Genomic DNA, 144,179 nt, shown 5'->3' with positions numbered 1-144,179 from the left:
GGGAGATCCTTAAACTCTCTAATCGAGGCCAAGGATCAAACCCACATCCTCATGGATACTAGGCAGGTTCGTTACCACTGAGCCACAATGGAACTCCCTGATAACCTGTACTTTTAAATATGTATACATTTATTTAAAAGTACTTTTAAATATGTGTACTTTTAAATATATGGTGTACATCAATTACAACTTAACAAAGCTATTAAGTGGAAAGGGCAGAATTTAGTAATAAAAATAATAGGACAGAAAATTTTAATTTGGGACTATATTGGAAAATTCAGGCTCCATAGGAATTGTGCTTATTTCACCAAGGCTTTACCCTACTTGCTTCTAAATGTCCTTCTGATAGCCTATCATCACTCACATACCTTCACAGTAAGTTGGAAGAGGCATATATCTTGAACAAACACATTTTAAGTTTTAAACTACTTCTTATGAAAGTGCTTGAAAATAATTTAAGAAAACATTTAAATGGGAGTTCCTGCAGTGGCGTGGCGGGAAAAGACTCCTACCGCAGCGGCTGGCTGAGGTTGCTGTGGAGGTGGTTAAAGGACTGGCATGGCCACAGCTGCATCCGGCTAGAATTCAGTCCCTGGCCCGGGAACTTCTATATGTCACAGGTGTGGCCATAGAAAGAAAGAAAGAGAAAGAAAGAAAGAAAGAAAGAAAGAAAGAAAGACATTTAAATGCATTTTAATTTAAAAACCAAAAGAAAAAAAATTTTAGTCACTCCCCATTGGCTCCTGAATTAAACATAAAAGCAGTTCACTGAAGGATCTAAATTTCCCCATTCTGCTTATTCTCTCACTACCTACTTATGCATAACCCATTCCCAGATTGACTGGCCTGCCTGCGATTTGCAGACCTCACGCCTGCACTGCAGCTGCCCTGGTCCACACCCTTCTTTCTGCTTGGGATGCCTGCTGTTCACGTGCCCCACCCCCACCCCTTCTCATCTCTGACAGACAGAAATTCTAGTCACTTTTTAAGGCTTCTTCTGAAAACTTTGCTGATGACTCTCCCCAAAGGTACATCTTCTCCCCCTTTAGACCTTCTAGTCTGTGTCTTATTCTCCTGTTGTTGTCCATTCCAGGGCTTGGACGAGGGTGAGGCTTGCCCTCACCTGAAGCACAAATGTTAAGAGGGCACCAAAAATCTCAGTAATCAAGTATTTTCAAATCAGTGCCCAATCAAGTTTCACTCTTCACATTTAGTTATCTCTTTAGTCCTTTAAAAAAAAAATTATTAAAGTATAGTTGATTTTCAGTGTTTGGCTAATTTCTGTTGTACAGCAAAGTGACTTAGTTATCTACATATATATACTCTTTGTAAAAATATTCTGGGAGTTCCCTTCGTGGCTCAGTGGTTAACGATCCCGACCAGGATCCATGAAGATGCAGGTTCAATCCCTGGCCTTGCTCAGTGGGTTAAGGATCCGGCGTTGCCACAAGCTATGGTGTAGATTGCTGATTTGGCTTGGATTCTGCCTTGCTGTGGCTGTGGTATAGGCCAGCAGCTGTAGCTACGATTTGACCCCGTCTGGGAACTTACGTATGCCATGGGTGCAGCCCTAAAAAAGCAAAAAATAAATAAATAAAAATATTCCTTTCCATTATGGTTTATCCCAGGAGAGTGGATATAGTGCTACACAGTAGGATTTCATGATCTATCCATTCTAAATGTAATAGTTTGCATCCACTACCTCTTTAGGCTTTTTTAATCTAGAATATTCCCGCCACCTTTTAAAACATGTCTTATAGAATGTACCACATGTAGTATATATTAAATAGCTCCACTTAGTAATAATTTATATTAATGTATATTACATATTAATTATATATTTATATTATGTAAACATTTAAGATCGAAATTAAATGCAAAACATGGACGATGATATTGATGACATCAAATTTTCAATAAAGCCAGGATCAGTGTGACCCAATTGTTCCTGAGCTTCAGGCTCCGACATGGCTGCAGGTGGCCCTGGCTCACCCCCCCATCCCCAAATGAGAGGACTCGTCATCCCGACCCCCTGCAGCATCCCGGCAGGCCCTGAGCACCCATTCATTTGAATGCAGTTTTCTCTCCTTCCATGTATTACTTACCTTATTAAAGGAAGGAAAGAAAACAACAGCTGTGATTAAGACATTAAGGATAGAAGACTAATAAAGGAAAAAAATACAACAGGTCTGTAAGCAAAAGGAATACAGATTGGCTCCCAGACAAAGAACTTCAGCTGCATCCTGCATGTGACAATAGACCACAAGGGAAAAAACAAGCTCTAATTTTCAATATATGTCACTTTTAAATGCCCCTTTTTATACTAATAATAATCATCCTGAATAACTGAAATCATCCTGTCCCCTTCTTATCCTTGATGTAGAATTTTTTTGGTCATAAACAGAAGTGCATTCTTGAAATAAAATTAATATATGAAGCCCCTTTCCAGGGTTTCTCACCTTTCAATTAAAGATTTCTTTCTTGCAGTAGGGATGAAAAGAATTGTCTGTTTGTGTGCATTGAATAACCATTTTGACAGTCCCCTTTTGTGGGCCTAAGCCTTTAAAATAAAATCCATAAAAGTATTCAGTGATGAGTAGGGTATCTCTCTATTACCATTGTGCTCGTGTATTAATCGGAGATTTAGTTAATTCAACTCATTTCTTCCGGCATCATGATATCATCACATACAGTCTGTTTTCTAATCTCATTAAAGACGGTTTGATTCTCATGACTCTGTAAATATACCTTACAGTACAGAAAACCCCACAACTTAAAGAGAAAAGAAAAACTAACATAACTCACTGACATGCTTGCTGTACATTTTCAAATTCTTAGTGGTATTGTTTCTTATTGTATATGTAATACTACTTTGGTGATACTTTTAGCATTATTTAGTCTTATCAGAAGATAAGTACCTTAAATTAGGGTAAATTATGTCCTACATTCACTGAAAACCTAGACTACTATGAATTATAACGGAGATCCATCTTTTTAGTTCCATAATAAACAAACAAAAATCTTAAAACATGCAATTTTTTTTTTTTTTGGTCTTTTTGCCATTTCTTGGGCCGTTCCCGTGGCATATGGAGGTTCCCAGGCTAGGGGTCTAATCAGAGCTGTAGCCACCGGCCTACACCAGAGCCACAGCAACTCGGGATCCAAGCCGTGTCTGCAAACTACACCACAGCTCAAGGCAACGCCAGATCCTTAACCCACTGAGCAAGGCCAGGGATCAAACCCACCTTATCGTTCCTAGTTGGATTCATTAGCCACTGTGCCACGATGGGAACTCCAACATGCAATATTTTCAAAGAAAATAGAACTAATTTGAGCTGGAGACTAGATGCCTTATTTTGTTAACCCAATGAAACCTGGCACATGCAGAAACATTTTATCTGGCTCAGAGGAGGAACCAGAAAATTACCTGCAGGATGCCTTTTATTTTTATTTGCATCAATACTATTGGTGATTATAAATTACCTTTGAAAGTTTAACTACCAGCATAGATTTTATTACTATAGGCAGAAATAAATTTATGTACATCGGCCATTTGGAAGGAAGAAAGATCCAGATGTAGACTAAGAAAAGAGGCGAAGCCCACCTTCGGGGGTGTTTGCCTTTCTCTTCCTTCATCAAACTTTGTAGTCAGGAATTAGAACAGAATCTGCACTGTGAACCAGAAGGGCTCCTGCCTGTTACACTATGGAGAGAGAACCGGTTTGTTGACAACAGGGCAAATTGTTTGTAGATACCATTGACCTCCTCATAGTTGATTATGTAAGCATATGATTTCCTCAGGGAAGAAAGAGAAGACCTTCAGCATAACAGGTACAGTACTTGCTCCCCTGGACAATCAGTTGTTGCTGGATAGTGAATATCTGACCGCTTTGAAGCTTAGGTCAAGTACACCAATCTTGCTAGTCTTGTGTACTGCAGTATACTTATCACCTGTCACTGTGCCTGGCACAGAGTAGGTGTTTAATACATGTGGTTGATAAATTTTTTTTTTTTTTAGTGCCGCACCTGTGGCCTACAGAGGTTCCCAGGCTAGGGGTCAAATCGGAGCTGTAGCTGCCAGTCTACACCACAGCCACAGCAATGCCAGATCTGAGCCGCGTCTGCAACCTACACCACAGCTCATGGCAATGCTGGATACCAAACCCCCTGAGCGAAACCAGGGATTGAACCTGCGTCCTCATGGATACTAGTCAGGTTCATTTCCACTGAGCCACAATGGGAAAGCCAGTGGTTGATAAATTATTAAAAGTCTTTGTATAGCCTTGAAAATACAGAGGAACCTTAAATGCATGTTTCTAAGTGAAAGAAGCCAGTTTGAAAAGGGGACATATTGTATGAGTCTAACGATACGGTGTTCTCCAAAAGGGAAAATTGCAGATATAGCAGAAGAGCAATGAGCCAGGTGTTGGCGGGAGGAGGGAAGGTTGAGTAGGTGGAACACAGAGGATTTGTAGGACAGTAAAACTATTCTGTGGGATACCCTAAGAGTGGATAAATGTTATTATATATTTGCCAAAACCCACAGGAGGTACAATACAAAGATTTAAGCCTAACATAAACTATTAATAAGAATGTCTTAATATTGGCTCATCAATTATAACAAATGTATCACACTAATGAAAGATGCTAATAATAGGGGAAACTGAGGAGAGGGATGGGCCACATGGGGACTCTGTCCTTTCTACTTGTTTTTTTATAAATCTAAAACTGCTCTAAAATAATAAATTATATTAATTTAAAAAACTCTATGGGGAATTTCCTTCATGACTCAGCAGTTAATGAACCGGGCTACTATCCATGAGGATGCGGGTTCTATCTCTGGCCTCACTCAATGGGCTGAGGATGCAGTGTTGCCGTGAGCTATGGTGCAGGTCACAGATGTGGCTTGGATCCCACATTGCTGTAGCTGTGGTGTAGGCCAGCAGCTGCAGCTCCCATTCAACCCCCAGCTTGGAACTTCCATATGTTGCAGGTGCGGCCCTAAAAAAGCAAAAAAAAAAAAAGTCTATGCAGCTTTATTGTGCCCCTGACTTACACTCCAGCATAATATAAAAGAAGCTGCCAGAAACTAGATGAATGAATGAATATGATACATGAAGTGATATTCTTTAGAATCTACTTTATTTTGAGTAAATAAATACCTATTTAGTGCCAACAAAACACTGCTAGGCAGCATACAGTACAGAAAGAAAAACTCCTCCTTATTCTAAGAACTACAAAGAAGAGCTTTTTTATTCTCTTGACCACAAGATTCTTCAGGAGAGGAAATGTTTACCCACCAAAGGAGGAAAAAAGAGAAACTTTAGGGAGTGTGAGTATTAAGTAGGAATTTAAATGAAATGGATTGGGACAGAAACAGAGATAACAAAGACTAGGTAAATATGTAAAAACAGGGAAAGCACAGCAATAAAAGTGATGGTGAAGCAGCTCATGTTACATATGAATGGATGCAAGAATTGCAAACTCCTGAAGCAGTCAGAAAGCTTGTGTATGATCCTGTAAGTCATCAGAGGAGACACGATATAGTCACACAGGCACACAGACACGCACACACACACTGGCTGTATTTTTTTGATGTTATTTTTATTGTTTTTAATTTTTGTATTATAGTCGATTTACAATTTTCTGTCAACTTCTGCTGTACAGCAAATGACCCAGTCATACCTACATATATATATATATATATACATTCTTTTTCTTTTTTCTTTTTTATAATGATTTTTATTTTTTCCGTTATAGTTGATTGACAGTGTTCTGTCAGTTTCCTACTGTACAGCAAAGTGGCCCAGTCATACATACTTACATACATACATACATACATGCATATATACACACACATTCTTTTTCTCACACTATCCTCCATCAGGCTCCATCACAAGTGACTAGATATAGTTCCCAGTGCTCTACAGCAGGATCTCATTGCTTATCCATTCCAAATGCAATAGTTTGCATCTCCTAACCCCAAACTCCCAGTCCCTCCCACTCTCTCCCCTTGCCCTTGGCAACCACAAGTCTGTTCTCCATGAGTTTGTTTCTTTTCTGTATTTGTGCTGTATATTAAGAGTCCACATATAAGTGGGTTTTGTTTGTTTGTTTTGTCTTTTGGGGGCTGCACCCACAGCATATGGAGGTTCCCAGGCTAGGGGTTGAATCAGAGCTGTAGCTTCTGGCCTACACCACAGCTGCAGCAATGCCAGATCAGAGCCGCATCTGTGTCCTACACCACAGCTCACAGCAATGCCAGATCCTCAAACCACTGAGTGAGGCCAAGGATTGAACCTGTGTCCTCATGGATTCTAGTCAGATTCATTTCCGCTGAGCCACGACAGGAACTCCCGTAAGTGATTTCTTATAGCTGTATTCTTTCTAAGGATCTCCAGGTTATGTTTGGTTGAACACAGCCAGGGAAGGAGGGGAGAAGAAAGTGTTTTATCTGATACTTGAAACAAAACAAAGCAAAACACAGACTTATACAATTGGGGTATCTTCCTTACCACCAAAAAGGCAGAGAAGTAGTACCGCCCCTTCCTGCTTCCACACCTACTCCTCTGGCTGACCTTTTGTTACTTCCTTTATTCTTCAGATATGACCTGGGTGTATATTTTAAGCTTGTTTTATCTGTCCGCTAATTGCAGGGCATCAAGTGATAAAGGAAGATGATGCAAGGAGAGCAATACAATTGCCCCTAAATCCCACCACACACAAGGAGAACCTAGACCACAATATAGCATTTGGGAGCCAGAACCTGATATTTAAGATAGATTTAAAAAGAAACCCACACACAATCTCCCAAGATTCCAAACACTGGGAAAATATCTTAAAGGATTAGACTACAAAAGATTGAGGGCAATGCTTGAATATCTCTATAGGAGGAGGTAATGTGGAGGCAGGGCTTTGTAGTCAGAAGGCTCAGTTCTATGGCTTAGTAGCCTCAGAGGTCACATAGTCAACCTGAACCTCATTTTCCACATCTCTAATATAGGGGTTTAATCACACCTGTCCTTCACAAAAGACAGTTAATAATGAAGATAAAATGAGCTAATGAAATCTAAAGTTCTTGGTACACTATCATCATCATTTCTTTTCTCCCTGGAAAAATACGGGTTGCCTAAGAGGTACCGAGGAAAGTGCCTAAGTAATTTTAGGGTATATAGTTCAATGCTTGGTGTGACCTTGGAAGACTAGAACTATACAGATTTGCATTCAGGTTCAGCAGACGATTATCACAGGGCTGTAGCATATGGTAATGTGGGTTACATACACACTGCATAATCTGAGGAGACACCATTCATATAATTTGGGATCTGAAGCTGAAAACTAAGTGGGTAAAGGGTTCAGATCTTGGGAGTTCCCATTGTGGCTCAGCAGGTTAAGAATCTGACTAGTGTCCATGAGGATGTGGGTTTGATCCCTGGCCTCTCTCAGTGGGTTAAGGATCCGGCCTTGTTACAAGCTTCGGTGTAGGTCATGGATGTGACTTGACTCTGGTGTTGCTGTGGTTGTGAAAGAGCTGAAGCTCCAATTTGACCCCTAGCCTGGGAACTTCTATATGTCGCAGGTGCGGTCCTAAAAAGAGAAAAGAATAAAAGAAGATTTCATGTCTTACTTTTTTGTAATATACTCGTAAATGGTAAATAAACCAAACAAGTGGCATATGACCCTCATATTTTCAAATAAATTTAAGAAGTACAATAAATTTAATGACTGAAAGGGATTTTTGTCCTGAAGCTCTGAGGTTTTTTTTTAATGAGAAAATTAATCTCTGTATTGCCATCTCTTTTTTTTTAATTTCCAAGTTTTTTAAGTGCTGAAAGATTTATGGATACAGATTTAGATACAAATAGATTTTATATATATATAATAAAAATGTTAAAGTATATATAAGGAAAGATATATAAATACTAAAAGATAATGCTAAATATCAAAGATATAAATATATGTAAATACTAAAAGTCATATATGATATATATATGATCTTTTAGATATGTGTGTGTATATATATATACATATATATATGTACACTAAGTCTAAAAAAAAAAGACAATAAGAAGTATAGGAATTTTAGTTAAAAAACCAGTGGGATTAATTAAATCCTACCTTGAATTCTGAGATCAGCCACAACAGAAATGTTTCCTAAAATGCAAAGTTTAAATAATAACTCCATAAGAACAGGAAGTTTCTTCTTCATGCAAAGACTTTTGTCCTCAAAAAGAGGGAGCAAACTGGACAGAGGAGAACAAGGTACCAGAACCCTGATCTACTTGATGGCAGGGAACTCTGAGTCTAGTAACTGGATCTTTTCCAGAAGTTTTCTCTCTTACAGGTCATGCAGTTCAAATCCACAGCTCAGTACAATCTTTTCCTTTTTTTTTTTTTTAACTTGGAAATTATACCAACCTTCATCTGAAAGAATGAACAAATGAAAACGACATGGATATTCTCAAGAAAAATGAGGCAGCGAGCTAGCTTTGTCAGTCACTAAACTATAAAGCAATAAGAATTAAAACTTGTGATGCTGGTAGGAGGTTGAGTTGACAAATTTCCCAGTGAATCCCAATAGCCTGTAAATGGATCCTCATATGTAGAAAATACATATTGTGTTGTATCGCAGATCAATTCGGAAGGAAAGATCATTCCATACATTGTAATGAGCTGAATAACTAGCAACTGGGAGGAAAAATCAACTCATATCTTTACCTCACACATAAATTCAAAATAAATCTTAGAATATGTAAAGAGATGCACTAAAAGAAGATAGAATTAAGTATTTTTCAAGCCTCTGGAACAGGATACATTTCTAAGCTTGAAAACAATAGAAATAAGAATTTAACAATGTAAAGATGAACATAATCTTGAAAGTCAAAATAAGGCAAACAGCAAACTAAGACTCACTTATAGGAAGGAATTAATTTTAAATATTTCATATAAATAGATACCAAAATTACTAAGACTCTAATAGATAAACCAGCAAAGGGCATGTGCAGAATATTTACAGAAGAGCTACTCCAACTATTTTTAAACAAAAAATTTTCACTGGCAATTGTGGTTTTAAAAAGCAACAAATGAAACAAATTTATGTCATTTTCACCCATTAAATTGGCAAAATTAAAAGTGATAATCATGACTGTAGAGGGACAGAAAAATGAATATGCTTATGCATTTCTAGTGACATTTCACACAGACACAACCTTTTAGAAAGTAATAAATTTGACAAAAATGTATTAAGAAAGAAAAAAAAAATCTCATGCCCTTTTATCCAAGTCCTCTTTCTGGAGATAAAGAAAATAAAACTATGGAAAAGCCAAACACATTAGGAAAATCATAGAATATTGTTTAAGTATAAAAATTGGAAGGAACCAAATTACATAACAATCAGAAAGTGGTTCCATAAAGCATAGAACTTAGTCAATGACAGTTTGAAAAAAAAAATTGAGTGGATGAAATATACATATGATGGAATATTATTCAGCAGGATAAAAGGATCATTATGTAAACTGAATGACCATGCAGTGCAGCTATTGTTTGGGGATTTTTCCATTCCTCTGTTTACCGATTTTCTTCTTTTTTATTTTATTTTATTTTTTTTTTGTCTTTTGTCTTTTTAGGGCCGCACCCATGGCATATGGAGGTTACCAGGCTAGGGGTCGAATCGGAGCTGTTGCTGCCAGCCTATGCCAGCCTATGCCAGAGCCACAGCAACGCCAGACCAGAGCCGCATCTGTGACCCACTCCTTAACCCACTGAGCAAGGCCAGGGATCAAACCCACAACCTTATGGTTCCTAGTCAGATTTGTTTCCGCTGTGCCACAGTGAGAACTCCCTAATTTTCTTCTTATAAGATCATCCCTTTCCTTTGGATAATCCTTCCCAATCTTGTGCTGGTGGAAATGTGCTTAATGGTGGCCCAAACTCATCTCTGCCAGCTGGTGAGCACATGACCCAGGATGGACTAGAAACAGTGTAACATCCCCCTATTGTATGGTAATTGATCAAAAGAAGAAGACATTTTTCTTGTCTGACCAATCTGAGTCCTTCCCTTGATAGTTCCAAAGAGAAGGTAGGCAAAGGCTTTCTTCCTTGTGCATGACCTTGAGTTATTGGCAGCCGTAACCCCCACCATCTGGCTAAATTCTGAAGAGCAGAGGAAAGGGTAGAGGCAATATACAAAGAGAAGCAGAATTAATCAAAGGGAAAAGAAAGCTCTGAAGATAACGTCTTCAACCATAGCCCTACCTAAACCCCTTCCCTGAGCATGCCTGACACATATTTGGAATGGTTGTGCTGATTTGAGTTGGGATGCAGTCCTTAGTATTTGTGTTCTCATTCATGCAGAAATAATTTCTGTACAGTACCTTTGATCACCAGAGTATCTTTAAAATCTAGATCAGACATGTCACTTCCCTGTTGAAAATCTTACAATAGCTTCACATGGCTCCAAGACCAAGAAGTAACCTCCTTACCATGTCCTATGAGGTCCTACAGCATCCTCTCTCCTTTTCACACACATACACAGACACACACACACACCCCATTCTTCCTTCATCTCATCCTCCTCCACTCTTCTTGCTCATCTACTCTATCCACACTGGCCACCTTTCTGTTCCTCAGAGTCCATTCTTGTCCTAGGTCCTTTCACTTGCTGTCTCATGTATGAGGACTGCTCTATGTATGAGGATTTCTCTGGCCCAGTTCTTCACAAGGCTGCTTCCTTCTTGTCAATCAGGTCCCATCTCAAACGACACCTTTGTGATCCTTTTTCTGACTGCTCACCCTACTCTCTTTTGTTTACTTCACATTGTCAATGTCTATCTTAAATTATTTGCCTTCTGTTTCAGAATGAAGGAAAACTGGAGAATAAAAACTTGTATGTGCACTGATTACAACTAGGAAACAATATGGAGTTCCCTGGTGGCCTAGCAGTTAAAGATCCAGTATTGTCACTGCTGTGGTTCAGGTTCTAACCCTGGCCCAGGAACTTCTGCATGCCACAGGCATGGTCAAAAAAAAGACAACTAAGAAGCAATAAACATATGAGAAAATATATCGCGTTTATAGCACGAGGGTGATAGGAATTGATTATCTGATTTCCTTCACCTTTTTTTTTTTTGATGTTCCAAACTTCCTGTAATGTATTTATATTGTTTTTTTAAATTAAGACACAGATAGAAAAAAGGCTTATGTTCTTCAGAACCCACTAGCTTCCTGGCATTTTTGTGAAGATTTCAGTTATCCTAGTCTTTCTTTTTTTTTTTTTTTTTAATGTCCACACCTGTGGCATATGGAGGTTCCTAGGCTAGGGGCTGAATCAGAGCTACAGCTGCTGGCCTACACCACAGCCACAGCAACAATGGATCCGAGCTGCATCTTCAACCTATGCCACAGCTTGTGGCAATGCCAGATCATTAACACACTGAATGAAGCCAGAGATAGAACCCGCATCTTTCCAGACTCTGTGTCAAGTTCTTAACATGCTGAGCCACAGTGGGAACTCTCAGTCAATCTAGTCATAATTTTCAGAAATTAGAATGACAAGTTTTTCCAACAACTAATCTCAGAAAATCTCTGGGTTGAGAAAGGAAGAAAAAAATTAAAAGGAGTATTTGATATGAAAGTGCTCTAATTACAAAGGATAAACTTGCACGGGATCATTGTTTTTTGTTGTTCTTTGTTTGTTTTTGTCCTTTCTAGGGCCACACCCTCGGCATGTGGATGTTCCCAGGCTAGGGGTCGAATGAGAGCTGTAGCCACAGGCCTACACCACAGCTCACAGCAATACCAGATCCTTAACCCACTGAGCCAGGCCAGGGATCAAACCCAAAACCTCATGGCTCCTTATCAGATTCATTAACCACTGAGCCATGATGGGAACTCCAAATGGGGTCATTGTTAAAGCTGCCAAGGCATGAAACATAACCATGATGGGTTTTCTATACATACACGAAAGCTTACATCCAAACCTATCAAAGATCAGACAGAATAATAAAAGTTCTTAGAATTGTTTCTCCTAATGTCCCGCCAGCTGCATAAATAAAAGGGTCCATTTTTTTATCATCTGTAACATTGGAATAGTTAATTGAGAATAAAAAGGTTGGGAATTCCCATTGTGGTGCAGCAGAAATGAACCCGACTAATATCCACAAGGATGTGGGTTCATACCCTGGCCTTGCTCAGTGGGTTAAGGATCCAGCGTTGCCATGAGCTATAGTATAGGTTGCAGATGTGGCTTGGATCTGGCGTTGTTGTGGCTGTGGTGTAGGCCAGCAGCTGCAGCTCAGATTCGACCTCTAGCCTGGGAACTTCCCTATGCCATGGGCACAGCCCTAAAAAAAGCAAAAAAATTAAAATTAAAGTTAAAAAAGACTAATCCCAGGAATTCTACAGTTTTTATTTTTAAAGTGTCACTTACAATTTTTAAAAATTTAGCATACCACAAAAGCCTCAGATGACCCTCTCTGTTTTTTAAACAGAAAAATCACATTTCCCTTCATTTCTAGTCCTCTCCTGGCTCTATCATATACATGGACCTTGACACCTCTGCCCTCCCAGAGTTCTCACAGTCACCCTCTATGGTTTATTTGAGAGTTTCACCTGTTTTTTAGCCACATAGTCTCACCTATATGGGTAATTTCAATTCAGCTTTTCTGCAAATAGTTACGGAGTACCTGTATGTGGTAGGTCCTGGGCAGAAACAAGACATTCTCTCCTCTTGAAACTCAGTTTACTGGGAGGAGCAAGCAAAAACAAGTGAAGAAAGTAAAAATTAGTAAATTCTAGGGAGGGAACAAACAGGATCTCTTGCTAAGATGGTCAGGGAAGATCCTTCTGAAAAAGTAATTTGAGGTTTGAAGCATGAGGAGTCAGACTAGGGTAGGAAAAAACAGAATTTATTTGAAGGTTATTACAGCTGAAACATCATAAACAAGAGGGTAAGGGCACAAAATAAGATGCATGAGGTTAGAAATGCCAGATATAGCCTGGCCTTACAGGTTGGCTTTTATTTCAAGTGAAATTTGAAACAGCTAAAAGGTTTTAATCTGAAAAGTGATTTATCTCTCTTACTTCCATGTTTGCTTTATTCTTTCCCTTTATTTACCAGTTTTTTTTTTAAATAACAAGTGGGATCTTTAGTATCAAAGGATTTAAACTTTATAATCAGTTTGTTGATAATGCACAAAATAACTGGCCAAGATTTTGATTGGGATTGTGTTGAATCTATAGATTAAGTTGAAAAGAACTAATGTCATGAATCTTCTTGACAACATTGGGTCTTCCTGTCCATGAATGTGAAATATCTCTCCATTTATTTAGATCTTTCATTAGAGTTTTGTAGTTTACCTTATATAGATGTCACACATTTTTGTCAGATTTATACCTAAGTATTTCTTTTGGTGTTAATGTACATGGTATTGTGTTTTAAATTTCAGAGTCATTGCTGGTATAGAAAAAAGAAATTGGCTTTTTTTGTATATTAATGTTGTATCCTGCAACTTTGCAATATTCACAAAGTAGTTCCAAGAATTTTAAAAATGAGTTTCGGAATTTTCTACATAGATTATCATTTAGTACCCTTGCAGTTATTATTTTTATCAATAGATGATTATCCCATGGTACCAGTGGGCATCTCCTCCTGTTGACTCTTGAATCCTTTTGGCATGTCCTCAGTAGTCTTTTTTGGTTTTTGGTTTCTTTGTTTGTTTGTTTTTGTTTTTTAGGGCCGCACCACCATGGTATATGGAGGTTCCCAGGCTAGGGGTGGAATCTGAGCTGCATCTGCAACCTACACCACAGCTCACAGCAACACCAGATACTTAACCCGCTTAAGCAAGGCCAGGGATGGAACCTGCATCCTTGTGGATACTAGTCGGGTTCGTTTCCACTGTGCCACGACAGAAACTCCCTGTCCTCAGCAGTCTTGCATTGCTTTACTGTTACCTGGTACAGCAAGACAGACCAGGCCAGTCTTTCACATTTCTTGCCCCAGACTTGGAAGCAGCTTATTTTTCCAGGAGCCCTGATTCCTTTTATTGGTGGTTCAGGCAGATTACCACATCATCCCCTAACCAGCTTCTCCAATGCTACTCAACTTACTTTGATTCCATTCTCTTTTTAAAAGCAAGGATGATTTTAAAATCACATGCAGAATCACGACTTCTAAATGCCATTTCCCTGTAAAAGGCTCCTTGGGGAAAAGAAAAACTCAAGAACAACGTCCATGTTTTAAGTGAAGCCTAATGGGAATTATTGATACCAGAATAATGAATATTCTGGGAAAGATTTGAAGTAGGCTATTAAATCACTATTTCAAAATGTCATTTACCCAAATTTTAAAGATACTGTATAAACAATGTTTCAAAAAATCCCATATACTTAGTGTTTACATTTCTTTGTACTCTTCTAGTCCTTATTAACTGAATCTACAATTTAAAAGTTGCAAGCAATATGTTCATTTTGCTTTATGGCCTGCATTTTCCCACATAGACAGCTCAAAACCCCATGACTTTAAAAGATCCTCAGTTATGCTAACAGATACTAATTCAAGTAGTCATTTTATATCTGGGGTTGAGTTGCTTCTGCTTTTTTATTATTGTATCTCAGTTAAGACTGGTTATAAGAAAGAAAAAGTGATTCAACTTACTTTAAGTTGAAAGGGTTATTATAAAGATAGAGGGGTGTGTCATGGAGTCAAAGGGAAAAAATGCAGCTTGGGCGTCTGGAAGAAGCCAGAAAGTTGTCAGTCCATTCTTTGTTTATGTCTGTATTTCTTGGTGAATCTGCTTCATTCTCATTTCCCTTACCCTGATTACCTTCTCCTTATAGGGGAACAGATTAGCCCATGGCTCAAGTTTATTTTACCAGCCTGACCATCTACCACAGAGACTCACCTGCAATTCTGCATTCCAGTTCCACATCCTAGCTTGCATTTCATCCATTCATGGCTGAGGTGTAGATTAGGAGGCAGGATTATCTAATACACACATATATGCCAGGGCTTCTGTGGGTGGGGGGATAAAGAGAGGGGAAGGTTCATGGCCTGGGCTGACCCCTAAACGATGTCACCACAATATGAATAATGCTATTATGAATACGTTTGTGGAAGTTATTTTTTTTCTTTGTCCTTGGAGTATGTTCTTCAAAGTGGAATTCCTGGGGCTCAGAGTGGAAATTGTCCATGACTTATGCTTCGACCATGTGAGCTGGCCCTGCTGACGACAGGAGAGGAAATAAGGCTGTTGGGAAATACTGGTCTGGCAACTCTCAAGAAATTCTTCCTTATCTCCGTGATATGGCTTTTAAGCCACTGCCTGTCCCACCCTCAGTAACCACTAGAATGAATACACTCTCTTCACATTCCTTTTTTGGGGGGTGGGTGGGGTTCAGTAGTATTTGCTGAACAGAACAAATGAGAGGACAATGCCATCCAATGCTCATGTAATAACACCAAACTCTTAAAGGGAGTCAAGAAGTTGCAAATTAATTTCTTCTCACAAATAAATCCTCCTCCATCCTTTCACCTTTCCCACCAGTCACATTTTACAAGGCTTTGGGCATTTCTGTGGACCTTGCCACCCTCTTTTTTCTCCCCTCAGACTAAAGACCTGAACGCATTCCCTCTAAAATATAGTACTAAGAAACACGCATTGACTTAAATGATCAGTTCCTCTGAGTAAATGATAACTTTTGAGAATATTGATTACCTAAGTACTTTACATTTTTCGTATTTTTAATAAAATTACTTTTTTTTTTTTTTTTTTTAGTTGGGGCTCAAATTTTAATCTACCTTTGGATTCCTTAATTTGGAAACTGGAGTGGATTCAAAACGAGACTGCAGGAATTGAGGTAGGTACAGGCTGGAGAAAACCAGGACCGAGGCTGTGCCAGGGTGACACTGTCCTGGCTGATCTGGCTCCGTAGACCATGAGGCAGGAGGAAGGAGAGTGGAGTATCTGACTGACCTAGAGAGATGGCAAAGCGTGGGCTTCTGGGCTGGCAAACTAGCTATTGAAACTAAGGGTCTGGGGTGGGCAGAAGTGGAAGCTTGGGGTCAGGGTATCTGGATGAGGGTCCAAGGAGTGGATGAAAAAACATGTCCAGCTCAAGGGGCCAGAATGATACCAGAGAGGTGTGATTCCATCCGTCAGTATTGAGGGAAGTATGTGGTATGTGTTTTCATGATATATGTTATAACGCCCCAACCTGGACTTCCCATCATGGCTCAGGGGTAACGAACTCAACTAGTATCCGTGAGGACACAGGTTCAATCCCTGGCCCTGCTCAATGGGTTAAGGATCTGGCGTTGCCATGATGGCTCAGATCTGGCATTGCTGTGCTTTGTGGTGTAGGCTGGCAGCTACAGCTCCGATTCGACCCCTACCCTGGGAACTTCCATATGCTGCAGGTACAGCCCTTAAAATAATGATAGTAATAATAATGCCCCAACCTGACTTTTTTCTTCACTCTTATATGTCCCTGTGTTGCTTATTTAAAATTATAGAATTCAAAAAGGCACCATCAGAGCATGACTCTGGGTTCCAAGTCAGAAGACTCATCTTCTGTCTTGTTTTGAAATGTAGGTGATGAGGGCTGATATAGCCCAGCAGGTGTGTTCTTGTCCAAGCCAAGATGGGACTCTGCAGGTGCCACTGGCTGGGGCTGCAGCCCAGGCAGCAACAGTGGCCCCTGGAGAGTCCCTCAGTTCCTAAAGAAATTCTTCCACGTGTGCAATGGGGAAGGATGCGGCCCTTTCCTTGGATCCTTCATCATTTTATAGACTCTCATCTAATTTTAAGTGTGTAAAGGGAATGGCAGCTGGTTTCTGAATTTGCAAGGAAAAGTGCTAAAAGCAAATAAAGCAGTGGGGAATTTGTCTTGAAGTTCATGGACTCAACTAGGCATTGATGTGTGATAGAGGGACTAATATTGGTTCTGGGAACCCTCTACTGGTATCTTAGAGTGATGGTTGGCCATTTTTTAAAAAAAATTCCAAGAATAACTGAAGTTCCTGTCATGGCTCAGTGGAAATGAATCTGACTGGCATCCATGAGGACTCAGGTTCGATCCCGGCCTCACTCAGTGGATTAAGGATCTGGCTTTGCGGTGATCTGTGGTGTAGGGCGCAGACGCGGCTTGGATCCCATGTTGCTATGACTTCAGCATAGGCTGGCAGCTACAGCTCGCATTCTACCCCCAGCCTGAGAACTTCCATATGCTGCGGGTGCGGCCCTAAAAAGACAAAAGAAAAGAAAATTCCAAGAATAACAAAAGCCACTCTAGCAGTTTTAGGGGAAGGCTGTGGGCAAAAATTACAAAAGGGGGGTGGGGTGCATGAGTGCCATTAAGCAGCTGTTAGGGAAGATTTAATTTAAAATAAGATAAATACCCATTGTACTGTAAAACAAATATTTTTGCAACATTTCCATCCCTGCCTACTTCCGCTGCTTTTTTTCAGACTTTGCTAGAATGTAACACGGAAAAGCAATGTGAAGGTCAGATAGATTATGGCTCCATCCCATTCATCAGTAGTTTGCCATGTATGTTCAATATATTATAATTCTCTAAAATTGCCTCTTTTCTTGACTCTATTGCAATCCCCCCCCAATGTGGCTTTATTTTAAATTGCACAATTCATAAAAGATTAAGGCTTCCTCTAATGAATATGCTCAAATTTCTCATTTGACGTAAAGTTGGGTGTGTTTCTGTCTTTGTTAGTGACTAACCCCCGAGTACTTAATTCTTAATAAATATTAAATGGTGTATTTCCTTTTATGTTCTTGGCTATAAATTACTACATAGCCAGGCATACTCTCAAATTTTGCACTTTTTTTGATAATGTGTCTTTTGTGATAAAGAATCAAAATAGATTTATACTCGAATGCTTCCTTGAATTCAAAATAGGGAGGAAGGGATTCTAGGATCTTCAAAACCCTAGGGAATTGTGACTCTGCAATGGAATTGTGTCAGATGAAACCTCAAGAATAAACTGAATAATGTTCTTCTTACCATAAATTCTGGATGTGGAAGGAGAACTTTTAAAAAAGAAGAATTTCTCAAAGGAGGTATTATTAACACTTTTCACAGTCATTTCAATTATTTCAGGTTATGTATCCATACCTGAATCCATCAAAATTAATGTAATGGACGTGGGGCTACCATTTTTCAAAACAGTGAACTCCAACTTGTATTTAGTAGAATTTTTTTTTATTATTATTATGCTACTGACCTACTTTCAGGCGTGGACTCACAAATCCCAGGCCTCTAGGAGAGTAGGAAGCAAAGTTATCTGCTTATATTCTGCAGTTTATTACACTAATTTATGGTCCTTCAAGTCTGGGCAGGGGATGGGCTGTTCTTGTTTTATAGAAGAACCTTTTTGTCCTTTGTTGGGGACGTTTCCAGCAATTTAACAATTGACTCTAATAGAATCTTATGAATAAAACTAATGAAAACATGAAGAAATGAACTCTAGAGACCAAACATACAGTAGCTTATTGTTCACTCTCTGGAGAATAAAAATACCTTTCCTAACAAGGTACAATGGTGCAAACAGGAACTAACACTTGGGTTTCAATGAACAAGGCCTTCAGGGTCAGGAGGAGGCCAGTACTGCTGACCTTAATCTGGTCCGTAAGAATAAACTCCATCAACAGGTATAAGCCAAGCAGTAAATGGGTTACAGCTTTTGGCTGTGTTCGGATGATTTTTAAAGTGGTTTTTAAGAGAGGAAACGAGTTACACAATCTAATTCTCTGTCTTTTGAGCCATCTCAGGGTTTTTAGAAGGGGCATATAGAATAAGTAGTGTTTCTCCGTCTCTGGAGCTAAGCCTTATTTTGCCTATTCTCTTGGATCTTGGAGGGCATATGGGAGACATGCAAAGGGAGAGTTGGTCCCCATGAAACACCTGGTTTTGAACTATCAAATTCCTCAGTGCGTCAAGCCTTTTATTTGAGTGGCCATCCCACAGAGGCTCAGGGCTAATCACCTCCCCTCCTTGGGTCTCTGTGTTCTCATCTACAAAGTGAGGAGCCAGTGGAATCAACTGTACCCATGTGTGCTGCCTACGGCCCTGGCAGTAGCTGAGGTGCTTTGTGTTGCTATGTGGATAGTTGCTCTGTGTTTATTTACCTGTGATGCTTATCAACATTACATACAGGCTTATACACAGTTTATAAAACCTATGGTGTTTATGAACATTACTGCTTAGAAGTAAAGCAGAGATTCAGTTTTTCTAAAAGCCAGTCAACTAAAGAACAGTATTAAGTAAATGATATGAAAATATGTCATAAAATAGTGACATGTTATTTTTCAGTGAGTAATATATGGAAAATGCTAGACTGGCTAATCCCCAAGGTATGTTTTAGCTCTAAGTCTAAAATGTCTATAATTGTAAGCAATGAGATCCTGCTGTGTAGCACAGGGAACTATATCTAGTCACTTGAGATGGAACATGATGGAGAATATTGTGAGAAAAAGAATGTATATATATATGTGTGTGTGTGTATATATACACATATATATAAAACTTGGTCGTTTTGCTGTACCACAGAAGTTAACAACATTGTTAATTTATGTAATAGAAAAAATGTTAATTTCTATAATAGAAAAAATGAAAATCTAAAAAATAAAATAAAATTAGATGTCTGTAATTGTTAAGCCCTTATTCCAAACTTTGCTCACATTAAACATATGAGAGAAGCCAAAATTAAGTAAAATAGAGGTTCAACAGCAAACATGGAAAGGAGTAAAAGCAAAGTGCTTAGATAATTCTTAGACTTGAGAATCACTCAAGAATTAAAACTAGATACATTTCCTTTGATTTATGACATGGAATTTTAACATAACTGTCTAAAACACCTTCATGCAAAACTTTTCTACAAGGCTTTTTTAAAAGACCCCATCTTGAATTATGAATTCTGCAAATGTGCCCCAGATGTTTATATCATGATCAACACTGGTGTTCTAAAAGAGTTGCAAATTCTGTTGTGGTTGTCCTTTAACTGCTTGTTGGGATGGAAAGATAATAACACACATACTGACTTCATTTATTGAGTGCCCAGCAATGCCTTGCACTTTGTAAACTTTACCTTATGTCATCCTCACAACAACCCTACAAAAGAGGTATTATTTTCCCTACCTCCAAGTTAAGAAACTGCAGCTCTTTGAGTTTCCTAACTTGTTTACCATCCTACCCAAGGGGTCATAGCTAGTCTGTAGTATTTTTTCTTTTTAGGACTGCACCTGCGGCATACGGAGGTTCCCAGGCTAGGGGTCGAATTGGAGCTGCAGCTGCCGGCCTATGCCACAGCTATAGCAATGCCAGATCCTTAACATTGAGCGAGGCCAGGGATCAAACCTTCATCCTCTTGGATACTAGTTGGGTTCTTAACTCTCTGAGCCACAGTGGGAACTCCAAGTATTTTTAAAATGCCTCCCAGGGAGTTCCCTCGTGGCTCAACAGTAATGAGCCTGACTAGTATCCATGAGGAGGTAGGTTTGATCTCTGGCCTCGCTCAATGGGTTAAGCATCTGGTGTTGCTGTGGCTGTGGTGTAGGCTGGCAACTGTAGCTCCGATTTGACCCCTAGCCTGATAACTTCCATTTACCATGGGTGTAGCCCTAAAAAAAAAAAAAAAGTCTCCCAGGTCTGTCTCATTTCTAAGCACGCATTTTTTTCTACAACATGAAATTTTTATGTTGGAGTTTTAAAGAAACATATCTCCACCCCCCACCCCCACCCCTGCCCCATGTGAAGTAAAGAAGCCTTTGACTTAACTAAGAAAAGCTTCTGGAAGAACTCACATTCTTGAAGAGCAGGTCAGAGACTTGGGCTGAAGTAGCAAGTACAGGATGGGTCATTTCAAAGAAATGCAATCCTTGAGATGGGCCATCTCTGCCTTGTCACTTATGCCACATTCTGGGTCCCTGGCTGGAGACTGGCCTTCCTCTCAGTCTCTGTGACAACCACTCGGCCCTCACCACTCATGCTCAGCACGAAAGCTGGCATCTTTCACTGCTGCCGTGGCTTTTCTTCCCCACGGCCTCTCTGTCCATGGCCCAGCCGTGAGCCTGTTTTCTCCCTGCCCTCCCCGCCAGCTGTTGGTTTCAGCAGGAAATGATCACATTGTCTGCCCTTGAACTCATACAAAGTCACCCCTTGATTTCTCCTCCCCTTCTGTTCTCCAGGAGTCCTTTTCAGATGCTCTACGGGCCTTTAAAGGAAGAGTTTCCTCTGTTCCTTTTCCTTCAAGAATTCTCTCCATCGTCCAAAAATTCAGTGGTGGAAAGCTGTTTTGTTTTTTTTTGTTTGTTTTTTGTTTTGGTTTTTTTTTTTTTTTGCTTTTTAGACCACACCTGTGGTGGAGGTTCCTAGGCTAGTGGTCAAATCGGAGCTGTAGTTGCTGGCCTATACCACAGCCACAGCAACACCGGATCTGAGGCACGTGGCAAGATCTGAAGTTAGAAATTATGTCCTCTTTATCCGTATGGGAAAAGTTCTTAAATAAATTATTTTTTTTAACTACAGTAAAAGAAGGATCTTATCAAGTGGAGAAATACAACTGAAAACATTTACTGTCTTTGGAAAGCCTTCCTAGTCACCAAGGTGCTAAGGGGAGAAGGAAGCGCCCTGTAAGCCGACTTTGTTTAAAACACAAAGGCTTCAGTTATGGGTAGCAGATGGGTGCCCAGCGCAGTTGCTCAAGGGCAAAGAGCCCAGAAGAGAAAATATGGATGTAAACCCTGGGTTTAATCCTACTCCCAATTATCTCTGTTATCAGCAAATTTCCCACTCAAGGGCGAAGTCCCCTAGAGGCCATATCCCCAGGGGACCTCTTTGAGACCCAGCCGGCCCACCTTTTAGTCTCAGTCCATGAGACTGCTCGTTTTGCCAAGTCAAAAAATGGCCCAGTGTGGGAGTTCCCCATCATGGCTCAGTGGTAACAAACCCAATTAGCATCCATGAGAATGCGGATTTGATCCCTCGCTTTGCTCAGTGGGTTAAGGATCCAGTGTTGCCAAGAGCTGTGGTATAGGTTCCAGACACTGCTCGGATCCTGCGTTGCTGTGGTGTAGGCTGCCAGCTATAGCTCCAATTCGCCCCTAGCCTGGGAAGCTCCATATGCAGTGGGTGTGGCCCTAAATGGAAAAAAAAAAGGTGTCTTTTCTCTCCATCCTTATGAGAACCATTTGTGCAAAAGGAGTATTAGAAGAAATCATGGAAAAGGAATGAGCTTTAAAATTAAGTTATTCTGAAAGAGAATGTGTAATGTCATAATGGAGTGGCTTCTTAAAGATGTGTACACACGTAAACATGCCACTTAAAAAAAAGTGATCTTTTCTCAGTGCAAGTAAATGACCAACCTTTCAAATAACATCATTACTGCTAAAACTGATAGCACTAACGGCCTGAACCTATCCAGGACACAGATTGGGACTTGAACCCACGTTTTAATGTTTTAAATTGGCACTCACCCAATGTCTGGACTTACTGAGGTTCAGGTTCTTTATGCCTCCTCGAAGAAGGATTCAGCGAGAGACAAAATGATAGGCAAGAAATAGATTTATTAAGATAGGACGCTTGTGAGAGATATAAGCGGGCAGGCAAGGAGGCTCCGCCCCCAGGATCCAGTGGGCTACAGTTTATCATCCAAGGGGAGTCGAGGTTGGAAAGGAAGGCTTCTTCCTTTCTGAGAGTAGTAGCTCCTCCTTGGTATTTGGTAAGGTGTGGATTCAAATCAGCAGAAGGGTAGTCCTCAGACTCCTGGCCTTGGTCTGAATCTGAATGCAGCGCTCATCCCATCCCCCACCCAATGACCTGAGGCAATTCTCACACCTCCACTAGTCAAGCAAGCCTGCCTTGTTCTGATGGCTGTTTTGAGCAATTTCTTAACTTAAGTGATCTCTCAACATCCTCTAGATTTCCCTCTCTGTTTATGGTCCTTTATTGGGACTTCTACAACCACCCGTGCCTATTCTGTCCCTGTCACTACCTGATCTTAGGTTATGATCTTTCAAATATAAATGTACATCACAGTAAGTGAGAGGAGAAGTAGCTGGTTCTAAATAAAACACATTTAAAAATAAGGAATAAGAAATAGCAGTTTGACTGGGGGGTGGGGAAAGGTGTTCTAAACAGTTTTATAAAGTTGAAAGAGGGAGACTTTATCTGTATGTAAGGCTATGAATAATTTCTACCTTGGAGCATGAAAAAGTTTCTTGAGATATATTTTAATCTGAAACCTCTATGCCTCCCATCTTGTCACTTTCCTCTAATTGAGTGGGCAGAAGTTGTAAAAGGTATCAAATGGGGCTGGAAGGAATATGGTGTTAAGTTTTCTGAATTTTACAAAGGCAGTGGCCATTTTTATTACTTTTCTCAAGGTCATTTCTATTGCAAAAGGACTCATATCCTGATATGGTTTTGCCTCTCATAATTAATAATAGTGGCTTACTTTAAGAAGGTGGCCAGCCTCGAGCATGGTGACCACCCAAGGCACGCAACAAAGGCTCAGTAAGTAGAAAACCGATGTCGAGATTGATTACAGCCAGTGTCGGGCTGAGAGGTCAGTGAAGATTGATCTGTGTTCCTTCTGCCCCTTCTCATCCTTTGCTCCATCCCACCTTTGACCTCAGGAACTAAACTGGGATTCTTTCTGCTGGCTCATGGCAGGAAGATGCCAATAACGAAGTAACAAAGGATTAGTTGATAATATTAAGACAGCTGCCTGCCCCCCCTTGGTTTCCACCTGCAGCCATTTCGCTGGGGCTTGGACAGCCGCCAGGAAGCCAGGGCAGTCCAGCTGCCCATAGAAACAAACCCATGGAATCATGTTTAGGTATGAAATCACAGTGGGAAATGATGCAAATAAATGACGCAGCCTTGATGGCCAACTCTGATCTTGTCACTAGGAAGTTAGGTAGTAAGTTGAGAAATAGATTATTTTTTTCTCTTTTTGTCTTTTTAGGGCCGTACCCATGACATATGGAAGTTCTTAGGCTAGAAGTCGAATTGGAGCTTCGCTTGTAAGCTCACACCACAGCCACAGCAACTCCGGATCCTTAACCTGCTGAGCGAGGTCTGAGATCAAACCCTCGTCCTCATGGCTACTCGTTAGGTTCGTTATCACTGAACCACAATAGGAATTCCTGAGAAATAGATTTTAGAGTGGTTATTTGGTAATATTGAAGGAACAATGGGAATTGCACATAGGAGCTCTCACTGTGACACAGCAAGTTAAGAATTGGGTATTGCCGCAGCTGTGGCACAGGTTGCTGCAGCGGCTCAGGTTTGATCCCTGGCCCTGGAACTTCCATATGCCACAGGTGCAGCTGCAAAAGAAAGAAAAGAATTGCAAACAAATGAGGAATACCTGTTCCTGGTCCCCTTACACTGCCTATCTGTCCTGGGGACTATTTTTCTGCCCCAAAATGTTGAGCAGAAACCACAGAAACCCAAGTTCCTTTCTTTCCATGTCACGTGAATAGATTTTTTTTCATTTACGTAGAGGATAATAAGGTAGCAATATAAACATCATAATTTTTTCAAAACCATGTATCATAACTCCAACAAAACTTCTTTTTGTGTGGTACTTCCCACACAAATGGTTCAAATATAGTTGCACTCACAGGATATTTATACAGAAATATTATGGAGAAATATTTAACAGTAAATAAATCCACCCACTTGAACAAAAACCTGTTCTTTGATCTGTTTACTGAAATTTTACTATATACATTGCCAAATCTTTTCTATTACCAGTTCTGCCTGAGTTCTTTCCTCTCAGGAATGAAGGATCCTGCAGGACTTTAGTTTTTTCACTCGACTTTTAGTTTCCGGGGAATTTTAGTTTGTAAACCAAACTTCATACACAGCTGGACTAAGCAGAGCCCTTGAAACCACCGTGACCCTTGGATTGTCTCAGCTTTCCATATGGCTTCAGCCTCTCCCACTCCATTAAAATTTCTCCTCTTGAGGAGTTGCCTGGTGGCCTAGTGGGTTAAGGATCCAGCATTGTCACTGCTGTGGCTTGAATTTGATCTCTGTCCCAGGAACTTCCACCTGCCCTGGGGACAGCCCCCTCCCAAGTGTCTTCTCTTGTGATAAGTGATCAAATCCTGCCTTCTCAAAGACGCTCCTGGCTGTTCTTCCCCGAATCTATATCCTCCTGGTACCCCTCTACTTCTCCAGCCCTCCTCTCTCAGGCTCCTTGGCTGACTGCTCCTCCTCATCCAGTCTTTAAATGTTGGAATTTTCCAGGGTTCAGGCTGGAGCCCTAATTTCTTCTCTCACAATATCCTCTCCCTGGGCAGGTCATGGGTTCCTGTGGTTTAAATATTTCCTCAAGCCATACCCCACACATTCACCTGACTTATCAAAGTGCCTCCTTGCACTTTCCCTTGTTTCACTGAAGATTGAAGATGCTGGTGGAAATAATCACCGAAGAATCTTAGAGCATGACCATCCTTAAGCAGAACTTTCCTGGAGGAGTTCCTTGGTGGCCTAGAGGGTTAAGGATCCAGCATGGTCACTGTGGTGCGAGTTCGATCCTGGCCTGGAAACCTTTGTATGCTGTGAGCGTGGCCAAAAAAAGAAGAAAAAGAAAAAAAAAGGAATTCAGAATTTTGAATTCTGTGTCTCCAAAATAAAACTCATAATTCAACCCAATGCCCGCCCCCGGAATTTCCCTCTCCTTGCTTTCCTCCATCTCATTGAGTGGTCCCATCCTCCACTCAGCTGCTAAATCTAAAAGGCTCTGTCATGCTCAACCCCTCCCTCCCTCTTTCTCTCACTGTCAATGAACCCTGCCATTTCTCCTTCTTTGATTATTTTTCATTTTCGAGTTTCTCTCCAGTTGTAAGCTGTTCTCCACTCGTTCCTGGATCCCTACAGTAGTGGCTTGACTTCTCTGGACCCACTCTTGCTTCCTGCCAAAAGATGGCCAGAGTAATTTCTTAAAAACCCAAATTGAATCACGATGTATCATTGTTTGACAACCTCAAATGAATTGTGTTTCCATTAAAATCTAGACGTCATTCATGGCCCGCACAATCCGGCCTCTCCCCTTTGCCCTATCTTGTCCCACCTGTTTCCTTGCTGTGAACACCTCAGCCTTGCTAAAGCCTTTCACTGAATACACCAACCTCGTTTCTGCTTCCGGGCCTTGTACTTACCGCTCCTTCCACTGGGCCCCGGCTCCCCTACTCAGCTTGTCTACCTTCTATTCACTCTTCAAGCCTCAATGTGACCTCTTCCGAGAGGCCTCCCTCTACCGCACCACACAAACACACACACACCACATTAATATCCCACTGCATCTTTTCATTTTACCATTTATCACGTATTTAATTGTGTATTTTTATCAGTTTATTGACCAACTGCTTCTACCAGTTAATAACATATTTGTTGAATGAACAATCCGTAAAATATGAACACAAGATAATTGGCTTTAAAAAGGAGGAAAGGAGTATTTAAACTTGCCAAAATATTTGAAAGTTTCCACTGTTTAGTGTCTATAGGTCTGTAATCATTTGAGACTATAAGCTAATTAAAAATTGTAAGTAACAGTATACCCCACAAACTAGCTACAAGACAAGAGAGGGGTTGGTTTGTATATTTTTTGGGAATGTTTAACTGAAGACTGAGGATACTGGTGGAAATAATCACTCAGAGAGCATGACCAGCCTTAAGAATTCAGAACTTGGAGTTCCCATTGTGGCTCAGGGTTAATGAATCTGACCAGCATCCATGAAGATGCAGGTTCGATCCCTGGCCTTGCTCAGTGGGTTAAGGATCTGATATTGCCGTGAGCTGTGGTGTAAGTTGCAGAGATGGCACGGATCTGATGTTGCTGTGGCTGTGGTGTAGGCTGGCAGCTGCAGCTCTGATTCAACCCCTAGCCTGGGAACCTCCATATGTCATGGGTACGGCCCTAAAAAAGACCAAAAAGAAAAAAAAAGAATTCAGAACTTTCCTCTACTGCTCTTTGTTGTCGTTGTTGTTGTCTTTTTATGTCTGCACCTGCAGCATATGGAAGTTCCCAGGCTAGGGGTCAAATCAGAGCTGCAGCTGCTGGCCTACACCACAGCCACCACGACACAGGGGATCTGAGCCACATCTGTGACCAACACCACAGCTTTTGGTCACGATGGATCCTTAACCCACCAGGCAAGGCCAGGGGTTGAACCCACATCCTAACGGAGACAACGTGGTTTCCTTAACCTGCTGAGCTGCAATGGGAACTCTGAGATAATGTCAATAAAGGTGTTAGCCAAGGCTGCTCCTGTTCAATTAACAGTTACAAGAAAGAAGTCCTCTGATCTGGCAAAATGAGTGACAAGAGGGTTCGTCATCATGAAATGGGTTCAAATAAAACATTCAAACATCCGGGATTCTCTCAGAGTTAGGGATCCTTTCCTGGTTTATGAAGAGTGCATTTTCTAAAAACATCTGGTTTGAATCCCTTTCCGTTCCAATAATTTGGGAAGCAATTTAAAATATCACATACCGTGAATTAGCCCGTCTATACAAACATTGTGTAGGAAAGGAGCCGTGAGTGAGTGACATCTGGAACTAGAGAACAAGGTAACTGTATACTCTTCTTTTACGTAATAAAGACAAGTGTGCAAAGTTTTGATTGTCCACCATGATGGTAGAAATGGACAGGAATATTTACTGCTGGAATTAATTATGTGTCTGAGGCTATATTAGCAGTACATGTGGCTACTGATGAGAGAACAAAATCAAGGCTAGGGAGAGCTGGGCTGAGGGGCCTTTCCAGAGCCTCTCCGCTTTCCTTTCTTTTTTTTCCTTTTTTTTTTTTTTTTTGTCTTTTTAGGGCCACACCTGCAGCATATGGAAGTTCCCAGGCTAGGGGCAAATCAGTGCTGTAGCTGCCGGCCTACACCACAGCCACAGCAATGCCAGATCCAAGCCACATCTTCCACCTATGCCACAGCTCAGGGCAACGCCGGATCCTTAATCCATTGAGCGAGGCCAGGGATACAACCTGCATCCTCATGGATACTAGTCAGATTCATTTCCACTGAGCCACGGTGGGAACTCCAGCTTTTCCTTTCAATGGAATAAAACCCAGCAGAAGTGACACGTGTGCCTGTGTGCCTGTACGTGTGCGCGCGTGCATGCACATGCACACACAAGGCTATCACCCAGAGAGCAAAGATGCCCCTATCAAGAACAAAAGTTAAGCAGAGCCCACACAGAGAAAGTTTGACAGCAAACCCAGGGTGTTTTATCAGCCAGCGACCTCTGAGCAGGATAGGAGACTTGTTTTAAGGTAATAAAAACACTGGATGCTGTAAACATCCTCTCTCTTTCTCTGGGAGCTTAGGGGACAGCTCAGCCCAGCAAAGAATCAATCGAGAGAGGGGATGGAGGGAGAATTTCCAGGATAACAGGTGGCCACTGCAGGCCCTTGTGATCGTGTGCTCCTGGAGGAAACGCTGGCCTTCTGCTCCACAGTCTGAAACGCAGTGACCAGGAATCTGTTCCTAAAGGGAACACTTCGGGCAACTGCAGGTGGAGAAAGAAAATTAACAAAACGCCTTCATGCAAGGAAATAACCATTTTGAAAATGACAAGCATGGACGGGGAAGAGCATGAAGTCGAGCAGGGGATCCTTTAATGAAAACATCGGGGCAAGAAAAGGAGAGGATCCTGACAGGCCAGCAGAGACACAAGGGCCTCAGTGAAGTCCTCTGTGAGGAAGGATTAAATATTAATACCAGAACTATATACAAAAACACATTATTATATGTATATAAACATACATTATAAATATAATATTGATAAAATAATAAAATATATGTATGTATATGCTATTATAATATATAAAATAATATAATAAAATATGCGTGTGTATAATAATATAAAATTATGCATGTGTGTATATATAATGCGTACACACACACCCACACGCACACACACACACACACACACACATATTTTGATTGGGTCAACTATTGGGTTAACTATTTGGTTACCTCTGTACTGTTAGTTGCCATGGTATAGATTTGATCAATCTCAACTTATTTGGGGGGTCTTTATAAAGACCCCAATTTTTTTTTAATCTGAGACTTTGTTAAAGAAAAAGCTGTCCTCCACAAAGCCAACTTGAATCACAGTCAAGGTCCCGGGATGGCCAGACCGGGCCACAGCACCCCTTAGAGAACAGAGGTGGGCGGGGACTTGTTCCTGCCCAGGTGGGTTTTACTCCACACTGACGCGAGTGGATGTTAATAGAACATGAGCGCTTCTGATCCTAAAGTGAGAGGTTGAAGAAATAAGGAAAAGGACCAGTGGTAGGTTCTGGCTTTGCCATCTCTTTGACAACTATCTTTCATCCTTCCAAAGTCTGCGTTTGTCTGCTAGGCTGCAGTCTCCCAAGACCACTGGGGGCCTTTGCTGGGGACAGCACCCAAGATATGATGACGTTCATTCTGGAGGAGTGATGACGAAGCTGAGCGTTAGGAAAACTGGATTTGAGTTCATGACCTGTACTAGGAAACAGCTGAGTGACCTTGCTTCTGTCCCCTAGTGCTTTCACCTTGCTTCATGGTCTGATCCTGCTGACATCCTTCTCCCGTCAGACCCAAACCCTTCTCTGGCTTGACTCCACCTGCCCTCAATTTCTATGGTTCATTGATTCCTCAACTCAACTTTGGGAGCTCTTGGTGCTTTGGACCCATACCCTTGGCTAGACATGGTGGGGCTTCTTTCCAAGCAAGTCTTTCAGCTGCAGAGCATCCGAGACATTTCTCTGCTCCATGTAGCTTTCCTCTCCCATCCCCCATTCCTGCCTATGAAGTGTCTGGGGCCAAGTCAGATCCTGAACCCGCCAAGAAACATCCTCGGAGCCTCTTAAAATACTCCCTCTGTCCACATATGCATCACTCTCCCTCCTGCCCCTCCTTTTTTTTTTTTTTTTTTTGTCCTTTTAGGGCTGCACCTGCAGCACATGGAAGTTCCCAGGCTAGGGGTTGAATCAGAGCTGCAGCTACCGGGTCTACACCACTGCCACAGCAACATGGGATCCAAGCCGTGTCTGCAACCTACACCACAGCTCAGGGCCACGCCAGATCCTTAACTCACTGAGCAAGGCCAAGGATCTAACCTGTGTCCTCATGGATACTAGTTGGATTCATTTCTGCTGAGCCACAACGGGAACTCCTTTCTGCCTCTCCTTGATGGCGGCTTCCTCAAAGGACAGAGTGACTCTTGGCCATAGCCCAGAACATATTGCTTTGTTGAGTCTGTTGAGTTTCTCTGAAAAAAATAATTTTAAGTTTTTGTTAAATAAATACCACTGGGATAAGTGTCACAGCTTCTATTTAGGTTATTTAATATACACACAACACATTCTGTTGAGTGTTTTAAAAAATTCCTTTGCTGATTCACATACTATACAAGTCACTCATTGAAAGCATACAATTCAATGTTTTTAGCGTATTTACAAGGTTGTGCAATCGTCACCACAATCTAATTTTGGAACAGTTTTGTGTCTCCAAAAAGAAACCCTGTCCCCATTAACTGTCACTCCATTCCCGTCTCCCCTCAGCCCCCTGGCAGCTGCTAATCTATTCTCTGTCTCTATGGATCTCCTTATTCTGGGCATTTGGTGGTGTTTTATGATCCAAGCTTTATGCTATTGAAACATTCAGAGGTTTTTTTCCTTTTCCTTTTTTATCTTTTGTATTTTTAGGGCCGCTCCTGCAGCATATGGAAGTTCCCAGCGAGGGGTCAAATCAGAGCTATAGCTGCCAGCCTATGGCACAGCCACAGCAACGCCATATCTGAGCCACATCTGCAACCTACACCACAGCTCATGGCAACACCGGATCCTTAACCCACCAGGCAAGGCCAGGGATCAAACCTGCATTCTCATTGGTACTAGTCGGGTTCATTAACCACTGAGCCACAACGGAAACTCCAGATATTTTTTTCTTTTTAAAAGTCTGGCTCCTTTAAATAAGCCTCTGGCAAAATCCACCCTAAAAGGGAGAAATCATTAATCAAGCAGGAGGAACACTGAGTGACCTTTTTAAGTGTACTTGTATTTTCACAGCAAATAGCAACACCATCGCACAAATAAATGACTCTTACTTGAGGGGAAGACACTTTGGGTGAATGTTGTACATGAGAGCAGCTGTTCTCTTCCAAGACTGGTTTTCAGTTCTGGAATTTTCTGACCCTCGGCATACCTTGATTGGAGAAAGTGTCAAGTTTCTGAGAAAGGCCAAAAATTCACTATACACTGTCTCACAAATAGGATGAAGGACAGCTTTCCAATAATCCATGAAAATTTTCCTGAGAATCAAACCCATCCTCTTAAAGAAACAAGAGTCAAGTTTACTACCAATTTCATAGAGTCTAAGATGCACATTTTTCCACTTTTTTTTTGACCTTTTTAAGGCTGCACCCACGGCTTATGGAAGTTCCCAGGTTAGGGGTTGAACTGCAGCTGCAGCTGCCAGCCTACACCACAACCACAGCAACACAGGATCCAAGTCGTGTCTTCAACCTACACCACAGCTCCTTAACCCACTGATAGAGGCCAGGGATGGAACCTACATCCTCATGGATCCTAGTCAGGTTTGTTAACCACTGAGCCATGATGGAATGCTCACATTTTCCACATTTTAATGCATTTTCAATGGGGATGCTCCTTACAGTTGCTCCTGGCCCGATGGCCATCATGAAGGAGTTGTCATTGCAGCACAAGCACAAACCTGTCACAGCTGTTCACGGGGCATTTCACTTGAGATGTGTGCATGTTTGGCACCACCTGTACTGAGTCCCCAGGCCACTTACATTACGATGTCCTCAGGAATTTACTCTATGATTTGACAGTGACATTCTCTGTAACTATGGCTCTTACAACACAAAGGATGACATCATGTGAAGAAACACAGATACGGAGTTCCCATTGTGGCTCAGTGGTTAACGAATCCGACTGGGAACCATGAGGTTGCGGGTTCGGTCCCTGGCCTCGCTCAGTGGGTTAAGGATCCAGCGTTGCTGTGAGCTGTGGTGTAGGTCGCAAACGCGGCTCAGATCCCGCCTTGCTGTGGCTGTGGCGTAGGCCAGTGGCTACAGCTCCGATTTCAACCCCTATCCCAGGAACCTCCATATGCCACGGGAGTGGCCCAAGAAAATGGCAAAAAGACAAAAAAAAAAAAAAAAAAAAAAAAAAAAGAAAGAAAGAAAGAAAAAAAATAAACAGATACGGTTGATGGCTGATTAAAAAGTGATTCAAGGAGTTCCTGTTGTGGCTTGGCAAGTTAAGAATCCGACTAGTATCTATGAGGATTTGGGTTCGATCCCTGACCTCACTCAGTGGGTTAAAGGTCTGGCGTTGCCACAAGCTGTGGTGTGGGTCACAGATGTGGCTCAGATCTGTCATTGCTGTGGCTGTAGTATAGGCTGGTAGCTACAGGTCCAAGTCAATACTAGCCTGGGAACTTCCATGTGCTGCAGGTACAGCTATAAAAAGAAAAAAAAAAGTGATATAGAAGACTCAGACTCTGCATGCAAAAAAGGTTTAGCAACACCCCAGCTTGCTATTTTTATGTGTGTACAAGAATATGTGACTGTTTAAAAATCCATGTTGAGTTCCCTAGCAGCTCAGCAAGTCAAGGATCTGGCATTGTCACTACTGTGACAAGGGCTCGATCCCTGGTCTGAGAATTTTGGCATGCTGTGGGCATAGACAAAAATTAAAATTAAAAGATCTGTGCTTAACTAAGTCCAAAAGAGTATTTTCAAACTGATTTTTCAAAGCTTGTGTCCGAGTTTAATTAGTAGATCTTTGTTTCTTTCTTAGTGGTACATAAAATAACAATACATTTTGATTTTTTTTTATTTTGTCCTTTTAGGGCAGTACCCAAACCTGTGGAGGTTCCCAGGCTAGGGGTCGAATTGGAGCTGTAGCTGCCGGCCTATGCCACAGCCACAGCAATGCGGGATCCGAGCCACGTCTGTGACCTACACCACAGCTCACGGCAATGCCAGATCCTTAACCCACTGAATGAGGCCAGGGATCGAACCCACAACCTCATGGTTCCTAGTCGGATTCGTTTTCGCTGCGCCACAACAGGAACTCCTGCATTTTAGAATTTAATCCTGCATCTTAAATTCCATCTAGCCCTGGTGTTTTAGCTCTTTCCATGCCCTTGGTGATTGGAGAAGAGGCTAAGGGATGGAGCCGACTTCTCAGTGAGCCAGCAAGGCTAGAAAAATGAGTCTTACGCAAGGAACTTTGGAGGTTGCTTCTCATTCCCTGGCACTTGCACAGAGAACAACAACAACAACAAATCATGCTGGAGACGAGCAAGCAGGGATACATGAGGTCCAAGTGGGATTTCTTTTTCAGAGTGCTGGCCAGCAGCCTGGAGACGCTCTATAAGCTCCTGGAATCCTCCAGAGGATTGCTGAATGCCATAAACTATATGCTGACATCATCCCTGTCTGGGCAAAGACAGGATCAGCAGCCACCCAGGAACGGCCCTGCAGAATCCCTAATGAACTAATCACCGTAAACCACAGCAGGAGAGGAACCAGCTAGTGTCACCCTGCTTCTGCCCAGGACTTTCACCTCCCAGTCCCCAATTAACTGTACAGTCACATCTGTGTCTCCTGCCAAGCTCTCCTGTATAGGAATTTATCACCTCCTGTTCTGCTTTTCTTCCCAAATGTGAATCAGAAACCAACAGTAACATTTAAAAAGGCACTTGCAGCGAATCCAATTATGCGCCCAAGCACCTTTACATGGAACGAGTGAATTCTTGTGCCTTTCCTTTTGTGGCTTTATTAACGATGCTGGCCCAGAAGCTGGCTGCTAACTGGGGCCAAGAAGAAGAAACGCTTGTTTATGTGCTGGGTACTGCTCTGAGGACGTCATTTGATCCTCCCAAGAATCCTGGGAGGCAAGGGCTGTCATTACACACTTTATAGATGAGGAAAGTGAGGCCCAGGGAAGTTAAGAAACTTACCCAAGGTCACCCAGACAGAAGAGATGAGGATTGAAGCCAGGCAAGGTGGCTCCCGCCCAAGTCTGTGACAATCAGATTCTTCACTGTGTCCTTTTGTAGGTAAAGAATGCAAAGCTTAGCTAGTCCTATGGTTTTCACACCTTTAAAACCAGTCGGACTTGGAGCTCAGTGTGTAGAAATGATCCAAAGAGGCCCTGCTTGAAACAGGGGAAAGGCCCTGTGGGCATTGCCTTGGTCTGGCCTTCCTCCAACCCCTGGGGTGGCCTTGGGCATGTTCTGAGACCCCAGGGGCTTCTGGAAAACCTTTTCCTAAATGCCTCTACTTCTTGACAAGTTCCCCCAGATCCCAGGGAAGCTGCTAATTTCCCCAGGCTGCAAAGCTCATCTTGGCAGACCTTGGGCAGGGCCCAGCTCTCCTGACCAGCCCCTGGCTGGCTGGCCCAGCCCCAGCGCACTGTCTCTGCATGTCAGTGAGTGCTGGCTATGGCTAACGCTGCGCTTAATGAGGACAAACAAATGTGCTCACCGCATCGAGTTCAAGTGTGAATGATGCGATCATTCTGCTCCTGCTTCACAATCCTTTCTCTGGAAAGATCTTAGGGCAGATGTTGCAGCATTTTAAATATCAGCTCCCAGCTAGCAGCGGCAGGCCTGGGGACAAGTCCTCGAAATTGGGGCCGCAGAGGGTTTCTCACTGGAGTTCATTGCAGTTAGTCTGATCTTGCAGGGACTCTCTTGTGCGGCAATTACTATTGTTTCACCCCAGACATTGTTTGGAAGTCTGTCTTTCTAACCTGTCCCTAATAAGATAGGGGAGAGAAATCCTAAACTTCCTGTGAAATCGTGAAGGGCTCGTTGAGGCTGGTAATATCTCTTTTTCTGGGAGTATAAATCCCCCCACCATTTTTTTGTTTTTTTTTACGGCCAGACCTGAGGCATAGGGAGGTTCCCAGGCTAGGGGTCAAATTGGAGCTGCAGCTGCCGGCTTACACCACAGCCACAGAAACACCAGATCCAAGCCACATCTGCAACTTACACAACAGCTCAGGGCAACTCAGGATCCTTAACCCACTGAGCGAGGCCAAGGATTGAACCTGCATCGTCATGGATCCGAATCGTTACTGCTGAGCCACATTGGGACCTCCCCCAACTTCTTATGATCACTTCGTATATTCGCAAAAGCCAGCAAAGCGTCACTGTTTTGCAAAGCATTGCCACTTGAAAATGACTCTGTGTCCTCCCCATGAAAATGCATGAGTCTTTCCTTCTCAGCAGGTGCTATCGAGAACTTTCCTGAGGGCTCAACCCAGATAGATGGAATGATTGGCCATAAAGTATACTAGTAATGTACAATTACCACTGTGTATTTTTAAGTTAATAGAGAAATGAATTCTTTGATTGCAACACTTTCCTTTTTGTTAACTGAAGTTTGGCTGCCTGACCTGGTCGGATAACAACTTCTTCAGAACTCTGGTCCCATGCATAAAAACACCCAGGCAGGCTTGCCTCCCTTTCTGGTCCTCTTGGATACTGTTTTGCTAACTTCAATAGTGGGATTTCTGTACACTAGAAGGAAAAAAAGGAATTAAGTTTTTATTCATACAGATTCTAAAAATTCCATGTTCCTGGAGTTCCTGGAACTCAGGAACTCAGGAACTCCCCCTGGCTCAGCAGGAACAATCTGACTAGCATCCTTGAGGATGTAGGTTCCATCCCTGGCCTCGCTCAGTGGGTTAAGGATCGGCATTGTCGTGAGCTGTGGTGTAGGCTGCAGACGCGGCTTGGATCTGGGGTTGCTGTAGCTGTGGCGTAGGCCAGCGGCTACAGCTCTGATTTGACCCCTAGCCTGGGAACTTCCATACGCCATCAGTGCAGCCCTAAAAAGACCAAAACATAAAAAAATAATAATAATTTTAAAAAATTCCATTTTCCTGTTTGTGAATAAATACGTTTTATTTAGTCAAATGTATCCACAGTATTGTGGATTGTAGATCTTCAGGCACCCTCAGATATGTCTGTCTCTGTCTTTTGTACACTTGGCCAAGTTGTTTATGCTCACACTTAATTTCTCTCTGGAAGTAATGCCATATTGATCATTAAGAAATATGAATTCCATCTCACTCTGGCTCAAGATCAGGGAGGTTTGAGCCATAACTTGGGAAACTGTGGGGAAAGCAAGCTGCTCGGTTATGAAAGACATCGTTGATGTAGGAGGCTAATCCCTCAGCTTTGTGTCGAGGTGGCCGTCTTCCTGGCTCACACTCAAATCTTAAGTCTGAAGTCTGGGGCACAAATAAGCAGTGGGTAAACATTTTTTGGTCTTGATGCAACCAAGTGTAAAAGAAAAAAAATACCGCCCCTCAGAAGGTATTCTACTAACAATAAATGCTATTAGAATTGCCTCATTTCTTCCAGTAATTTTTTCTGACTTTTAGTTTCATTTTTAGTTGAGAATCAGTCCAAGAAGGCAAAACTTTTTTAAAAGATTTTTATTTTTTCCATTATAGTTCATTTACAGCATTCTGTCCATTTTTACTATACAGCAAAGTGACCCAGTCATATATATATATTATTTTTCTCACATTATCCTCCATCATGTTTCATCACAAGTGACTAGATATTGTTCCCTGTGCTATACAGCAGGATCTTCTTGCTTATCCACTCTAAATGCAATAGTTTGCATCCATTAACCCCAAACTTTCAGTCCATCCCACTCCCTTCCCTTCCCCCTTGGCAACCATGAGTCTGTTGTCCATGTCCATGAGTTTGTTTTCTGTGGAAAGTTTCATTTGTGCCATATTTGGATTCCAGATATAAGTGCTATCGTGTGGTATTTGTCTTTCTCTTTCTAACTTACTTGACTTATTATGAGAGTCTTTAGTTCTATCCATGTTGCTGCAAACGGCATTATTTTGTTCTTTTTTATGGCTGAGTAGTATTCCAATGTGTATATGTACCACATCTTCTTAATCCATACATCTGTTGATGGACATTTAGGTTGTTTCCATATCTTGGCTATTGTGAATAGTGCTGCAATAAGGGTGCATGTATCTTTTTCAAGGAAAGTTTTGTCCAGATATATGGAGAAGAGTGGGATTGCTGGATCATATGATAGTTCTATATTTAGTTTTCTGAGGAACCTCCATACTGTTTTCCATAGTGTTGTGCCAATTTACCTTCCCACCAAGAGTGTAGGAGTGTTCCTTTTTCTCCGCACCCTCTCCAGGATTTGTTATTTGTTGACTTGTTAATCATGGCCATTCTGACAGGTGTGAGATGGTACCTCATAGTAGTTTTGATTGCATTTCTCTAATAATTAATGATATTGAGCATTTTTTCACGTTCCAGTTGGCCATCTGTATATCTTCTTTGGAGAAATGTCTATTCAGTTCTTTTGCCCATTTTTCAATCAGGTTGTTGGTTTTTTTGCCATTGAGTTGTATAAATTGTATCTTTAGAGATTAAGTTTATTAGTTGCCGCATTTGAAACGATTTTTTTTCCATTCCATAGGTTGTCTTTCTTTTTTTATGGTTTCCTTTGCTGTGCAAAAAAAAAAATCTTGTCAGTTTTATTAGGTCCCATTGGTTTGTTTTTGCTTTTATTTCTGTTACCTTGGAATCTTCCAGTAATTTTTAACGCAACGGCTCTTAAGTGGAGCATTTTCAATATACAGATGTGCAATCTTCACCTAAGACCTATTAGGTTAGATTCTTTGGGGACGGGACCCAAGTAATGTGTCAAAAATAAAAATCTTTGTACATTTTTTGCTCAGCTCACCCTCATTGGCTAATAATGACTTCTCTCAAATGCTTTATTTTTGTTGTTTTTTTTTTTTTTTCTGGCTATGGCATGCAGAAGTTCCCTGGCCAGGGATCGAACCCTTGCCATAGCAGTGAAAATGCTGAATCCTGAACCACTAGGCCACAAGGGGGCTCTGATTTTTGCACTGTAATTTTAAAAAATGTATAGTGTACAACATGATGACCACAAGTAGCACTGCTGTATGATACATAGGAAAGCTGGTAAGAGAGTAAACCCTGTGCATTCTCATCATGAGGAGAAATTGTTTTCCTTTCTTCTGTATTTTCTTTTTATTGTATCTGAATGAGAAGAGAGATAGAAGCTGAACCTCTGGTGGTAACCATTGCACAATATTGCTGTATGCCTTAAACTTACATAGGGAGACAAGTCAATAATTTCTCAATAAAACTAGGAAAAATGTGGAGTTCCTGTCCTGGCACAGTGGAAACGAATCTGACTAGGAACCATGAGGTTGTGGGTTCGATCCCTGGCCTTGTTCAGTGGGTTAAGGATCTGGCGTTGCCATGAGCTGTGGTGTAGGATCCCACATTGCTATGGCTATGGCTGTGGCTGTGGCTAGCAGCTGTAGCTCCGATTAGACCCCTAGCCTGGTAACCTCATATGCAATCAATGAGGCCCTAAAAAGACAAAAGACAAAACAACAACAACAACAACAACAAAAAACTCTTGCCTGCTGCTGACTGGATGCAATGACTTGGTGCCAAGAGCCAGCAGGAGACAGGTGCCTCTATGCCACCAAATCCTGGCTTGGCCTTTGTCACTAACAGGCAGTCTTCAGTAGAGGCTGAGCACTGAGCAGACAGCAGAGCCTCTGACCCGTGTAGGTCCTTTTCCCTGGAGAGGACCCCAGAAGCCTTGGGGTCAGCAGAACATCCATGGAGCAGGTCTTCCAAAGCTGCCAGCCCCAGAGTGTGCATGATGCAAGGGTAAGAAGCGGTTAGACAACAAACAAAAGGTAGGCTAGATGGTACCAAGTACAGGTTAATATATTGTAGTTTCCTACGGCTAGGAAGTCATTTTTACACAAAGAGCGTTTCCTCCCGGGTCAAACAACACTCTTTCAAAATGGCAAAACCTAAAATGAGAAGGAATAACAATAGGAATCACCATCTCCTCTGAGCTATGGTTTTCTATGTGCAGCTGCCCAGAGCGAGTAGCTTGTAAAAATCAACCACTGTGACGGTTCATGCATAGGCTCTGCTGATTTTACAAGGATATAATGATGCAGCCGCCTCTCCAAGGGCAGGCTCCAGCCTGACATTTGCACAGCCAGCAGAAATAATTTCTTGCAGGAGATAGAATTTCGTTGTTTAGCAGAGGTGCATCAAAGGAAGTTGCATCCTCAGACACACACGCTGCCTCCCAGCCCCTCACTCCCCTTGACTGCTTCCCTTTAAATTAATAGACAGCCAGCAAGTAATCAATTCCTTTTATATAGGATGACATAGGAGATTCTATAGGTCTCCCTGGTAGGAATATTTATCATGTGAGGCAGACATGGGGTTTTAAAAAATGTATTATTTTTTTTCTGAATTATCAAAGTAAATTGTATTTAACACAGAGATGTTGAAAAAATTAAAAAATTTGAGGAGTTCCCATTGTGGCTCATGGGATAATAACCTGACGCAGTTTCCTTGAGGATGTGGGTTTCAAACTCTGGCCTCGCTTAGTGAGCTAAGGGACCAGCGTTGCCACAAGCTGCAGGGTAGGTCTTAGATGCCTCTTGGATCCAGCATGGCTGTGGCTGTGGTGTAGGCAGGCAGCTGTAGCTCCGATTCGACCCCTAGCCTGGGAACTTCCATATGTGCAAGTGTAGCCACAAAAAGAAAAAAAAAAGAAAAAGTAAAATTTGAAAAAGTACAAAAGTAAATTCTTAATTCAATCATCCAAATATAACCATTCTAAAAATTTAGGAGTTCCCATCATGGCTCAGTGGAAATGAATCTGATTAGCATCCATGAGAATGAGGTTCAATCCTTGGCCTTGCTCAGGGGTTAAGGATCCAGTGTTTTCATAAGCTGTGGTGTAGGTCGCAGATGCAGCTTGGATCAGGCATTGCTGTGGCTGTGGTGTAGGCTGGCAGTTGTAGCTCTAATTTGACCCCTAGCCTGGGAAACTCCATGTGCCTCAGGTGCGGCCCTAAAAAATAAAAAAATAAAAATAAAATTTTAGTGTACTTTGCAGCCTCTTACATAGTTGGTATTACAGCCTATATTCAGTTAGTGTTCTCCTTTCTTGTCTAATATTATATTGTGCATGCTGGACATGTAGTTGCTTCTTTTTGGTGATTATGAATAACTTCACAGTGCATCTCCTTGTATGAAATCTTTAGTCTACATTTCTGATTATTTCCTTAAGGTAGATTTCTAGAAGTGGAATTTCTGGATCAAAAGATAGAAATGAGGACCGGTGTGGCTCAGCAGGTTAAGGATCTGGTGTTGTCACCACTGTGGTGTGAGTTTGATCCATGACCCAGGAACTTTCACGTGCTACAGGATGCCTCCCCCCAAAAAAAAACCCTAAAACCAAAACCCAACAAAACAGAAAGATAGAAATGAACATCATGGCATTTAAACACAGGTTTTCCAGGTTCCTTGGAACACACATCACTGTGTTTACTGATTATGTACAGCTGATTTTGGATTAGGACAAAACACCTGCCCTCGGCTTTTTTCATTTCAATACTTTTGGGAAGCTGTTCTTTTTTTTTTTTTTTTTTTTTTTTTTGTCTTTTAAGGGCTGTGCCCATGGCATATGCAAGTTCCCAGGCTAGGGGTCTAATCGGAGTTGTAGCCACCAGCTTACGCCACAGCCACAGCAACACCAGATCCGAGCCGTGTCTTCGACTCATACCACAGCTCATGGCAATGCCGGATCCTTAACCCACTGAGCGAGGCCAGGGATCGAACCTGTGTCCTCATGAATACTAGTCAGATTTGTTAGCGCTGAGCCATGACAGGAACTCCTTGGATGCTATTCCTGTGGTGGACTTGCTGCTTTCTCTAGAGAACAGTAGATTGAATGATGGGACCCAGCTATCCAGCTTCCTTTAGTCCCTGCAGATCTTCTTGTGAACCACATGAACAGGGTCTCTGGTTCTGTGTGTTCCAGTGGGATTCAACAAATGAGAGACTCTGGCCACAAACGGAGGATGAAAGGACAAAGAATTTGGACCTTTAGCCCCTAGACTATTCCCTGAAGAATTACTATGGGTTGGCTGAATCCTTTTTTTTTTTTTTTCTTTCTTATCTGCTTTTTAAAAAAATTATGCTAATAAAAAATAACATTTAGACTTTTAACCATTTTTAGTGGTAACCATTAAGTACATTCACAGAGTCATGAAGTCATCACCACCATCCATTTCAGAACTTTTTCATCATCTCAAACAGAAATTCCACCCTCATGAAGCAATAATTCTGCATCTGGCCTCCCTTACCCCCTGGTGATCGCTATACTGCTTTTCATGTCTATGGATCTGGTTACTCTAGGTATCTCTTATTAGAACCATCATACAATGTTTGTCCCTTTGTGCCTGGCTTATGTCACCCAGAAAAAATGTCTTCAGGGTTCATGCATGCAGTTGCATGTATCTGAATTTCATTCCTCTTTAAGGCTGAATAATATTCCATTGTTTAGATAGACTGCATTTTGTTGATCAACTTATCTGTTGATGGAAGTTTGAGTTTTTTCTACCTTTTGGAGATGGTGAATAATGCTGCTATGAACATTGCTGGACAATGTCTGCATCTTTTCCAAGGCATAATGACTTTCAGGTGGTCCTGTCCATACAGCTACCCTCTGCTTGTTCCAATAACATGCCTTTTCCTTGGCCCTTTAAGGTTAGAGTGGGGAGTTCCTGTCATGGCTCAGTGGAAACAAATCTAACTAGTATCCAGGAGGATGCGGGTTCGACTCCTGGCCTCTCTCAGTGTGTCACATACTGGTGTTGCCACAAGATGTGATGTAGGTAGCAGATGGCAGCTCCAATTCAACCTCTATTCCAGGAATTCCATATGCCACAGGTGCAGACGTAAAAATGAAAAAAATTAAATTAAATTAAAAATAAGAGGATTTCCTGTCCTGGCACAGTGGTTAACTAATCCGATTAGGAACCATGAGGTTGTGAGTTCCATCCCTGGCCTTGCTCAGTGGGTTAAGGATCCAGCGTTGCCGTGAGCTGTGGTGTAGGTCGAAAACACGGCTCAGATCCTGCGTTGCTGTGGCTGGGGGGTAGGCCAGTGGCTACAGCTCCGATTTCCACTGTGACACGACAGGAACTCCATGCCCTAATCTATTTATGTTCAAAATTCTGTAGCAACCAAAAAAGGCTAAGATTGGGAAGCTACCAGCATGCCACCTTCGTACTTTGAAAAGCTGCTTCATCTGCAATACTTCTCCTAGTATGTCTTCTAAGGTATACAAATCCAGCTGTCCTGATGTGTGATGGTAAAGGCCAGGGCTGTATTTCGAGGCCGCTCCCCCTCACTCCTGTCCCCACCCCCCCACCTCCCACTCCCCACCTGTCTCTCCTGGCAAACAATGGCTGCAGAGTTAAATGATGCTCAGAGAAAAAGTCCAAAGCCGGGAGTGGCGGTGGGGGCCGGTGCTGAAAGTCCAGGTAAGAAAACAGGTTTTATCTACCTGACTTTGTAGCCAAAGACAGCCACGAATTCAGAGTAGTAAATTATTCTAATATTCTTTGCTTATTACCCTATTTCTATCCTCAATCCTTCAAGGTGGTAGTTTCAGGCAATTCACTTAACTTCCCTCATTTTCAATTTCTTCATCCATTAAAAAGAGCAAGAAAATATTTTGCTGCACTAAAAAGCATCTTAAGATCTCAGCAAATTAAAAAGTATTTAGCTTGTGAATTCCAAATTACAAATGAGGAAACGCAGTGCAGAGGAGTTTAAATGACAATTCTAAATTCAAACCTCTCTAGAACAGCAGGGTTAAGCTTCAAATCCAGGCCTCCTGGTTCTTTCTTTCTTTTTTAACAGTCCAAATTTCATTTTTTACAAATAATGAGTAGGTAGTACATCTACAATAAGAACTTCCTATTTTGAAAAATAGCTTTAGAAATAGAGTGTAGTTGAACTTTATGTTGACAAAACAGCAAAAATCTCTTTACACGAGGGCCTTCCCATTTGATCATTGCTTTAGTTTTTCCCTTCGCTCCTACAATATAACCACTTTTTTGTGTTTTGTATACTAATTTACATTAGTATGGAAGTAGATTTCTGCTCTGCTTTTTTTTTTTTTTTTTTTTTTATCGCTTTTGCCTAAGTGAATACAGGATCAGTTCTTTTTTTCCTGTCCATATTAACCTCTTTTTAAAAAGTATGATCCAGGAGTTCCTGTGTGGCTCAGTGAAAATGAACCTGACTAGCATCCATGAGGTTGTGGGTTTGATCCCTGGCCTCGCTCAGTGGGTTAAGGATCTGGTGTTGCCGAGAGCTGTGATGTAGGTTGTGGATGCAGCTTGGATCATGCGTTGCTGTGGCTGTGGTGTAAGCCAGTGGCTATAGCTCCCATTCGACCCCTAGCCTGGGAACCTCCATGTGCTGAGGGTGTGGCCCTAAAGAGACAAAAAGACAAAAAAAGAAAAAAAAATACGCAAAAAGTGTGATCCAGAGAAGAGAAAGAGGAAATGTATAAATATGATGTGGTTAAGGTTGCTTTCTGAGTAGCATTTGACAAAATTAAGAGCCGTTTTAAATTCAGAAACTCAATGGTAAGCCCTCCTGGGTCTTAGTAGATGGCCAAAATGAAGCCAGAGGTTAAGAGGAATTTAGTTAACTATAAAACAAAACAAAAACAGAGAGAAAGCAAGCAAACAAGAACAGATGCTGTGAATGCTAGACTTCCCCGCCCACTGGTGAGGCTGAGCTGGAGAGTGGTTGCCGTGGTTAGTGCAGCCAGCCAGCCCTGACATTTTAAAAGGCGAAATATCTCCAACCTTAAAGGAAGCTGGATGGCAGCTAAGTGCAAAGGAGGTGTTAAAAACGATGAGGTGGCGCAGTGGTTGACGAATCCGACTAGGAACCATGACGTTGCAGGTTCTGTCCCTGACCTCACTCAGTGGGTTAAGGATCTGATGTTGCCATGAGCTGTGGTGTAGGTCGAGGACTTGGCTTGGATCCTGCATTGCTGTGGCTCTGGTGTAGGCCAGCGGCTACAGCTCTGATTAGACCCCTAGCCTGGGAACCTCCATATGCCAGAGGGGGTGGAGGGTGCGGGGTGGGGGTGGAGCGGCCTTAGAAAAGGCAGAAAGACAAAAAACAAAAACAAAAAAAACCCGACACGGTATACTGTACACTCAGGTCAGGCCCATCACCACAAATAACCCACAGTCCGGTGCATAGCACAGGCGACTGGGAGGCCTGAACACTTGGCAGGGTTTTTCCAAACTTATCTGCAAACCGTTTTTTCTCTTCATCTTTTTTTTTTTTTTTTTTTTTTTTTGTCTTTTGTCTTTCGTCTTTTTAAGCCCACACCTGCAGCATATGAAGGTTCCCAGGCTAGGGGTTGAATCAGAGCTATAGCTGCTGGCCTACGCCATAGCCACAGCAACACAGGATCCGAGCCGTGTCTGCGACCTACACCACAGGATCCAAGCCACGTCTGCAACCTACACCACAGGCAATACTGGATTCTTAACCCACTGAGCGAAGCCAGGGATGGTACCCCCAACTTCATGGTTCTTGGTCGGATTCATTTCCGCTGTGCCACGACGAGAACTCCATCTCTTCATCTTTAAAATAGGGAGTGGAATCACTAAATTTCCTTCCTGCTCCTTAACTCAATAAAGCAATAATCTTTACTTTCTAAGCATCTTTCTAGATTCTGCTGCAAGTTGTCCTATAGCTGACTCACTTGCTTTCCTAATATTCTGAGTCTGAACTGTTGATAAATGGAGATTTGAATACATAATATTTTAAAAAACAAAAACAATAACAAATAATATTTCAGAGTGATAACATTTGGGAATCCCTTCTTTGTCTTTGGAAAAACTCGATGCTAACACACTGTCTAATCACGATAGCAAGTTGCTGCTTTGCACCAGAAATGGTTAAAAAACAGATAACTTCATTTTCAGCACATAACATACAACTTCTGTTTACTTCAAACTCAGAAATAGGTTTCTACTGGGGGAAAAATAAAAGCCCTCTCTCATCAGGCAGTGGTTTAAGAAAGCGTACTGCAGATTTTCCCAAAGCAAAAACTATACTTTCACTTCTGCAGAATGCGCAGCCTTTGACCAGCCCTGAGATGTCACTAACTTTGAAATAATTTTCAAACATGCCACACCCTGGCATTGAGTTAACTGTTGGAGTCTTTGGCAGAGGCAGAAATCACAAGCCAGTTTGGGGCAATAGGGGACAGATAAAATCGAGCATGTAGGCTCAGGACCGCTTCTGGGAAGCCAGGTGTTAACTTTAACTGCAGTGTCCTTGTTAGGTTCATTTCCTAAATGTTTGAGGCTCACTGGAAAACACCAGTGATGGTGTCCACTGATGGCCACAACTCCTTCACGTTGTGATGGATCCCTGAAACAAGAAACAAGCTTTCCATAGACCACTCAGTGAATTCAGTTCCTCTTGTCTTGCTTCTTGAAAGGAGTGTCTTTCTGATTAGAGCCATTGACTAAATGGCTAGTAGAAATGAGTTAGTCTGTTGACAAGTTACAGGGGGATGAAGTGACCGTCCTTGTGGCCAGAACCGACCCCCTCCATGGTTGAGGGGAGGTAAGGACACTCCCTCCTTTTGTCTCTGGACCCGTAGGTCTCGGAGTGTGACACCAGGTCTACTGGGTTGTGTCAGGGTGGGGGGTCCTGTTGAGAGTACAGATAAGACGTATCTCCGTGGGTGGAGAGTGGAATTTTCCTGGTGGGGAGTGTGTGTGTGGCGGGGCTGGGGAGGGGGGCGTCGGTTATTCCCAGGGACGGAGGCTGAGCTTTCAGGAAGCAGCTAGAAGTGGGAGAGCAGGGCGGGCAGGCATGAAGGGCAACCCCTTCTTCTCATGGCCTCTCCCTGCCCTTGGGCCAGGATTTAGAGGTAATTCCCCATCCCCATTGCTCTGGCGGAGGGAGGGAAACGGCTGCCATCGTGGAGACCTCCTGGGAACAGGGTGGCACGCCGACGTGGAGCTCAGTGTTCCTCTTTGTGGCTTTCATTTAGGCTTGCTTTACCCATTTCTGCTCAGTTGTGGCTGGCCATGGCTGTGAGGAATTAAAGGTAGAGTCGTGAGCTTTCTCCAGGGTCAAGGGCGAAATTGTGCATTATGAGGGGAGCACTCCTGTCTCAAGTGGGATAATTCCCAAGGGATGATGAGCAAGGGAAGCAGAAGATGGCTTCGGGCCGCCAGCGCTGCTGGCACTTTTTCCTCTGTTGCCAAACTTGGAGGCAGTTCCATTGTAGTTACGCATCAGACTTTTGAGCCAGGCTTTGTGGGTTTATGTCTCCATCTGTGACTTATTGGTTGTTGACCTTGGGCAAGTTAGCCTTGCTGGCCCTCACTGTCGTTGTCTGTGAAAGGAGGCTATGACAGGTTGGTCGTACAGATTAAACAAGTTTATTGGGGAACATGTAAATGCTACTTCCGTAATAGCTTTTATCTTAAGATTAAGGATGCTGTGGATGTCCCTAGAGCAGATGCTCAGGATTCCTGAAGAAGCGGGTGAGCAGCTGCAGAAGGCAAGGCCAAGGTGAAATGCCAGTTGGAGAAGAGACAGTGTGGCCGCCACATGGCAATGAACGGGAAATGGTTAAAAAGGCCACCCTGCATGGTCCCCTCCAAGAGAAACTGTGGCAGCCCTGTTCCTGCCCAGCATGGAAAGGGCAGGAGTTAGTGCTCAGCCTAGACTTAGGATCCTTGATGGAAACAAAAAGAGTTGAATCAAATAAATCAGCCCCCATGAGATGAAAGCTTTCTATATTTTACAACATAGTCTTTTTTGGCCACCTCCGTGGCATGCGAAAATTCCCCTGACCAGGTGTTGAACCCGAGCCACAGCACTGACCCAAACCACAGCAGTGACAATGCTTGAACCTTAACCCACTGAGCCACCACAGAACTCCTATATTTTACAGCACAGTAAGCACAGACTCTAAGGATGTTTGGGGCAGCAACAGCTCATAGAGTAGCTGATCAAAAACCCTCGGTCTTAAGGGGAGTCTTGGCTCTGGTGTGCTGGCTTCTTCTCATGACATATAAGGTCTGCTGGTCCCCCACTGGATTAATTTCCTAGGGCTGCTGTAACAAACGATCACAAATCACAGAAGTGTATTCTCTCACAGTTCTGGAGCTTGCAGTCCAAAATCAAGGGGTTGTCAGAGCTGATTCCTGCCAGAGGCAAGAGTTAAGTTTCAGGATGAGCTAGGTGACCAGCTCTGAGCCTCCAGCTGCTGATGGGACTTTCTGAAGGGCCCGACTCTGACAGCTATGGGGCACCTCTGACAGCTATGGGGCGCCTCTGCTGAGGTCACCATTTGCACGGAACAGCAGGAGAGCAAACACCCAAGGGAGGATGTCACCTAAAAAACCTGTATCCCCATGTGTTTGCATTGCTCTTCCCACACCAAACTGCTGAGACTCTGTCAGGGAACTGCCTGGACTCCGCAGGGCACAGCTGGTCCTGGAGAGGAGGGATGGGTCCTCTCTGGCCAGAGACCCAGCCAGCGCTCCTGAAGCTGGCCCGGCCCCTCCCACGAGGGATGGCCTGTTATTAGATGCCACCGAGAAGGACATCCCAAGCCACTTTATTTTCAAATGGCTAAGACCAAGTCAATGGTCCTTCCTTTTCATCTGGCGGGGTATTTTCTTCACGCAGCAGCACTTAGCAACGGCTTCCTCCCTCCTGATTAGTGCTTAAATTAGTGAAATGATTCCTCGGCGCCCGTGAGTCATCTCAGATGCTGACAACTGTAACCACTCCAGATGGTGAGAGCATCAGCCACCATAATGGCCTTTCCTGTCAGTGCTGGCCGAGGATTGTTCTCGGAACCGCGAGGGACAGACACAGGCTTGTAGCCTGGCCAGGTTTACAAGGTGTGGCGGCAGAGCCGTGCGTGACACTGATTCTACCGGCCCCATGTGGAAATCAGTCCTTTTTTTTTTAACCTTCAGAGTCACAACCTACCAGAGCAGCCAGAACACAGCACTAATCGTGGGAAGCAAAGGACAGAAAGATTCCTGAGACCCAGCAAAATGCCAAGCAAGAAGCAAGAAACAGCTGGCTGCCCAGACTGTCCCAGGACCGTGCTGGTGATGGAAAGGCTCTCTGTGGGCTTCTTTCTTACCATCCCCTTGATAGACTGCAGTTGTCAGAGGGAAAGACAGGCAGGCATCTCATAGGAAAGTCTTTCAGTGTAAAGAAAAGCCACCCATCAGCAGCAGCTCACAGGGACAGCAAAATGCCCAACTTCTTGGCATTTGGGATTTTCCAGGAAAGATAGGCTAACTTGAAAACAAAGTCTGTTTTTAGGATATGTGCAAGTGCCTTCAGGGAAGCTGTTTGGGTGAAGTAGGTGTTCCCCGCCCCAAATAGCTGGTTTGTTTGGTGAGCTGTAGGGGCATATTGGGTGCAGCTAAATTGATCTGAACAATTTTCAATCTTACATCATAAAAAATAGTATGGAGCAAAGCCTTCTGCCTTTAGGGAATGAAGTACTCATTTCTCAATTGGTCATTGAGAGTTAACAGCAGATTGAGTGAGCAACCCCTGAAAAGAGGAGACATTGGCTTAATTCCGTGTTGTTACAGAGCTCAGCATGCAGGTTGATATACACAGGGAGAGGTTGGCAGGCAGCTCCTTCACATAATAATATTCATTCTTCTGAATGGCTCATTAATATTGTATATATTCCTCTTTGGCCGTGCCCTCATGTCTCCTCTCTGGACTGAGTCAGGCTCCCAGGACTCAGAGGTAAAAAAGAAGAGAAAGGATAGATGTGGATTTTCATGGAGTCGACGGCAGGCTGCTGTTTATGACAGCTCCACGGCCATGAAAAATGTCAAGGAAACAAAATAGGAAGACAAATCCGTGGCAGGAATTGGTTTCGGATAACCAGTCAGCTGATTATCTCCTGAGTCTACGCCCCGTGCATCTTGGTAGGTGTGTCTGTTTCAGATCCAGGCAGTAACTCATCATTATAGCGTCTTTCGTTCTCCCAACCCCTCACCTCCTGCAAGAGGAAAGTTTATATGCACAAGCCATTTTGTCTTTGCCATCTAATTACCTGAAGACTAAGAGGAGCATACTTATTTGGGCCAAAAAAAGTACAGCCCTCAGAGGAAAATGCACTAGACCTTGGCCTTGAAGGTGACAGGGGCTGGGCGGGTGGTGAGGGGCTTGTAGTGGCTCCAGGCTTTTCTGCAATTGCGTGTGTGTTTGTAGCAGGACCCCCAAGAGTCTGATGAAGGGGCTGAGCTGTGCCGGTATTTTCCCTGCCCACCAGGCTAGCTGCTTTCCCCAGATTTCTGAATGCTTACCGCAAAGAAGGGCACGAGGCTGTCTGTGTTATTCTCCAGACATGGACTCCTCTTTGATTGGTCCTCATTCCTGCAGAACAAAGATGCAGATGGGAAAAGTAAGAAAGGGACAGCTAAGGAGCTCTTCGGGGTCATGAGCCACAGTCAAGGGAGAGCTGAGACTCCTCAAAACATACAAGCAGTAGAGCCAAATATAGAACTTTGGGAGTTCCCTGGTGGCCTAGCGGTTAAGGATCCTCCATTGCCACTGCTGTGACTCAGGTTGGATCCCTGGCTGGGGAACTTCCGTATGCCTCAGGTGCATCCCAGAAACAAAACACAACAAAAAAGAACTTTGGCTGTAGAGTCAGACTGCCCTACCTGGAATCTTGGGTCTCCTGGAAAATTAATACAATCCTAGTACTTTCTCAGGCTGTGGCTGAGAAGCCGCAATGAGTTGGTTCAGGTGGATTACTTAGACTGTTGCCTGGCACAAAGTGAGTTTTAAGCCACTACTTAAAACTACAAGAGTTCAACTCTTGTACTGAGCAGTTGCTGATTTAAAGGGCCCCAAATGCCCAATGGTACCATCACCCTAGATCAGCAATAAGAAGACCACATCAGGGAAAATTAAGTCTCTGGCCCCTGCCTCTCCTCTTAGTGAAGGGAGCAGGTGTCTGATAGTAATTGCTGGGGCAGACACTCTTGGGTGGAAAACTGAAAGACCTCCTCTCCCAGGACCTAGAGTTGGTCCTGCCTCGCCTGTTTGGTATCAAGGCTTTGGGGCTCACTTGACGCTGTGAGGGGATGCTAAAAATGCCTGGTATGCCAGAGCATACCCCTTGCCAGAGTACTCACTCGTTGAGGTGGTGTGGGAACAGCTGGGCAAATGTCAGAGGCACCCTCTGCTCAAGCCTCGCCAGTGCGTGGTGGCGATGGGCAGAAGAAGGTCAATGTGAGCAGCTCAGCCCGGGAACCCTGACGCCTGCCCCGCGGACCACTTTTCTCAAAATAACAGGCTCCTCTCTTCCATTTCTCTTTTTCTTCCTCCTTTTCCTCCTCCTCCTTCTTCTTTGAGAATTTATTTGAACCATGTTTTCAAGGAAGACTCAACACGTTGAGACAGATAAGAGCTTACTGTGGATTTCGAAGAGTCGTCCTCAGATATCTCTTCTTGAAAACGATCTGGGGTGCTCATTAAAACTGCCGATTAAAAAACAATAATAGGGAGTTCCCGTCGTGGCGCAGTGGTTAACGAATCCGACTAGGAACCATGAGGTTGCAGGTTCGATTCCTGCCCTTGCTCAGTGGGTTAACGATCCGGCGTTGCCGTGAGCTGTGGCGTAGGTCGCAGGCGCTGCTCGGATCCCGAGTTGCTGTGGCTCTGGCGTAGGCTGGCGGCTACAGCTCTGATTAGACCCCTAGCCTGGGAACCTCCCATATGCCGCAGGAGCGGCCCAAGAAATGGCAAAAAGACAAAAAAAAAAAAAAAAAAAAAAAAAAAAAAGCAATAATAATAGGAGTTCCCATCATGGCGCAGTGGAAACAAATCTGACTGGGAACCATGAGGTTGTGGGTTCAATCCCTGGGCTCACTCAGTGGGTTAAGGATCCAGCATTGCTGTGGCTATGGAGTAGGCTGGCAGCTGTAGCTCTGATTCGACCCCTAGCCTGGGAACCTCCATATACCACAGGTGCAGCCCTAAGAAGAAAAAATAATAATAATAAATAAATAAATGTGAGATAAAATAAAAATTAATAAATTATAAAATAATAAATAAAATTAATAAATTTAAAAATTAAAAAAAATAATAAAATAAAAACTAAAAAAACCCTGCCAATTCCTGGGCCCAACCCCTCTAGGGTGGTGACCCAGGACTTTGAATTTTTTTGTTAATAATGATTTTTATTTTTTCAATTTTAGTGGGTTTACAGTGTTCTGTCAATTTTCTACTGTACAACAAAGTGACCCAATCACACACATATATACATTGTTTTGCTCACATTATCCTCCATCATGCTCCATCACAAGTGTGACTTTTGAATTTTTAAGAAGTTGCTCAGATGCCTTTTATGCACAATCGAGTGTGAGAACTGTTGACTCAGAAGTGGTTTCATCTAGCACCTTTATTTTGCAGATGGGGAAACTGAGGCCAGGGCAGAGAAGCAGCTTTCCCAAAGTCAACCAGCCCATTAGCGGTAGATGCAGAACCAAGCAGCAGAGAAAATGCGGGGGTGCTCTCGCTGCAGAGAGGGTTTGGGGCTCTCTGGATGCAGCACTTTCTCAGGTAAGCAAGTACCTACTGCCATTTCCTCTCCAGCTGGCATCCAGTCCTGGCCACAGCAACAGGGGCCTCACGTACAACCGATATGAATTCTGTGTTTCCAAATAAAACACAGATCCAGTATACGCTCAATGAAAATTAATTTCGGTGAGGATCGCACTTAAAGTGTTTATGGATTTTGTGTGTTTCACTTGGTAATTTAATGCTGTTTTACATTGAGTGTTGATATTGAATTGATGAAGTGGGTTTTTTTTAAGATAGGAAAGAAAGGCCATAAATATAACTATTTCCTAGCCTTTTACCTTCCACAAGAGTAACACTTGATAACTGATGATAACACAAAACTGTGTAAAGTAGCAGAGAATAGATAATGACACAGTTGGGGAAATGTCAGTGATAAAGGGAGAAGGTGGGGAAAACACAGCTATGGTACAGAGGTCTGTATCTGATCTTCAGGTCATGATGCGTTAGAGACTCATGCATGTGTCATCATATTGCAAGGAATTCAAGGCTGGAGTCTCCGACTATTGTCTATTTTTTTTTTCCCCTGCTTTTTAGGGCCGCACCCTCGGCGTATGGAAGCTCCCAGGCTAGGGGTTGAATAGGAGCTTCAGCTGCCAGCCTACACCACAGCCACAGGAATTTGGGATCTGAGCAGCATCTTCGACTTACACCAAAGCTGACGGCAACGCCGGGTCCTTAACCCACCCAGCAAGGCCAGGGATTAAACCTACATCCTCATGGATACTGGTTGAATTCATTACTGCTGAGCCATCATGGGAATTCCATATTGTCTTTTTAATACCATCCTACCACACTAAGCTCAGCCTCATAGAAACCCTTAAAATATGTTGCCAAATGAATAGGAGAAGGAATTGAATGATGGTGAACTAGTAGGAAAAGAGATAGGGGAGGGTGAGAAAGGAAAATGAAATGAAGGCGTGGAGGAAGCCTTTATGGGACTGGTGTGTTAAGAAGGGGTCGGTGTCACAGAGGAGAGTGGCATGGTTTGGCAGGCAGGCCACAAGGTGACCAAGTACAGATGGTGGCAGGGCAAACACAGAGTGCTGGAGGGATGGAATTTAAAGCTGGCACACACGAGAAACTACCCATCCAGCTTTACACTGAAACCATCTCAGATGGATACGTGGTTCTCTGTTCTAATTTCATTCATTCATGTTTTATCTGTTCATGATTCATTCAATGATTCCAAAAAGATTTGTTGCTTCTTAATAATACTGATACTAATGACCACCAGGGTCTGGAGTGCCTGTTGTGTGCCGTTCCCTCATTGGACAGCGGAGGAGCTGGAGCTCAGAGAGGCTGGGTGACTAGCCTAAGGTCACACAGCTGGGATTCAAATCCACGCCTGCTTCCTGCCAGCTCTCTTCGAGTCACAGTCAAGTTGCATAAAGTGAGCCCTTATTCCGACAGGTTCTGATGGAGCTGCTGCAAACCTCCCCGCTGTCTGTTCTCTCACTTCCTCCGGGGAATCTGGTTCTGCTCAGCTCTGCCTCCCACTTTCTGCATGATGTTGGTCAAGTCACTTCATATCTAGGGGGTCACATCTCTTCATCAGTGAAATGCGAGGTGTCTGCCGAACCTCCTTGTCACTCTGAAATTCCACGAATCTGACACTGGCTACCCCTTCCTTTCTGCTGGGGGGACACAGGAAGCCTCCCATTTCTCTCCTGAGCTCTGCCGCTTGATCCAGGCTTTGCTTCTCAGTAGAATCAGCCTTGCCACCTGATACACATTATTCTTAGCAGAAGCATCCTTGGCTTTCTTCAGGCTGTGAAGGCAAACCTCTCAAAGGTTACACCCCCAGCTTTCCTTAAAGCAAGATGCATCTCTTGCCCGAGTGTTGGCCAATGAGATGGAAGGGGGTCAGGTTTTTAGGAGAGTCCGTTTCACCTTCCACCTTCCTGCTGCCTGAAAGACAGCTCTGATGACCAGAGTCCCGGCAGCCATCTGGAGCCAAAGGAGACTGCAGCTTGAATCCAGGTGCTAAGAATGGTGGCACAGAAAGAGAGGGAGAGCCTGGGCTCAGGTGACCTTGAAGCCACCAGACCAGCTCTGAACTTCCTACCTCCAGACTGGTTTTAGGTGAGAGAAAAAATAAGCCCTTACAAATTTAAGTCTCTGTTCTTTTGGGGTTTTTTTCTTTCTTTCTTCCTTTCTTTCTTCCTTTCTTTCTCCCTTTCTTTCTCCCTCTCTTCCTTCCTTCCTTCCTTCCTTCCTTCCTTCCTTCCTTCCTTCCTTCCTTTCTTTCTTTCTTTCTTTCTTTCTTTCTTTCTTTCTTTCTTTCTTTCTTTCTTTCTTTCTTTCTTTCTTTCTTTCTTTTGTCTTTTCAGGGCCACACCCACAGCATATGGAGGTTCTAATCAGAGCTATAGCCACCAGCCTACACCAGAGTCACAGCAACACAGGATCCGAGCCACGTCTGTGACCTACACCACAGCTCACGGCAACACTGGATCCTTAACCCACTCTGAAATTCAACAAATCTGACACTGGAATTTCAGAGCGAGGCCAGGGATCGAACCCACAACCTCATGGTTCCCAGTCAGATTCGTTAACCAATGCGCTATGACAGGAACTCCAGGGGTTTTTTGCTATATGCAGGCAAATTAATTCTTCCTGATATACCTACAAACTCTTTATCCTTTCTCATTCCGCCCAGCTGCAATATTTCCCTTAGCTGTGGTGTTAATTTGCCATGTCCTGCTGGGCAAATTGATAACCTGCCGGCACCCCCCAGTCAGCATGCACAATGCCAGCTTCATAATCATCCCTGGAAATTTTCTCCCCTGTTCCTTTTTGCAGTAGTGGCAGTGCCACTTTTTCTGTCACTAGCGCTCAAAAACCTGGTGCCATCTTGCATTCCTCTTGGTCAGTTATCAAATCCCTTAGTTTCTCCATTCATTGATCTAATAGTTTTTGGTTTTGTTTTATGGCTGCACCTGTGGCATATGGACGTTCCCAGGCCAGGGATTGAATCCAAGCCACATCTGCTACCTACACCACAGCTACAGCAACACCAGATCCTTTAACCTGTTGAACCAGGCCGGGAGTGAACCCACACCTCTGCAGTAACCCGAGCTGCTGCAGTCAGATTCTTAACCCACTGCACCACAGCGGGAACTCCCACCTAATGTTTTGAGGGCATATTATCTCAAGAGATGCTCGGGACCGGGGTACAAGGGTAAGTCAAACAGATGTTTATTTGCTGTTGAAATGCCTGCAATCACGGACAGGCAGTTATCTGTTCTCACGAAGCCTGTAATCAAGGCAGGCGTTAGCTGAATAATAACACAAACAAGCAAGTGCTTCACACACACACACACACACACACACACACACACACACACACACAAAGGTGCTGAGAACTTACAGCGGGGGCCAGGGCAGGCTTTAACAGAGCTGAAACCTGAAGCATAATTGGAGCTAATGAGGTAAAGAGCAGAGAGGGCTCTGAGTGGCAGGGGCACATTTGGGGCAGAGGAAACATCAGGTGAGAAAGCCCAAGGAACGAAGGGCAGCGTACAGCCTCTGGGTTAAGAGAAGGCTGTTGACTGAGGCACGAGGAGCCTCGAGGGTTCCAAGAGGCATAGGCAGGGTGCAAGCAGGTCGAGGATTTTAAGCTTCACCCTAAGATCAACAGGAAGCTGTTTGCAGGGTTTTAAGCGGCAAAGAGAGGGTAGGCAGTGCGGTGTCCTTCCTAATCCTCTTCTCTTCTTAATTTCCTCTGCTGTTACACGTGTTCCCTGTTACCTGCTTCTCTTCCTGAAAGTCACCCTCCACAAACTGAGCATCGTTTTTCCACATCTCAAGCCTATTCTTAAAAGTCTTCATGAGGGTGTTCCCTGGTGGCCTTGGGGTGAAAGGATCCAGCATTGTCACTGCTGTGGCTTGGGTTGCTGCTGTGGCCTGGGTTTGATTCCTGGCCTGGGAACTTCTACAAGACATGGATGCAGCCAAAATGTTTTTTAAAAGTCTTCACAAGCCTCTCATTTCCTGCCTGATGAAATTCAAGTTCCCAGGCCAGAGGTCAAGTTCCCAGGCTGTGACTCCGGCCACTCTCCCCCATCCCCGTGCTTCCTGCTCCCTGTGCCCTTCCCCATGCTCCTCCCTGGGACCAGGAATATCATTTTCTTGAAGAACCATCTGTCGAAACCTCTGTCCTTCAAGACTCTGCTCCAAGTCCTCTCTCCCCAAAGTGCTGCCTGCTCTCCTCTTCCCAAAGCCTCCTTTGCTCCTGTGTCTCTGAGCCTCACCAGGAACTTGTCACTATCTGCATTTGAGGGCAAACCTGATGACCTGATGGGAGGATCCTTTCTGCCCCCACAGGTCCCACTGTGCCCAGCTTAGAACAAGAGGCTCAGTAAATGTCAACTCACAGAGTTCCCATCATGGCACAGTGGAAACGAATCTGACTAGGAACCATGAGGTTGCAAGTTCGATCCCTGGCCTCACTCAGTGGGTTAAGGATCCAGTGTTGCTGTGAGCTGTGGTGTAGGTTGCAGATGTGGCTCGGATCCCAAGTGGCTGTGGCTGTGGTGTTGGCCGGCAGCTGTAGCTCCAATTTGACCCCTAGCCTGGGAACCTCCATATGCCATGAGTGCGGCCCTAAAAGGACAAAAGACAAAAAAAAAAAAAAAAAAAAGTTAACTCACTGGGAACAGATGAACGATACTCAAGTAAGTAGGCAAGAAGCATCCAAGGTCACATTTGGCAAAATTTCTCTGAAAAGTCCATAAAAGTGGCACATCTGCTCCATGACCCTGGTGACACTTTAGGAAACAGATGACCTAGGTTCAAATCCCAGCTCTACCACATGCTACCTGTGACCATTAGCAAGTTACCTCATCTCTCCGGGCCTCAGTTTTCTCATCTTTAAAATGGGGGTAATACTATAACCAGCAGGGGAAATAAGGGACTTCACTCACATGGACACTTGGGAAAGTGCCTCTTACAGGGGAGGTACTCAATCAAAGTCTTCATCATCACCCGTCATTCCTAGTGTGACTCTCACAAGGTGAGGATGCCTTTTGTGACCCAGTGACCTACAAAATAGTGCCTGGGCCCTGGGCTGTGGGCAACACGAACCTACAAGTGGTTCATCATGGGAGCCTCCCTGCAACTCTGTACCTTAATGAAATGAACCCGGCAGGTCTTTTATCCTGTTTTATAGACTTCCAGTGCCATGGCTCATGACCAAGGAAGTGGGTGAAACCAGTTCTACCACCTGCCAAAATTACTGGACCAAGGATGCATGTCTAAGCCTTAGATACACCGGACTCAAGGGGTGTCATATATTCCCGAGGACATTTAGTGTGTGACATTTTCTAACACATTTCCTCTGTCTTGTTTAGGGCTACACCAGTGTTGACAGATGGTATTTTCCAAAGATGCCCACCACGTTATCTCCTGTCTTACTTGTCTTCTCACAATGTGACCTTGACATCTCTCCCCGCTCATTGAGTGGTAGAGGGGAGGTCCTCTTCACCTTGAACTTTTGACTGTGTCAGATAATAGAATATGGCCAAAGCGATGGGATGTGACTTCAGAGTCTAATTTATACAAATGCCATGTGCTTCCACTCTGTTCTCTTGGGACACTCCCCCTTGAAACCCAGCTACCACCCAGCTACTGTGTGGAAGCCCAAGAGGTCCATGGAGAGGCCCACACAATGGCAACCAAGGCCCCTGGCCCCCAGACCTGGCTGGGCTCCAGGATAACGGCCAGCACCACCTTGCCAGCTGTGTGAGTGAGCAAGGGGAAGAGGCAGCAGAAGTCTGGGTCCCAAATGACCATGGGGTTACCCTACCAGCTTACCTCTCTATTCCTCCATGTGAGAAAAAAAGATCAGTCAAGATTACTGTCTCTTAGCATCATTTCCCTAACTCTGTGAAACTGCTCTTTGCGACCAAGTCATCGCAGGCTATTCTGTCCCACTATTTCTGTTGCTCAGTCATTCCTGTTAAAATAAGCAGGAAGGGAGTTCCTGTCATGGCTCAGTTGTTAACGAATCTGACTAGGAACCATGAGGTTGTGGGTTCGATCCCTGGCTTGCTCAGTGGGTTAAGGATCCAGCATTTCCATGAGCTGTGGTGTAGGTTGCAGACACGGCTCAGATCCCACGTTGCTGTGGCTCTGGCGTAGGCCGGTGGCTCCAGCTCCGATTCCACCCCTAGCCTGGGAACCTCTATATGCCGCAGGAGCGGCCCAAGAAATGATAAAAAGACAAAAACAAAACAAAACAAAACAAAAAACAAAACCCTAAAACAAACAAACAAAAACAAGCAGGAAATACACACTGCGCAGATTCCAGAGGCAAACAGATGCCTCGACTATCAGGTTTTACTTTAGCTGGGACCACGAGGAAGAATCTTTCTGCTCATTGTTTGTTGATGCCCTGACTGATTTTTGCATCCTGCAAGAATGCATCCTCACTGAAGGATGTCTTCGTGTTACCTACATGTTGGGGTTCTGCCAGCCAGCCCTGCTCTATTACAGTCTCAAGGTGTGGAAAGTAAGAAGAGAATTAAAGGCATGAAAAAAAGTGAGTAATCAGGAAAAAGAGGTTTTCAAAGATTTTTCCATTTTTACTAAAAATTTTTTTGAATATTACATTCCCGTAGACAATTAAAATCTCATTCCTCAACTTAGAAATATTTTCTAAGAAGAAAAAGAGACAGGAATGTATGATAGTATCTTTCAGATATTCAGATAGTCTAATTAATGTTTAGTCTGGACAGTTTTGTATAAAGCAGTTCATGTCTATGAGAATTTTTTGAATTGATTTTGCTTCATTTATTTTAAAGAGGTATATGGATAGAAAGAGTATGATTATGGGAATTCACGTCGTGGCTCAGTGGTAACGAACCAGACTAATATCCATGAGGACACAGGTTTGATCCCTGGCCTTGCTCAGTGTGTTGAGGATCCAGCATTGCCGTGAGCCGTAGTGTAGGTAGGAGACACAGCTCAAATCTGGTGTTGCTGTGGCTGTAGTGGAGGCTGGCAGCTGCCGCTCCGAGTCTACCCCCTAGCCTGGGAACTTCCATATGCCTCAGGTACAGCCCTAAACACACACACACACACACACACACACACACACACGTATGATTATAAAGGTAACAATCCTTCTCTTTAGTAGTCACAGAGGTTAGAATTTTCCTTTAGAAATGTGCACAACTCTATACCTCTTTACTCTTAGTCATCAACATTTTAGTAAACAAATATCTTACCTTCAGATATTCTAAATATTGGTAAACGTTAATTACATAGAAATTAATGTAGACAATATTCTTTCCTCCTATCTCATTCTGCTTTTTCTCTCTTTTCATTTTTTTCCCCTTTTTTGGCCACACCCATGGCATATGGAAGTTCCCGAGCCAAGGATCAGATCCAAGCCACAGCTACCATCTATACCACAGCAGCAGCAACACCAGATCCTTAACCCACTGTGCCAGGCCAGGGATCAAACCTGGGCTGACACAGAGAGAATGCCATGTCCTAACACGCTGTGACACAGCTGGAACTCCAGTACAGTGCTCTTTCCATTAAATTTAGAAATGCTTTTCAGTCTGTCACTGCTGAGTGAGTAATTGGCGTACAAACATTGTGTAGTTATTTATTTTTATGAAAGACATGCAGCTGAGAATAGAATAATGAATACATACACATATATTTATACATGGATACCTGACATTTATAAAGCCCTAAGTCAGAAAGGACAAATATTATTATATATATTATTCTTAGCATGGAAGGTGGGAGAAAAAACCTGAAACCTTCAATCAGTCTTCAAACTTTGAATCAGTTCTAATCAGTAGCAATGGGACCACTTCTTATATGAAGTTTACAAGGTAGAATGTTACATTTCTGGGACAAAAGCCAAGTGATGGATATGACACCTGATGATCTTACTCATCGCCTGAGAAAATACTTTACATTGTTTGTAAAATGAGAGCATCTAACATAGTCTTTACATTAATCTCACTTTTAACTTTTTTTTTTTTTTTTTTTTTTTGTCTTTTCTAGGGCTGCTCCTGCGGCATATGGAGGTTCCCAGGCTAGGGGTCGAATCGGAGCTGGAGCCACCAGCCTATGCCAGAGCTACAACAACGCGGGATCTGAGCTTCGTCTGCAACCTACACCACAGCTCATAGCAACGCCGGATCCTTAACCCACTGAGCAAGGCCAAGGATCGAACCCGCAACCTCATGGTTCCTAGTCAGATTCACTAACCATTGAGCCACGACGCGAACCCCTAATCTCACTTATAACTTTAAAAGCAAGATACATACATATTAAATTATCACTACTGTATCAGATTATTTTTTCACTTGTTGCTACTCTTTCAAAAGCTGACACTTATTAAATGCAGTTTTAACTGCACATTTATTAAGTGCAGTTTTCCCATGTTCCTTATAATTTCAGGGGTCTCACCTACGTCAGAATAACAGAGTGATTACTCTCAACTGACCTTTACCCTGGAAAAGAGATCACTTACTGTTTGTAGTATCTAGAGATCGTTAATCTAGTCATTTCCATGCAGACCAAAGAAACGAAAAATGTGAAGAATGAGCTTTTTGTAAAAAAAAAAAAAAAAAAAAGTCCAATTATTTATTTATAGTGAACCAAAGGCTAGTGATGCTAATGTGATGAGAACCTAAGGAGAATGATTAACTGAGCCTCTGTGCCTGGAGTCCAGATGAAGAGGGATCTCATTCACTCTTGGTTGTCTTCGTATATTTCTAATCTTAGTATATTTCAGCAATGAGATTGAAGTCTTCCTGTTACTGTAAGCACTTTGGTTTAAGAATTTAACTTCTTTTGGAGTTTCCTGGTGGCACAGGGGGATCTGGTGTTGTCACTGCTGTGGCACAGGTTCCATCCCTGGCATGAGTGGGTGGGATTGGGGGGGAGGAGCGAATTTAACTTTTTTTTCAGCCACAGCACATAGCAGCTTGATGTGGGATCTCAGTTCCCAGACCAGGGATGGAACCCAAGCGGAGCAGTGAACGTGCCGAGTCCTCACTACTAGATCTCCGGGGAACTCCCAGAAATTAACTTCTTAAAATATCATTTCAAAAAGGGCTTTGATCATTGATAGAGTTGGTTAGAAAGTTTTGTTTTATATAATTGTATGAATTGCTATCTCATGAACATGACACATTACTTAGAAAAGATAATAGGACAAAAATCAAAACAAGGGGTCCTGTTGTGGTTCAGCGGTAAGGAACCTGACTAGCCTCCATGAGGACCCAGATTCGATCCCTGACCCTACTCAGTGGGTTAAGGATCCAGGGTTGTCATGAGCTGTGGTGTAGGTCGTAAATTCGGCTTGGATCTGGCGTTGCTGTGGCTGTGGCTGTGGCTTGCAGCTGTAGCTCTGCTTCGACCCCTAGCCTGGGATTATAAAAATAAATAAATAAATAAATAAATAAAATAAAAACAGCCCCCCAAACGACTAAGAGGAAAATAAAACTTTGGTGCCAGACAAGACAGTATCAAGGCAGTGTCAAAAAGCTGTTCAAAAAAAATAATAATAATAATTCAGGCAATAGGTTGCTTGGGTTATGCAATTATTAATAATTGATTTGACTACATCCAACCCACACTAATACATAGTGATCTTCTGGTTATTGTAAGATTGGAGAAATGTAACCTGTGACGGAAGCCACCCTGGACTATCTTTTGGAGACACTAAATGGAAACCCCAGAATTCATCCTGTGTGAAAAAGCAGCCTGTGCTTTTAATTCAGGATAAAATGTCAGTGTTTTCCTCACCATGAGAATGTCAGCTGTGTCTTCCCAGTGTGAAGCCACGTGTCATGGTGCCTCTATATTCAGAATGTGTACTAATTCTGACAGTAGTTGAAACTCACGTCTACATTTTATGTTTACTCAACATAAGGCCCTTGTTTGAAGGGTGGTGAAAACTGATAGTTTAAACAACCACAATAAAAGAATAGACGAGAGTTTTTTTTTTTTTTTTTTTTTTACTTTTGTCTTTATAGGGCTGCACCCTCGGCATATGGAGGTTCCCAGGCTAGGGGTTGAATTGGAGCTGTAGCTGCTGGCCACAGCCACAGCAACTCGGGATCCAAGCCGTGTCTGTGACCTACACCACAGCTCACAGCAATGCCAGATCTGAGCCGCATTTGTGACCTACACCACAGGTCACAGCAACGCCAGATCCTTAGCCCACTGAGTGAGGCCAGGGATCGAACTTGCAACCTCATGGTTCCTAGTTGGATTAATTTCCACTTCGCCACAATGGGAACTCCCGAAACAAGAGTATTTTTAAAGCGCCCATTTGCATTGCTAGAGCTGTGAGGGTGAGCAGAGGCAGCTGTCACACCACAGAGGTCAAGGTTGATCTGTGCTGTGGGCTCGGTGTTTTGGATAACAGTGACCTTCCCAGAGGGGGAAGTAACATCACTGAGTTCACACTGAGGTTTTCATGTATTTATTAAAACAAGTTTCCTGAGGAGTTCAACTAGGCAACATTTTTAACCTAGCTTGCTTAATATATACAGAAATACAGTAAAATGTATACATCTTTAAAATATCCTAAGGTCAGATTTTGCTCTGACTGGCTACCTAATTAGGGACCATTCTTAAGATTTTTGACTCACAATAATCTGAAACATAAAAATTAAGTTTGGGTTTAAAATAATTCTTAGAATGATCACCAGTTTATAGTGCTTATTGATTGGACAATGATAAAAAGATACAGAGCTCTAGAATTGACCCTTGACCATTTTGACCAATACTAATGTTATCTGTCTTTACCAGAATATCTTTTTTTAAGGTGCCTCACACATTCGTGCAATTACAGAGGTTAGTACATTTTTCAAATATAAACTCAATGACATGTGGCCGAAGCCTGCTTCTTCTGAAATTTGAAGTCATTCTAAATACCGAGTGAGAATATTTTTATCATATCATAAATTACTGCTTCATCAAAGTGAGATTCCAAAACCCTCATAGTCTCTGAATTGCTAAAGTCCATTATTTGATAGGGTTGGATGAGGTTTCCAGGTGCAAATGTTCAGCCAAAAATCTTGGATTAAAAAGAGACTCTTCAGAAGCGAGTCAAAATGTTGATGAGAAACAAATTCAAGGTGACAAAAGAGGCAGAAATGATGATGTGGAAAATGGCCATGCTGGCATAACTATCTCACAGTCACTGTGGACCACAAGTTGAATATGAATATGCAAAACAGCAATGAAGACAAAGATGTTGTGTTCGGATGTGCTAGAGAGAATACGGCAGATCTGTTGAAGTTCTGTACCTTGAAGACTGTCTCTTGCCAGAGCTCTGTGCAGACCCAGGATGGTATAATAACAGTGGTTAAACACAACCAGACAGGTCTGTCTTTCATTGGGCTGGAAAGACCTGCCTGACTTGGAACTCTGCCTTTACCATGACCGGCACAGTTCAGAAGGCAGGTCCTGGTTAAAGGGATTCTGAAAAGGAGGACAGATTTCGTGAGGCATCAAGGCAGCCTCTCAAACACAGGACCCCCAAATACAGCAGCAAATGTTGGGTGAACCTCAATCTGCCTCTGTTTATATGCGAGGAGTGAAATAAAATTTTCATTCTTTGTTTCTTTCCTGGATTAAAATATCAGGTGCTGGGGAAGAGCTGAGGACAGCCCAATTTGCCAGACTGCTTTAAAGGTCAGAAATGGAAAATTAAGGATTAAATGGAGATGGATTTTGCGTCAGTGGGAGTGATAAACAGGCCTTCTGTATTTTGCGCCGTTGCCTCTAGCACGAGGATGTCGACAAATATCACTGAGAATGTCACCTCTAATGTGCCGGTGTGGCCTCCTGGGGAGCTGCGTTCAGGACACGAGGGCTGGCAGGAGAGACCCTGAATGAGGAGGGCCACCTGTGACAGGCACAGATAGGGCCGATTCCAAATGACCTTAAAGATCTCAGGGACACAGAATGTGATGAGGGGTCGGGGAGGGCACCTGTACACACTCCCTACCCACACGTCACATGCCAGGGAGGTGTGCTGAGGACAAGGATGGCTGTGGGGAGATCCAAGCAAGCTGGGGATTTTCACTGAGAAGGAAAACAAGTTTCACTGACAATTTCCATCCTCCATCACCTGCCACCTCAGGGTCCCCAGGTCACCAAATGACTGTCAGGACTGGGTTTTCTCACACTGGGTCTCCTTGGCAGGTATAAATGGGCTTATCAATACCTTAAAACACTTGCTCTGTTTGCTGTCTCTTCGGCAACATCACTCACCTTGAGAAAAGTTCCTGCCGAGCATGACTGACCTATCAGAGGACTTGACAAATTATCCAAAGCTAGTTAGATGATAAGCGGACCCAGGAGGAAACCAGAAATCAGACAGCTTCCCGATTTATTCCGCAAGGAAGCAGAAAGGTAAGAAGGATTCAGAGCGCGTGGCCAGGGTGATGGCACAGCCTGAACACCCCATGATGAGTGCTGACTGCCCCTCGTGGCTCCTCTACCCTCGGCGACAGATGGCGGCCAGTCGTCTGCCTAGAACTTCTCAATCGCGCCTTCCTCCCTCCAGGGACAGGTGATGCTGCGATGGGCGTTGGAAGAAGGAGCAAAAGGTTCTCATGTTTATGTTGACCTGGAAATCAGTTTCGTTCGGATCCTCTTCATCCTCTGCTGGCAGGCTGGGCAGGCTTCCCCTGGGCCTGCTTCCCTTGGAGAACATTAGCACCGTTCAGGATCAGGATTCGTTGTCACTGAAAAACAGAACAATAGCGTATTTTCAAGGAGCTGCGATGAGCTGGCCGCTCGGCTCTAGAGGTGACTCAGGAGAGCATCAACAGTCAGGGAGCCCACTGCGGCCAGAGCACCGTTTCCAAGACAGAGCTCAGTTTGAACTGTATGTTTGATCCCTGAGGAGGAAATCTAGGAAAGCCAAGAAATAACCCCAAACTCTTGTTCCAATGTCCCTCCCCAGGCTGACATGGGGAGAACCAGATGGAGCTGGGGTTCCCCCATCCCATTCTCTAGGAATAAATGCCAAAGTACTGTTTTTTGTTTGTTTGTTTGTTTGTCTTTTGTTTTTTAAAAAAGGATTTTCTGTAGTGGGCAGAGGAATCAAATCCGACCAGTGTCCATGAGGTTTTAGGTTTGATCCCTGGCCTCACTCAGTGGGTTAATGATCTGGCGTTGCCATGAGCTGTGGTGTAGGTCACAGACATGGCTTGGATCTGGCATTGCTGTGGCTGTGGTGTAGGCCGGCAGCTGTAGCTCTAGACTCCGAACATGGGAACCTTCATATGTCGCAGGTGCAGCCCTAAAAAGACAAAAAGACAAAACAATAAAATTACATTAAAAGACATTCCTAAGTAACAAGTTCCTACTGGATAGGGCAAGTCACTCTACTCAATATCCTGTGATAAATCATAATGAAAAAAAAAAAACATGTATATATAATTGAGTCACTTTGATATACAGCAGAAAATAACACAACATTGTAAATCCACTATATTTCAATGAAATTTAAAAAGGGAAAAAACATGAAAACATTCTTTATCTGAAGAGCAGACGTAACAACCCATTTCACTTAGTTCACCATGAACAGCTCTTAAACTGAGCAAAGAGGCTTCATTTCTTGAACACTGGGTGGTAGCAAGATAATATTTGTGAGATCCAGGCGGTCCTCTCTACAGAGCCTAAGTTTCTGAATCACACGTTTTCCTTTTGTGGCCTTATCTTGGCATTCAGCTACTCGCGAAGACTGAAATGCAAGGCTGCCGAGCAATGAGCACCATCCTGCTTTTGTCCACTACACTGATCTGTGCCCAGCAGTTATTATGACAGAAGTGATTTTTAAAGTTAATTATTATAAAACTGATCCCTATTCTTTGTTGAAAACATAGGAAATACGGAAAAGCAAAACAAAAATACTAACAATCTCACTATAGTTAATGTTTTTGGTATTTATTCCTCTACATTTTTTTTTCCATGATAATGATATATACTCATTTTGTACAATATGGTTTTTTTTTTGTTTTTTGGGGTTTTTTGCATTTTAGGGCCGCATGTATGGCATATGGAAATTCCCAGGCTAGGGGTCCAATCAGAGCTGCAGTTGCTGGCCTACGCGCCACAGCCATAGCAACACAGGATCCAACCAAGCCTTGTCTACACCTCAGCGCACAGCAATGCTGGATCCCTGACCAGTCACTGAGCAAGGCCAGGGATCAAACCTACATCCTCGTGGACACTAGTGGGGTTCATTATCACTGAGCCACAGTGGGTATTTCCCAAAATGGAATCTTATTACACATATTGTGCTGTAATCTGCTTTTCTCATTGTCATTCATATAGAGACGTCTTTCCTGGCTAATAAATATACCATATCTTTTTAGTGGCTAGAGCGCATATCATTGTTTTACTAGACCAAAAAAATTTTTTTAGTCATATCCTATTGTTAAACATTTAGGTTATTTCCAATTTTTAATTTTCATTTTTTAAAAATTGCTACATCTGGGAGTTCCTGTTGTAGTGCAGTGGAAATGAATCCAATTAGTACCCATGAGGAAGCGGGTTCCATCCTTGGCCTTGCTCAGTGGGTTAAAGATCCGGCGTTGCTGTGAGCTGTGGTGTAGGTCGCAGACTTGGCTCGGATCTGGTGTTGCTGTGGCTGTGGTGTAGGCTGACAGCTGTAGCTCCGATTCGACCCCTAGCCTGGGAACGTCCATATGCCATACCTGTGGCCCTAAAAAGACCAAAAAGAAAAAAGAAAAAAATTGCTACATCTTTGCAGTTTTCAATTTGTTACCTCTGCATACATATCTAGAAGAGGACTTGCTAGGTTAAAATGTATGCAGTTTCAAAGCTGGACTAGTCCATTGTCAAATTACCCCCTTCCCTAGAAATTCCATGCAATTTGCCTTCTCCCAACACTTTCCTTTAGGGAACTACCCTTTCCCTGATAGTCTCTCTACTACTAGATGTTATTGTTTTCAGCGTAAATTCAATAGGTAAAAATAATATAATATTTACCCTAACTTGTTCTTGGGTTACTTTTTTTTGTTACTAAGAAGACTAAAGTTTTTTTTTTTTTTCCAAAGCTCTGTTGGAAATTTTAATTTCTTCTTTTGCTGAATTACTTATTAATATTCTTTGCTCATGTGGGGCAATTCTATTTTTTATTGATTTCTGTATAAGTAATTTTTTTTTTTTCCTTTTTAGGGCCGTGCCTGCAGCATAGGAAGTTCCCAGGCTAGAAGTCAAATCGGAACTGCAGCCAGTGGTCTACACCACAGCCACAGAAACTTGGGATCCGAGCCACATCTTCAACCTATGCTGCACCGTGGGGCAAAGTGGGGTACTTAGCCCACTGAGCAAGAGCAAGAATCAAACCCACATCCTCATGGATACTAGGCAGGTTCTCAACCTGCCAAGCCACAATGGGAACTCCAGTCATTTTTTGTTCATCATACATATTGCATATACTTTCCCCCCGTTTGTCATTTTTCCTACTAATTTTATTTACTGTGGGTTTTTTCTTTATTTTATTTTATTTTTATTGTGCTTTTTAGAGCAGAAAATTTGAGAGTCGTTTGTTTTGGCCACCCTTGTGGCATATGGAAGTTCCTAGGCCAGGGATTGAACCTGAGCCACAGCAGTGACAATGCTGAGTCCTTACCCATTAGGCAACCAGGGAGCTCCAATCTGAAGTCTATTTTGATCATCAGTGTAAAGTTCTAAATTTTCCCTTCAAAATTAGTCAGTTGTCCTAAGACTGAATAATACACTTGCTATGAACTGCTACTTTTATAATACAGTAAATGTTTATGTACACTTGAAGTTGTTTTGAATATTCTACACAATTCCACTTCTTCTTTGGTTCCGGGTGCACACTGTTTTAATTATTGGAGCACGTTCCCTGTAAATCCACCCCCACATACACACAATTGATCTTTTTCCTTCTTTTAGAATTATCCTGGCTATTTGTGCACAATTATTCTTCCAGATGAAATGTTCCTTGGGATCTTTAAGAGACTGAGTTGAATTTAATGAATTAAAAATTTTTACACTGTTCAGTCCTTCACTGAGGAACAGCACGGTCTCTCTCCGTTTGCTGAAATCTTTTATGTCCCTCAATAAAAATGTGAGCAATTTCTTTTTATATTACCCCATACATTTTTTGTTCGAGTTTATGCCTGGGTATTTCTCTTCTCAGACTGCTTTGATGGCAGAGCCAATGCTGGCATGTGCTAATGGTGCCTTTTTAGTTTGTTTTAATTTTTTAATTTTAGTGTGTTTTTCTTCACAGGCACCCTGTACATTTTTATTTATTTATTTTTTTATTAAAGTATAGTTAATTTACAACATTGGGCCAATTTCTGCTGTGCTGAAAAGTGACCCAGTCGTACACACATTCTTTTCTTATATTATCTTCCATCCTGGTCTATCCCAGGAGACTGGATATAGTTCCCTGTGCTATACAGTAGGATCTCATTGCTTATCCATTCTAAATGTAATCGTTTGCATATACCAACCCCAAACTACTGGTCCATCCCACTCAGCCCCACTAATGGTGGTTTTTTTTAGCACAAAGTCAGGACTCAGCTTTCTTTCTCACTGTGTGACCTTGAGCAAATTAACCTCTCTTAACCCAAATTTTCTGTCCTCACTTCATCTGCAAAACATACGTAATGATACCATGTACCTTAGAGGGTTGCTAGAAAGAATAAATGTAAAATGTAGGTAGAGCACTAGGCCACAGGCCTGACCTACAGACACAAGAACATATGTTCTTATTTGGCAGATTTTATACTAGCAAATACTCCTCATAAAACACGGCCTTTAACAAGGCTTCAAATATCCAAAGGCTGGAGTTCCCATCATGGCTCAGTGGTTAACAAACCTGACTAGTATCCAAGAGGATGTAGGTTCAATCCCTGGCCTCGCTCAGTAGGTTAAGGATCCAGCATTGCCATGGCTCTGGTGTAGGCCAGCAGCTGCAGCTCTGATTAGACCCTTAGCCTGGGAACTTCCATATGCTTTTGTCTAAAAAGACAAAACAAACAAAAAAACCACCAACTATCCAAAGAAATCATCTTCCAAAACATGCTTTCAATATCTGAGGAAAATGTACTTTAATGTGGCTTGTTTGGAACACTCTACCAGCATTTTGAAGGCTTAGCGTGTGAGTGCCCACCAACCAGAACCCATGCATTTAAAGCACCAATAAGGAGTTCCTGTTGTGGCTCAGTGGTAACAAACCTGACAAGTATCCATGAGGACATGGGTTCAATCCCTGGCCTCTCTCAGTGGCTCAGTGGGTTAAGGATCCAGCATTGCCGTGAGCTGTGCTGTAGGTCACAGACATGGCCTGGATCCCACATTGCTGTGGCTGTGGTTGTGGCCAGCAGTTTCAGCTCTGATTCAACCCCTAGGCTGGGAACTTCCATATATGTGTGGCCTTGAAAAGCCAAAAAAAAAAAAAAAAAAAAAAGGAAGTAAATTGTAGAATCAAGTAAGTCATGAAAAAAATAATTCCTCCTGATCTTTATACATTAAAATAATAATAATAATAATTGGAGTTCCTGTCATGGTGCAGTGGAAATGAATCCGTCTAGGAACCATGAGGTTGCAGGTTCGATCCCTGGCCTTGCTCAGTGAGTTAAAGATCCAACATTGCTGTGGCTGTGGTGTAGGCCAGCAGCTACAGCTCCGATCAGACCCCTAGCCTGGAAACCTCCATATGCCGAGGGTGTGGCCCTTAAAAGATAAAAAGCCAAAGCAAAAACCAAAACCAAAGAAAAAAAAAAAAACATAATTATAAAAACAAAATAAGGCACCAATGAGCACAGGACCTCATTCCTGGTACTTAGTGCATATAGCTGATGTCCTTCTAGATCTGTGCACTGACAAGGTGGCAGGCCCGCCACAGCAGAGACGTCCCAGTGTAGGGGACAAGTTGCCTCAGCTGTGGTACATCAGGTCATTCCTAGTGTTGCAACTCTCACAGGCAACTGTCACTGGCTGTGAGATGGCTATCAGGCCTGTGAGCCAGTCAGCAACCTAGGATCAGGCCCCCTACCCGCCCTCAAGCCTGGAGCCATCATCCCCTCTCACTCTCATTCCATTATTTAGTTAGACGTGTTCTCTGCCATCTTTGTGGCTATTTATCTCTGATCTCTGAGAAACGATCAAGTCAGCTAAGACGTTTTCAGCTCTGGCAAATCCTGGAGTTCCCTGTTAAAAATACCTTGGCAAACTGCACAGACTTGCAGCAAATAAAATAAATCAGCTCGCTTCAAACCTCTATTGCTTGCCTCAATGTTAATTCGTACGGTTTTAGTAACTTATCTATGACAGTGGCATTAGTGAGTTTCCTCGAAGTGTTGTAGAGATATTTTAAGAATGTGGGACAACTCTCCCCAAAGCTGTATAGTAACAGACCTACAAACTGTAAAAACAAATTGAATGGATTAAAAAGCATCATTTTAAAGAAAGTGTCTAATCAGAATGCTCCCAGTTAAATGAGGAGGTGCAATTCCAACAGCTCGTTTCATAACCTCCCCTTGGTTGTAGTCAGGATCAGATAAACCCTCTTTGTCCCTCTGACTGGTTTATCTTTTAACAATCCTTCTTTATGACCGCAGCTAATGCTGCCTGTCTCCGAAGAAGCAAGAAACCTCTGCTAAGCTTTTCTTGTGTCATGATGCTCCGGAACTGGGTTGGGGGGCGGAGGGAGGGCAGAGTTCAGGTTAGCACAAAGTCACGTGACAGTTAGATCACGCTCTCTTGCTGTTCATCAATATAATGTCCTTTATCCTTCCCGTAAGAGGCCTGGCCCTGGGTGGAATTATAGAGACGAGCATCTGGCTAACGTCAGAGCCAGGCCTAGAATTGATCCAAGACACATAGATCATGCCCAGGGTATAGACATCATCTGGGCCACTCTTCAAGCAATGCTGTGGTCTCTTGAATTTAGTACATCTCTCACTGGCCACACACACACACACACACACACACACACACACACACTGACACGTTAACAATCTCATTTGAGGATTGCAGGATTATAAATTGCAATCTAGTGCCCATACTACTTAGTTCAGGTCTGAGGGAAATCCGTTGGCACTTAATATTTAACACTTGTTGACTTTTAAAGGGCTTGAGGGACTAGAGAGAAAACGAGGATAGAAACTCATAATGTCATAGCGGCCACAGAGATTTACTTGAGTGGAGTGGCCAAAACAGTTCACACAAAACTGCTGTTTTCTTGCAATTCATGTCTGCACTGAATGACAGATACATCGGTCACCTCTATAGATCAGCCTCATGGGGGCTGGCTTTCTTGCTGCTGAGTGTTCTTAAAAATCTCTGACTTGTCTTTTCATTTATGGAATATCTCTTTTCTTTGAACGAATTAATAAAAGAAAATGAACATGCAATTTAAAAAGAGACTCTTCTCTAGATTGAGCTTCATCATAAACTTGCTGTACTGGAGTTCCCATTGTGGCTCAGTAGTAATGAATCCAGCTAGTATCTGAGAGGACATGGGTTCGATACCTGGCCTCCCTCAGTGGTTAAGGATCCGGAGTTGCCATGAATTGTGGTGTAGGTTGCAGACGCAGCTTGGATCGCTTCTTGCTGTGGCTGTGGTGTAGGCCAGCAGCTGTAGCTCCGATTCGACCTCTGGCCTGGGAACTTCCACATGCTGCAGGTGTGGCCCTTTAATAAACAGACACATACATGCACACGAAAACTAACGTAGCATAAAGCAACTTTCTGAATAGGTGAAGGCCTTTTGCCTTATAGGCAGAAATAGGCCAGCCCTTGTTTTAAAGCCCAGCCTCTTGGTATTTTAAAAATATGATTTCTAAGACTCTTTTACCACCATACAATTCTCCAAGGTTAAGTTTCTTCTATGTTGCCAGTAATTTCAAAGAACGAGAGGCAGTGATATAAAAACCACTGACATTTCACATCTTTTGAGGGTGCCTGTCAGAGATACAGTAATAAGATATTTATAAGGTTTGGCTGGGCATCTGAGCCCTACACTGAACACACGTAGTGATTCGTTTTTAGGTAGAAGTGCAAGGAAAATATTCCTTTGTCATGTCCTTCACGATGCTCCACCAGCATTTTTTTCTTTGATCCGTTTGTTCACATCTGATTTCTCATTTAAATAGGCTCGACTCTTTTCTGAACCAGTGATGAGTTTTAACATGCAAATACCTGCAGAGATAACCACGACGGACATCTATAATAAGATGTAGATTTCTGCATTGGAGAGGAGGTAAGATTGTAGTGGCCTGACTTTTGGGGTACAGTTTAGGGGAGGAAGCAGAACAAGGGCCCCCATCATTGTTCCTGCAATGCTTGGGCTTCAGGAACTGCTTATGACAAGTGACTGCACTCTGGACGTATTTAAGGTGACAGGCACACAATCTTTGGTTGACACGGAGGGAGAGAAGGTGGAGAGTATTTATTTATCCTGCTGTGAAAGTTTATTCTGTTTATTCTGACAGCACGTCATACCTCAGTTACAGGCTCAGTCAAGTTCCCTGCTCGCTGGTCATCTCTGAGTCACCCTGACAACAATTCAGTGCCCCCACCTCCAATCTCAGCAGTGTTCTGTGGAATAAGCCTTCCACTTGCTGAATCATCACTCCTATTTCCTGCCAACACATCCCACGTCCTGACCAAAGGATCCTCTGATCAAAAACACCCAAACAGGAGTTCCCTTTGTGGCTGGGCAGTAACGAGCCCAACTAGTATTCATGAGGACGTAGGTTCAATCCCTGGCCTCCCTCGGTGGGTTAAGGATCTGGCATTGCCATGAGCTGTGGTGTAGGTCACAGACGGGGCTCGATTCAGTGCTCCTGTGGCTATGATATAGGCCAGCAGCTGCAGCTCCTATTTGACCCCTAGCCTGGGAAGTTCCATATGCCACGGTGTGGCCCTAAAAAAAAAAAAAAAAAGAAAAGAGAAAAACCCAAACATGGTAATTTCTATCCTCCCAAAAGATAAAGTTGAAACAAGATCTCAAAATGCTAAAGCAGGCCCAGTGCACTAAAATCCTCTATCGAGCAGGGCCACCTAGTGGTAGAATGGAATACGAGGTTTTAAATTCTCATTTAATTTCTCTACTTTAAGAATCCAATCCAGGTGAAGTTATCTTCTGGATTTTTTGTTTGTCCGTTTGTTTTTTGTTTGTCTTCTTTTAGACCCACACTCAAGGCATATGTCAATTTCCAGGCTAGTGGTGGAATTGGAGCTGTAGCTGCTGGCCTACACCACAGCCACTGCAACACCAGATCCTTTACCCACTGAGTGACGCCAGGGATTGAACCTGAGTCCTCATGGATACTAGTTGGGTTTGTTACCGCGGAGCCACAGTGGGAGCTCCCATCCTTCATTTTTCTCATTTGTGTTGAGTTACCCCTTTGGGATCATCACCTCCACCTGTTTTCCTTACCAAGCATTTATTCATCCAATGTAAACAAACCTAGGGTTTGTTATAATCAGAAAGCTTTATGACTAATACAGAAGCCGACTCAACAGTGTCTCTTTAGAAGGGTAAGAAAATGTCGGTACTAATTTCCTTCTAAAGATAAAGAGTCACTGGGATATTTACTTTGTTCCTTTCTATTTTCTGTAACTCATACTCCCATTTCTCCACACCAATATTCACCCATGTAAACTGTCACATAAAATCCATCAGTAGAGGAGTTCCTGTCGTGGCCCAGTGGTTAATGAATCCGACTGGGAACCGTGAGGTTGCGGGTTCGATCCCTGGCCTCACTCAGTGGGTAAAGGATCCTGCGTTGCCCTGAGCAGTGGTGTGGGTCGCAGACGAGGCTTGGATCCCGTGTTGCTGTGGCTCTGGCGTAGGCCCGTGGCTCCAGCTCCGATTAGACCCCTAGCCTGGGAACCTCCATATGCTGCGGGAAGCAGCCCTAGAAAAGGCAAAAAGACACAAAACAAAACAAAACAAATCCATCGGTAGAGAAGGTGAGCAAAAGTCTGAGACTGTGATTGCCCTTCCCCGCTGCCACACTCACATAGAATCTGTGATAGAAATTAGAAGTACCTTGGGCTGTTGTGGTTTGGTTCTTTTTCTTCCTCTAAAGTAGGTAAACCTTCATAGTCGGCTAGGACAGAATAAAAGCACGTTCATTGTTAGTCACGGAAAGTCTGTGTTTTATTCACAAAACTCACGCAGTTAAGCATCTCACTTCGCTGACCTGTAGGGTTACTTGTGCAGAAACGGCCTCACCAGGGAGCTCCAGGGGTTAAGAGATGAATGATAGCAAGGTTCTTGCAATGGAAAAAGCACTAACAGCCCAGCTGCAAGACTTCAACGTGCCTCTGGCCCCGCTGGAAAGGTCATGATTGATCACTGCTTGGTTACCCAGTCCCTGGAGAACCCCACTGTGGCTCCAAAGGCCGGAATCCTCAAGGGTCAGGGTAGACGCTGGAATAAAACTGCTTCACCCGAGGTCTCGATGGGCACCCAGGGGCACGATGATGGAAAGAAACAGGTAACGTGGGGGAAAAGTGACCTTCTTAAAGTCATCAGGATCCTCTCCTAGGACACTGCTGCTGTTTTTAAAGGGGGGTGGGGTGGGGAGGGCGGTCCACTGGCTCTATGTGTCAAAACAACTCTCTGGGAGTTCCCATCGTGGCTTGGCAGTAACGAACCTGACTAGTATCCATGAGGACGAGGGTGAGGGTTCTATCCCTGGCCTTGCTCAGTGGGTTAAAGGATCCCAAGTTACTGTGCCTGAGGTGTAGGCCAGCAGCTGCAACTCTGATTGCTCTGACTGGACCCCTAGCCTGGAATTTCCATATACTGCAGATGTGGCCCTAAAAAGACCAAAAAAAAAAACAAAAAAACACCTCTGCTTTAGTTGTCAAATAGAATAGAAATGCTTTTGCCATTTTCTGTTTGACGGGATCATGGTTTTGTCTTACGATGATCTCAGAAGGAAATACACCGGAATACTAAGAGGGATTGTCTCTGGGTGGTGGAAACTTTTTTTCCCTCATCCAACCCTTTTGTTTGTTTGTTTTTTGTTTGTTTGTTTGTTTTTGCATTTTCCAGATTCTACTGTGGATGTATATTACTTTTATAAACTAAAAATGAAACTACTTTAGGGATTATCTCAAAGACCCACCCCTACCTTCAATTGCTTTTCAGAGTCATTCTTTCCTCAATATTGGACTTCAAAAAACTGTTCAAGGAGTTCCCGTCGTGGCGCAGTGGTTAACGAATCCGACTAGGAACCATGAGGTTGCGGGTTCGGTCCCTGCCCTTGCTCAGTGGGTTAACGATCTGGCGTTGCCGTGAGCTGTGGTGTAGGTTGCAGACGCGGCTCGGATCCCGCGTTGCTGTGGCTCTGGCGTAGGCCGGTGGCTACAGCTCCGATTCAACCCCTGGCCTGGGAACCTCCATATGCCGCGGGAGCGGCCCAAGAAATAGCAACAACAACAACAAAAAGACAAAAACACACACACACAAAAAAAAAAAAAAAAAAAAAACTGTTCAAGACAGTTAAGTGATTTTAAGCTTTTGGAAAGCTCATCTAGGATGAGCCTCTGGTTCAAAAATTCTAATAACAAGTATCTGGATTTGAGAACTCAATTGTAGATTGTTGAATCAGACAGATCCCAGGGTATTTTTTTAAAGATAATTTTTTGTCTTTTTTTTTTTTTTTTTTTTTTTTTTAAGGGCTACACCCATGGCATATAGAAGTTCCCAGGCCAGGGGTCAAATTGGAGCTGCAGCTGCCAGCCTACACCACAGCCACAGCAACGCAGTGTCCAAGCCTTGTCTAAGACCAACACCACGGCCTCAGCAATGTGGGATCCTTAACTCACTGAGTGAGACCAGGGGTTGAACCCGTGTTCTCATGGATACTAGTCGGGTTCATTACCACTGAGCCATGACTGGAACTCCCAAGATAAATGTTACTATGATAACATAAATAGTGGATTGTATTAACATGAGCATTAAAATAGTTTATTGATTTTTTTAAAGGAATTAAAAATAGAAAAACAAGCTATCATTTTTAAGTCCAAATATTGATTCAGTGAAAAGTTAGGAACATATACTACAATTACTCCCAGATATCAATCAGGAATTAAGTTATAATTGGCCATTTATGTCAGTCTCTGTTAGCATCCAACAGAACTTCCTGCAATGGCAGGAATGTTCCTGATTTGTGCTGTATGATTTAGTAACTGTTAGCCACAGGTGGCTACTGAGCCCTCACATTTGGCTAGAGTGCTTAAAGAACAGCATTTTAAATTTTATTTAATTTTAAAATTGTAAGTTAGACACATATGGCTAGTGTCTATTAGTGGAGATGGATGTAAACTATTTGGATAAAGTTTTTCATCTATATCCTGGTTAAAATCACAGCTCTCTAAATTCTATACTCTATCAGGTGCTAACTTATTCCATACTGTTTGGTCTCAGATTTCCTGGCTTGAGAAAAAGACCATTTTCTTCCTGAGAAAGACCATCTGAAAAACTGTGCAAAAATACAAACAAGTGGTGAAAACTGAGGCAATAATTAAACTGCATGTTCAGCATGGTCAGACCCCAGGCTTGCCCCCTGCATGTGCCAGAGATGCTGGGTGGGCTCAGAGGGACCCGCCCCAGGATTTATGGCATAGTTACAAAGCCGGGCAGCTGGACAGCAGAGAATAATCAACTGTAGGTTATTCCACATCACATACCATTTCTATTCATGCTGTTCATCCACTTATCAAGCTCTTCCATTTCTATTTCCATAACAGAGGGTGTGTCTTCCTCAAAAATAGGCCTAGAGAGAGAAAGCACAATGCTTGTGGGGAAAAAAAAAAAGCAAACCAAACCAGCATGTATGATGTGCTGAATTTCGTTTGAAGAGCGCCTAGAACTTTGACCGTGAGGGAGATGAACTTGACTCGTGGCGGGGCTGGGTGGGGCGGTGGGAATGGGGCCGAGGGGCTGCCCTATTCAAGGGGACCAAACTCTAATAGGAACAAGGGCAAAGGAAAATAAACCTTCACCCATGACTGATACAAAAGTCCAAGGCACACAGCACAGGCCGAGAGGGAGCCCAGGGCTCTGCTCCCCTGAAGGTACCGACCCTGAGCTGGCAAGTCTCCTTGGGGCGTAGCCACATTTAGTGTTTTAGCCTTGCTCAATTTCACTTCCCTTCCTTTGGGGGTTTTTAATCAGGGCTCCAGGTCAGGCGATATCCGTCAACAGGCTTCTTTCATCACCTCGCCCTTCCATTCCCAGGCTTGTCTGCCTTGAGGAAATGGAGCCCTTGCACTCAGAAACCCATCGTTCTCCCTCGAGGGGGCTCAGGGAGCACCACTGGGTGAGGAGGCCCCAGGTTCATAGATGGACTTGGGGAAGGGGGACCACCAGCTCTGATGGTGCAGAGGAAGCCAGCCTAGTGTTCAAACAAAGAAGGGCGGGAGCCGGAGGTGGAGGTGGTGTTGACATCACCCAGGCCACTCCTCAGGTGGCATATCTCTCTCTGTATTGCTCTCCATGTCTCTGTCTCTCTGTCTCTCTATCTCTCTTTCTCTATCTTTCTGTCTATCTGTCTCTGTCTCTTTTGGCTCTGTCTCCGTCTCTCTCTGTCTCTCCCTGTCTGTCTCTGTCTCTCTGTCTCTCTCTGTTTCTTTGTCTCTTATCTCTATCTCTGTCTCTTTGTTTCTCTGTCTCTCTCTCTGTCTCTCTGTTTCTATCTCTGTCTCTCTTGGTCTCTCCATCTCTGTCTCTCGCTATCTCTCTGACTCCCTTTCTCTGTCTCTCTCTCTCTCTGTTTCTCTGTCTCTGTCTCTCTCCTCCATTCTTCTTCTTGCCCCCACCACACTTTGCTTCTGAACATGCAAAGCATAGGCTTCTACCAGGGTTTCCCTCCCTTAATACCAGCGAAAATCTCCTCCCCGGGGATAAAATTTTTATCAGAATAAATGAAGCGATGTCCTTGAAATATGCCCAAGGTCAGAAGACCAGTTGTACACCTGGAATTGATAGAGGCCAGAAAAATGTTCCTTTCTGAACAGGGGACCCTCTCTTGCTCTCAGATCTCCCCCAGGTGGTGTGTGTGTTTGTGTGTGTGTGTGTGGGGGGGGTAGACTCCAGCGCATCCTCCCGGATGTCAAAGCCAAACTCCCGAAGAGCTGGCTCTCTGCACACTCCCCTGACCTCCTCTTCCACCCTGAGCTGGATCCGACATGGTGGGGAACTTACACTTTCACGTTTTCACTTGCCAGTTCATCTAAAAGAGAGTCAATATAAAAGCATGTTAGCATCCATTGTACCAACTTTTTATTACCACAACAACTGAAAACCTCTTTATTTTCTACAGCCTCTGCAAGAAGAGGAAATGACTTCAGGTAGATGATGTGTTTAAAGGAGCAAGAATTAACCTCTAAATCAAAGACTCGAGGACTGCCATATTGATGCGAGGGCCCATCCAGGAAATCTGTTCTTTTTAGACCAGGTGAATCTCCGCGGAGGCCGCTCACTGCACAGTGGAGTTCCATCCCCCAGGACTTTCCATCCAAATGAAGAGGAAACCAGTGGTCAGTGGTCTCATCTTGGGACACACGGGACCAAACGCTGTGACACTGTCCCTTGGTCCCAAGTAGGATGGGGGGCGGCGGGGGCCAGGGCTGGCTGCGGGGAACTCTTGTCTCATCCTTCACACCTTTCCGGCCTCAGTGAAATCCAACTCCCCCTAAAACCCAGTTCCCCCATCAAGCTTAGGATGAATCTCTCCATCCAAAACTTCCTTCCCTTTCTTGTCCTCTCTGACCTCCATCCTGTGATAACCAGACACGAATCCACCAGAGTTGAGTAACTACAATCGCGGTTGTTGTGAACATTGTTGATGCACTAACATTTCGGGTGTAGAAACCATCAGTAATGCACAAACTCACGTTGTTTCTCCAGGGCAAGGTGAGCTCACAGGCACCTCCAGACCAGCCCAGCCCAGCCCAGCCCTGGGTCGCCTTGCCACAGAACTGCAAACCAGGGCTCCCCAAACCACGGTGAAGAAATGTCACAGAAATGTCAGGAGCCCTTGATTAATCCCAGCCCCTTTGTTCTTTTCCTTTAACAACACCCCTGATTCAAAGACCCCGGTGGAGTGGCTCTGAAGCTTGCCATGCCCCTTGCTGGGCGCTCTGCAAGAAACCTTTACTTTGCTGCCAACTCCCCACCACCGAAACCTGGCTTCCTGTGTGGCGGACAACACAGGAGCCCTTCGTCCTGTTACATCAGCTTTTCCTCTTTCCTCAGAGATGCTTCCCTGACCACCCCCCCCCGCCCCCCCGTCCGAAGCAGGGCCCATCTCTCTTGCTCTTTCCAAGCTCAGCTCCTTGCTTGCTTGCTCCTTCACAGCATCTGCCACACTTCATCATTGAGCAGTTCCTCTGTTCAATTCTCTCTCTCTTTTTTTTTTTTTTTTGCTTTTTGGGGCCACACCTGAAGCATATGGAAGTTCCCAGGGCAGGGGTCAAATCGGAGCTGCTGCTGCTGGCCTACACCACAGCCACGGCAATGCCAGATCTGAGCCACATCTGCAACCTACCACAGCTCACGGCAATGCCAGATCCTTAACCCACTGAGGGAGCCGGGCCAGGGATCAAACCCACATCCTGATGGATACTAGTCGGGTTCATTTCCACTGCGTCACAACGGGAACTCCATGTTCAATTCTCTTTTGTCTGTCTCTCCCACTTGACCGTAGTTCCCCAAGCCCTGCGATCCATCTGCCTTGCTCATTGTGACATACCCACCTCCCCATCCAGCTTGCACAGTCCCCAATAACACTGTGTAAATATTTATGGAATAAATGAACAGGTCTTCATCTGCATTGTCCAGCCCTGGGGTTCAATTCATGTTCGAGGTTTTGGGTTTAGCATTCTCAGAATACAGAAACTTCCAACAAGCCTGCTTTTTGTTGCTGTTAATTGAGATGAGTCAGGTAACAGTTTTGCAGAATGACTCCAAAGCTGAGCAGACCCCAGATGAACATGTGGCAAGGATCAGAGCTCAGGGCCCTAGCTCAAGCTCTGTTTTGTTTGGCAGGGAAACCAAGGCACCCAGAGAAACGAGGCAGTGATGGCCTATGAGTGGACACCACGGCCCCACTGCACATTTTAGGATGTGGAAACCACATAGCAACAAACACTTTGCAGGGATCCACTGAATGGTCAGATTGACCTGATCCTTGGCCATCAGAAGCCTCCTTTGTCTGAAGGGCAGAAAGGCAGGTCCCCAGCGAGGGAACACAACCAGCAGGCACCTGGAATAGAGTTCCTGGCAGCCCAGAGCCGCTGTAATTTCCTGTGGCTTGGCATGCTTTAACGGCACTGCTCATCCAGGAAGGCTGGGCACTGCTGCCAATTTCATGCCATCACTGCTTCCCTTCCAGTGGCTGTGGGTTACCTCCTCAAGCCCCACTCCACCCCTGAAGCTGAAGCTTCCTGCAGATACCTGACTCCTCAGGGCACCCAGATTGGGGAAAGGGGAGAGTGTTTACCTTCCTTTACTTACAGACATTCATTTTTCATCTAAAAACTGACCGGCTATTTCCTTAAGGGATTTTACTCTAAATAAAGCCCCTATACAACCAAACCTCCCTTACAGGTGACCCATAGAAATCCTGTTTTGTCATTCCAGCCTTCTCCTCTCCTTCTTTCCCTGTTTAATAACCCCTTCCTAAATTCTCACTAAACAAATGGCCCCACAGCCCCACGGTGGATTTATCTTGCTAATCTGGGTGCTGTCAGGCTTCCCGGGGAGCAAAAGCTAGCCCTGCATGCAGAGGATGGAGAAGTTTAAAAGCCCATTACACAAGTGCTCCACATGTGAAGCTCTTGTAATCAGTATTCACACAGAGCAAAAAGCCTCCTGCGGCCTCGGCTCCCCTGCTCCACCGCCCTTACCCCTGCCCCGCCGCCATGGCAACCGGACAACATCTGGGAGAGCGCAACGCCGCGCAGCACTAAACCCGGAGCGAGACCAATTACTTGTCCTCTTCGATCCCGCCCTGCCCGCTCCACTCCACCTGCCTTGTCTCTTCATTAATAGCCACCTCCTCGCTCTGCACCAGGAGGCAGAGGCAACTCTCACACAACCCTCCGCCTGCCCTTGACGCCCTCTTCCCTCCCCCAGCCCTGCCAGTTCCTGTCCTGCTCCTCCTCAGTTCCCAAGTTACACCCACTTAGCCTGATGAGGCCCCCCCTCCAGGCTCCCCTCCTCCGTGCTACAGATGGTGGAACTGCGCGGCAGGGGATGGGGCGGGAGCCCAGCAGGAGACCTGCTGGCTTATCAGGTTTCTCTGCCAAAGAGTGAGCCAGAGTGGAGACACAGCCCAGCCAGGTGTCCTGGAGACACAGCCTGTTTAAAGGGATGCTTCCCTGCCAGCTGTTTCCCCTGCAGCCCATCCAGACACCTGATACCTGTTAAAGAATAACTGCAGATGTGAGCCTCCAAGCCTGGGGAGAATGACAGAGTTCAAGTCACTCTACAGCCTTCCTTTTTCCTGGATGTGGAATGGACAGGCCTAAAGGAAAATGTGAATTTCCAAGCAGGTGAAGTGTTCTTTCTACACATGTGGGCCAAGTGCTCCCCAGTTGTCGAATTTAAAGACATTTCCTGGTGTGGAAGAATATTCCTGATCGATAATATCCAGGCCCTGCCACAAGACACTCCTCTGGGAACTTTCCAAGAAAGATGCTGGCCTGACCCAGTATGACAGTTTTATTTTCCTGGGAAAAATATTTAAATCAAATTCCGTTTATTTAAATACTCTCTCTCTCTCTTGCTTTTTAGGGCCACACAGGCGGCATATGGAAGTTCTCAGGCTAGGGGTCCAATCGGAGCTGCAGCTGCCGGCCTACACCACAGCCACAGCAACATGGGATCCAAGTCACATCAGTGACCTACACCACAGCTCACAGCATTGCCGGATCCTTAACCCACTGAGCGAGGCCAGGGATGGAACCCTTCTCCTCTTGGCCACTGCTCAGGTTCATTACCACTGAGCCAGGATGGGAACTCTTTAAATATTCTCTTTCTATTGACTTGCTTTATCATGTTAAATATGAGTGAGCAAACCTCAAAGGACAGTGGTTGTCAACCTTTTAGTTGTCAATTTGTCTGAAGAGAGATTCGTGTGTTAATCAGTTAAGCATCTGTATCTGTATCAAAGGAGTGGCTAGCAACAGAAAATATTCGCAGAAAGATTTCTTTACCAAGTGCTTTGGTGATTAGCAATGGCTTTGAAATGCTAAGTTTTCCATTTGTGTTTTCTTAAAGTGAGGCATATTTAAGTTAAAAGCAATGTGCTAATCTGTATTAAGGGAAATGGGTGAGGTGATTTTTACTGAATTAGTACTCTGTTTAAAAAGTTCTAAAATTCCCTCATCAGCTCATTCCTTTGACAAACGTGTATTGAGCAGCTAATGTAGGTGTTGGGTTAGGCACTCTGTGAGATAAAAGGATAAGGAGTTCCCTGGTGGCCTGACTGTTAAGGATCCGGCATTATTATTGCTGTGGTGCAGGTTCAATCCCTGGCCCAGGAACTTCCAAATGCCCAGGGCAGGATAACAACAACAAAAGGATAATAATAATTGGCTAACACAGAAAATATACTGGGTACTGTTTTCTCTAAGTGCTTAACATTGATGAATCCACTTGTCATAACAACTCTATAAGGTAGGTACTGAATTTGCCCATTTTACAGATGAGGAGCCATAGATCACAAAGTTAGGAAAGGCAAAAGCCAACTAGGCAGAGCATACCAGAGTCTTTCCTCACAACCTTTCTGCCATGCAATTAGATAAGAGAAATAAGCCAAGTTCATGGTTCTCATGGTCCTTAAAGAGAACATAACCTCGTAAGAAAAGGAAGTAAAAAAAAGGGAAGTCATGGAGTTCCCACCATGGCTCAGCCATAACAAATACCACTAGAATCCATGAGGATGTGGGTTCAATCCCTGGCCTCGTTCAGTGGGTTAAGGATCCGGCGTTGCCGTGAGCTGTGGTGTAGGTCGCAGACGCCACTTGGATCTGGTGTTGCTGTGGCTGTGGTGTAGGCCGGCAGTTGCAGCTCCGATTCAACCCCTAGCCTGGGAACTTCCACATGCCACAGGTGCACCCCTAAAAAGAAAGAGAAAAGAAAAAGGGAAGTCACCAACTTGTGCCAGTGTAACTAAACAATCAGTTTGAGCACAGTCAAGAGGCAGTGAGTAAAATTTGGCATGGGGTGTGATTACTCAAGTCTTCATAAAATTATTAGAACTGGGCATGGAAGAACAGGGTGGCAGCTTACCAAGCAACCAAGAAGGTAATTCCAGGCAAAAGAAATAAGCATAGCATGGAAAGGGAACAGCAAATACTACACCAGCCGTGTCTGGGGATGAGGCCAGTTCTCGCTTATGAATGGCTTTTGAATTTTGAGATGCTTGAAATAAAGTTCAATGAAGAATCCCTTTCTGGATTTGGAGCCTCAGACCATAACCATATGACTAGTCAACCCCAACCTCCCCCCCTCCCGCCTCCAACCCTCATAACTCCATTAGGGAAGACCAACTATAGGCTGTGGTTTGGGCAGGAAATTCTTACTTTCCCTACTTAAAAACAAAAACAAACAGAGTTCCGATTGTGGCGCAGTGGAAAAGAATCTGACTAGTATCCATGAGGACACAGGTTCAATCGCTGGCCTCCCTCAGGGGTTAAGGATCCAGCGTTGCAGTGAGCTGTGGTGTAGGTCGCAGACTTGGCTCGGACCCTGAGGTGCTGTAACTGTGGCTCCAGTTGGACCCCTAACCTGGGAATTTCCATATGCTGCAGTTGCAGCCCTAAAAAGCAAAAAAATAAAATAAAAACATTTTTTAAAGAAGTCAGGCAGCTCTGCTTTTGCTTTTTGCTCAAGCTTACAAAGGAGCTTCCACGTGACCGCTGTCATTAGGTCACCGTGAAATTGCAAACAGTGGAGAAACATGTGGTTTCCTACTTTCTTGGAATCTATTACACCAGCCCCCGCCAGGAAAGGCGATGCACGTCACTGCCTCTTTTCCCAGCGCACATTTGCCCTACCTGCTGGCATAATGGAAAACGACTGTTTACAGCTGCAGGAGAGCTTAGAAGCAAGGACAGTGAGGGGCCCACAGGCCCGGGATTTTCTGATCTCCAAGCCGGAGGTGCCCTGTTTCTGGCTGTGAAGGACACAGACTGCATTTTGTATGCACATATAAATATGTTTCTTATCACCCCTGAGTGATTTGGGGAAGGTATAAAAAAAGGCTTCAACTTGAAAATCTAATTGGAGTCATTGTTCCTAGCACACACCAAAAGATGTCAAGTCTGCTTTGGCTCTAGAACAATTCTGAAACCTAGTATCTGATAGTCCTGGAATTGGAAGAGAGTCTTCCTCACCAGGGAATTTTCTATCAAATTCGTTTTACATTGATAATAGTCATCTTTAGTCCATCAGGAATGTCATTTTAAAAGTTAGCATAACTTTCATGAGAATAAACAATGCTTTACCCAGGGCTTTTCAAGATCAAACTGGGATGCGGCAGAATGGGAGAACAGTACCTGTGACAAAGCACAGATGGAAGACTCCTTCTCGTGGCCATGACCCCAAGGACTCCCGCCTTCCCACCCCTGACTCCAATCTGTCCCACTGCTTCCCCAGCCTTACTGTTTCCTCCAACAATTAGGAAATGTTACATTGAGCCCTCATCTAGATTAGGTCCAGATGTGGCAACTGTGTATTTTAAATTTCAATTTAAGCTGAAAACATTCTTTTAAAAGAAATTTTTTTATTTTATTTTATGGCCGCACCTGTGGTCTACGAAGTTCCTGGGCCAGGGATTGAATCTGAACCACAGCTGCAATCCTTTAACCCACTGTGCTGGGCCAGGGATTGAACCCTCACCTCTGCAGGGACCTGATCCTCTGCAGTCAGGTTCTTAACCCACTGTGCCATATAGGAACTCCTCTCTCTCTCTCTCTCTCTTTTTTTTTTTTTTTTTTAACACAAAGAAAGGAATATGGCACCTTCAAACTCTGGAAGACTTCATTGAAATAAGTCATTCTTCATATTATTTCATGTAGTTGCTTAACTTAAAAAACCTCTCAGTTCCTCCCCCCACCCCGTCCCAGACTCCAGGCAGGTGTTAATGTACTCACTTGTCTGCAAAGCACTGTGAGATCCTTGGCTAGAGGGCTCTGTGTAGAAGCAAAAAGTAATGTGATTTATCAATTGTGCATTAACACGTGAAACCACTATCTGGAAATGGGTCTAGGCAAAAGATTTACCTCGTTTATTCCTTTTCCTTTTGCGGTGTATGACAAGGAATACCACGGACAAAAGAAGGAGGGCCAATAAAATCGATGGGACCAATACCATTAGCATAAACTCTGCCTGGGCTCCATCCTCCTCAATAAGGGGAAATGATATATTGGCAGGTAATGTTTCTGTGGTCACTGCAGCAAATGCGCTTGGCGTCACAGTCCCTTCATCCTGGCTTTCCACTTCTAGGGGTATTTCTGCTGAGTGTTCTGGTTGCTCCATATCATCTGTGGGAACACACACAATAGTGAGATGGTCGTGGAGACAAAGCTAGTCTGTTAGGTTTTTAGCAATTGGAAGTGTGTCCGACATGCATCCAGTGCTAAACTTGAGCCACTGGATCTGGTCTCTTCCAGTCAGTGTGGCACAGAGTATTGACCCAACCTAAAAGGAGCTCAAGCTGGGAGTGTATTGAACATGAAATCAGAGCCCAGAGATAAGTGTCCCACAAGTGCAGGCAGTTTGGCCCAGACCAAATGCTTCAGATGCCATTCAGAAAAGGGCACTGAGAGGCTTTGTTGTGTCAAGAGTGATATTCCAGGGTATTCTAAAGGATATATATATTTTTTGCTTTTTAGAGCCGCACCCACGACATATGGAGGTTCCCAGGCTAGGGGTCAAATTTGAGCTGCAGCTGCCAGCCTACGCCACAGCCACAGCCACAGCAACACCGGATCTGAGTCATGTCTGGGAACTACACCACAGCTCACAGCAAAGCTGGATCCCCGACCCAATGAGCATAGCCAGGGATCAAACCTGCATCCTCATGGATACTAGTTGGATTCGTTTCCACTGTGCCACATTGGGAACTCCTAAAGGATATTTTAATAACATTTCTGTATAAACCTAAATTTCTATTTCCTGAGAATTAAGTATTTTCCATACAACATTTTTTAGGTAAAACGAATGCACTGTACCCTAATTTTAAAAAAATATTTTAATTTTATTTATTTATTTTTGGCTGTGCCCAAGGCATGCAGAAGTTCCCTGGGCTAGGGATTGAAACCACACCACAGCAGTGACCCAAGTTGCTGCAGTAACAACACTGGATCCTGAATCCACTGCCCTACCAGGGAACTCTCACCTGGCCATAACTTCTAATAAAAGGTTACCCACCAATGGGAAAGAATTCTTTAAAATTGGGTGACTGATCAGACATCAGTGTCAGGTCTCAGTTCTGCAAAGAACTAAGTCTGCCTCTGAAGTGACCACACAGAAACTCTCCTGGATTCAAAAATACAAGGTGTGTTTTTTCCATAAAATAAAATTCTCAAGGGGGAAGTTCCCTTAGAAACTAAGGAAACTATCCCAGTATTTAAACTTATTGAATAACATGAATCTTTATCACTTTCCCCATTAATTTAGCTGTAAGCAGGTTTATTCTGTTGGGACTTCAGATTGCGTTGGAAAACCACCCCGTGGGCTCTTCATAGGACAGGAAAGGACTGGTGGCTAGATGAGTATTTGCAGAATCTTTCCTAGGAGTTCCCACTGTGGCTCAGCGGAAACAAACCCACTAGTATCCATGAGGATGCGGGTTCAATCCCTGGCCTCGCTCAGTGGATAAAGGATCCGGCATTGTGGTGTAGGTTGCAGACACAGCTGGGATCCCACATTGCTGTGGCTGTGGTATAAGCCGGTAGCTGTAGATCCACTTTAACCCTGAGCCTGGGAACGTCCACGTGCCGTGGGTGCAGCAGTAAAATGCAAAAAGAAAAAGAAAAAAAGAAAGAAAGAAAAATCTTTCCTCATTCGGTCCTGTAGTGATCACAGTTCAATGTTGCCTACTGTTGAGATGGCACCCATTGAGAAAAACAGTATATAAGCTAAGGCTACAGAAAGCTTATCCAGTGAGATAATTTATGTGAAAATTCTGTCCAAGGCGAAAGGGGCTCTACAAACGGTGATGTCACCTGCTTGAAGCCACGATCTGCACTGCACATTAAGCCATCACCCAGGGAGTGACTGACCAGCCAGGACAAGGCCAGTTCAGCCCTTAGGTCTCCACAGGACTGCATGACAATATTTCTAAAGATACTTGTTTGGTCACAGTCTAATTTTATAATTATATAAACTCCTCAGTTTTCCCGAGGACCAGGGAATCCATTTGATAATCACGTTGCTCAATGCCACCCTAGACCATCAGAATCAATGATAAACTGCAGAGTCTAAGTACCTGGTGTAAAAAAAAATGAAAGGGAGTTCCCATCACGGCACAACAGAAACGAATCCGACTAGGAACCATGAGGTTGCGGGTTTGATCCCTGGCCTCACTCAGTGGGTTAAAGATCTGGTGTTGCCATGAGCTGTGGTGTAGATCGAAGACATGGCTCAGATCCCATGTTGCCGTGGCTGTGGTGTAGGCCGGTGGCTACAGCTCCGATTAGACCCCTAGCCTTGAACCTCCATATACCGTGGGTGCGGCCCTAGGAGGAAAAAAAAAGTACGTGGTGTTCCTCACATGTATATACCGAAAGCAGGATAAAGATACATCAGTGTTCAGGTTCTAATATGTACAGCTAAAGAGTGATCCCCAAGTTTCCATCTGTTTCCACATCTCTATTGATTCTAAAGCGTTTATCTTGTTTTTAATCAGACTTTTTTTGGAGGGGGCCACAGGAAGCATATAGAAGTTCTAGGGACAGGAATTGAATCTGAGCTGCAACTGTGCCCTACGCCACAGTTGCAGCAACGCTGATCCCCAACCCACCAGGCCGGGCTGGGGATTGAACCTGAGCTGCCACAGATACAACGCCAGATCCCTAACCTGCTGTGCCACAGCGGGAACCGCTCATCAGACTTTTTGAACAGATGCTATACACAAGGTGCTAAGCTCAGAGTATACCCTTCCCCCAAGCCAGTTAGTTTCCCCTCCCCAGAGGGGACCACTTTTTCAGGGGCCTTCCAGAGAACTCTATGCATATGCAAATGTAAGTATCATTTCTTGTTTCATTTTTTAACACAAATGATAGCAAAGTTTACATACTGTCCTGACTCTTGCCTTTTTCTCTTAAAATTGAAACTTGAAGATTATTCCATGTCCTTACAGATCAGTGTCTTTTCCTCCCATTATTTGTATCACAACCCATTCCTCTTGATGGGGATTCGGGTGATTTCATAGTATTTCCCGTGATGCTGCCACAATCGCCTGCACACACCTGTGGGTTTGCTCATGTGCAGGCTCATTCTGCAGCTGTTGGCTGCAGCACCGAACTAGTTTTGGGGGCTCTGGCCTCACACCCCATCTGAGACAACTTCAGCCCAGTCCCTGCTCAGTGAGAACTGGCAGAAACTAAGTCAGGGAAGGACTGGGTATGCAGGGAATTTGTGATGAGAATGGTGTGGGGGGAGGCTAAAAACCTTGGGGATCAGCCCAAAAGTTTGAGCCAGGAAACCAAGGTGGAAGCCAGAGAGGAGCCGGAGGCCACAGGAGCAGGGGCAGGAGTGGAGGAGGAGGGTGTCTCAGGGGAATGTCCTTGGAGCGTGACAGCGGGTCCTCCTGTGGCTTGTGGGCTGACAGACAGCAGCTCCTAAACCAGTGCCTCCTGTCTGCTGCCGCCCCAGGCCCAGCCCATAAGAGTCAATGGTGATTTCCTGTAGGTGCCACTGCATGCTTCTTGGGTAAGAGCACAATGTTATGTAAACTCAGGGGTCCACCACTGCCTTGGATGCACCCATACGCCTTCAGGATGTGGTTCTGGAGCCTGTGGCCTGCAGAGTGTGCAGGGCTGAGCTCGGACCAAGTGGATAGCTCCTGGCATCATGGGAGGGAGACTGGGCTCAGGTTGCCAAGAGCAGGCCTGGAGACCACATGCTGCCCTTTCGAGCCATGGGGCCTGGGAAGAGCCCCTCTTTCCTCCAACTCTCTCTTTCCTAGAGCCCCCCCAAAGGGGACCATCGGCCCTGCCCACCCCATAGTGTCCATCTGAAGAGCAAAGTCCATTCCAGCTGTGAGAATGCAGTGTGTTCCACCAGGGGCCACCCTCAGGCCCGGTGGCCATCTCTCTCTCCTCTGCCCACTGTTTCCCCATCTCTAGACTGATCTGTTTTCTGTTCCCCAGGAGACTCATCTGCCCGGTGTAACTTCTTCATTTTGTTGTTGTGTCCTCTTATCTAAATGTGGACATATTTCAGAGGAAGTAGGGTGTGGCCTGGGGGCGGGAGCGAGGGTAAAGCTGAAGAAGCTGCAGAAATAAAGATGAAGAGCAGCAAGTGCAAGGAAGAAGCAAGAGAGGCAGCAGCCAGCAAAGCGCAGAGGAGGAGAAGCAGAAGAAAGGACGAAGACCATCCCCTGAAAGCAGAAGGGCTGTGTAAGGGGTGGGGACGTGTCTTTGAACCCGGCCTGCGATGGGTGTAGAGGCTCCAGGGTGGGTCTGGCAGGACCTCTCCTCCCTTCCAATGGCCCTGTGGCTGTTCCCCCAAGTGACCCCAGTGCAAACTCCCCCCAGGGTTCTCCCTCTCAACAGCTCTCTTTGCTCAGATAATGGAGCATCCCTAGGAGATAACGGGAGTGGTCACGTGAATGATGACATTAAGCTTCAGTACTTTTAATCCTAAAGCCCTAAAATTACCAGATAATGAACTGCACAGTGTATCGTCTCTTCCTAACGCTTATCGACCAGCTCCATATCCAACACAGCTGGGACGCGGATTTCGCACATCTGGCGAAGACCCTGGAGAGATCTTCATAAATAGGAAAAGGGGGGAAATGCTTCAGGTGAACCTAGAGTTGAGCAGCCGGCTGACACCCCACCCTTTTGTCACCTCTCTAAGCCTTGTGCCCAAGCGAAAGTGACCCTGCTTCCGGGTGAAGAAAACTAGCCAACTTCTCTTTTTTGAAAGTGGAACAAATGTGCCACCAAACTCTAGTTTTTAAAGTAAAAAAAAAAAAAAAAAAAAAAAAAGCATTCTCTATCAGTTGAAAGATGGCCACCCTGAGATGACAACGTAAAATAAAACATGATGAGAGAATGTTGTTAAACTCAGGATATGGTCAAGCATGGTGGACCTCAATCAGGTGCCATATTCTTTCCCTGTTGCGTCGACTCCATGCACAGATTGTTGAAACCATCTTATAATTCAGGAGTTGAAATGAAAGAAAACATGGCAGGCATCAGGTATTCAAATGGGATCCTGGTTGGTGGAATAACTGGATTGAATGTGGATTGCAGGATGCTCAAGAAACCAAGCCCTAGGTGCAAATTTTGCATTTGGAGTGGATAAGCAATTAGATCCTGCTGTAGAGCACAGGGAACTATATCTAGTCACTTGTGATGGAACATGATGGAGGATAATGTGAGAAAAAGAATGTATATATCTGTATGACTGGGTCACTTGGTTGTACAGTAGAAACTGACAGAACAGTAAATCAACTATAATGGAAAAAATAAAAATCATAGAATTAAAAAAAAAAAAAAGCCCAAGAAGCCTGTCCGCCTTCTACTTCCCCTGTACCTCTGTCTACAGCAAAGAGCCAGATTCATGTTAGCAGGATGAGATCCAGCCAAACCAAACCAGTGCTTCTCAGTCTTGGCCACACATTAAAGTCACCTGGGGACATTTTAGCCCTCTCACTGCCCAGGCCACCCCCCACCCCAAACCATTGCATCCAATACCTGGGGTGAACTCAGGCCTCAGTATCTTTTACAGACTTCAGGGTGCAGTCAAGGTTGATAACCAGGGCTCCAGCCCCTGCTCACAGCTGGCCCTCCCCAATCACCCCTGGTTCTCCATGCTCCTCCTTGGCCAACTGGAGGAGAATCAGGTCAGGAATCTGGAACCCAGCTCCAAGCAGCCGCCCACTCCATCACAAGAGCACAATCGTTTAAAAATCATCACTGAAGCCTTGACCCCCTGAAAGCCTCTGATGAGGGTATATTGAGAGAGACCTGTGACACTCATTCACAATTATTCAAATAAGTCTGAATAAGAGAGATCATCCTGGAGCTTACAATCCACATCTCCAGCAATGTCACTGCTGGTCCAGTGGCCTGGAGGTCAGAACCAGCAGTCGGTTAGTGTTTATGCTCCATAAACACCAAAAGGGCTTGTCACATATGGCTGGGCACTGCTGCCAGAGCTTCTGATTTAGCAGGTCTGGGTTTTTTGTTTGTTTTTGTTTTGTTTTGTTTTTGCTACCCTGTGGCATTCCTGGGCCACGGATCAGATCCAAGCCTCAGGTGAGACCCACACTGAAGCTGTGGCAACTCCTAATCCTTTAAAATGCTGATGTTAGAGTTCCCTTTGTGGCTCAATGAAAATGAATCTAACTAGCATCCCTGGCCTTGCTCAGTGGGTTAAAGATCCAGCATTGCTGTGAGCTGTGGTGTAGGTGGAAGACGCGGCTCGGATCCTGCATTGCTGTGGCTGTGGTGTAGGCCGGCAGCTGCAGCTCTGATTGAACCCCTAGCCTGGGAACCTCCATGTGCCTAAAAAAAATAAAAAATAAAAAAATAATCAATCAACCAATAAATTAATAAGTAAAATGCTGATGCTTCTGGTCTGAGGCCATACCTTGAGAACCATGGTCTGAGTGGCCCAGTCTCATGTAGTTGTGTTTAATTATCAGTCACTCCTCTTGTCCACAGCATTTACTGCAACCAACATCACCTGGCAGTTTTTAGGCTCCACCCACATCAGTTACTTGAGGACAGCCTAGTCTGTGGGCTAGGCAATGGTATGTTTTTAAAGTTCTCTAAATGAGTCCTGTATGAATGCTTGGTTGAAAGTCACAGAATTAAATTAGAATTCAATTGATTTAATTTGCCGCCATTCATGAAGACTGTCCTTCCCAGCTTTAAAGATGACTGGAGAGCCCTGCAAAAATCAATAAGTATATGCTGGCATTGAAATCAGAAAGCAAGAGTAAAGCTGTCACTATTTGCAGGTGACATGATATTTTATAGAGAAAAACCTATCGTCTTTTTAAAGCTGTTACAACTAACAAATGAGTTCAGCAAAGTTGCAGGATTCAAGATTAACATGTTGAAATCTGTTGTGTTTCTATACACTAATAATGGACTATTAGAGAAAGTAGGGAGTTCCTGTTGTGGCTTGGCCAGTTAGGAACCCAATATAGTGTCTATAAGGGTGCGGGTTTGATCTCTGACCTCACTCAGTGGGTTAAGGATCTGGCATTGCCACAAGCTGCACCTTAGGTCACAAATGTGGCTTGGATCTGGCATTGTTGTGGCTGTGGCTGTGGCCTGCAGCTGCAGCTCCAATTTAACTCCTAGCCCAGGAACTTCCGTATGCCGCAGATGTGACCATAAAAAGAAAGAAAGAAAGAAAGAGTCAGTTAAAAAAAAAATCTTGTTTAAAATTGCATCAAAAAAAAAATAAAATATCTAGCAATAAACTTAACAAGGAGGTAAAAGATCTATACTCTGAAAATAATAAAACATTGATAAAGGAAATTGATACAAAGAAATAGAAATATATAATGTGCTCTTGGGTTGGAAGAATTAATATTGTTAAAATGGACATACTACCAGGATTAATGCAATCACAATCAAAATACCCATGACACTACTCACAGAATTAGAACAAATGATCCTACAATCCACAAAAGACCCCAAATTGCCAAAGCAATCTTGAGAAAAAAGAACAAAGCTGGGAGTTCCCATTGTGGCTCAGCAGAAATGAATCTGACTAGTATCCATGATGACATAGGTTCAATCCATGGCCTTGCTCAGTGGGTTAAGGATCCAGCATTGCCATGAGCTGTGGTGTAGGTCTCAGACTCGGCTCGGATCTGGCATTGCTGTGGCTGTGGTGTAGGCCAGTGGTTACAGCTCTGATTCAACCCCTAGCCTGGCAACCTCCATATGTCATGGGTGTGGCCCTCAAAATACAAAACAAACAAACAAACAAAAAAAACAAAGCTGGAGGTATCACCCTCACAGACTTCAGACTATACTACTAAGCTACATCTAAACAGTATGGTGGCACAAAAACAGACATGTAGAGCAAGGAAACAGATCAGAGAGCTTAGAAATAAACCCATGCAACTAACCTACAGCAAAGGAGGCAAGAATTTACAATGGAGAAAAGATAGTCTCTTCAATAAGCAGTGCTGGGAAAACTGAACAGCTACATGCAAAAGAATGAAAATAGAAAACTCTCACCCAGAGTTCCCTTGTGGGTCAGGGATAATGAACCCAACTAGGCACCATGAGGACACGGGTTCGATCCCTGGCCTGGCTCAGTGGTCTGGGAATGTGGCATTACTGTGAGCTACAGATAAGTTGCAGACTCGGCTGGGATCCCGTGTTGCTGTGGCTGTGGTGTAGGCCGGCAGCTGTAGCTCTGATTCTACCCCTAGCCTGGGAAGCTCCAGATGCTACAGATATGGCCCTAAAAAAAAAAAAAAAGCACTCTCTCCCATCATATACAAAAATAAATTCAAAATGGTTTAAAGATGTAAATGTAAGAACTGAAAGGGTAAAACTCCTGAAACCTAAAATTCCATAAACGTGAAACCATAAAACTCAAGAACAGAGGTAGAATACTGTTTGACATAAACCATAGCAATATATTTTTAGATCTGTCTCCTATGGCAAAAAATATATAATCGTCATAATAAAAGCAAAATTAAACAAATGGGAACTAAGTAAGGTCTGCTCTGGGAAACCACCTAGGGAGCTGGGTTGCATTTTACCACATTCCCTTGAGAAATGCGCCTGCAGCTGCAACAGACTCTCAGGTTAAAACAATCCCCAGGATGGGGGCCCTCAAGACCTGGATGCCTTTTTCATTTTACACTTTTAATTTGTTTTTGTTTGTTTATTTGTTTTTTAGAGAAAGCTAAATTGTATTGAATCAGACATGCCCAGACACTAAGGCTGTCTCTGGCTTGAAGTTAACCCAGAGAAGCTGCATTTTTGACCATCTGAGTACCTTCTCATTCTCTAGAATCCTATTCTGGCCTGTCAGTATTGGGCAGTTTATTTTTATTTTAATTTTATTTTTTTTGTCTTTTTGCCATTTCTTGGGCCGCTCCCACAGCATATAGAGGTTCCCAGGCTAGGAGTCGAATCGGAGCTGGAGCCACCGGCCTACGCCACAGCCACAGCAATGCGGGATCTGAGCTTCGTCTGCAACCTACACCACAGCTCACGGCAACACCGGATCCTTAACCCACTGAGCAAGGCCAGGGATCGAACCTGCAAACCCATGGTTCCTAATCGGATTCCTTAACCCCTGAGCCACAACGGGAACTCCAGTATCAGGCAGTTTAAAGAAATGTATATATTTTTATGGCACAGAATACATATATATATGCTTTGTTTTTCTCTTTTTACAGCTGCACTTGTAGCATATGAAAGTTCCTGGGGTAGGAATTGAATTGAAGCTGCAGCTGCTAGCCTATGCCACAGCCACAGCAACACTGGATCTGAGCCACATTTTCAACCCACATTGAATTCCATCATGACTCAGTGGTTAACAAACCCGACTAGCGTCCATAAGGATGCGGGTTCGATCCCTGGCCTTGCTCAGTGGGTGAAAGATCCAGTGTTGCCGTGAGCTGTGGTGCAGGTTGAAGACAGCTCAGATCTTGAGTTACTGTGGCTCTGAATTGACCCCTAGCCTGGGAACCTCCATATGACACGAGTGCGGCCCTAAAACGACCCCCCCCCTCAAAAAAAAATAATAAGGATCCTTAACCCATTGAGCGAGGCCAGGGATCAAACCCCCATCAGCACGGACATTATGTCAGGTTCTTAACCCGCTAAGGCACAATGAGAAGTCCATATTTACACTTTTAACATGCAAGCTTTCTTTCTACCATCAATGGGATGATAGAGAAGTACTTTAAAATGAAGAAAATATTATTAAGTGATTCAGAAAGTATTCAGGTGAGTAATCATAATAACTGTTTTTTATTATGTTTCTGCCTCTCTTTTGAGTAGCCAATTTCAAAATGACAATGGAAAAGAGTAAGGTGAAAACACACGTTCCTCGCCATGCCCTGCCCCCCTGCCCACCGTGTCAGCCTCGCTCTGGGTGGATAAGTGAGGTGGGCTGGGGTGTGGGTCACCCAGGCCTCCTTGCTGGCCTGGCCCCTGGCTCAGGTCAGCACAAGCCCAGCGCCGCCAGGAGCCACTGCAGAACAGAGATAAACCAAAACCTAAGTGGTGGAGGTACACAGAGATCAGGGAGGCAGGGAAGGGAGATGGGGTGACAAGCTCAGTGGCCAGCGTGCCTTCCCCAGGAACTATGGGCATAACCTGGAGTTCCCCGTGCCAGCCCGCGAGGCAGCAGAGGGTGACAGTGTGTTTTCTTACAGGAAGCTCAGAAAGGAAGCAAGACCCCAAGCTCTTTCAAGTGGCATCTGGGGGGATTTTTCTAGGGTTGGCAAAGCCCCTACGCAGGTTGCTAAGGCTGGCCTGGCTTCTGATCCTACTTTACCTCCCAAGAGAGTCAATCCTGCCCTTCCATCTTGAGCAGTCCGACAGGCCTCCAGTCCTCAGAATTTCAGCATCGATCCTTGTGCTACTGATGGGCTAGTCTCACTCTTTTGTCAATCTCTTTTCTGTTAATATAATCCTATGATTTTTTTTTTCTCTTTTACTTTTTTTTTTTTTTTTTTTTTTTTTTTTGGTCTTTTTAGGGCCGCATCTGCAGCATATGGAAGTTCCCAGGCTTGGGGTCAAATCAGAGCTGTAGCTGCCAGCCTACACCACAGCCACAGCAACTTGGGATCCGAGCTGCGTCTGCGAGCTACACCACAGCTCACGGCAATGCCAGATCCTTAACCCACTGAGTGAGGCCAGGGATCGAACCTTCATCCTCATGGATCCTAATCAGAGTTATTACCACTGGATAAACTCCCTCTCATTTACTTTTAATTTTTTTTTTTTTTTTTTTTTTTTTTGGGAAAACCCATGGCATGCAGAAGTTCCCAGGCCAGGTATCGAACCTGCATCACAGCAGTGGCCGGAGCCACAGCAATAACAACACTGGGTCCTTAACCCCCCAGGCCACCAGGGAACTCCTCTCATTTACTTTTTAAAGTGACAAATTACATTATTAGATTGTCTAAAGTTGATTCCCCTCTTGGATTACTGTTTTATACTACTTAATTACCAAGGTTTTTGGTTTTTCTTTGTATGTCCTATACTTACTAAAAATATTTTTGGAGGTCTCTGGTGGTGCAGCAGGTTTAGGACCCTTCATTGTCACGGCAGCAGTGGAGCAGGTTTGATCTCTGGGTTGCTGCAGGGTGGGTTTGATCCCTGAACCAGGAACATCCACATGCCATGGGCGGGGCCAAAAATTTTTTTTTGTTTACCCAGAATTGACATTTAACTGAGTGCTCTATATTGTTTGCTAAATCTGGTCTCCTTAATCATAAGCAAATAAATCAACATAAGTTTAAAAAAAAGTAGCAGATTTTTAAGTTAGTAGGCTGTTTGAGGGGACAAAAAAATAACATCAGCAGACCGTACTCCCCACTGGGCTCCTATTTCTGAAAACCACAATGTGGTGGGGAAGTAGGAAATAATAAAGATGGTTTTAAGTCATAGAAAACAAAGAAACCTAGAAAAATTCAATAACAAACAGACTGATTGGTTTTGTTTTCAGGCAAAGAGACCAGAGCCTCAGTGAAGAGAGCTCTCCTTTCCAACCACCTCCTGGGATTTCTCAGGAAGTCCGTTTGCACTGCCCTCAGCTCCCGAGGCTGATTTTTCCATTCATTTTATGTTGCATAAATTTTATTTCAATTTTAAAATCAGCTCTTACTGGCTTGAAATCTCGAGTCTATGAAACTTCTATTCCTTTTTCTTTCCAAAAGTACTTCCCCCAATTTTTTATTTATTATTATTATCATTATTATTTTTGCTTTTTAAGGCCGCACCCAGGGCATATGGAGGTTCCCAGGCTAGGGGTCCAATCGGAGCTGCAGCCGCCGGCCTACACCACAGCCACAGCAATGCCAGATCTAAGCCGTGTCTGTGACCTATACCACAGCTCATAGCAACACCAGATCCTTAACCCACTGAGCGAGGCCAGGGATCAAATCTGAGTCCTCATGGATACTAGTCATGTTCGTTACCACTGAGACACGATGGAACCCCCCAAAATGTTTGTAAACTGTCTGACATTTCTGCAAATTGTCATGCTGTTCAATGCATATTTTGGGGGGCTGAACTTCCCTCCATATTCAGAGAGGAAGATGGGATAGAAGGCTTGCTCGGAACTCCTCATAGGTGCAGCCATGGAGTATTCTCTACAGGAAGGGAAGCAAGAGCTATTGCCTGTTTGCTTTGAGGAGCCAGAAGTGAGCTATTCATGCACAAAAGGAGTTGGGAGGGTTTGCATTTTAGCACAAAATAAAACTGAATCAATGAAAAATCTTATTTATCCAGACATCAGCATGGATTCAGCACCATACTCAGAAAATTCTAATTTTGTCACAATACAAGTCAGTTGGGCTTTAGGATGAATTCCTTGTCATTCATTCATTCAGTCAGTGAGTTGTGTGTCTATTATGTACCAGGCCCTATTCTAGGCTCTGGGACATGAAAGTGAATGAGACCAGGCCCAGCCTCCCTGGGAAGTGACTGCTAAGTTGGGACAATGACATACCAATCAATAATCACATTACAGTTGAATGGAAGCCATAAGGTGCTTGTGTATGGAGTGTCACGAGAACAGGGAAAGGACGTTTTTCATTGTATCCGGGGTGGAGGGTTCAGGAAACTGTCACAGGAGAGGAGACCATTGACTTGAATCCCAGGATCTCATCAAAGATGGCAGGGAGGGCACTGCCGCTGAAGCACAGCTGGAGAAAGACTCTGTGGCCCAAGAGAGCCTGGCAGGTTCAAGTATTTGCATCGTGGGACACGTGGTGGGACTGGTCTAGCAGGAAAGGAGCTCAGGCGAAGCTTATAAGGGACTGGTGACGATGCCAAGGGGTTTGGAAGCTATTCTGAGGCAATGAAAAACCACTCAGGGGGTAAGTACAGGAGAAAAAGAATCACATTTTTGTTAGATAACCATCACTCTAGAGGATGTGTGAAATTGGGTGGAGAGGAGATTCAAAGCAAGGAGGCTAGTTAGGAAGTAATGCAGTCACCTAGGTGAGCTCGAACAAGGGCCAAAGCCAGCAGGAGCAGGGGAAGAGGTCTGTGTTTGCATCCAAGGCCCCCTAGGACATCTCCAAGGAGAAGAGATGATGAAAAGGCAGGTCCGGAGTTGGGCAGATGAACCCGACTGGAGGCGATGTGGGGAATCATTAGCCAAGGGGTGAGATGGAAGCCGTGAAAGTAGGTGTCAAAACCCTGAGGCGATGTAAGGAGGGAGAAAAGAAAAGATAAACACGGAAAGAGCAGGTGGGAGAGGAAGATTCCAGGCCAAACAGGTCACAGGAAACCAAGAAAAAAGGGCATCCTAAGATGCAAGGAAGATGAGCATTTCAATAATTGATGAATTATGTCAAGTATTACGGAGAAAAATGGAAGCTAGAGACAGAAATGCGTCCTTTGGGTTCAGCGATCAGGAGGCACCGGTGACCCAGAAAGAGCAATGTGAGAGCAATTAGACTCGGTAGCCAGTCGGCTGGGGGTTGAGAAGTGAAGGGAGTGAGAACGTGAAGATGTGCTGTGGACCGTCTTCCAAAGAGACTGGAAGCTACGGGCAGGACAGAGTAGGGAGAGCCAGCGGGAACTCGGAGAGCTGGAGAAGAACTCACTTTTCACTATGGACGTTTACCTGCACACCTACCGAAGGGAAGAGAGACTAATGTAACCAACAACAGGAGGCCCCCTAGGAATTATCTTCTCTTTTCCCACAATGACTAGAGCAGGGGTTGGCAGACTTCTTCTTACGGTCCAGAGAGTGAGTATTTTTTATCTTGTGGGCCAAGAGTCAAAATGCAGGCTATTATGTAAGCTGTATATAGCCATTTAAAAACATAGCCCTTTAAAAATATTCTATATAGGAGTTCCCATCGTGGCTCAGTGGTTAACGAATCTGACTAGGAACCATGAGGTTGCGGGTTCCATCCCTGCCCTTGCTCAGGGGGTTAAGGATCCGGCGTTGCCGTGAGCTGTGGTGTAGGTCACAGACCAGGCTTGGATCTGGAGTTGCTGAGGCTCTGGCGTAGGCCAGCGGCTGTGTCTCCAATTAGACCTCTATCCTGGGAACCTCCATATGTCATTGGTATGGTCCTTAAAAAAAAAATAAGCAAAAAAAAAAATTCTCAAATAGGTAATAATCTCTTTAAAGACATAAAAGAAGGAATAAATAACAGAAATAGCATAAGGAAAAAATAAAACCAAGGTATTATATATCTAGGAGTTCCCTGGTGGCCTACTGAGTTAAGGATACAGCACTGTGGCTTGCATTACTGCTGTGGCTTGGGTTCGACCCCTGGCCCAGTAGGTTCTGCATGTCAAGGTTTCGGGCAAAAAATAAATAGAAGAAGAGGCCTCGTGCTAAAAAAAAATATTACACACACACACACGTATATATACATATATATATATTATACACATAACATAGAAAGATTTTCTAGAAATAAAACATATAATAACTGGAATTAAAAGACCAGAGGATGAGTTCAGCGCAGGAGGGACTAGGTGATTACACGAATCTACCCTCCCACGGGTGGTACAGGGTTCCTGTTTCTCCATATCTTTGTCAATCTCTGAGGGTGATGCAAACTCTGCACAGGTAGGCAAATTGCAGCTTGCATTGTTTCTTTGCAGAATTGAGCCCAGCCCAGCCCAGGTCCTCCCCTCTTCTGGTTTCCTGGGTCAGCCTTTTAGACTCAGAGGAACTTTAAGCTTTAATGAATCCCTATCTGTTTGTTTGTTTGTTTGTTTGTTTTGCCCCTGAGGGCTGCTTGGGGCAGTTCCCAGCCAGGCTCTCCCACAGTGACTCTGCCGGACAGGAGGCTGTGTTTCCCTCCCTGGTTCCCACACCCAAGCCTATTAGCAGATGACTTCAACCGTCTGTATTTCCTGCTTCTGGTTTTTTCTCTGCTAATCCCCAGAGTCTCAGGTTGCTCACTCTGTACCTTTGAGCCCTTCCCTTCCCCTCCGGAGGCCAAAGTTTCACTCAACTCAGCCATCCCTTTGCCTGGCAGCTAGTCTCTGACCCAGCTGAACAAATACAGTTCCTTTATGTGGTAAACCAGGTTTATGAGACGCACTGCCATAGCTGAGAAGGCACGACAGACACTCTTTTCCAAACCTGAAACTAGACCCGCAGCCTGGCAGAATGACAACCCCTGAAAACCCAGAGGGAAATACCGTGTATTGTTAGAGCATGGACTCCTGAGGCTGAAACTTACTGAGATCTACTACTTAGCTGTGTGGCCTTAGGCAAGTCACTTAACTCCTCTGTGCCTCAGTTTTCTCATCTGTAAAACAGCAATAATAGTACCCACTATATGGGGTCTGTTATGAGAATTAAATGAATCAATATGCGTAAAGTGTTCAGAACCGGCATATACGCGAGGAGGTCCCTGGTGGCCTAGTGGGTTAAAGATCTGGTGTTTTCGTTGCTGTGGCTCTGGTTCTGTCCCTGTGCTGAGAACCTCCACATGGCAAGAACATGGCCAAAAAAAAAAAAAAAAAAAAAAAAAGGACAGGCACATGCTGAGCGCTGTGTATGTTCACCATCATTGTCATTACTAGCTGAACTTGGGACAGTCCCAGGAAAGAGCAGGTGGCAGTCACACATTGAAATAAGAACAGTATCAGAAAGTACAGCTTCATCTATGCAACTAGTATTTCCTTCCATTCTTTCTCTCCTTTTTAAGGTTCATCCAACAAGTATATGGTCCTTACTCTTCTTTTTTGTTTTGTTTTGTTTTGTCTCTTAGGGCCACACCCGCGGCATATGGAGGTTCCCAGGCTAGGGGTCCAATCGGAGCTACAGCTGCCAGCCTACACCACAGCCACGGCAATGAGGGATCCGAGCCGTGTCTGCGACCTACACCACAGTTCACGGCAATGTTGGATCCTTAACCCACTGAGCGAGGCCAGAGATCGAACTGAGTCCTCATGGATACTAGTCGGATTCGCTTCCGCTGTGCAACAGGAACGCTGGGTATTCTTAGCTATTCTTTTGTGGTTAAAATCCCACAAAAGCTATTTTCTCATTTCTCTCCTGGTGATTTCTGAGTGGATTATTTCACTTCAGATAGCACTCCTGCATCAGACTCTCTATCTACATAAAGCAAAAAGATACTGACTCAGCAGTAATGATGCTGGCTGCAGGGAACCTCAGGTATTAGATAAAGTTGCCTGTTTGTGGTTAATAAAAGCTTGATTTGAGACACATCCTAGAATATGCTTGCAAGGGAGAGAGTCAGGCTATTGGGTAGACTGGATTCTTCTACCAAACATCTCCTAGATATTTCTTGAAGAATTCAAGGAAATAAATACAAGTGTAACACCTGTAAAATAACTTACCCTCTAAAGTCTCAAGTGCTATTGGTTCAAAAGGATAGACCTTACTTAATTTTACAGTATATATTCAGTCCTTCATTTAAAATAGTCTTTCCTGGAGTTCTCACTGAGGCATAGTGGGTTAAGAATCTGACTGCAGCAGCTCCAGTCACTGCAGAGGTACGGGTTTGATCCCCAGCTTGGTGCAGTGGGTTAAAGGATTCAGCATTGCAGCAGCTGTGGCTTGAATTCAGTCCCTGGCCTGGGAACTTCCATATGCCAGGAGCATGGCCATAAAAAAAAAAAGCCTTTCCCTCGACTAATCTCAAAGTAAGGAACTCTGATGGTACAGCTGCTTGCAAGTGGGCAGTTGTGCATTTTCAGACACTGAATATCAAGGCAGGGCCCCAGGGGTGTGTGGGATGATCCCGGAAATCCCTGCATTCCCCCGAAATGCTTTCAACTTCTGCTCCTCCTGACATCCTGGCACAGCCTGCATTCGGGAGCTCATTGGCTTTAGTGATCAGCTTTCTAGGACGATTTTAGTGTTGATCAACAATGACTGGGAGTTCCTGTCGTGGCTCATCAGTAACGAACCCAACTAGCATCTATGAGGACGCAGGTTCGATCCCTGGCCTCACTCACTGGGTTAAGGTTCCGGCATTGCTGTGAGCTGTGGCGTAGGCCAGCAGCTGTCGCTCCAATTCAACCCATAGCCTGGGAAATTCTGTATGCTGCAGGTGCCACCCTAAAAAGCAAAAACAACAGTGACAGAGTTCCTCATCTACGCAGACCCCTTACAAGTTTTGGGGAAATCGCAGATGGATGAAAAAGAATTTTTCTTCTCCCTGGAGATGCTCACAGCTCACTCCCTGGGTAGGAGACAGGGACAGAGGCCCAGTTCTGCTTCCAAGGTGTTTGCTGTGTTGACAGCAGGTTAGCTCTGTGGGGGTGTAACAGGCAGGGCACCAGGGAAGGGAGAGAGAGAGAGAGACGCCTAGGAGCAGGTCACACCCAGTCTGGGCCTTTGAATGTTATATAGGAGTTCACTCAAGAGAAAAAAAGAAAATTGTCATCACTAGTGGCAAGTATCACAGAGGCCTGGGGCACAGGCTCCACCTGTTCGGAGTGACTGAGGGGTTGCGGATGGAGAGGAGCTCGACAGGAGGAGTTGCCGTGGAGAAGAGGTTGGAGGGAGGCCGGGGAAGGGGTGGTCGTAAATGAGGAGCAACAGAAGCTCTGGAAGGGGAAGGGTCACTGATCAGGGGAGAGAACGTCACTGAGTCTCTTCTGTAGTCCTTGTGCATCTCCTGAATTGCAGACACTGTGACTCTATCATTTTCTTCTCTTTTTTTTTCTTTTTAGGACCGTACCTGCAGCATATGGAGGTTCCCAGGCTAGGGGTTGAATCAGAACTGCAGCTGCCAGCCTACACCACGGCCACGGCAACATCAGATCTGAGCTGCCTCTTTGACCTATACCACAGCTCACGGCAATGCGGGATCCTTAACCCACTGAGCAAGGTCAGGGATTGAACTCATAACCTCATGGTTCCTAGTCGGATTCGGAGAGACCCTGGAGTCCAGGTCAGGAGGGCTGACTGGTGGTGGGTTCCACTTTCCTCTATCTGTTTCTTCACCTGCACCTCCAGCACCACTGCACCCCCAGAATAGCAGTAGCCTTAGCACAGGTTGAATTGCATTATTTTTTTCCCCTCGTTTTTGGCCTCACAGCACAAAAAAGGCGAGGCTGGGGATCACATCCAAACCACAGTTGCAACCTAAGCCACAGCTGCAGCAATGCCAGATCCTTAACCCATTGTGTCGAGCTGGGGAGCGAACCTGCATCCCAGCGCTCCTAAGACACCGTGGATCCTGTGACACCACAGTGGGAGCTCCTGAGCTGCATCGTCTTTAAGTTCCCTTCCAGCTCCAAAACTTGGTGCATTAAGAAACATGTTATCCCCAAACTCACTTGGAACATGAACCTCTATTGCAACCAAACATCCTTCCAGTTGGAATGGTTGGCCTCTCACTTTCCATCTCCGGGGCCTAGTGAGACCACAGGGAGAAGCACCCAGAGAAAGGGAGATGGGTAGGGTGCCACTGCCAGTCTCCAGGGGGCAGCCTCTCTGTGAGGTACTATCTGATTTCTCCCATCCTGTTTAAAGAACCACTGCTTGAGACCATTCTTTGTGGTCCAATACTGCATTAGCAGCAGGCAGTGTCCACTGACAGGAACCACAGGCAACTAGTTTATTTACCCAAAGGGCAAATCCACCCAACGGTAAGAGGCAGTGCAGGACGACTGCCCTTGCTGTAGCAACCGTCAGCATATAAAATCAATTGCCTCTCTTAACTCAAAATTACGAGATTTAATATTTTGTCTTTTCTGGTGCCTTTGATTCGCTGCAATCACCTTACTCCTTAAAACAAATCTTCATGAGTGACAATCAATGCAAAGAAAATCTCTCCCAAAGTAACAAGATCAAAGAAAAACAGATGAAAGACTTTATAAATTAGAGGAGACGCCTGGTAATTCCTCAGATAGTTTCCTGTTTACATTTTTTCCTTTTTTTAAACTTTCGATGTTTTAATTTACTTTCCAGGAGTCAATTTCCATACCCCAGTTTTTTTCCAGGAGTTTTTAGAACCAGCTAACTTCTCAGCCCACGTTAGTAAAAGTAAACTCCTTATTCCTGTTTCAGCTGATGGAAACAGTCTCTTACCGGAACTGCCAAAGAGCTGATCGTTTTCTTAATGTGCCCATTAAAGCCGGTAAATAACTGGGACCCACACATCTTAGAAAACAAAGATCTGGGGAAGCTGGAGGTGGATTAGCCAGCTGTAATCCTAGCCAAGCCCCTCCTCCCCCCATACCCCCAAAAGACAGCTCCACTTTTCTCTACTTTTTTCACAGAAAAGATTGGATTTTTCTGACCATTTCTCTCCCCGGCAGAGTTCTGTAGCCTGGGGCACCAAGCAAGCCTTCATTATCTTCCTTGCCTGGCAGGGAAAGCCTAGAGGTGCTTACCCTGCTCCTGGCTGGTGGGGAGGGACGCGATGACCAGGGCGACGACGAGGGCGGCTCCGGGAGCCTGGGGGTCCGCGCTCCGCAGCATGATGCTGGTCGCACTTTCAGCCCTGCAGAAACGTGAACATTTCCTGTTTCCTGCTTGTTTGGGTCGGTGCTAACTTAAAGGAGAGGTGTTTGCCTGTTTTTTAGGAAGTGATGTAATTCTGCAGGAGCCTGTCAGACCAGCAAGAATTGCAAAAGAGAAGTTGTTCTTCAAGCACTGATTCAGTCAGCACGCCTTGCAAGCCCTTTTCCGTCCCAGCCCTGCGTGGGCTCTATCTGTTGAAACGGTCCCCATGGAAGCAGAGTCCACTTGCTCGGATATCATGCAGGATCTGGGACCGGGGGGCCCGGACCACACGCGTGCTTTGTGATTTTTACCCAACCCCCAAGTCAGCCTCAGGGGCTTCCTGGAGTGGAGAGCAGAACTTTCTGAGAGGATGGAACTGTTCTGATTCTGTGCTGTCCAAGGCAGGAGCCATGAGCCACACAGGCTACTGAGCACCTGAAACAGGGCCAGCTTGAACGGAATGCTTAGCTTTTCTTTTTATTAATTTAAATTTAAGTAACTCCATTGGCTAGCGGCTATGCATTGGATAGCGCAGACAGCGCAGGTCTAGACAGCAGGGACACCTGTGCCATCAGGAAATGGCCAACCCAGCTCTCTGCAGCCAGGTACATCCTGGTCCCCAGGCCCTGAGTGCCCCCAGTGTCCAAGCCCTCAGGAGAAAAAGGATAATGCTGAACCCATGTCTGAAGTGTGTGTTCTGCTTGTCCAGCGAGAAATCCTCTTGTTATGTTTGATTTCTTTCTTTTTTCTTTTTTTTCCTTCATAAAGACTTTATTTTTTATTTTATTTTATTTTTTGCTTTTTAGGGCCTCACCCACAGCATATGGAGGTTCCCAGGCTAGGGATCGAATCGGAGCTGCAGCTGCCGGCCTACCCCAGAGCCACAGCAACGCGGGATCCTTAACCCACCGGGCAAGGCCAGGGATCGAACCCACAACCTCATGGTGCCTAGTCAGATTCGTTTCCGATGTGCCACAACGGGAACTCCAAGACTTTATTTTTTAGAGCCGTTTTACGTTCACAGCAAAATTAAGAGGAAAATAGAGATTTTTCACGTGCCTCCCCCAAACAAACACAGCCTCCCCATTATCAACTCCCCAGCAGAGTAGTACTTTCGTTATAATTGATCAACACATGGGTACATCACAACCACCCCAAGTTCATCGTTTACATTAGGGTTCACTCTTGGCGGTATATATTTTATGGGTTTGGTAATAATGACATGTATCATCGTCATAGCATCCAACGGAGTAGTTTCCCTGCCCTGAAAATGCTCCATCCACCTGTTTATGCACCTGTTCTTCCACCCCTCACCACCACCTTAGCCCCTGACCACTGCTGATCTTCTTATTGTCTCCATAGTTTTGCCTTTTCCAGAATGGTAGATAGTTGGATAATTGGACTCATAAAGTGTCCAGCTCTTTGAACTTGGCCTCTTTCACTTGGTAATATGCACGTAAGTGTCCTCTACATCTTCTCCTGGCCTGATAGCTCATTTGCTTTTAGTGCTGAATAATAATTCCTTTGTCTGGATGGACCACAGTTAACTTATCCACTTACGACGGACATCGCAGTTGCTTCCAAGTTTTGGCAATTAGGAATAAAGCTGCTGGAAACATCTGGGGGCAGCGATTTGTGTGAACACACGTTTTCAACTCCTTTGGGAAAATACCAAGAAGCTGAATTGCTGGATGTATGGCTAAGAGAGGAATGGTCTTTTAAAAGGCCCATTTCCAAAGCAGAATATCCTCTCGGAGGGGAAAAGTGAGTCTGTATTTGACCTTTCTCCCTTCTTGAATACCATTTGCTCAGAGGTCATTAACAACAAACCAAATAGAACCCAGGTGGGTTAGAACGGAGGTGGAAATCCTACTGAACTAAAACCAAGGAAGGAGGTGGTAGTTTATACCAGTGTTTGGAGCGATTCGATAGAGCAGGTTAGGTTTTGTGTGTTCAGCTGAAGTGAAGGGCCTAAGCATCCCAGACTGGAATATCACAATTATGTTGGTTGTGGTGCCAAGAGAGACAGGCAGATAGAGAGAGGCATCAGACAGCCATCTCATCTCTAGCCCTTTGTCTGCAAGTCATTGTGAGTCACCAACTTCCCATAGTTGCCATCATCAGTGATCTGGCTGGTGTAAACCCAGAAGGTGACTGGACGCCTCAGCCTCTGACGTTGCCATTCATTCTGGGGGTGCCACGCCCGCAGCATGCAACTACTCTCCCAGGCCGGGGACTGAACCCATACTATGGCAGTAATCAGCCACAGCAGGGACAACAATGGATCCTTAAACTGCTGAGCCGCCAGGGAACTCCCAATTTTTTTTAGTGCATTGCTGCTTTTTGTTGTCATCCGTCACTGTTTATCTCGATTCTTTTTTTTTTTTTTTTTTGTCTTTTTGCCTTTTCTAGGGCCGCTCCGGCGGCATGTGGAGGTTCCCAGGCTAGGGGTCTAATTGGAACTGGAGCCACCAGCCTACACCAGAGCCACAGCAACTCGAGATCTGAGCCGCGTCTGCAACCTACACCACAGCTCATGGCAACGCCGGATCCTTAACCCACTGAGAAAGGGCAGGGATCAAACCTGCAACCTCATGGTTCCTAGTCAGATTTGTTAACCACTGAGCCACTACGAGAACTCCTATCTCCATTCTTATTCACAGAAATTGGTTGATGACCGTGTAATAATTAGTGTGTTAATGGATCTTCAGAATGCGGTTCAATGTTTTAAACTGGCAGTTAAGTCAATTCCTGATTTTAAAAAAAGGCTTTTGCCCTTTAGGTGACAAGGCAGAATAAACATCAGAAAAAAATAAAATTCAAAACTGGAGGATTGATTTGAAAAGAGAAGGGAAAGGACTACGAATCAAACTTTTTTTTTTTTTTTTTTGTCTTTTTGCCATTTTCTTGGGCCACTCCCAATTGGATCCAATTGGAGCTGTAGCCACGGGCCTACACCAGAGCCACAGCAACGCAGGATCCTTAACCCACTGAGTAAGGCCAGGGATTGAACCCGCAACCTCATGTTTCCTAGTCGGATTCATTAACCACTGAGCCACAACGGGAACTCCCAAACTCTTTTTTTTAAAAAAAATCTATGATAGTTGACTTACATTGTTCTGTCAATTTCTGCTGTACAGCAAAGTGACCCAAATAACAAATGTTGGAGAGGGTGTGGAGAAAAGGGAACCCTCCTGGACTGTTGGTGGGAATGTAAATTGTTGCAGCCACTATGGAGAACAGTACAGAAGTTCCTCAGAAAACTAAATACAAAACTACTATATAATCCAGCAATCCCACTCCTGGGCATACATCTATACAAAACTTTCATTCAAAAATATACATGCACCCCTATCTTCATAGCAGCACTATTCACAACAGCCAAGACATGGAAACAACCTAAATGTCCATCAACAGATGAATGGATTAAGCAGATGTGGTACATATACACAATGGAATACTACTCAGCCATAAAAAGAACAAAATAATGCCATTTGCAGTAACATGGATGGAATTAGAGATTCTTATATCAAGCGAAGTAAGTCGGAAAGAGAAAGACAAATACAATATGATATCGTTTATATGTGGAATCTAACACATGAAACAGATGAATCTATCTACAGAAACAGACTCGAAGACATAGAGTACAGACGTGTGTTTGCCAAGGGGGAGGTGAGGGATGGGCTGAGTTTGGGGTTAGTAGCTGCAAACTGTTACTATATGCATCAAAATCTTTTTTTTTTTTTTTTTTTTTTTTGCTTTTTAGGGCCGCACCTGAGGCATATGGAGGTTCCCAGGCTAGGGGTTGAATTGGAGCTGTAGCTGCCGGCCCATGCCACAGCCACAGCAACATCAGATCCAAGCCTCATCTGTGCGACCTACACCACAGTTCATGGCAATGCCGGAACCTTAACCCACTAAGAGAGGCCAGGGATCAAACCCGCAACCTCATGCTTCCTAGTCGGATTCGTTTTCTCTGAGCCACAATGGGAACTCCTATGAATCAAACTCTTGATGAGCAAGTGACTGGATCCCTGGCTTTGAGACTCTCTAGCACTTCTCTCGCTGCAACACACACGTGCCATACAGAAGGCCCAGGGCTTGGGGGCTTGCTTCACTTTGCCATTTAAGCCTTATTAAAACCATCTTGGATCCCAGGCTCGATGCATGTGTTTGGCAAGGTGTGGGCCTTGGTTTCTTTGATTTTAAAACTGCAGCTTGCTGGAGGCTGCGCAGAGTCAGGGGTCTGGGCTGCAGCCCTCGGTGGGGCCTGGGCACCGGCAGCCGGCGCCGCGCCATCTCTGCCAGGGTGCCCTGCTTCTGGGCCAGCAACACGACATCACTTAGAATGATGTGCAAAATAAGCCTCGGGGAATCTCTGCATCACCCTATAATTTTCTTTTGACCCCTGTGCTCTCTAAGACCCTTGGAGTGATTAAGCTGATCTTAAGGGGAAGAAAATTACCATCATCGATCAGAACATTGCAGCACCTCAGTGATCTCTTTGCTGCAGTTAACCTCCAAGGAGCCTGTGTGCTAGGTAAGGGGCTATTTACCTCTGTTTGTTCTAATTTCACCAACCATTCATTTTGGCAGCAGCCACTGGCCTCAGATTAAATCCTGATACATTCATGGCAGGAAGTCAGGGCCCCAGTCACAGCCAGGAGGCAGAGGGGAGCTTCAGAGCCAGTGGCAGGCCCTAGGGCTGGGGTGAGGAGAGCCTGCCCTGGCTTTCAGCAATGGGCACAGGAAGAGAGGTAAGGAAGTAGGGGGCCTAGGAGATGCCCTGAGGCCTCCTCAAGCTCAGAAGGGCAGGGAGAGAAGCCCGTACTGGTTGGAGGCCCCCTCTTTAGTACTTTGCACAAATGTCAGGCTTTTTTTTTTTTTTTTGTCTTATTTTTAGGGCCGCATCCGTGGCACATGGAGGTTCCCAGGCTAGGGGTCCAATCGGAGCTACAGCTGCCGGCCGACACCACAGCCACAGCAACACTGGATCTGAGCCTCGTCTGCAACCTACACCAGAGCTCACGGCAAGGCCGGGTCCTTAACCCACTGAGTGAGGCCAGGGATGGAACCCACATCCTCACGGATACTAGACAGGTTCTTAACCCACTGAGCCACAACAGGAACTACCTGAGTTCTGTTTTTATGAATGTAAGTACATATGTGTGTGAGTATAATAAAATATATATAGACATTTATATATTTCTATAATATATAATATATATGTTCTAGGTGTATACTCAGTCTCATCACATCATCCACAACCACCTACGCACACTCACATGGTCATGAATGTCCACACATACACACACACAGGCTCACGCTGACACACTTGTACACACTTTTTGGGGCTCCTTTATTTGGTAAGTTGTGGTAGTTAAAGGCTCGGCAGGGTTTGCTTAGCAAGAGGGCAGGCCCTCAGACGACATAATCCTTTTTGTTTGTTTGTTTTTTTAGGGCTGAACCTTTGGCATATGGAAATTCCTGGGCTAGGGGTCGAATCACCGCTGTCGGTGTTGGCCTTCGACACAGCCACAGCAATGCCAGATCAAAGCCAGATCCGAGCCTGGGCTGCAACCTAGACCGCAGCTCACGGCAAGGCTGGATCCTTAACTCACTGAGCAAGGCCAGAGATCGATCCTGCATCCTCACGGATACTAATCAGCTTCATTACCCCTGAGCCACAAAGGGAACTCCCCAGACAACATAATTTAACCCCCAGTGGGGCCTGAACATCACCGCAAAGCTGGCCAGGAGGGCGCAGGGAGAAGGAGGCCGGGGAAGGTCCGAGGTTCCCAAGGGGCACCCAGGGCGCTGAGCAGGTCAGGCCTGAGAGCACACGGGAAAGGGCTCGCCTGGCAGGGGGGGGGTGACAGCGCTCCCACTGTGGCTTAGCTCCTGCCACCCAACCAAACATCATAGCCTGGGCAGCTTCCACAACAGGCATTTATGTCCTTGGAGTTCAGGAGGCTAGACTTCTGAGGTCAAGGTCCTGACGAGGACTTCTTCCTGGTCTGCTGACGGCCTCCCCGGCTGTGTCCTTAGACGGCACCAAGGCACTGAGAAAGAGCGAGCTCTCTGGCCTCTCTTCTTATGAGGACACTAACCTCGTCATGAGGGCCTCACCCTCAGAAGCCCACCTAAACCTAACCACCCCCAAAGGGGGAAATACCATCCTATTGGAGGTTAGGGCTTCAACATCTGAGTCTGGGGGACACTGAGTGTTCAGCCCATAGCTCTGCCTTCGAGGCTGGGGGCCCACACTGCCAGGTTGGGCCTGACCTGCCCCCTGACTTGTCCGAACCTTCAGTGGTCCTGTCCCTGCACCCAGGCTGCTGACCCTTGTCTCCAGCTGTAGCTGGTCCCTCAGCGAAGGGGTTGCAGGGTTTGGGGAATTCTAGCAGCTTCCACCACAGGCCTCAGCCTGGACCTTCTCCTTGACAGAGTCTCCGGGGCCTTTGCACATGGTCTGGCCACCACCAACCAACCCGAGAAGGATTGTAGTTGGGAGCCGAAGTGGGTGTGGGATGAGGCACAGGGCTCCCGAGGAGAAGAGGTTGGAAGCTCTGCAGATTCAGGAGTCCCCCTCTCAGGGTCCAGCTTCGCCCTGAGGGCAGGGGACTTCTGCGCCTCTTTCTCCAGTCCATCCCCAGCAGTTAGATTTTTGCTGCAGATTTTTTTTTCTGAAGGAGCAGATATATGTAGGTGAATAAAAAATTCCTTTTATAGGAGTTTCCATGGTGGCTTGTGATCACGAACCCGTCTAGTATCCAGGAAGATGCAGGTTCTATCCCTGGCCTTGCTCCGTGAGTTAAGGATCCAGTGTTGCAGTGAGCTGTGGTGTAGGTCGCAGATGCAGCTCAGATCTGGCTGTGGCTGTGGTGTAGGCTGGTGGCTGCAGCTCTGATTCCACCCCTAGCCTGGGAACCTCCATATGCCTTAGGTGCTGCCCTAAAAAAAAATTCCTTTTACAGCAGTATTTTTTTGGTGTGCTGGGAGGGGGTACCCATATCAGAATTTGGGGGGGGGTGGCTTGTTAAAATGCAGAGTCTTGGACTTCACCCCAGCAGGGCTGAGTCAGAGTCTCTAGAGCTGAGGTCAAGAAATCTGCATTTTTAATGATATTCGGGAGGATTTTCATACACGATAAAACTGGAGAATCACTATTCTAGAGTTTCTCTCTCTCTTTTTTTTTTTTAAGGGTTCCTAGAAAGAAAAGTTCCTTTTCTCACACAGCAAGAAATAAGTAGCACATGGTATCTTCTGTTTTTTGTTGACGAAAATCTTGGAACGAAAAGCAAAGCTTGAGTGTGGAACGTTCACCAGCCCAGGTCCTCTTATCCTTTCTTAGGCTGTCTCTTGCCCTGGCTAACCAGTCCTTCTCCTTCAGGATTCAGGCCAGGAAGCCCTCTCAGAAGTCCCCCCCTGCCCCCAGGCCAGCCTAAGGGCCCCTCCCCCACCCCATCCTATACGCCCATCAGAATGTACCAGAAGGGCCTGTCTGTGGTCTTCCCTGGCTGCCCCGCTCCCCCTCAACTGTGGCCTCCCACAGCTGTTAAAATGAACTAAACTTCCTGCCACTGCTGTTTCGGTTTTGATCAAATCATATCTTGAAAACGTTTTTTCTAAGTCCCTTCAAGTTTTTTGTTTTGTTTTGTTTTGTTTTTTTTCAGGGCTGCACCTGAGGCATATGGAGGTTCCCCAGGCTAGGGGTCGAATTGGACCTGCAGCTGCCGGCCTACACCATGGCCACAGAAACTCAGGATCCAAGCCCTGTCTGCGACCTACACCACAGTTCATGGCAATGACGGAAACTTAACCCACTGAGTGAGGCCAGGGATTGAACCAGAGTCCTCATGGATACTAGTCAGGTTCATTAGTGCTGAGCCACAGTGGGAACTCCCCCTTCAAGTATTTTTGAAGTAGGACATATGTCATTGAAAACCACAGAGAATCTGTATCAAAGTGCCCTTGAGAATGATACACACAGACGTGTGGGCTCTGTGTTTGTTCCTTTATCTGTTGTTCTGTTTAATTTGACTTTCCTGATTCACAGTTGTTGATGTGCTGGCCAGCTAAGTCCTCAACACTAATTACACCAGAAAATGCAAAGGCACGATGGTTTGGGGGAAATATCAATTAAATAGAATCAGGGAAGATGTTAGGAGGGACAACTCCAGTGCCAAGAATGTCGGTAGTCACCAAAAATAAACAAAGGTTGAGAAGGAGAGAATAGGGGTGGCTAGGAGGCAATTGTTTTGAGATTAAAATAATATATTTTTCTTATTAAAAAAAGCACATGTTTATTGTGGAACAATTTTAAACGCATATAAGCAAAACAAAATTATTCCATGCATAAAAACTTCTAGGTCTTTCTCTGGAAATTAGCTAAGAGTATCACCTCTACTTCCACCTGCAGTGCTAGCCACTGGTGTCACTATCTTGCCAACACACTGCAGGCACAAAACTCACAGGTCACAAACTCAGGTATGGAAGCAGCAATTTACTCTGTTTTTCTATTACAGTATCAATTTCGTGTTTGTTTTTGTCTTGGACATGCCCATGGCACTCAGAATTTCCCCGGCCAGGGGCTGAACCCGAAACACAGCAGTAACAATGCTGAATTCTTTATTTTTTTTATTTCATCTTTTTTTTTTTTTTTTTTGCCTTTTCTTGAGCTCCTCCCGCAGCATATGGAGGTTCCCAGGCTAGGGGTCAAAATTGGAGCTGCAGCTGTCAGCCTACACCAGACCCACAGCAACATGGGATCCGAGCCACGTCTGCAACCCACACCAAGAGCTCACGGCAACGCCAGATCCTTAACCCACTGAGCAAGGTGAGGGATCGAACCCACAACCTCATGGTTCCTAGTTGGATTTGTTAACCACTGCGCAATGACGGGAACTCCCACAATGCTGAATTATTAATCCTTAGGCCACAAGGGGCTAAGAATTTTTTTCTTTTTTTTTTTTTTTTGCATCAAAAAATTTTTTTGGGCTTTTTTTTTTTTTAGGGCCACGCCCTTGGCATATGGAGATTCCTGGGCTAGGGGTTGAATTGGAGCCAAAGCTGCCAGCCTACACCACAGCCACAGCAATGCAGGATCTAAGCTGCATCTGCGACCTACACCATGGCTCACAGCAACACTGGACCCTTAACCCACTGAACAAGGCCAGGGATCGAACTTGCAACCTCATGGTTACTAGTCTCGGATTCATTTCCCCTATGCCACAACGGGAACTCCAGCATCAATTTTTAATTTCATTTCTGGTAGCAGTACACTGAATACTATCACAAATACATCAGTTGCGTGATTTCCCAGTTACTCAGGATTAACTTTGGCTTTTGCAGGGTCCCTGCTTCTCATTCTCTCCATCCCCATTTTCTGTGAGATGCCTTGGGAATGCCAGAGTTAGTAGGGAGGGCTATCTCTGAAATGCAGCTCAGATCTTGGGCCCTCAGAAAATCAAAAGCAAAGAATTAACTCTTTAACTTTGCATTTTAGTAAAGTCCTCCTTTTCCTAGACCAAACAGTAGCCTAACTTGCTAGTTATGAGGTCTTCAGATGGGTGTGTAAACAGGGTCCAGATATTTATGGAGATTTAAATCCACATATTTTAGAATTTCATCTAGTATCCTGCCACACATGTTCATGATAATTTCAACAACAATGAAATTAACTCCTCCTGGAAGAAGGATCAATGTGGTGAGATTCTGTGAGTCCTGTGGATTGAGAATCACAAGTCCAAGGCCATGGTCTTAACTCTTTCTTGAACTAGATTCCCTGGCCTCATGTGCTTTATCAGGGCTGACTAGAGAATCACAATATTCTATGAACCCATGATATTCTTTTAGGGGCAGGCTCATTTAAAAAATGTTCTTAGTGGGAGTTCCCGATGTGGCTCAGTGGGTTAAGTGTACGTGAGGATGCAGGTTCCATCCCTGGCTTCACTCAGTGAGTTAAGTTTCCAACACTGCCACAAGTTGCAAGTTAGGTCACAGAAGTGGCTCAGATCTGGCGTTGCTGTGGCTGTGATGTAGGCCGGCAGCTGTAGCTCCAATTCAACCCTTAGCCCAGGAACTTCCATATGCTACAGGTGTGGCCATAAAAAGAAAAAAATTAAGTTCTTAGTGGATTATACATGGCCAATAGGCACATGAAAAGATGCTCAACATCCCTAATTATTAGAGAAATGCAAATCAAAAAATACATTTTAGGAAAAAAAATTTAATCAAATAACGGCAGCTTCCTATTTTTCCTAAGATGTTTAATTTGCTTATTATAATTTTATTCACCCAATATTATTAAACAATAGCTTCCACTGGTTCTATTTTTTAAAAGGCTCATTAAAGAAGAAAACATGTTTTGACTCCAAAAAAATTCTTAGTGGAGGAGCTGCCATTGTGGTTCAGTGATAATGAACCGGACTAGTATTCATGAGGATACAGATTTGATCCCTGGCCTCGCTCAGTGGGTTAAGGATCCAGCATTGCCATAAGCTGTGGTATAGGTTGCAGATGGAGCTAAGATCCTGCATTTCTGTGGCTGTGGTGCAGACTGGCGGCTATAGCTGTGATTGGACCCTTAGCCTGGGAACTTCCATATGCTGCTGGTATGGCCCTAAAAAAGGAAAAAAAAAATTATTAGTGGAGAAACAGATGTCAACTTCCAAAGACAAGACCTGCTGTTAACACCCCAGCCTGGATCTCAAGCCTGTCCTGTATCACTGAGATCCGGAAGTGTAGGCAGGTATTTGCAGCCACATCACAGCCCTGGGCTGGATGAGAGAGGAGGGTGGAGGATTTCCAGAAATGCCAGGCAGCAGAGGAAGACGGAGCTGACCCGGAACAGCCCTTAGCATGGGGGTGGGAGCAACGGGACCCTTGCGGAACTGGGGCGGGAAGAGGAAATCAACAGGCAATACACCGAAAAGAAAGATGCTGCCTTTACTGTTTGTGAAGCAGCAGGTGCAGAGCTTATCTGAAGCTGGGGACAAACGTCTTCAAGTCTTCAGGGATGGCTGTGCCAGCCAGTTACAACCACACTGGCATCTCAGGACCCAGAGGCCAGCTCCACTACGTGGGAAGATCACACCCGTGAGGCTGTCCCTCCGAGAAGAATGGGCATCCTTTACGGCAGATTAGACCACGCTTCCCTGTTTTTCACGCTTTCTCTGCATGACATGAATGACATCGCTGTCCTGTGACCTGGCGGTTTTCTTCCACTCGTGTAGGCAACGTTTACTTTCCCGTCTTATTGCTCCTGGGCCAGGCCGGGTGGGACCGGCTCTGATGGAGGAGACCATGTGGTTACAGTTTCTTTCAGAGCCGTCACACAATCTGGCTCGCCTTCAGTGTCCCTGTGATCTGGCATTTCTGTGACCTGAGATCATGAGCCCTGTAATGTGAAGCAGGCCTCACCAAGATCAGCACCTGGAATCCAGCCCAGCTCAGCCCAACTCTCAGCTGACTGCCAGGCACATGAGTGTGGACATATAGGTTCATGAGGGTGAGCTATGGAGCGATGGATGGGCGGGTTTTTTGTTTTTTGGTTTTTTCGGTCTTTTCTTGAGCTGCTCCTGCAGCATATGGAGCTTCCCAGGCTAGGGATCGAATCGGAGCTGTAGCCACCGTCCTACACCACAGCCACAGCAATGCCAGATCTGAGCCGTGTCTGCGACCTACACCACAGCTCACGGCAATGCAAGATCCTTAACCCACCGAGTGAGGCCAGGGATTGAACCTACAACCTCGCGGTTCCTAGTCAGATTTGTTAACCACTGCGCCATGACGGGAACTCCGAGGGGCGTTTTTTTGCACAGCATTAAGACAAACCTAGCTGGTTAATATATCTCCAGATGCTTCATTCGCAAGTTGCAGATGTAAATAGAAAAAAAGCAAGAAATAAGATGAGTTGCTCTTATTAGAACAGTGGCTGTCACACAGTCCTGTGGCTGGTAACGATAAGGCTTGAAAAGACAGGGCTGTTCACACTTAACTTGCCATTGTCATCTTCCCCAGGACCAGCGTTCAGTCCAGAACCAGCAAATATACATGACTGGGTCTGCTGTACTGTCATCCATGGCCTTCCTGGATCTTTGAAACCTTGGACAGTTAACGCTGGAAATGCTCTTGATAGGAGTTCCCTGGTAGCTCAGTGGGTTAAGGATCTAGCATTGTCACTGCTGTGGCTCTGGAACTTGGAGCCCAGGAACTTCCTCAAGAGATGGGTGTGGCCAAAAAAAAAAAAAAAAAAAAAAGACAGAAAGAAGAAAGAAACAGTGTTGATGGCAGAGCTTATTGCAGAGGAAATCTCTTGATAATATCTGCAGGATTTTAGCTGTACTTAACGACCTTCACCACGTTATAACTGAATTTTATCACTCAGACAATCTCTGTCCACCCTGATTGACCATGTACTTCTGGAGAGCAGGCTCCACGTCCGAGTCAACTTTATGCCCTACCCCTCTTGAAAACGCTGCCCTGCAAGAAAGCCTAAAACCAAAGCCTAAAACCAACGTGTTGAATGAACCAAGGAATTAGAGGAAGAATCTAAAAATGGCCCTTAGCCAAACAGGATTTTAAAAAACCTCTTCTTTGCACTTGGGTACCTGCATTTAGAATGGTCACGAGTTCCCTAATCAGAAACAAAATAAATCTTTCTGATTCCCAGCCAGGAATTTAATCCGTGAGCCTTTTCTAAGGAGTGTGGTCACTGGAATGAACCCCAGTCACACCCCGTCTAATTTCTCCTCCTCTGGTGTCACTATTTTTTGCCACTGCCTAAACCTGTCTGTCCTCTCTCCTCAGGGTCCTTTCCAAAAAAAAAAAGGAGCTCTTGTTGTGGTTCAATGGATTAAGAACCTGACATAGTCTCCTCGAGAAGGCGGGTTTGATCCCCAAACTCGCTCAGTGGGTTAGGGATCGAGCATTGCCATGAGCTGTGGTGTAAGTCGCAGATGTGGCTCGGATCCCGAGTTGCTGTGGCTGTGGCGCAGGCCAGCAGGTGCAGCTCCGATTCCACCCCTAGCCTGGGAACCTCCATATGCCATGGGTGCGATACTAAAAAGAAAAAAAAAAAAAAAAAGAATCAAACACTATGGAATGGAGGTCTTCACGCTGGGGTTAGCATGGGTTTAACCTGAAGGGGTTCACCTGGTGGGGCTTTGACAGGAGGAGGGGGATGTCTATTTTCTATTTTTGATACCTACAGAGCTCTAAAGAACCTCCTCTTTGACCATCTTTGGGGACTGCGGATTACTCTGGCAGGAGACGGAACAATAGAAAACACATTATCTTCACGTACAAACATTGGCATGCTGAAAAGGCCATGAGGGAAAATAAATAGGCTTGCATCTGGATAGAAAACTGGAGGCTAGAATCCAGCAGGAATCATCAGTTATCTCTGGAAGGGAGGAGGAGGAAGAGGGGAAACAGATACACTTCAATATATTTGGATACTATTAGAAAAAAAATGTAGGAGTTCCCGTCATGGCGAGGAGGAAATGAATCCGACTAGGAACCATGAGGTTGTGGGTTCTATCCCTGGTTTCGATCAGTGGGTTAAGGATCCGGCGTTGCGGTGAGCTGCAGTGTAGGTGGTAGACACAGCTAGGATCTAGCATTGCTGTGGCTGTGGTGTAGGCTGGCAGCTGTAGCTCTGATTCATCCCTAGCCTGGGAAGCTCCATACGCAGCAGCAGGTTTGGCCCTAAAGAAAAAATGTAATACATCTGTTACTTTCTTCTCCTCCTCCTCCTCCTCCCCCCACCTCCTCCTCCTTTACCTCCCCTTCCTCCTCCCTCTCCTTCCTCTCCCCCTCTCCCTCCCCCTCCTCCTCTCCCTCCTCCCCCTCTTCCTCCTCCCTTTCCAGAGATAACTGGAGAAAAAGGAGGTAACAGATGTATCACATTTTTTCTAATAGTATTGAAATATATATTCCTCCTCCTCCTTCTCCTCCTTTGGGCCAAGTGGAAGTTTCTGGGCCAGAGATCCAACCCAAGCCATGGCAGTGACCCGAACCACAGCAGTGATGAGGTCAAATCTTGGACCAGGGAACTCCTTACCTTCTTAATAGAAAAAAACAGGACAAAAAGATATGTGAGGAGAAAAGGAAACCTACAATTATTGAATGGCTTTTAGGCCCACAGATAGGTTGGAAAAACTGGGACTTTGAAGAGATACTGTGTCAAACTGAAGAGATACTGTGTCAAAAGTAGGATTATCTGGTATACAAAGATGGAAGGATGAGTTAGGAAAGAGGAAATGTTTTAGAGTTCAACGCCCAGGAAACGAAGGTTTCTTCTGGGAGATTCTGTGGACAGAATCCAGAGGAGAAAAACGCACATGAAAAAAAAATGCAAAAGCATCTTTATAAAAGGTTGGCAGAGAGTGGGGGAAGGTGTCAGACATAGAATGTTGAAAAGCCTTGTTTATTCCATGACCAGAGCTAGAGGGAAGAGCAAGATGGGAAAAGTGGAAGGGTGACCAGAATACAACTCTAAAAATTCACACTAGGAGTTCCCAAGTGGTGCAGTGGGTTAAGGATCCTGCATTGTCATTGCTGGGGTTCAGGTTGTAGCTGTAGCTTGTACTCAGTCTATAGCCCCAGAACGTCTTTGTGCCATGGGGGTGGCCAAAAAAAGTTAAAAATTAAAAATAAAAAAAAAATTCAAACTAAACCAGGGGTTCTCACTGGGTTCCCTTTGCTCCCCAGGGATATTTGGCAATGCCTAGAAACATTTTTGGTGGCATACTGGGTAACTATCCTGCAACACACAGGCCAGCCCCCACCCCCCCCGCCCCCCGCCCACCAGGAGTCATCCAGCCACCACAGTACCCATAGTGCTGAGGCTTCAAACTAAGGTGAAAATTGGGATTTACTGAGATGTTAACACCTCACCCTGGGTGTGCTTTACAGTTTGCAAGGTGTTTTCACACCCGTTTGCTCCCGTATCCCAAACCCTGAGGCCACCCAGGAGGCTGAAGTCCATGGGACTGACCCAAGGTTGCCCAGCTTGGAATCTGGGTACTGGCCCCGGCTCCATGCTCTACTGATTCAAGACACACCGGGTCCTCTGGGAACCAGACAGCCAAGTGAATGAGAGCTCTATTCTGGGAGAGGAGCTGCCACGGAAACACGAAATGAGACGGTCTCAATTCTGGGGTTTAGTGATTGGAAGAAACTGGGAGAAATTATTCAAGCCATGTCTTTGAAATGGCTACAGTTCTCTCCTTGGTAATGGCTCTTGGTCACATTTGTTGTACACCTGCAAGAGGAATTTTTGATACATAGAGATCAAAAAGCGCTTGGCTTGCTCTGGGCAGGGCAAGCTCACCTAGTCAGAAAGTGGGGTGTATCAAGGGAGACAGTGGGCAGTGAGGAAGAGGAAGCTGAGATACAGGCTGGAGAGGGAGGGGAGAGTGGAACTGGTATCTACTGGCCATGAGGCACCCTGGATGTCTTTAAAGGCAGGAGTGACAGGGCTGGACCGGTATTTTAATAAGCCCACTCCAAGAAGAACACTGTGTTTTAGAGAACATTTATTCCTCCTGCCCATAGTTACAAAATGGGTTGCTCTGAAAAGCCTTGCATTTGCTGTTGGTGGGTTTTCACTGAGGACTGCGTGCTTTGCTGCAATTTGGATGAAACAACTAGCGACTGGATGGAGGCAGATGAAAATAGCCTCTTGCACCGCCGTCCATTTGGATGCCTACTTAAGTGCGTGGTAAGTGAAGTCATAGCACAAATACTCACATGAGTAACCATCATCTGATACTAACCTAAATAGGGTTATTACTGCGATTCTAAATTCAAATGCACCAAAATAGGCTACAGTGTGTTCCCAGCGTATCTAGTGCCCTTTACACGTGCTAACTCTGGAATGAAGAATGTCACCCTCAAAGACATTAGAAAAGAAAGCCCTTAGTAACTTATGGCACCCTGCTGGGTACCACACCAAATAAATTGCTGACTTTCCTTTTAATTGCTTACAATTCCCTTTTTTTTTTTCCAGTCTTTTTTAGGCCCATGCCTGCAGCATTTGGAAGTACCTAGGATAGGGGTTAATTCTGAGAGGAGGTTGTGACCTACACCACAGCCACAGCAACACAGGATCCTTAACCCATTGAGCAAGGCCAGGGATCAAACCCATGTCCTCATGGATACCAGTCGTGTTCATTACCGCTGAGCCATGCTGGGAACTCCTTTTTTTTTTTCTCTCTCTTTTTTTTTGGACTGCACCTGCAGCCTATGGAAGTTCCCAGGTTAGAGGTCTAATCGGAGCTGCAGCTGTGGGCCTATGCCACAGCCATAGCAACACCGGACCTGAGCCGCATCTGTGACCTACACCACAGGCACAGCAACACCAGGTCCTTAACCCACTGAGTGAGGCCAGCGATCAAACCCACATCCTCATGGATGCTAGTCAGTTTCATAACCTGCTGAGCCATAACAGGAACTCCCTGCAAACCATATATTAATATATTTTCTTTTTTTCTTTTTGGCCACGCCCTCAGCCTGTGGAAGTTCCTGGGCCAGGAATCAAACCCGCACCACAGCAGTGACCCAAGCTACAACAGTGACGATGCCAGATCCTCAAACCAGAACCCAGTTCTCCTGAGCCACAGGAGAACTCCTTAACACAACATTTTAATATTTCTCAGGTGATACATTCTCAAAGTAGAAACATTGGAAATTGCAGAGAAGGAGATGGCAGAAAAGGGTGGCCCACTCTTTCTTTCTATTTTCTTCAAATTAATAAAGATAACGTGTAATTTTTTTCAAAGAATAATTATGAAATCAGACATGTTTTTGTGTTTAAAAATCAAACATTTCAAGAAAGTATATAAGCCTAATCCATCCTCCTGGTACCTCTTGGTAAATTTTATGCCAGTGTGATAACCTCTCTTGGAAAGCTGCATGTACAGGATTATTTAATCTTTTAAAAAACTGCAACATTGCCTCATAAATTGTTTTTATCTTAAGTTAATTTAATATTCCTAAATATTCTTAGTCCTTTCGACACTGTGACATTGTGGATTATCTTTTTTTTTTTTTTTTTAAGGTGCATACCCTCAGCATATGGAAGTTCCCAGACTAGGGGTGGAATTGGAGCAATAGCCACCAGCCTACACCACAGCCACAGCAAAGCCAGATCTGAGCCGTGTCTGCAATCTATACCACAGCTCATGGCAATGTCGGATCCTTAATCCACTGAGTAAGGCCAGGGATCAAACCTGCATCCGCATGGATACTAGTCGGGTTTATAACTCGCTGAGTCACAACCGGAACTCCCGACACTGTGGCTTATGTGTTCATAAAGAGCACATTTTTGCTTCAGTCTTGATAACCTATTTTCCATTTCTTTTATCCCAAAAAGGTTAAGAATCATTGCTGATTCTAAAAGAAAGATTTTGATGCTATTTTCCTTCCTACTTAAATCTGAGGCAGGGGAATCAATGCGTGTTGCTGATTCAGAGCTCTCCAGGACGCAGAGCACAGGTAGTGTCATAAAGGTACTAAAGCAGTAACCGAAGACCCTGTTCTAGAATTATGTTCTGAGTCACTCATGGTATCATTCATCCCTAACTTTCTCTTATAGTTTCAGGGAAGGTGCACCAGGATATTTTATTGTTTTGAGGTTGTCATTGCCATTGTCACTCAGGGGGGCACTTGATCCAGTGCTGTCCAGTGGGCCTGAGGGCTTTTGTCTGGAAAGAGATAATAAACTAATCTAAACTTGTCCCTTTGAAATCTGGACTAAAGGATTTGTAGCTCCTGGCCAGTTGGTAGTGAAAGGAGAAGGCAGAATTTAAAAGCATAGAGAAGTTCCCATCCTTGATCAGTGGTTAACAAACCCAGCTGGTATCCATGAGGACTCAGGTTCGATCCCTGGCCTCACTCAGAGTGTTAAGGATCCAGCATTGCCATGAGCTGTGGCTCTGATCCGGCGTTGCTATGGTGTAGGCTGGCAACTACAGCTCCAATTCGTCCCTTAGCCTGGCAACCTCCATATGCTGCAGGTGTGGCCCTAAAAAGACAGAAGACCAAAAAAAAAAAAAAAAAAAAAGCAAAAAACCAAGCATAGAAAGAAAGGCCTTTTCCAGAGACCACGTGGCTCCGACAAGCTGGAAGCAAGGAGAATGGAGGGAGCTGTGAGTGGTCCATCCACATGCATCCCTGTAATAGGCCACCTTTCTCTAACGCCTTGTTTTCATTTTGAACAATCAAAAGTGCTCCATGCTTATTTTCATTCCAGTGTTCATGGTGATTAGCGTAAGTCTGACACAAAGTGAGTCTTAATGTTTCTGGAAATAAATAATTTATTTGTTCTCTCAAACAACATTGTATTCAAGACCTTGGAAAAACTCCACATAAAATGTCAGGATTTTAAAAGACAATATCAAGAGAATTAGCAGACAAGAACCAGACTGGGAGAAAATACTTGCAAAAGACATAGCTGATAAAAGACTATGATCTACAATATACAAAGAACTCAAAAATCAACAGTATGAAAATAAACAACCTGATTTAAAAAATAGGCCAAAGACCTTAATAGACACCTCACCAAAGAAAATATACAGGTGGCAAGTCAGCATATGAAAAGATGCTCCACATCCCAGGTCCTGGGCGGAGGGGCATGCAAATAAAAACAACAAAGACATACTACTGCACACCTGTTACAATGACCAAAATCCAGAACACTGATAACACCAAATGCTGGTGAGGATATGGAGCAACTGGAACGGCCACTTTGTTATTTTTTATTTTTTATTTTTTATTTATTTATTTATTTATTTTTTGTCTTTTGTCTTTGTTGTTGTTGTTGTTGTTGTTGTTGCTATGGAACGGCCACTTTGGAAGACCGTTTGCCAGTTTCTTACAAAATGAACTGTGCTCTTACCACGTGATTCATTAATCTTGCTTTTTGGTATTTACTCAGAAAAGTTGAAAATTTTGTCCCCCCTAAAGCCCCCAACCCCGCGCACATGGATGTTTTTAGCAGGTTTTTTTTTTGGTTTTTTTTTTTTGTCTTTTTGCCATTTTTTGGACTGCTCCCATAGCATATGGAGGTTCCCAGGCTAGGAGTTGAATTGGAGCTGTAGCCACAGGCCTACGCCACAGCTGCACGGCAACGCAGGATCCTTAACCCACTGAGAAAGGCCAGGGATCGAACCCACAACCTCATGGTTCCTAGTCGGATTCATTAACCACTGAGCCATGACCGGAACTCCGATAGCAGCTTCCTTTTTAATTGCCGTAACTTAGAAGCAACCTAGGTGTTCTTTAGCTGGTGAATGGATAAACTGTAGTACATCCAGACAGTGGAATATTAGTTGGCACTAAAAAGAAATGATCTATCAAGTCATGAAAAGACTGGAAAGAGGAAAGTTAAATGTATATTACAAAGTAAAAGAAGCCAATCTGAAAAGGCTGTACATACCGTCTGATTCTAACTATATGTCATTATTGAAAAGGCCAAACTATGGAGACAGTATAAAGATTGGTAGTTGCCAAGGATGGGGTGGGAAAAGGATGAATAGGTAGAGAGCAGAGAGGATTTTGAAGTCAGTGCAACAACTTTTGTGTGACACGCTCATGGTGAACTTATGCCATTATACGTTTGTTTAAACCCACAAATTTGTGCAACACTAAGAGTGAACCCTGGAGTTCTCATTGTGGCTCAGTGGAAACGAATCTATCATTCATGAGGATGCAGGATTGATCCCTGGCCTCACTCAGTGGGTTAAGGATCCAGCGTTGCCATGAGCTGTGGTGTAGGTCACAGATGTGGCTCGGATCCTGCGTGGCTGTGGCTGTGGTGGAGGCCAGTGGCTCTAGCTCCGATTCGACCCCTAGCCTGGGAAATTCCGTATGCCTTGGGTGCGGCCCTAAAAAGACAAAAATAAAAAGAGTGAACCCTAATGTAAACTCTGGTTCAGGAGTGAGAATGATGTTCAAGGTAAGCTTCTCAATTGTAGGAGATGTTCTACTAGGTGGGAGATCTTTTAACGGGGTGGAGTAGGTGACAAGTCACCTACTATGGGAGCTATGCATGTGTGGATCGGGGAGTGTATAGGAAATATCCATACCTTCCTAATTTTGCTTTGAACTTAAAACTACTAAGTCTTTTTTTTAACTCTCAGAAAAAATCATGTTTCCCAGTCTCAGGGAATATATGAGATGTACACACAAATATCTATAGATAAATAAAAATAGAGTAATCTTAAGATGGCTAAAAGAACATGTATCATTCAGGATGCTTTGAACTTTAACACACAGAAGCCCTAACAAATGGCTGCAACAAAGAGAATCACATGTAAGAAAAATGGGATAAAGCAGGTCCAGGGCTTGTTGGTTCAGTGGCCCAACAGCATCATCAAGGCAGGACCCGGTGTTTCCCATCTTCACACTCTACCATCTTCAAGGTATTGGTCCTGAGGCTTGTGCCCTTGCGGATGCCAGACAGCTCTTCCTCCTGCAAGAACTGAACCTCGCACAAGAGTCTGAGGTCTGCACAGAGAATGTTCCTGAGTCCTGTTCGCAAGGGAAACTCCCCCAGAGACCCACCGGCTGACTTCTCTTCACATTTGTGCTGTTTTTATACCACTCATTGGCAAGGGAAATGGAACCACCTTTATCGGGTTAGACTAATCAAGATGAGACAGGCTGGGACCTGGGACCCTTTTCTGTAGTCACTGCAGTGCTTGCACCTGGACAAACATTCCTTCGAGCAATAAAACACAAAGAAACTATGGGGGCTAAAAAACGATGCATGCACGGTTGGGACACATTGTGGATGAGAAAATACCAAAAACCCTAAAAAACCAACTACTACTTGTGAAGCGCCAAGAGCAAAAGAGAGTATTAAGAATGCCCCCCGGAGTTCCCGTCGTGGCTCAGTGGTTAATGAATCTAACTAGGAACCATGAGGTTGCGGGTTCGATCCCTGGCCTTGCTCAGTGGGTTAAGGATCCGGCGTTGCCATGAGCTGTGGTGTAGGTTGCAGACGTGGCTCGGATCCTGCGTTGCTATGGCTCTGGCGTAGGCCCGTGGCTACAGCTCTGATTAGACCCCTAGCCTGGGAACCTCCATATGCTGCAGGAGCGGCCCAAGAAATAACAAAAACAAAAACAAAAACAAAAACAAAAAAAGAATGCCCCCATAAACGCAGTTGCTACTAAGGGGGTGGGCAAACCACCAGCGCCACCACCCCCCCACCGCCCCACAGGCTCTGACCCTTACCCCATATAAGGAACCAAGGAACCAGCTCGCTTCACCCTTGGAGAACAAGCAAGCAAGGGAAACTGTTGCTTATTTTCTCTCCCTTTTGCTGCAGCAGTAGCCCTAGTGAAGCCTTGCCTGAATTTCTTTTCTGGCCTGGTATTAATTTCTTTTCTTTTCTTCTTTTTTCTTTTTTTTGTCTTTTTAGGGCCACACCTGCAGCATGTGGAGGTTCCCAGGCTAGGGGTCCAATCAGAGCTATGGCTGCTGGCTTATGCCACAGCCACAGCAGCACAGGATCCAAGCCACATCTGTGACCTACACCACAGCTCACAGCAATGCCGGATCCTTAACCCACTGAACAAGGCCAGGGATTGAATCCGAATCCTCGTGGATGCTAGTTGGGTTTGTTACTGCTGAGTCAGGATGGGAACTCCCTCAATGTCTATTGATTAAAAAGGCCGAGAACCCTGGATGGTAATGATACAGTATAAGTGACTACATTGTGTTGTGAAATCGAAATTTGCCAAGAGAGTAGAACTTAAATGTTTTCTCTCTCCTTTTCTCTTTCTCTCTCTCTCACACTCACACACAAGATAAATTTATAAGATGGTAGATGTGTTGATTAACTAATGGGAGGAATTATTTCACAATGCATTTGTGTATCAAATCATCCCAATATATACTTTAAGTATCTTACAATTTTATTTTCTTTATTTGTCAATTCCACCTCAATAAAGCTGAAAAGACTTTAGAGGGGCTCATGAAACATATGACCACCCAATACCTCAACCTACTAGGGGTCTAGTTAACAGGAAGAGGGTTTAATGACCCTCAAGTAGGCAACAGTGTCTGTCACTGGGTCAAAGGGAAAATTTTTAAATATTGATAAAGGGAGTTCCCGTCGTGGCTCAGCGGAAACGGATCCGACTAGTATCCTTGAGGATTCCAATGCCATCCCTGGCCTCACTCAGTGGGTTAAGGATCCAGTGTTGCTGTGAGCTGTGGAGTAGGTCGCAGACGCGGCTTGGATCCCTCATTGCTGTGGCTGTGGTGTAGGCCAGTGGCTACGGCTCCGATTTGACCCCTAGCCTGGGCACCTCCATATGCCGTGGGTGCAGCCCTTGAAAAAAAAAAAAGATTTTTATTTTGTCTGTTATACTTGATTTACAATGTTGTGTCAATTTCTGCTGTACAGCAAAGTGACCCTGTCATACATATATGTACACATTCTTTTTCTCACATTATCCTCCATCATGTTCCATCACAAGCGACTAGACCTTCCCAGTTCTCTTTCACCCCCTCTCTGACACCAGCGCCCGCTAGATCACTTAGCCTACAGCACTGGGCTCCAGGGGCCTGTGGTCCACACCACTCACCCCTCATTGAATCAGCAGCGCCTACAAGGTCACATACTTCCTGGTCACTTGGAAGGTTTTAGGAGTCCTGAACATGAAAGGCTCAGAATCCAGGGCTTCAGCCCATTTTTGAGCCATTTCCCTGGGCTTCATAGATCTACAGAGTTTGTCTCCCTGCATACTTCACTGCCTGTCTGCCCTTATCTGCTTTGCTGGTAGCACCTGCTCACTTGTTTCCACGCATGTCTTTCTTTCTTTTTTTTTAAATTTTATTTATTTTATTTTATGTTTTGCTTTTGAGGGCCACATCCATGGCCTATGGACGTTCCCAGGCCAGGGGTTGAAACAGAGCTGCAGCTGCCGGCCTACACCACAGCCACAGCAATGCCAGATCTGAGCCCGCATCTGCAACCTACACCACAGCTCACGGCGATGCTGGATCTTTAACCCACTGAGCAAAGCCAGGGATTGAACCCGCAATCTCATGGTTCCTAGTTGGGTTCGTTAACCACTGCACCATGACAGGAACTCCTCATCATACATCTTAAATGTCGGAATCAATGATTCTCAAGCACACGAAGGTTTTATATATCTACACTGATAGTGCTTTGTGGTGGTGAGGCTTCTCAAGAGGGTGAATGCAGAGAGGAAACAAAGAAGGGTCTAAGGAAGGACCTAAGAGAATTTGTGTGTGTGTATATATATGTATTTTATATATATGATATAAATTCCTTTACACATCATATGCTATATGAGATTATAATATATATTATATCACATATATATGTATAAAGGAATTTATATACACTATGTTATCTAACATATAATATGTAAGTTCATTTACATAAAGGACTCGGTGTAAATACAATATATAGTCATATATAATTAATAGAGTATAAAATATATTAGGTATTATAGTATATAGTACAGCATTATGTAAAAATTATTATAGTATACATATATGTGAATTCCTAAATTTTATTATATATAATTATTTATATCAGAGCCTATTTATTATAATTGATATGAGATATTAATTATATACAATTACATATTACATGTCATTATGTTACATATAAATTCCTTTATATAGTATACGTAACTATAATATTATACATACACCTATGTATAAATTCCTTAGGAAGTCATATATGTGTGTACTATTACAATTTATATGATATATAATATTTAAAGGATTTTTATATAATTTATATTATATATTAAGTTCATATGATTATATATGATACATGACTATGTTATGTAACTTCCTTATATAAATTCATGTTATATATAACATATATACATTTAGATATTATAAGCAATACTTATATAAAATTATTTTATATGTATATTACATATACATATATATATATAAATTCCCTAGGTTCCCCTCTTAGAGATTTTTATTTATGTGATTTACGGTGGGGCCTGAGCATTTTAGAAACTCCTCCGGTGATATTTCTGTGCAGCCGGAATTGAGAGCCATTGATTTAGAATGAAACTTTGGAAACTCAGATGTCTAGATAAATATAACATATTTAAAGCAAAAGGGAGAAATACAGCTAACGAAAGCCCTCAAGTAACTCATGTCCAAGGGAAGAAGCCCTGGCCAGTCTTCTTCTCTGCCCTCCCCCTCTGGAGAAGCATCACCGAAAGGAATTGTGGGCGGCTCCTGCTGCAACACTGACTCCTCCAGCCATTGAACCTTCACCTTCCGTGATGGCCCAAAGGCTTTGCTCTCACTTCCCATCCTAGGTGGGGAGCTCAGTTCCACTACCCTCTGCTGCTAAATCTCCTTCAAACCAACCACACAGGTGATGCTCCTGAGCCTTCTTCTCATCTTCCAGGCCCAAGTGAGCTGAACCTCCAAGCAGTGGCAAAGCAAGACACATGAGAGAAATGCCCCCCAGGGACCAGAAGGCAATGGCATTGATGCAGCAGAGACAGGGCTGGGGGAGGTTGACCAGCTGTCCTGGCTTGCTTGTTTCAGGGCTAAACCTGGGATGGTGTCAGATGAACCAGGCCAGTTGGTCACCCTTTAGCCAAGGACAGGTTTGTATCCTTCCGAACAGAAAATCATGTGGGCAGTGGGGGCTTCCTTAACACAAACCTTTTCTATTTTCCTTGTTGTCCTGTACCCATGCAGGGAGTTAATTTTCCAGTTTCATTTTTTTCTCCTTTAAAAAATAAAGCAATCAACGTGTCAATCATAGAAAAATTTAAATATCCAGAGAAGAAAACAAATGAAAGTGCTTATAATCTCATTCCCCAGAGAAAACTACTTTTTCAGAGTCTACCATCTCCAATCTTTTTATGCAGATATATTCTAAATTTCTATGCATATCTAAATATGTTAGATGTATTCTTCTATTAGAGACATCAAAGATGTTGGGAGACTAGAAAAGATCATTAGGCTCCAATAAAACATGGCACACCGAGGGAAATGAAAACCAAAACACGAATGACTAAGTCACTTAGAGTAAAAGTGGAACATACTTGAGCTTTGCTGGAGCTGTGGCCTTGCGCTGAGGCATCTGGGTGGTGCCTTGTTCGTGGAGGGAGGTGATTAGAATCATGAGGTCATGTTCCCCGCATCCCAGTGATGGTGAGCAGGGTTTGTGTACGTTCTAGGCTCCAGAACTCAAGGGGGTGGATGGCACTTTCGGGAGAGACTGTTGCTATAAAGGGCTCAGGGAAGAGGAACAACGAGGCCTTCCAGCAGAGGTAAAAAAGCGGAACTCTTCAGCCTGAAAAGAAGGGAAGCCAGGAGCAACTTAATAGCACCTTTTATGGAAGGGTTTTTGCTCCCCAGGGTGACCTGCTGTTCTCTAGCTTCACTGAAGACTGACAAAGGAGAACCAATAACAACGGTACCTCCCCTGCCTAAGAGCTTTTTTCTTTGCCCATTAGTTGATAGCCTCCTTGGAACATCCGAGATGCTGAAAAAGCTCACACAGGGGACTGTGGTTTCATGGAGAAAATGCTGGGAGGGTTAGAGATTTTCTGCGGTGGTTACAGATTCTTTTAAAAGTCAATAAACCAGCCAGAACAGCCACCATCAAAAAGTCTACAAACAGGAGTTCCCGTTGTGGCGCAGCGGAAACAAATTTAACTAGGAACCAGGAGGTTGTGGGTTCGATCCCTGGCCTCCCTCAGTGGGTTAAGGATTCGGCATTGCCATGAGCTCTGGTGTAGGTTGCAGACACAGCTCGGATCTGGCGTTGTTCCTGGGGTTTGTTCTCCTAATGCAATAGTTAGCTCTGTGTTGTTCTCTAGACCAGAAAATGAGAGTTCTTTGGAAGCAGACATGAGATCCATGTCTATTCCAAGAAAGCAAGGCAGCTACGAGTCTCCCCTTGGACTCCCGTTTTGTACATTCAGTGAGAGTACTAGTTGACAGCATTTGAGAATAGAAAAGGTGTAGTGATTAAAAAAATTGTTCTCTGCAGGTCCCGTCATGGCTCACTGAAAACGAATCTGATTGTGTCCATGAGGACACAGGTTTGATCCCTGGTCTTGCTCGAGGGGTTAAGGATCCAGCATTGTTGTGATCTGTGGTGTAGGTCACAGACATGACTCATACCTCCCCCAAAAAAACCCATAAAAAGACAAAAAAAAAATCTTTTTTTCCTTTTAGGGCCACACCCATGGCAGATGGAGGTTACCAGACTAGGGGTCTAATTGGAGCTGCAGCTGTGGGCCTATGCCACAGCCACAGCAACACTGGATCCAAGCCACATTTTCGAACTACTCCGAAGCTTGTGGCAATACTGGCTCCTTATCCCACTGAGTGAGACCAGGGATCCAGCCTCCATCCTTATGGATACTCGTCTTAACCTGCTGAGCCACAGTGGGAACTCCTGTGCAATAATTATTTCTTCGTGATTCCTGGGCCCAGCAGGGTATGCCTAAGAGTGGAAAATGTCGACTCATAAATCTAAAGGATAAATACCAACAGCAAATACACAGTAATAAATACTTAGAGGAATCGATGAATAAAACTTGCAGGTTGAGGTAGTGCCTAAACAACATTCAGAAATTAATATCTGGTATTTGAAGCCCTCTCTAGAGTCGTACAATCTCTCCCAATTCTCTGCCCAAGTGATCCCGCTTGAGAACTCAGTATTGTGGGGACACAAAGCCGTGCAGATTTGAAGCAGGAAGATTCTGCAATGTGAAGCCAGGGCTCCCTAAGGACCAGCCTCAGGTCCAGGCCTCTTCCAATAAAGATCTTTCTCTCGTGAAACAGGAACCACCAGGTGTGGCCTGGGTTGGGGAGAACTTTCTGGGTCACAGCGATGCCCTGGTCAATCCACCCACCCAGTGGATCCCCAAGAACAGAACTGTTACAGGCTGCAAATCCCCTTCAGGGAGATCAAGCCCCAAAGCCTTGGCCGCATCTCAACCTAATGCCCCTTCCCCACCTCGACCAGCCTGGTAGGGAAGGAATGTCACCCATACTTCACCCCGCCTCTTATAGAACCTGTTCTCCATGCAAATGAGGCATCCTGCCCAAGACCAATCAGAAGATCAGATACGCCCCCTACAGAGACCAAACAGCACTCAGTCCTGCATAGGGGGCGCTGGGACAGGAGAGATTGGGTCTCCACTCGGGGTCTGCCCCGTGGGGGTATAAAAACAATTGTAAAATAAGCCCAGCCCTCCTTTAACCTGCACTCACATGAGCTCTCTCTCCCTCTCTCTGAAAATGTACTTTTGCTTTAATAAATTGAATGCCAGATCACCCACACCTCCAATTCTTTGTTGCATGTGGGCCAGGATGGAGAAATAATGCAGAGGGACCTGACATGCTAAACCATCCTCGGCTACCAGACCTGACGGAACCACCTTTGACCTCTAAGGTCTTTGGAGCCAAAAGGGAAGGCAGGTGTCTTCTTTCAGGTGAGTTTATGGAAAGGTGAGGGCCAGGAGGTGGGGAGTCAGGGGGTGGCAGGGAATCAGTCACCAGGCAAAGAGAAATGTTTGAAACTAAGACATCTCAAAGTCCGCAAGTAAAAATCGATAAATCTTCACATAGGAGCAGGAGCGTGAAAGCAATTTCTGGCTCTGATCCCAACCCCGGTCCCAACCCCTAAGTGCTTTGTGGGGACAACCCTTCTGAAGAAAACAAAGACTCACCCCCCAAGCCTGTTGGGCTTGGCCTACGAGCTGGTTGCCTGAAGGTTGATTGTTTTCTAAAGAGCTCTCCCAGAGAGCAAAAGTAGCTTAACCATCTCCAGCTTTCTGTCTGGAGAGCCAGCCAGCTAGAGCTTTCTCCACGGTTCCTAGACTTTATCTGTCCTGTTACCACTGAACAAGTGGGATGGGCAGGGACATACAGGAAAGGACAATGGCCCAGGCCCTGAGGGGTAGGGAGCGGGATAAAGATTTGCAGGTGGGTACTGGTTGGCCAAGAGTCAGGCGCCACATTGCTGCATTTCCTCTGGGCACTGGCTGAAGAGATTCAGATTCCTTCTGTGTTTTATCTCAGCCCCGCTGCTGGATAAATGCATCCCAGACTCGCTTCCTCTCCGGGGTGATCTCTGGCAACAGATGTGCTCCGAGGGCTCCTGGCTCAGCCTGCCTTCCTGCTGTGAATTCATCCCACATTTCCGTCCACACCTCAGCGATGTCACAGGCTGTCCGTGGCTTGTTCCTTCCCCACCTCCCAGCACACAGAGGGTCTGTGCAGACTGAGGGCCCCAGAGAGGCCAGCATGGTGGCACCTCACAAACAGAAGTTTTAAAAGTTTTCTAATTAAAGCATAGTTGATTTAGGAGTTCCCGTTGTGACTCAGTGGGTTAAGGGCCTGAAGTTGTCTCTGTGAGGATGTGGGTTCGATCCCTGGCCTCGCTCAGTGGGTTAAGGATCCAGCATTGCTACAGTCTACAGTGTACATAACGGATGTGGCTCAGATCCCACGTTGCTGTGGCTGTGGTGTAGGCCGGCAGCTGCAGCTCGGATTTGAACCCTAGCCTGAGAACTTCCCTATGCTGTGGGTGCAGTGGTTAAAAAAAGAATTTATTTTAAAAGTATAGTTGATTTAAATTGTTGTGCCGATTTCTATAACTATACATTATAGAAATGCATAGTTACAGAAATGTATAGTTATACACATACACATTTTTTTAAAAAAAAATATTCCTTTCCATTATGTTTTATCCCAGGGGACTTGATATAGTCCCCCGTGCTACACAGTAAGACCTCGTTGCCTATTGATTCTAAAGGTAATAGTTTGCATATACTAATCCCAAACTCCCCATCCATTCCTCTTCCTCCCCCCACCCCACTTGGCAACCACAAATATGTTCTCCTTGTCCGTGGATCTGAACCCAAATTTCTTTAGGCAACTTGACATGAAGTTAAATACCATAAGGCACAAAGTTGTTTTCTGGCCACTTTTCTTTTTTTTTTTTTTTTTTTTCAGTTCCGCCTTTTGGGTTTATAGATCTCAATCACGCATGTTGTCATTCTGCCCCCTTCTCCTCCTCCAGAAAGCCCCAAGGAAACCGTATCTCACTGAGTTGCCTTCCAGAGTGACAGAATCTTCTCACGCAGGCTGACTGCTGTGCACCTTTGCTCCTCCTGTAACTCAGTCAGGGTTCCTGTCCTCCTCCACGTGGTAGAGCCACTGAGATCATGTTCTCTCTGCCTTTCTGTGTTATAACCATGCACCATGATACTTGCTCATCTTTCTTACCCACATCTCCCTCCGCACCCACTTCTCAGGGTGCGCTATTGGAGTTGCCAACACAGCTTGTGTCGCCAAGTACAAGAGACAGACTCTGTCGTGTAGATCCTCCACCTCGGCTACCACAATGAAGCTAGAGCAACACATTTGAGCGGTCACTTAAAAGCTAGATGGACGGCAAACAAGCACATGAACAATTGCTCCTATTGATTGTCCCTAGAGAAAGGCAAATTAAAGCCATTTGCGTGGGAGTTCCTGGGTGGCTTAGTGGGTTAAATATCCAGTGTTGTCACTGCCATGGCTCAAGTCACTGCTGTGGGATGGGTTCCATCCCTGGCCTGGGAACTTCCACATGCCATAGATGAGGCCAAAAAAAAAAAAAAAAAATCTTTTTGCATGGTTTTAATGAGATATTACCACCTATCAGAATAGCTGAAAAGCAAAACAAAATTAACGATGCCAAGTGCTGAGGATGTGAGGCATCTAGAATGCTCATGCCAACCACTTTGGAAACCAGGTTGCCAGATTCTTATAAGGTTAAATACATACCTTGCCATGTGACCCAACAATCCCACTTCTGACAGAAATAAGAACATATGTTCAGGAGTTCCTGTCGTGGCTCACTGGAAACGAACCTGACTAGCATCCATGAGGACACAGGTATTTGATCCCTGGTCTTACTCAGTGGCTTAAGGATCTGGCGTTGCGGTGAGCTGTGGTGTAGATCGCAGATGTGGCTTGGATTTGCCATTGCTGTGGCTGTGTCGCAGGCGCGGCTATAGCTCTGATTCAACCCCTAGCCTGGGAACCTCCATATGCTGCTGGGGCGGCCCTAAAAAGCAAAAACAAAAAACAAACAAAAAAAGAATCTATGTCCACATAACAAGCTTTATATGAATGTCTACTGTAGCCTTATTCAAAACTGCCCAAAGCTGGAAACAACCCAAATGTCCCTCCACTGGGAACTGATAAACAAACTGGACTATATCCACGCAATGAAATATTACTCAGTGACGAAGAACTGCTAATACATGCTGCAATGCAGGTGAACCTCACAAACATTGGGATGAAGGAAAGAAGCCAGACTCAAAAGTTCACCCACTATATGTTTTTCGATTTGTACGATATTTTGGGAAGATGCTTGCAATGGCAACGCTTTAGGGGCAGAAAACAGACCAGTTGTTGCCAGGGACTGGGGGTGTGGGGTCGACTGCAAAGGAACACGGGGGGATTCTGCCAGTGACGGAGCTTGTTCCAGATCTTAGTTAGGATGTGGTTACACTATGTACACATCCATCAAAATTCACCCACCTACTGGAGTTCCCGTTGTGGTGCAGTAGAAATGAATCCAACTAGTATTCATGAGGATGAAGGTTCGATTCCTGGTCTCGCTCAGTGGGTTAAGGATCCCATGGTGTTGTGAGTTGTGGTGTAGGCCACAGACGAGGCTCAGATCTCACATTGCTGTGGCTATGGTGTAGACCGGCAGCTGTAGCTCTGATTTGATGCCTCGCCTGGGAACTTCCATATGCTGAGGGTGTGGCCCTAAAAAGAAAAAAAAAAAAAAAATTCGCCCAACTACATACTGAGGGTGAATTTTACCATATGTAAACTAAACCTTAATTTTCAATATGCGAAGCCAGAATTAGACTCTGTCTTCAAGCAGGCTCTATAAATGCCCATGAGGTCACATCTCCAGTCAGCCTCTCCCGAAAGGCCATGTCGCTGCTTATCCCCCTCCTGTCTGTACAAGAAATGTCACCTCAGAGTGGCTGCAAATAAATGTGGCTTTCCCACAGGCTTCCAGTGCTAGAGGTAATTACTATTGCTGCTTCCCCAACAGCTCACAGCAATGCCGGATCCCTAACCCACTGAACAAGGCCAGGGATCGAACCCATGTCCTCATGGATACCAGTTGGGTTTGTTTGCTGAGCCATGACAGGAACTTCCAGGTCATGTTTTTAAGAGCCCCAAATAGAAAGTCAGTGGTAGTGCTTCTTAAACTTCTCTGTGGACGCAAGTTATCATAGGATTGTACTAAAATGCAGGTTCTGATTCAGTAGGCCTGGGATGGAGGCCTCAGATTCTAGATTTCTAGCAAGATCCTAGACAATTTGATGCTCTGGTCTTCAGGCCACAGTCTTGGAAGGGGTCAGTCACAGGTGTTTAATCATTTAATAATGGCTTTTCAACAAGTGTTTAATCACTACCTATAAAACTCCACTAAACACTGGCTAATTCTAGTCTTCCTCTCTCCTGGAGGTCCCTGCAGCTATTCTGAACCAGCCAGGGCCTCCAGCTGAACACCTTAGAGGCTCCCTCAAAGCGAGGAGGCAGTAGGTGCCAGATTTTCGAGGGTCATGAGCAGCATCTCTCGGAGTTCCCTGGTGGCTCAGCGGGTTAAGGACTGGGTGTTGTCACGGCTGGGGTGGGGGTTCCATCCCTGGCCCCGGACCTTCTGCATGCCCTGGGCGCAGCCAAAACAATTAAAAAGAAAAAGAGCAGCCTCACTTGTCGGCAAAATACCTACGGCTTCTCTTACCTTCTGCCTCATACATTAGTTGCTGGAAAACATGAAGCTTGGGAACCAAGATGCTGCAGAAACAGGTTACAGGATAGGCTGAGAGACTATAGAAAGGGGGAAGGGAACAAGGGTATTCATGGGAAAGCCAGAAGGAAACTTCTAATTATGCTGCCAAGGCTGATCCAGCTTAAGGCCCAGGACTGAGGGGTGAATCTGAGATGCAAATGCTGTTAAGTTTGAACCCCAGCTCCCCAGGAAAACTTTCCACGCAGGCCTCAGCTGCTTCCTTCCTCCCAAGATGCGCCCTTCCCTTCCTTTCACTGGCCCCCAGTAACTCCGATGTTTGAGGAAGGGTTGCATTAATCAGGCTCATTCCTCAGGCTGCATATATGTGGCCCAGAGCCTAACTGTAATGAAAGCTTTTTCCATAGGGACCAATGGTGGCAGAGCTTCCCCTCCAGTGGAAATGACCTGGGGATGGGAACTGTTGAAATCCCTCATGTCTGGGTGCGAAGTTTTGACAGCGTGATTTACAGGATTAAGTGCACGTTCATCTTCAATCATGTGACAGGCCCTGGGGACACAGCCCCTTCCCTGGAGGGAGGACAAGACATACACTGATGCATCAATGTTCTTTCATGCTGGGAGGAGCAGACGAAGTGTCCTAGGTGATCAGAGACCAGAAGGGTCACTTCCGGTGATGCCATATGGGGAAGGTGGCCTGAGGCAGATGGCACTGACCTGAATGATGGCTAGAAGCTGGTCAGGGGAAGCTAAGGAGAGGGTGTTCCGAGACAAAGGCACAAGGGTGAGAGTGTCACCCTTCATTGTTGGAGGGAGGAAGTTACCCAGTTTGTATGTTGGGAGGGATGGAGCTGGGAGCTGGGAGGTGAGGCCAGAGGCCTCCTTTGACTCTGTTACTACCTGGACTATATTTGGTGCCTAACCAAGGATGTAGAAATGACGGAACTGGAGTTCCTGCTGTGGCTCAGTGGATTAAGAACCCAGGTGGTATCCATGAGGATGCAGATTCTATCTATCCCTGGCCTGGCTCAGTGGGTTAAAGATCTGGCCTTGCCACGAGCAGCAGTGTAAGTTATAGATGCAGCTCAGATCTGGCATTGCTGTGGCTGTGGCGTAGGCTGGCAGCTGCAGCTCCAATTCGAACCCTAGCCTGGGAACCTGTATATGGAACAGGTGCAGCCCCAAAACAAAAACAACAACCAACCAACCAAACAAAAAAACAGAAATGACAGAACCAAAGGGGTTCTTTAAGGTGGACTGGCGCCCATGGGCTTGGATCAATCTAGAGATGAGACCAGTTAGGTGGCCACTGTGTCAGGCCAGGTGAGAGGGCCTCACCCAGGATGGGGATCTGGGAACAGAAAGACGGTCTGGATGAGCAGGTGGGGAAGGAAGACACCTCAGGCTCTGGTGGCTGTACATCAGAGCAGGCAGCGATCTTGCTGCAATGTTTAGTCTTTTTGAGAAAATGACAGCTCCAGACTGTGAGGCTTGTTTTCGTTAAATTAAGACATTCACGTGAGCGCATCCGGCAGGCGGTTAGAAACACAAATCTGCAGTTTTGAAAGCCAGGGCCTCCTGGAGACACACAACTAGGCTACTTACACAGAGGCCCTTCTCCCAAGAAGAAAACAAAACCAAGCAAAGCGGGAGCATCTCCAGAATCCCACCCAGAGCGGCTCACTGGGGTTAAAAGGGAGACAGATGGTCCTTCCCATGTGACCGTCTCGTGTTTGTAAAGGAAACAGGCCCTCCTGCAATAACAGCCCCCAGCACCGTGGGTTGTCCGCGGTGCACCCATGTGCGTGGAGTTTCGAGAACACCGCTGGCGGGGGCGGGCGGGGGTGGGGGGCTCTTTTCTCTCGGGGCTACTTTTCCCCAGAGCTTCCAACATGCCAGGCACGGGTCTAGGCCTGGCCAAGTGCAGCCTCGTGCCCACCGCACTAAATATTCCCGCTCAGTAATGTCTGCATTCTGTCAGCAGAGGGGAGAAACTGGTCAGAGATGGACATGGAAGGGAAGCATCCCGGGGCTAGAAAATCAAGATACTGAAAAGCCAAAAAGGAAGCAATGTCAAGGGAGAGCCGTGCTCGCCAGTGTCCAGTGCAACGCAAACGTCAGGAAGGATCAGAACTGAGCGGGGGTGACCGAATTGGGAACGTCTAGAAAGTCATGGGGACTTTTAGTAGCAATTTCAGCTTAGAAGCAGCCGAGAAAGTCATCTTCTAGGAACATGGCGTGTACATGGCTTTTTGGAAAATTCTGGTAATAAAAGGGAAAATGAGTGCAGTAGCTCAAGGTGAGAGCAATTTAGGATTCTTTATTTTATTTTAAGATAAGAGAGCCTGGGGCATTTTGGCGTCCCAAGGAAAAAGGGACCAAGGGGGTGGAATGGTGGAAGATGGAGAAAATGAATGCACTGAACTGGAGAGGGGAGGGTCTCCTGGGGTGCCCACCTCTAGGGGCCCTACCCTGCTTTGGGCAGTCACCAGGCCCTCACCTGAGGCTGCAGCCCCCAGGGGGACATGGATCCCCCCCCCATACACCAGCTCTCTGCCTGGACCCCAAGTCCTTCTGGATCCACTCTGCCCCGATCAGTGGTTTGCCTGACAGCAACTCATTGGCCTGAAGCCCCATCTCCCTGTGGCGCTCCTTCTGCGTGTTCTCACCTGTGAATAAACTTTCGACCAGACCCAAAGCTTTCAAGGAACTGGTTTTCCTAGTCCTGGACACCAGAGTCCCCCGAGATCCAGCGACAGCTCTGTTGGGTGCCGACCGTGTGTGCGCCTATGTTTCTGTGACCTTCAGCTTTGTGACCATGGACACCCAGGATGGGGGACTTGGCTTGGAAATTTTGCTAGTTGTTCTTCTCCCAAAGAGACATCATACAGAAAATGCCTTTTGAACCCACAGCTGTCCAATAACTGGCCTTATTGGCACCAGATAACCAGTGTTCAGGGTTCTCCAGTTTAGCCAGCCTCCTGTTGCCTTAGCTTCGGGGTTGAGAATAGGAAAAGCTGTGATAAAGGGCGGAGGGGAGAGGGGGCACACCCTCCCCACCCCAGAAGGTTCGGGAGTCCAAGCAGGTCAGCCTTGAGCTCCCAGACTCCAGTCAATCAGCCATCCACTTATTCATCCTTTCATTCATCCTCTCGATAATCCGTTTCCCTGTTTGCCAGTTAACAACGTTAGAGAAACACCCACACCCACACACCAGGCTCCAGAAACAAGAGACAAAAACACTGAGAAAGGAGTTCCCATTGTGGCTCAGTGGGCTAAGGACCTGATCTGTGAAGACGCAGGTTCAAACCCTGGCCTTGCTCAGTGGCTTAAGGATCTGGCGTTGCAGCAAACTGTGGTGTAAGTCAGATGAGGCTTGGATCTGGCGCTGCTGTGGCTGTGGTGTAGGCCGACAGCTACAGCTCCAATTCGGCCCCTAGCCTGGGAACCTCCATATGCCAAGGGTGTGGCCATAAAAAAAACCACTGAGAAAGCCTCAGGAAAGACCGAAACTGGCCCATCAGTGACTCAGAGGCCTAGACACACCCCAAATCTCTCTGCTTTCAGTCAAGAAGAAAGGGGAGAACCTGTTTTATTCCCAGTTGCTGTACAGGGGTTTCCCTTAAGCAATTGGGACCTCAGGGATCCTCACCCTCTAGGAGGGGTAAGTAAAGTCATCCTTTGGCATTGCTGGGCAGTAAAGCAAGCACAGGGTGCCAGGCCTTTAAAGACCTTGTCCACATTGCCAAATCTGGAGGTAAGGATGAAAGCTACCCACCTGGTTATTCTTGCTCTTCATCATGCAACATTTGAAACTCAAATCTAACCCCAGGCCCTGCTCTAGCAGAAGCCCTATTACCAGCGGCTTCCCAAACTTCCATTGCTTAGCAGTTAAAGACCCTCAGTGGCCCCCACACCTCTCGGTCCCACCTGAAGACACCTGTCTCTGGCTCCGCTGCCTTCCCTAATAGGACTCATGAGACCCAGAATCTTTCCGGCCACATCTGCTCCTCCAGGACCAGTGCGGAGCCCAGCCTTGGGCCAGGAAGAGAAAGATGCTGGGGTATCGATTGAAAGGAGCAGTGAAAGACTTTAGCAAACCAGCAGGAAGCTTGGCCCCCTCACCTGGCCACTGTAGGATGTAGGAATCTACAGGCCTCTAGCTAAGTGATGTTCATTTCAAAATAGATTCATATTTTTTTACAGCTCTGATTAAAAGCAAAAATAGTGTTGCAGTGGAAATTTATAAAACATTAAAAGGGATTAAGAAGAAATCAAAGTCACCCGGAAGTAAATGCTGTTAACATTGGGTCAGGAGTTCCCATCATGGCACAGCAGAAATGAATCTGACTAGTATGCATGAGGACACAGGTTCAATCCCTGGCCTCTCTCAGTGGGTCTGGGATCCGCCGTTGCTGTAAGCTGTAGTGTAGGTCAAAGATGTGGCTCGGATCCTGTATTGTTGTGGCTGTGGTGTAGGCCGGCAGCTGTAGCTCTGATTCGACCCCTAGCCTGGGAAACACCATATGCTGTGGGTGTGGCCCTAAAAAGACTAAATAAATAAATAAAACATTAAAAAGGATTAAGAAGAAATCAAAGTCACCCAGAAATACACACTATTAACATTCGGTCAGGAGTTTCCTGGTGGCTCAGCAGGTCAAGGATCTGGTGACAGACATTACTGTGGCTTGGGTCACTGCTGTGGTGTGGGGGTGTGGGTTTGTTTTCTGGCCCAGAAACTTCTGCACGCCACAGGTACAGTCAAAAAAAAAAAAAAAAAAAAGAAAAGAAAAGACATTCAGTCTTTGCCAACCTTTCTTTTTTTACATCTATTTCCAAAGTGGTCTCTTTTGTAATCTGCTCTTCTTTTCACTTCGTACGTCACGCCCCTTTCCTCATGTTTTCAGATGTTCTTCTACAACATATTTAATGGCCACGTTGTGTCTGCAGAAAGAAGAAGAATAATAACGGCAGCTAACAAAGAATATAGCGGGAGAGTAACTCATTTAATTCTCATGATGACTTAATGAGGCAGGTGCTGTAAAATTATCCTCATTTTACACATGAGGCCACTGAAGCACAGAGAAGCCAGTAAGTGGAAAGGCAGAATTTGAACCCAGGCAATCTCAACATCCATGCTCTTAACCACTTATTCATACGGTGACAGAATTTATTGAACCTCAATTCCCTCGTGATAAATATCATTCCAACTCAGGCTTTTTTTTTTTTTTTTTTTTTGCCTTTTTTTAGGGCCACACCCTTGGCATATGGAGGTTCCCAGGCTAGGGGTGGAATCGGAGCTGCAGCTGCTGGCCTACACCATAGCCACAGCAAAGCCAGATCCGAGCCACATCTGCAAGCTACACCAGAGCTCACGGCAATGCTGGATCCTTAACCCACTGAGTGAGGCCAGGGATCGAACCCACAACCTCATGGTTCCTAGTCGGATTAGTTTCTGCTGCGCCACGACAAATCCACAGGCTTTTTTTAGTGTCACAAACAATATTGAATTGAACATCCTTAAATACACAGTTTAGAACACATGCTTAATTATTTCTTTACAATAATTCCTAGGTCAAGGAAAAACTTACTTTTAAGACTTTTGATATATATTGTTGAATTTCAGGAACACACCAATTGTATTCCGCATGTTTTTAAAGAAATGCTCACCAATGCCTTTTTTTTTTTTTTTTTTTTTTTTTTTTTTTTTTTAAGCAATTGATTTGGAAGAAAAGGTTCTCATGATTTTTTTTTTTTTTTTTTTTTTTTTTGGCCATACCCTCAGCATGTGGAAATTCCTAGGCTGGGGATCAAACCCACGCCACAGCAGTGACAACGCCAGATCCTTAACCCACTGAGCCATGAAGGAACTCCCTCATGATTGCTTTAATGTGCATTTCCTTGTTTACTAGTTTTCTAGAAAAAAAATTTTGGAGTTCCCGTCGTGGCGCAGTGGTTAACGAATCCGACTAGGAACCATGAGGTTGCAGGTTCGGTCCCTGCCCTTGCTCAGTGGGTTAACAATCTGGCGTTGCCGTGAACTGTGGTGTAGGTTGCAGACGCGGCTCGGATCCTGAGTTGCTGTGGCTCTGGCGTAGGCCGGTGGCTACAGCTCCGATTCAACCCCTAGCCTGGGAACCTCCATATGCCGCGGGAGCGGCCCAAGAAATAGCAACAACAACAACAACAAAACAACAACAAAAAAAAAGACAAAAGACAAAAAAAAAAATTTTAACAGAAGTATTGGCACTTTTTTCTTTAAATAGCTGTTTTGTTTGTTAACATATTTTTATTAGCATATTCTCATTTTAATTAGAAGAGTTTCTTATACATTAAGATTTTTAAGTCTTATGTCTGCAATGTATGTTGGAATCACCATTTGAGATTGCCGTTGGCATTTTAATATTGTTTTCTCTGGTTTTTTAAACATATGTAGACAATTTTAGGAGTTCCCGCTATGGCTCAGCTGGCTAAGGCCATGACTCTGTGAGGACGAGGGTTCAATCCCTGGCCTTGCTCAGTGGGTTAATGATCCATCATGGCCACAAGCTGTGGCGTAGATCACAGATGCAGCTCCAATTGAATCCCTGGCCCAGGAAATTCCATGTGCCACAGGTATGGCCATAAAATACATACACACATACATACATACATAAATTTTAAAAATAAATGAATAAATTTTTAGTTTTTACTGTGTTCAAAGCACTGATATTTTTGCATGTGGTCTCTCTTTAATGCCATTTAGTGAGAACTTCCCTACCTCAAGGGATTAATATTCACTTATATTTTCTTGCAGTTCTTTCCAAACAACATTATTTAATGGCCTTATGATCCAGTGAGGAACACTGCAGAATAGCAGAACAACTTGTCCAATGACTTGATTGATCGCCCAGCTCAGCCACTCCTTTGCTGCCACTTAAAAAATGTCCGTCTTGGGAAAGGACAGGATTCTTGCCATTTTGTGGGTCTCCTGGGAGCTGCCTATCATCCGACTCAGAGCCTTTCATCCTCCACATCCCCCGAGGCTTCATTTCCTAGCTCAGAAGTTGCCTGCTTGAGTCAAGAGGCTTTCTTTGCTGCTGTTGATAGGAGCTGTGAGCTTACCATCTGTCCCATTGGGACCACTTTTCTTTCCTCTCCAGGCTTCTCCAAAGAGTAGGTTTAGGAAAAATCAACACCTAAAGCTCCCAGGAGTTCCCGTCGTGGCTCAGTGGTTAACGAATACAACTAGGAACCATGAGGTTGCGGGTTCGATCCCTGGCCTTGCTCAGTGGGTTAAGGGTCCGGCATTGCCATGAGCTGTGGTGTAGGTTGCAGACGCGGCTCAGATCCCGAGTTGCTGTGGCTCTGGCATAGGCCGGCGGCTACAGCTCCAATTAGAGCCCTAGCCTGGGAACCTCCATATGCCGCAGGAAGTGGCCCTAGAAAAGGCAAAAAGACAAAAAAAAAAAAAAAAAAAAAAAAATAGAGCTCCCAAAGACATGGAAAAATTGGTTCAAGTTCTCCGAATTTCCTTTAAAAAAAAAAAAATTGGAGTTCCCATTGTGGCACACCAGAAATGAATCCAACTAGTAACCATGAGGTTGCGGGTTCGATCCCTGGCCTTGCTCAGTGGGTTAAGGATCCTGCATTGCTGTGTCTGGGTGTAGGCTGTTAGCTGTAGCTCTGAGTCAACCCCTAGCCTGGGAACCTCCATATGCCATGGATGCAGCTCTAAAAAAAAAATCACTGCCTTTGAAGACACTCCCTAAACCTTGTCTCTGTGGGAAGTACCCCGCCCAGGGGACCACCTCTACCTGGCTGCAATCCTAGCTCTCTGAACTCG

At 44.6% G+C, this 144,179-nt stretch overlaps 1 protein-coding gene and 1 long non-coding RNA gene across 3 annotated transcripts; one reads left to right on the top strand and one right to left on the bottom strand.

Moving 5' to 3' along the window:
* Positions 1-62,069: 62,069 nt before the first annotated feature.
* On the bottom strand, positions 62,070-104,557 carry TMEM154 (transmembrane protein 154). Of its 2 annotated transcripts, none has more exons than XM_003482422.5 (7): positions 104,418-104,557; positions 84,948-85,208; positions 84,819-84,857; positions 77,860-77,887; positions 76,344-76,429; positions 73,690-73,750; positions 62,070-64,360 (listed from the first exon to the last, which is right to left on the bottom strand). In XM_003482422.5, exons 1-7 carry the CDS (start codon positions 104,503-104,505, stop codon positions 64,345-64,347), a joined length of 579 nt encoding a protein of 192 aa, XP_003482470.1. In that variant the 5' UTR covers positions 104,506-104,557; the 3' UTR covers positions 62,070-64,344. The 2 variants fall into 2 exon arrangements, with proteins under 2 accessions (XP_003482470.1, XP_020957169.1); XM_021101510.2 differs by lacking the exon at positions 104,418-104,557 and adding an exon at positions 91,495-91,797.
* Positions 73,850-79,489, top strand: LOC110262137 (uncharacterized). Its single transcript, XR_014812798.1, has 3 exons — positions 73,850-74,140; positions 77,978-78,112; positions 78,565-79,489. It is a non-coding gene; the product is annotated as an uncharacterized LOC110262137 (long non-coding RNA).
* Positions 104,558-144,179: the final 39,622 nt, after the last annotated feature.

This window comes from Sus scrofa, chromosome 8, assembly GCF_054392235.1.
Source record: "Sus scrofa isolate SSC_HxYL_T2T_F1_AM1 chromosome 8, Sscrofa_HxYL_maternal_Yorkshire_Landrace_v2.0, whole genome shotgun sequence".
Taxonomy (NCBI): Eukaryota; Metazoa; Chordata; class Mammalia; order Artiodactyla; family Suidae; genus Sus; species Sus scrofa.
This window is presented reverse-complemented; position numbering and strand designations above follow the sequence as displayed.

What these genes read in the sequence shown, in the direction of transcription:
- TMEM154 (XM_003482422.5), bottom strand. Translation starts at nt 104,505, where the DNA reads ATGCTGCGGAGCGCGGACCCCCAGGCTCCCGGAGCCGCCCTCGTCGTC. An exon ending in AAGGAAAAGGAATAAACGAG is followed by an intron (nt 84,858 to 84,947) that starts GTAAATCTTTTG and finishes GCTTCTACACAG; the next exon opens with AGCCCTCTAGCCAAGGATCT. An exon ending in GAACAGCATGAATAGAAATG is followed by an intron (nt 73,751 to 76,343) that starts GTATGTGATGTG and finishes ATTCTGTCCTAG; the next exon opens with CCGACTATGAAGGTTTACCT.